Raw genomic sequence first — 126,446 nt, 5'->3', positions numbered from 1 at the left:
TCAGCACAGGACAGGGATCCTAATTCATCCTCCCTGCAAACCCACAGAGTTGATATGAAAACTAGTTAGTTCATCCTCTATAAAGAGCTTTCAACTCACAGGGAGAGAGACTATCCAAGATCAGATGAAGTGTTTAGGCTATGATTAATACGTGCACATTAATCTCTGAAAGTACACCTCATCCTGATTTGAAACAGGACCAGAATGCTGAGTCTCACTTCGCTTCACGGGCCCTGCTGCCACAGGTATTTAATAACTCAGTGTCAGCGGGATCTTGATTTAACACCTGCCCTGAGATAGTTGCTACCAGTGATTAAAAGGAAAAGGTAATAACAAGCTGTGATGTCTGAATTGAGATGCATTAAAGACTGGGATAAATCAATATGTTCTTGAAAAGACCTCATTATTACTTCCTTTCATGACAAAGTTAAAACTATTTCTTCTTTGTTTCTCTGAGCTCTTAAGGTAACTTTTATTTCCATCACTTACCAAATAGCATGATATAAAAGACTAAGAATTGACCTAACATAAAACTCAAAAATATGGTACCAACATTGATATAGTTAACTTCCACTCATATTTTCTGAGTGCCTGCCATGTTCCAGATACTCTTCTGGAGACACACTGTGAACAAAGGAGATAAAACCCCTGTCCTCATGTAACTTACATTCTAGTGTTATGGAGGGAGCTCACACCATTACTTCATGCATCCACGCATTTATTTATCAAGTGGCTCCTATGTACAAGGCACACTGCTCTACGCCGGGGAGACCAAGTCGAATTAGAAAGTGTTCTCTACCTCAAAGCAGAGGGAATCTTAAAGGAACCAACCCTTCCAGAAGAGTAAAATCTCTTCCTAGTTCATGGTTGCACAAAAATAGGTGTTAGATACATTTGGTCTGTGAGCTACTTTTTATCATAGACCCTTAACATAAAGCAGATGAGGGGACAAGGAAAGCTTCTCAGAGAAGGTGACATTTAACCTGGACTTTTAAAGGATAGAGAAATAATCAGGCAAAAACAAAAACAAAAACAAAATCAAAGAGTCTAATGAATGATGGTGGTGGGGAATGGGGAAGGACATTTGAGTTTGAGGAAACAGGGTAGTATAGAAATGGCCAGAAATCACAGGACTTAAGTAATTCTGTAAAAACAACAATTTGGTGAAAAGTTAATATCTCAGTTGTTTTTTCCCCATAGTCTTGATAATTTTGGTGGATTAAGAATAGCACTATTTTTTTCTCACCTTCTGTCATGTGAAGGAACAGGACTATTGTACAGTTTTTATACGTTCTTCTCTTTTTACAAAAATAGTATGTGATCATTAAGAAAAATTAGAACATATATATAAACAAAAGGACATAAAAGATCCCCATAATCCCACCCACACGGAACTACTGATAACCCTTTAGTGTATCTTTTTCAATCCTTCTTAACACATATTTGAATGCACAAATATATTGGAGGTGGAAATCAGATTGTAGAGATAGAGTGGCACAACTCACCGAGATGAAGAGTGTAGTGTGATGCTTCAAAAAATGAGTATTCTGCTCTGGCGGAGGGTCAGAGGAGCCACAGAGTCTCAGAATAAAAAAGGCACATCTTTCAGTGTGTCATTTTTACTTGACATGAGAAAAAAAACATATGTATATAGAAATTCATATCTATATCATCTGTATCTATATAAACATATCTAAGATCCAGATAAAAGTGACTGGAAACCTCATTCCATCTGAGACAGCCCAAAGCCTTGTGCAAGATTTCTGAGAATTCCAGATGGCGGGATGGTCACTGGAGACTTTCCTGCTCATGGTCGACGTTGGCTCAATACTCTAAGTACGCACCCTGTGAACCTGTGATTAACGCTCCCATTCCAAACCACGACCACATCAGCCCTCTTTCTTGATTTCTACAGACTCAAGATTGTGTGAACATTTGAGAAATGAAGGTGGAGTTGACACTTCAGCAACACCACACCAACAACTTCAAATTGAACGTGAGATGATGTAATTAAAAATCCTCTGGCTAACACACCACCGGAGCTTTTTTCCCACTGCCCTTCTTATCCCACATAAAAGTTTCTGTTTTCTTACTAGTTTATTGCTTCCTTCTTTGTCTCTTCTCATGATTCTGCCTCATTACCACCCTCTTAGAATACTCTTGGCAATTCCAAATTCTTTTAACTCTTTTGCACAGCAAATTCGGCTCTCTCTACCCTCCTCCCAAAGGCAGCTCTAGCTCTACCTTTGCTTACCCAAACTGGTCAATGTGGTCAGCAGATCAAAAGGGCCTTTTATTTAGTAGGATCCACCCTAAAGTTATAGCTGTAAATAAAATTTTCTACCCTCTGGAAAATGATACATCTTGTCCTTGACCACAAAAAAACCTTTGTTGAGTCACTCACAATCTGTTATCTAGGCTATTGTATTACTGTTGCTTCCTAACTGGTTTCAATGTCTCCATTCTTATTCACCACAATTTGTCAACATGCCAGAGTGATACTTTTTTCAAAATGCAGTTCTGATCACATCAGATTCCTGCTCAAAATTCTTCAGTGGCAACCCATATTCTACAGAATTAAGTTCAAATCCCATAGCATGGCAAAAATGAGCCTGATTATTTTTCTGCCTCATCTTCCATCGCTTGTCCTCGTGTACCCTGTGCTTAAGCCATACTGAGTAACTTGCAGTTCACTGAACAAGTGATGTCCCCTCTTGACACATAACTTTTCACACCATCATACCTCTTTGGAATTCTCTTCCCACTCTTTACATCTATTTAATGCCTACTCATCCTTCAAGAGACTTTGAAAGATGAGTAGCTGATTGACCCAAGGAGATGGAGAAAAAGGCATTTTTCAGAAGAATCTATGTTCTTCTTCACACTCTACTGAGAGGACCTCATCCAAACTCCTATTTCAAATGTTTTTCATACCACATGACCCCCACATCCTTACTCTAGCACAAATCTCACCCCCTTGGTTCGAGACCCACATGTTCAAATGGACAGACACTTCAGACAATATATTTAAAACTAAACTCATCTTTGTCTTCCAAAACCTCACCTGCTACATTCTTCAGTCTTGCATGTATAAGTCATTACATTACACAGTCTTCCCACTGGACAATTAGATGTCTTTGAATTCTACAGACTCAACATTGATGGAAAGTTCTAACATAGCACTTGCCACATGAGCTCCTTAAAAACATTAGCCATGTCTGATCTTATTAGCATCCCAGGGTCAAATACACTCAAAAAAATATTTGTTGAATGACCCCTACAAAAGATATTTTGCTCACGTGGTAGTCATTATGACAACAGTATTTTGTATTTCTGTTATTTGCTTGATAGAAAATACCTCTCTAGTCCATTCAACACCTTCAGTCAGCACGAGACTCAGGTCTTGCTCCTCAAACAACATCCTGGCTTCCGTACCTCCTTGTTTTTGCTCATGTTATCTCTTAGTTCAGAATGCCCTTTTTCCTTTCACAGAAGGCTTACTTCTGTGAAATTTATGTTTTCTATTCTTCCCTCTGAATCTTCACTGTCCCTTACTCACACTCTTCTTTTGGTACCTACTACAATTTGCCTTGCATTATTCTATTTATATACATGTCTTAATCTTCCTACTATCCTACTGGATTGATAGCCTAGAGATCAGGCACTCTCTTATGTTTGTGCCCTATAAAGAGCAAGGACTCAATACATATATTTAAGTAGATGGAGGTAATTAGCTACTAAACAACAATGAAAAGACATCATGACAGTATCCTCTCACCTGACAGTATGCCAGGGTTGCCAGTGGTGGTATGTGATCCTTTTTCTTTGTGCAATGACTAGAAATTACATGAATGGCATTGCTCAGCTATGAAGAAAGCCCCAATCAGTTACTTATTTTAAAATATCATGATAGAAAGGTTGTTATTTTTGAAAACCATACAACTAGATGACATGTTGACATATGGAAATGCTCCAAGCCAAAGAAGAATAGATATTAAATATTTTGCCCTCAAATAGTTTTAGTGTGTAATATTCTTGGACTCTGTGCTAACATGGTAAGCTCCCCAACAAGGTGAACTACTTAGAATTGCTGTATTCCTTGGCTTCCACCTCCTGATGAAGGATACTGAGATCTGTAGATAAATCCATGGATCAATGGTAGGTAAGCTAGACCAGAAGTGCCCTGGAGTCAGAGAACAAAAAGCCCATTCGGATGGCATGATGTGGTGGGATATCCAGTGAGCAAAGAAAAATTATTATCTAGGCAGGACAGTCATTATCACCTGGTTCTTGTTGCAGTAGTGGTGCTGGAAGTGAGTGAATGTGTTGGACATGTGGAACCATGTGGTCCAACCACAGCAAGAAGCAACCCAGACTTTAGCAATGGGCTTAACGCACTTGACTGCCATCCTTGAAAGGGCAGGAGAAGGGCAAGGCAGGCTATTCTACAGATGTGAACTAGGGGACAGACAAGGATCTAAGGGAGCAGCTCAAATGAGATGGGTGAAGTCTAGGAACAAAACAAGAGTACTAGTTTGGTCCCGTTTGGATAGTTCAAAAGCAAACGACTTAGAGCTCCTTATAGAAAAGTGTTCCCTGCAGTAGAGGTTGGCACTGAAGAATGGTGCAATAGGAAATGGATATACCAAAGTCTCGACATGTTGTGTATAAGCTGAAAACAAATCAATTGTCTTCAATTTTGCTTTTACTCACAAATATTAATGTTGAATTCAAAATTATTATTTTGATCAAAAAAAGACCCGTGGTTGAGAAATGAGATTATAGAGAAAAGATTGGTCTCAGGATCTAGGACACAGCAGGATCTACAAAGGAGGCTAAAAAGCTCTAAGAAACATATCAATAAGGAACTTGGCAGGCATTTCAAGCTATGCTTTTTTTCAAATTTATTTACATTTTTGTGGGGTATAGTGTGTTGTTTCAATACATGCATATATGGCATAATGAATCATTTAGGGTAGATAGCATAGTTTTTGTACCCATTAGTCCACCCTTTCTACTCCTCCCCCTCCACTCCTCCCTTCCCTGTCTCTGGCAACCCATTATTTTACATTTGTTTTTAAGGTTCCATATGAGAGATACCACACAGTATTTGTCTACCTGTGTCTGACTTATTTCTTTTTTTATTTTATTTTATTTTATTTTATTTTATTTATTTATTTTTTTTTTTAAGTTTTATTTTGTCGATATACATTGTGGCTGATTATTGCTCCCCATCACCAAAAGCTCCCTCCCTTCTCCCTCCCCCCCCAACAATGTCCTTTCTGTTTGCTTGTCGTATCAACTTCAAGTAGTTGTGGTTGTTATATCTTCTTCCCCCACCCCCGGTTTGTGTGTGTGTGTGTGTGTGTGTGTGTGTGTGTGTGTGTGTGTGTGTGTGTGTGTGTGTGTGTGAATTTATATATTAATTTTTAGCTCCCACCAATAAGTGAGAACATGTGGTATTTCTCTTTCTGTGCCTGACTTGTTTCACTTAATAGAATTCTCTCAAGGTCCATCCATGTTGTTGCAAATGGTAGTATTTCATTCGTTTTTATAGCTGAGTAGTATTCCATTGTGTAGATGTACCACATTTTCCGTATCCACTCATCTGATGATGAACATTTGGGCTGGTTCCAACTCTTGGCTATTGTAAAGAGTGCTGCGATGAACATTGGGGAACAGGTATACCTTCGACTTGATGATTTCCATTCCTCTGGGTATATTCCCAACAGTGGGATAGCTGGGTCGTATGGTAGATCTATCTGCAATTGTTTGAGGAACCTCCATACCATTTTCCATAGAGGCTGCACCATTTTGCAGTCCCACCAACAATGTATGAGAGTTCCTTTTTCTCCGCAGCCTCGCCAGCATTTATCGTTCAGAGTCTTTTGGATTTTAGCCATCCTAACTGGGGTTAGATGGTATCTCAATGTGGTTTTGATTTGCACTTCCCGGATGGTGAGTGATGTTGAGCATTTTTTCATATGTCTGTTGGCCATTTGTATATCTTCCTTAGAGAAATGCCTACTTAGCTCTTTTGCCCATTTTTTAATTGGGTTGCTTGTTTTCTTCTTGTAAAGTTGTTTGAGTTCCTTATATATTCTGGATATTAATCCTTTGTCAGATGTATATTTTGCAAATATTTTCTCCCACTCTGTTGGTTGTCTTTTAACTCTGTTAATTGTTTCTTTTGCTGTGCAGAAGCTTTTTAGTTTGATATAATCCCATTTGTTTATTTTTCCTTTGGTTGCCCATGCTTTTGGGGTCGTATTCATGAAGTCTGTGCCCAGTCCTATTTCCTGAAGTGTTTCTCCTATGTTTTCTTTAAGAAGTTTTATTGTTTCAGGGTGTATATTTAAATCCTTAATCCATTTTGAGTTGATTTTAGTATATGGTGAGAGGTATGGATCTAGTTTCATTCTCCTGCATATGGATATCCAGTTATCCCAGCACCATTTGCTGAAGAGGCAGTCCCTTCCCCAGTGAATAAGCTTGGTGCCTTTGTCAAAGATCAGATGGCAGTAAGTGTGTGTGTTGATTTCTGGATTCTCTATTCTATTCCATTGGTCAGTGTGTCTGTTTTTATGCCAGTACCATACTGTTTTGGTTATTATAGCTTTGTAGTATAGTTTAAAGTCAGGTAGTGTTATGCCTCCAGCTTTATTTTTTTTGCTCAGCATTGCTTTAGCTATGCGTGGTCTTTTATTGTTCCATATAAATGTCTGGAGAGTTTTTTCCATTTCTGAGAAAAATGTCTTTGGAATTTTGATGGGGATTGCATTGAATTTGTATATCACTTTGGGTAGTATGGACATTTTCACTATGTTGATTCTTCCAATGCAAGAGCATGGGATATCTTTCCATCTTCTTGTATCCTCTCTAATTTCTCTCAGCAGTGGTTTGTAGTTCTCATTATAGAGATTTTTCACCTCCTTGGTTAACTCAATTCCTAAGTATTTTATTCTTTTGGTGGCTATTGTAAATGAGCAGGCTTTCTTGATTTCTCGTTCTGCATGTTCACTATTGGAGAAAAGAAATGCTACTGATTTTTGTGTGTTGATTTTGTATCCTGCTACTGTGCTGAAATCATTTATCAATTCCAACAGTTTTTTTATAGAGGTTTTAGGCTGTTCAATATATAGGATCATGTCATCTGCAAACAGGGACAGTTTGGCTTCATCTTTTCCAATCTGGATGCCCTTTATTTCCTTCTCTTCTCTGATTGCTCTGGCTAGTACTTCCAACACTATGTTGAATAGGAGTGGTGAGAGTGGGCATCCTTGTCTAGTTCCTGTTCTTAAAGGAAAAGCTTTCAGCTTTTCCCCATTCAGGATGGTATTGTCAGTGGGTTTAGCATATATGGCTTTAATTATGTTGAGATACTTTCCCTCTATACCTAACTTATAGAGGGTCTTTGTCATGAATGAGTGCTAAACTTTATCAAATGCTTTTTCAGCATCTATAGAGATGAACATATGGTCCTTGTGTTTGAGTTTATTAATATGGTGTATCACATTTTTTGATTTGCGTATGTTGAACCAACCTTGCATCCCTGGGATGAATCCCACTTGATCGTGATGAATAATTTTTCGTATGTGTTGCTATATTCTGTTTGCTAGTATTTTAGTGAGGATTTTTGCATCTATATTCATCAAGGATATCGGCCTGTAGTTTTCTTTTTTGGTTATATCTTTACCTAGTTTTGGTATCAGGATGATGTTTGCTTCATAGAATGAGTTTGGGAGATTTGCGTCCGTTTCAATCTTTTGGAATAGTTTGTAAAGAATCGGTGTCAATTCCTCTTTGAATGTTTGGTAAATTCCTGCTGTGAATCCATCTGGTCCTGGGCTTTTCTTTGTTGGGAGCCTTCTGATAACAGCTTCAATCTCCTTTATTGTTATTGGTCTGTTCAAATTTTCTACATCTTCATGGTTCAGTTTTGGGAGCTTGTGTGTGTCCAGAAATTTATCCATTTCCTCCAGATTTTCAAATTTGTTGGCATATAGTTGTTTATTGTAGTCTCGAATGATTCCTTGTATTTCAGATGTATCAGTTGTAATATCGCCTTTTTCATTTCTAATTTTGGTTATTTGAGTCTTCTCTCTTCTTTCTTTTTTGTTAGCCATGCTAATGGTTTGTCAATTTTATTTATCTTTTCAAAAAACCAACTTTTTGATTAATTGATATTTTGAATTGTTTTCTGGTTTTCAATTTCATTCAGTTCTGCTCTGATCTTAATGATTTCTTTCCGTCTGCTAACTTTAGGTTTGGATTGTTCTTGTTTTTCTAGTTCTTTAAGGTGAAGTGTTAGGTTGTTCACTTGCCATCTTTCCATTCTTCTGAAGTGAGCGTTTAATGCCATAAATTTTCCCCTCAATACTTCTTTTGCAGTATCCCACAGGTTTTGGTATGATGTATCATTGTTTTCATTAGTTTCAATAAATTTTTTGATTTCCTGCTTGATTTCTTCTTGGACCCATATGTCATTAAGTAGAATGCTGTTTAATTTCCATGTGTTTGTATAGTTTCCAGAGTTTTGTTTGTTATTAATTTCTAGTTTTAATCCATTGTGGTCTGAGAAGATACATGGGATAATTCCAATTTTTTTGAATTTATTGAGACTTGATTTGAGACCTAATATGTGATCTATACTGGAGAATGATCCATGTGCTGATGAGAAGAATGAATATTCTGAGGTTGTTGGGTGGAATGTTCTGTAGATATCTGCCAATTCCAATTGGTCTAGAGTCTTGTTTAGATCTTGTGTTTCTCTACTGATTATTTGCCTAGATGATCTGTCTAATATTGACAGTGGGGTGTTCAGGTCCCCTGCTATTATGGTATTAGTGTCTATTTCCTTTTTTAGGTCTAATAGCGTTTGTTTTATAAATCTGGCTGCTCCAACATTGGGTGCGTACATATTTATGATTGTTATGTCTTCTTGATGGATCAGTCCTTTTATCATTAAGTAGTGTCCCTCATTGTCTCTTTTTATGGTTTTTAGTTTAAAGTGTATTTTGTCAGATATAAGAATAGCTACTCCAGCTCATTTTTCTTTTCTGTTTGCATGGTAAATCTTTTTCCATCCTTTCACTCTTAGTCTGTGTGAATCTTTATGGGTGAGGTGGGTCTCTTGTAGGCAGCATATAGTTGTGTCCTCCTTTTTGATCCAGTCAGCCAGTCTGTGTCTTTTGATTGGGGAATTTAAGCCTTTTACATTAAGAGTTGTTATTGAAAGGTGTTGATTTATTCCTAGCATTTTATTGGTTGTTTGGTTGTCTTAGGTGTCTTTTGTTCCTTGCTTTCTGATTTACTGTTTGGTTTCTGTGTTTGTTGGTTCCTTAGGTTGTAGATAGTGTTTTTGTTTGCTTGTTTTCTCTTCATGGATGCCATTTTTATTATACTAGTGGGTATTGATTTTTCTTGGGTTTTTATGGCAGTGGTAGTTATTTTTCAGGAACCAAACCCAGTACTCCCTTGAGGATTTCTTGTAAGGGTGGTCGTGTGGTAGTGAACTCCTGCAGTTTTTGTTTGTCTGAGAAATATACTATTTGCCCTTCATTTCGGAAGGATAGCCTTGCAGCATAGAGTATTCTTGGCTGGCAATCTTTGTCTTTTAGTATTTTGAAAATATCATCCCATTCCTTTCTAGCTTTTAGGGTTAGTGATGAGAAGTCTGATGTTAGCCTGATTGGGGCTCCCTTATAGGTGATTTCATGCTTCTCTCTTGCAGCTTTTAAGATTCTCTCTTTGTCTCTGAGTTTTGCCAATTTGACTATGACATGTCTTGGAGAAGGCCTTTTTGGGTTGAATACGTTTGGAGATCGTTGAGCTTCCTGGATCTGAAGATCTGTGATTTTTCCTATACCTGGGAAGTTTTCTGCCACTATTTTGTTGAATATGTTTTCAATGGAATCTCCATTTTCCTCCCCTTCTGGAATACCCATGACTCGGATATTTGAGCGCTTGACGTTGTCTGATATCTCTCTCAGATTTTCTTCCATGTCCTTGATTCTTTTTTCTTTCTTTTTGTCTGCTTGTGTTATTTCAAACAGCCCATCTTCAAGTTCAGAGGTTCTCTCTTCAACTTCGACAAGCCTGCTGGTTAAACTCTCCATTGTGTTTTTTATTTCGCTGAATAACTTCTTCAGTTCAGCAAGTTCTGCTACATTTTTTTTCAGGACATTGATTTCCTTGTACATTTCCTCTTTCAGATCCTGTATACTTTTCCTCGTTTCATCATGATGTCTAGCTGAGTTTTCTTGTATCTCATTCAATTTCCTTAGAATTATCACTCAAAATTCCTTGTCAGTTATTTCAGTGGCTTCTTGTTCTATAGGATCTAGAGTTTGAGATTTATTAACTTTTGGTGGTGTACTTTCTTGATTTTTTGTATTTCTGGTATCTTTTTTTTGGTGTTTATTCATTGTGGCAGGGGGTTTCACAGACCACTGGTTTGAGACTAATGACTAACTCGGATGTTGCTGTGGTTGCCAATTTTGTATGGCTCCCTCCGTGACTGCTCAGTTGGCCTCTATTGCCTTGTGTGTGTGGTTGCCTCGGGTCTTGGGCTTCTCTGGGGAGCCACCTTTCTGGTCAGCTTGGACTCTGCTGGGCTGGTGGATCACGTACCACAGGGTGTGTGATCTCTGTTGAGCTTTCACTTCCTGTGCAGGACTTCTCCCTGTTCCGTATGCTCTGGCCCAGGCTGTTGGATCGTGCAGTGGCGACCCCACCCAGTGTGTGGTTTCTGTCGAGTCTCCGCCTCCCAGGTCACACGTCTCCCCACTCTGTGCGCACTGTGCTGGGCTGGGGCGTGTCTTCTGCACCCCTCTTCTATCAGCTGGGCTTTCAAGACCCTGCTCGGCACTGCCTCGCCCAGGAAGTCTACCAGGTTTCTGCTAGGCACAGGCGACCGGTCTCTCTGGGTGCCTTTGTAGCCCTGTGTAGATCTTTCTTGGGTCTTGTTCACCTTTGTATCCCCCCCGGCATAGATCGAATCTAGCGCCCACCTGCAGCCTGCTCTCCGGCAGGTTCAAGTGGACCTGGGAACTCTCCTACCACACTATTCCCAACCAGAAATTGGTTAGGCTTTTTTCTGAACTGGTGGCTGCAGAGATGGTATCTGCCTCCCAGTAACAGGAATTTTACTGGAGGCCGGAGTCCAGAGTGTGGGGGAGTGACAGTCAGCCCGCCCGTACTTCCTTGCCCTCCCGACACTGGCCGGGGATGCCCCCCGCCACCAGCCCCGCCAGAGAACCGCGGAGGGAGTGGGAAGGGAGGCCGGCCCGCAGGCTCCGGAAAGCCCCGCGCCGGGCCAAGCAAGTGGGAGGGCTCAGTGGTGGCTGAGCCGGGCGGAGCTGCTAGCACCTGGGAAAATGGAGGCAGCCCCAACGTGGCTCGGGCGCTCCCAGGAATCTTCTTTAATGCCGGCCTGAAACCTCGAATCCTGAATAGGGCAGCTGGCCGCCTTCACCGCGGCTCCGGCCTCCGGGATCCTGGCTGCATCCACAGCAGCCCTGGCGCCGTGTTCCCTGTTTCGAGACTCGCTTTTGCAGCTAAGAAACAGTTCTTTTCCTGCTCCACACTTCAAAGCTGTTGCCTGTAAATGAGGCAGCCTCTCCTGCCGGGGGCAAAGTGGCGGTCACCCCCACGACCGGCCACCAGCGGCGGTCCTCCCTTAAGAGATGGCAAGAGGAAGGTCCACAAGTTTCCCGGCTGCCTGAGGCCCAGTGGCTGCCTTTTCCACCTCAGCTACTCCGCGCCAACCTCCGCAGCCACCGCCATCTTGAAACCACCCCCTGATTTATTTCACTAAACATGTTGGTTTGCAGTTCCATGTTGCTGCAAATGACAGAATATCATCTTTTTATAGGTGAATAGTATTCCATTGTGTGTGTACACACACACACACACATAAAAATATACACACACATACGTATATATATATATATATATATCACAATTTATTAATTCATCCATTGATGTTCATTTAGGTTAATTCCATCTCTTAGCTATTAAGAAAAGTGTTGCGATGAGTATGGGAATGCAGGTGTCTTTTTGATATATTGATTTTAATTCCTTTGGGTATATACCCAGTAGTGGGATAGCTGGGTCATAGGGTAGATCTACTTTTAGTTCTCTGAGGAACCTCCAAACTGTTTTCCACAATGACTGCACCAATTTATATTCCCACCAGCAATGTAGGAGAGGGTTCCCTTTTCTCTGAATCCTTGCCAGCATTTGTTATTTTCTATCTTGCTGATAACAACCATTCTAACTGGGGTGAGATGATATCTCATTGTGGTTTTAATTTTCATTTCCCTGATGATTAGTGATGTTGAGCATTTTTTCATGTTCTTGTTGGCCATTTGTATGTCTTCTTTTGAGAAATGTCTATTCAGGTCCTTTGCCCATTTTTTAACTGGGTTATCTACTTTTTGTTGTTGTTGAGTTGCTTGAGTTCCTTATATATTCTGGATATTAACCCCTTGTCTAATGTGTAGTTTGCAAACACTTTCTCCCATTCTATAGGTTGTCTCTTCACTTTGTTGATAGTGTCCCTGGAGGTGCAGAAGCTTTTTAGTTTGATGTGGGCCCATTTGTGTACTTTTGCTTTGGTTGCCTGTGCCTTTGTGGTCTTGTTCAGAAAAGTGCTGCCCACTCCCATTTCATGTAGCGTTTCCCCTGTTTTCTTCTAGCATTTTCACAGTTTTGGGTCTTATACTTAGGTCTTTAATCCATTTTGGGTTGATTTTTGTGTATGGTGAAAGATAGGAGTCTAGTTTCAACCTTTTGCATCTGGATGTCCAATTTCTCCAGGACCATTTATTGAAGAGGCTGTCCTTTCCCCACTATATTCTTGGCACCTTTGTCAAAAATCAGTTGGCTGTAAATGCATGGGTTTGTTTCTGGGCTCTCTATTCTGTTCCACTGGCCTATTTGTCTATTTTTATGCCAGTACCATGCTGCCTTGGTTACTATAGCTTTATAGTATATTTAGAAGTTAGGAAGTGTGATGCCTCCAACTTTTTTCTTTTAATAGCTATACACAGAGTCTTTTGTGGTTCCATACAAATTTTAAGATCATTTTTTCTATTTCTGTAAAAAATGTCGTTGTTATTTTGTTAGGGATTGCATTGAATGTGTAGATTGCTTTGGGTAATATGGACATTTTGATGATGTTAATTCTTCCAACCCATGAACATGGGATATCTTTCCATTTATTTGTGTCCTCTTCAATTTTTTTCACCAATGTTTTATAGTTTTCATTGTAGAGGTCTCTCACCTCCTTGGTTAGATTTACTCCTAGGTATCACTCTGCACATTTTTGGGCCAGAGTTCTAAGAATATCCACATCCACTCTCACTGACCCTCTTCCCTCAAAGAGTCCCTTTTACATGTGTGTCTTGGGGGCAGTGGTCAGGCTGTTGTCATGAACGGCTGTGCAGGCTCCAGTCAGGAGAGTGTCTGGGCAAGCCAAGGACTGACAACTGAAAAACAGAAGTCCTGCTCTGTAAATAAACCATTCTGAGGTAAAATTATTATAATCTTTAAGACCCTAACTCTTGAGTTCATTAGACAAATTCACATTCAAAAGCTGAGGTTTTTGCTTTGACATATCAATTTATACACTGGCTATTCTGCACTAATTTTCAGATGATAAATCATTTGTTCCAGATTGAGACATTGTGTAATCAGCTATATAGTTTTTACAAGTTAAACACTTTGTTAGCAACACAACTTTTTTGGAGTCATATATTTAGAATTTTAAAAAATTAGGTATGTAATTGAAAAGGATATAAATCTCCTCTCAACAAAACACTGTAGTTATTAGCTCAAAGTGCTAAATTTCTCTCTCTGCCTGAATGAAATCTCAGTTGATCCATTAATCACTGTAACATAAATACAAAGACAAATTATCTACAGTCATTCTCAGGTTATAATTTGCTAGTTGTTTTCCCTGAATTTATCATGAAAAAATTCTCCTTCAAACTGAAGGTGGGTTGGTTGCAGCACCCCATGTTAAAAACCAGTACATTCACGTGAACAAATGATCCAACAAATAGCAGCTCAGAGGGAAGCTTTATGTCAAAGAAAAATTGGAAAAACCAAGTTTAAAAAAAAATGCAGAGTCAGAGGGAAAATTTATTTATACCTAATGGTGAATCTTTCTAGAAGTTCTACTTCATTCTTCTGCAGCTCTTGCTTTTTCAACATGTTACCCATTGGGAGTTGTGGAGACCAGCTGACAGCTGAAAATAACACATTCAAGAGAGGCAAGGTAATAGTCATCAACATCTTTATTCATTTTTCTCTAAATGCTGCCAAAAATTTTTGGTAACTGTTTGCAGAGACATTCACAGAAAGTTTAATGAGAATCTTGACCTATCAGAACCTGTTGGGATGAATTACAATCAATCCTTTTACCACAGAAGCTGTAACTAATAAAAGCTATTTTTAAAGAAATGCAAACTTTTTAAAAACATAAGCAAAAAGAGGAAAAAAACACACACAAAAATTCAAGTCTTTCTTAACATAAAAGTCACCACGGGGTTGATAAAAAGAATATTAAATAAATAGAAAACGCTTAGGAAAACAGATCAGCAGACATTACTTAAAGTTCACAAAGAGGACTCTGAGGTAATTTCAAATAAACTCTTTTGTAATCATTTACTAAGCATTTGGGATTATTTGAACATACCAGTTACCTAATCTGATATTTCACATGGAAAAAATATTTTAATGGTGATGGAGTAGGAAATGGAGATCAGGGATGAGCAAACTAAAGAGAAATTATAAAAATCATTATATTCACATACTCCAAAAATATAGGGCTGTCTTAATCTCAAAACTTGACTTGGCTTAGTGTGGGGAGCTGCCCACGTTACACCGTAATCGCCATTACAAGATGGCGCCGGCCGACACTGACAATCGGCAAAAACAAGTCTAGAGCGCATGTGCTGGGAATTTCCCCACCTCTAGTCTCTGCCTCTCCCGTGGCGTCATCTGGGCTGATGCACGACCGCCAATCAGATGGGAACACGTCCTAGGCGAGGGACTGTCCTTATATAAGGGGCGCGGGTTCCCTCGCTCGGGGTCTCCATTTTTGGCAAGCTTATGCTCTCCCTCTCAAGATGCATTAAAGCTGATCTGCAGAAGGATCCTTTGTGTGCCGCGTCGTTCTTGCTGGCGAGACGGTAGCGCGGGACAGCTTAGTAATGTATTTTTTCTGTTGCATTTTTGTTATTTTGAAAAAAGAGCATGACAGTGTTTCTCTTTGGGTCTCTGCATGTGCATAATAAGCAGAAAAATCCCAAGCCTTCTACATTTGAAGTAAAGATATTGGAGCGCCATTTTTATTCCTTACCCAGACCATCACTGCTGTCTTAATGCCATCTGGTAGGCAGGATACTATACCGGTTAAGAATTTGTGTTAAGACAGACCTGAGTTTGAGGCACAGCTCTGCCATTTACTACCTATTTTGCTTTGGGAGAACTACTTAAACTTTCATTTGCCTTGGCTGAAAAATTGGGATTCCTTGCTCATATAGAACATTTCATACAGTGTCCAACACTTAATAACTGTTCCAATAAATACTAGTTAGTACTATGATGAATGCTTTTCAACATGATTTTCCTCAAAGGCAAAACATCTCAATGACGGAAAGTCTGGGAGTGGCGTGAGCACAGCTGTGCTATTTTAGGAAGCTCCTTGAAATGGCTTCGTCATTGTCATCAGAAAGCACTCTGGTTTGAAACTATGTAAGAACCCATATTACAGTACCTCTGCAGAAAGGATACAGAGCCAGGGGATGCCACCCTGAGGAAGACAGAGAGCAGTCAGTCTACACTAGGAATTACTAAGTGAGCAGGTGTTGACCTTGCCCTCTGGGGAGTGTTTTTCAGAAAAACACTTTTATGGACTGGTAAATGTATTGCCACTACAAAGCAGGACTACTATTTGAAGGTGTTCTTCCTATTACTTATAAGAAGTCCATGATATTTTCGCTGCGCTCTCCACCCTCCAATACCAATTCACTTACTAGTTATAAAACCCTCAGATGCAAAACCAAATCCTCCTCTGCACTTTATACTCCCTCACCCTCATAATTACCTGACAATTACTGTTAGTTTTAGTAATAAGGGAAGAAAGAAGAAAATGGCAGGGACTATAAAACAAAATTGTATTGGATAATTTCTATAAGTAGTAAATAGAATGTAGGTTTTGGCTACAATATTCAGAGAAAAGGTAAAGCTGGAGAACGATTTAAGGGAGCAATGCTTTCAAGAGAAGTAGTAATTGAAGACTGGGAAGCATCTCACAATTCTCTGAAACCTGTAATTTCTTCTGGTTTTCTGTTCAACATTGTACAGTAGTAGTTTCTATCTTTTGAGAAGATGTTGTGAAAAGAAAAATGCCATTGGAGATTTAGGTATTGAAACCAAACACTTGGGAAAAAGTAGTTTTTTATATTTGAAACTTTACATAGCATTATTTCTGTTCCTCCAGAAGACTTAGCCAGAAAAGCTCTGGTAAATCAATTAACACCATTGTCAAGGTACACATTTATTCAGGCCAATTGTTCCAGAAGAAATAAACAGTAGATTAAAATGCCACCAGAACCTACATTTCTCTGAATTGCACATTGGACACTAAGATTTGTGCATGTCCAAAATTCCATGCAAATGGTCCTTCTTCCCAAGTATAAGAGAATAAATGCTGGACAAATGCAGCCATTGAGAAATGTTGATTTAGCTTTACCAAAACAATTAAAGGATATGCGTATGTTTCTTATATTATATCATGATTTAAACTGTTTCTGTATTTGAGGTAAGTTATATAGCAATTTGATATTTACAATCCTATATAAAACAGAACATAGTCACCAAATCTTCCAAGTAGCCTAAGTTTTCACCGTTGAACCCACTGTCAGTTCTGTACATAATGATTACAAATACATATTTTTTCCTTACCCTTTTCTGTTTTACCAAAATTTTCTCATTAGATTAGATGCAGATTAGATGCTGAATGCAGTTATATGAACTTTCTAAGAATCATGACCTATGGTTAAAAAGCTATTTCTCAACCTAAATGGAGTCAGCCACAGAAAAATTCAAGCACTAATTCCTCCTTCCTGTACCTGGCAAATTGCTTTTAATTTCCACAGGTCAGGGTGGCTCTATAAATACATTTTATATACATTAATATACATAAATGTTCCTGCCCATGCACACTAACACAAACATAATTTCTTAAATAACATTAAGTAGCCCCAAGATTGGCATCTCCAGTGACTGCTAGAGCAGACATCATGTTTTTACATGTGACTGGAAGTGGGTCACATGGCCTCAGCCATTAATACCTACACAAAGATACCTCCAATATTTAGTGTCAAGGCTCTTCCAGCTGTCCTCCACTTCTTCATCAATGCATGCCTTCTTGCCATTCATTCATAATTGCTAATGAGCACACCTTCTATTCCAAACCTGACTGTATCAAGGTAATTTAATAAACTACAAAAGCCTTCTAAGGAGCTAGCAGAAGGAAAAACAAAAGCCTGATTTCTCAATGTGATTTAGCATTATGTGGTCACACAATTTTCCTCTATTACCTTGATCTTAGAGATATTTTAGTACATGGAATGAGAGATATGTTTTATTTGGGGGTGTACTTCTAATTTACAGTAACAATAACCATTTACAATAGCCTGTTTTAGTATAAAACATTAGGATAATAACACTTGTATTCAAGCACATTTATCTATTGGCTTTGAAAATAAACCAGACGTCAGGAAATTTTTGATAACTCAGGACATGGTACAGAACATTTCTTTATGTTTCTGTTCCTTCCTGCTTTATTAACCAGTTCCCATTAATATTTAACAAACTTGTATATTTAAAATTTTTCTGTGGAAAACTATCAAAAAAATTCCTTTACTCTTTTTATAATGCCCATCCTTAACCTCAATTTTATGGAAAATGCTATCAACATGAAGATACAGGAATTGTTTTCACAAGTTGAAAGATACCCCGATGTCTACTATAATGTCAAGCAGTTCAAGTGTGGAATCATTAACTACAATCTAACTTATCATATATCACAAACCAAGACCAAGATATGAAGATAGTGCTACGTCTAAGTGTTAACCAGTGATGTAGTGGGAATAGCAACACATTTTTTTCTTTACAAGTTATCCTATCTTTCCCAACAACCTACCAAATCCTGTTTTAACAGTACATAATGATTACCGAATTAGGCTTCACAAAGTCTTTACAGAATCATAACTGAACTCAAATGCACAATACATTTGTTTCTCTTAAGCTGGTGGAATGATGTTGAATTTAATTAGATTGAGACAGTTGGGAGACAAAAAACATATGAAAAAGAGAGTGATTACTATCAATCCAGTTTTTCTGGTGTTTTTAGTTCTGAAAAACAGTGACAAAAGTGTTAAAGTAAAAACAAAGAAGCTGAAAGGTCTTAGGTGGTGCATAGACTTTCTCAAGAGCACATGTTCTAGCTGGCCTGAACCATGTCAGGCTGACCCAGGCATGTTGGCTGTGAAACTTTTGGGTACGGATGCAGATCTAAAGCAACCATCTAGCTCAGAATCTACTTGAACTTCCTACACACCCCTAGACAGCAAGTCGATTACAAGCACTGTCTATAGCAGCCACGTATTCAACCATGGAGAAAGCAAGACCACGTAAACAGAAACATAGGTGCTCCACTTAGCAGGTGGCCTGGAAATAAAGTGGTTGAAATTCTAGGACTAAGCTCATTAAATCAGACTCTCAAAATTACTTAATTATTGTTAATCACATCACAATGTTTGGCAAATATCCACAGCAAAGTTCAAAAAAGTCTTCAAAAAAAGGAAAACTACATTTGAATCATGTGACATAGACTGAACTTTGGGTGATAACACAACTAAGGAAGAGTTGGCCCTTTTACATTCACATCTTTGCTCAAACAAAAACAAATATACCATTTTATCAGCTTCCTATTTAATTAGTTTTCATCCTTCAAAAGGAAATTCAAATACTTTTCTTATTTTACTCACTGAGCATTCTCCCAACCACCTATCTTTAAAAAAAAATATGCTTACTGTCTTAGTCCATTTTGTGTTGCTCTAACAGAATACCTAAGACTGGAAAATTCGTAAAAAGCAGAAATTTATTTCCTACAGTTCTGGAGGCTGAGAAGTCCAAGGCTGAAGGGCCCATGTCTGGTGAGGTCCTTCTTGCTGCATCATCCCATGGCAGAAGGGCAAGAGAGCAGTTCAGTTCAAGCGCACGTGCAGGGGTGGGTGAACTCATCTTTTTTAATCCAGAACTCACTCCTGTCCTAAATAACCCACTCCCACAATAATGAAATTAATACATTTATGAGGGCAGAGTCTTCATGAGCTAATCACCTCTTAAAGGTCCCACCTCTCAACACTGCTGCATTGGGGATTAAGTTTCCAACACATAAACTTCAGGGGACAAATTTGAACCATAGCACTTACAAACACAAATTCTGCTTTCTGTTCTGTGTTCTTAGTCTCCCACCCTACCTAAAAAAAATAAATAAAAGAAAGAAAAGTTTTTTCTTTTTAGTCCAGGGCTGATTTAAGGGGCTAAATTATACTTACCTTATAGAAAACTATAGAATTAAGACATGAACAGCCTTGTTTCCCTATAATTAATTAGACATAATACTTTTTCCTCTCAATTTGTTTCTTCCACCACCAAAAACACTAGATACACATTTTACCTTCCTGCTTCTTTCCAGTAAGGCTAAGGACATGCAACCAAATCAGAATCTCCCTTCTCTCACCAATAATAAAACCATGAAGTTGAATGTAAAGTGTTCAGTTTGTTCTTGTGCTCCTTGGGAAAACTACTAGTCTTTAAATTGTCAGTGCAGCTGTTGAGTGAAAATTATTCAGAAAGATTAGTATACTCTCAAAACTAATTTTCTGTCAGACAAGTTGACTATGCTTGCAAAATATTTATGTCTAAGTAAAGACAATGCCTATTTACATCCATAAGAGACTAATGAAAATAATTTGGATTTAGAAAAAGATCAACCTCATTTCAACTCAGTAACAAATGACAGAAGTACCCTGTGATGACCAAATGCTTGAGCAATGCAGGGTGACTGCCATCACTGAGCCAAAATGTGATCACGTTTCAGAATAAAAGGTTGACTCCTCAAAGCAAGCCAGCTTTTCTGGGCAGAGACGGGCACAGGATGATGGTGACCTCTATCAACACCTAGATGATATGTGAGAAAGGGTGAAATTTGTAGCCATAAATCTTTCAGAAACAAACTAAATCTGTAGTTTATCCTTAATCTGAGAAAGACAGAGAAAACAAAAATACAACAACATAACGGTGCTTGGAAAAGAGCTAGTGGTAAGATATGGCTTCTATTATTATAAGAACTGAACTAATGGTCAGACCTGACGTTCTTCTGACTGACCTTGGGCAAGCCCCACGACCACTCTGAATATGAGGGTCTTCCAAATGTCTTTCAGTTGTAAAATAAGTATTTTAGATTTAAAGGATGTAAGTGTGGGTGAGGACATATCTTACCCCATTGTTGTATGTTAATATCTACCACATATTTAGTTCTTAATATTTAAATGTGGTGACATTGATATTTAAAAAAACCTTAGAATTAGGCCTTGATGAAAACCCTCACACATCTAACATTAACCAAGATAAAATAAATTTAGGTCATGATACGCCAACCAACTCAAGATAGAGAATAGTGTTATGTTCAAGTTCCATAATGCAACTTGATACAGTAAAAATGAAACTTCCTCTTAAGTAGAAAATTTAAAAAAAAAAAAAAAAACTCTTACTAAGAGATTTTTTGGGGTTGTTAAAGGGGCCACTTCAAATTTACTAGAAATTCCTCAATACACAAATAGCTGACCAAAGTGAAAACGATCTATAAACTATTATTGTTAAATTTTACTCAAAATAATTGTGTGCTTTTTGTATCTTGATCTGTCAAACTTTTTTTTTTTTTTTTGGCAGCTGGCTGGGACAGAGGGTTTGTCAATCTTGATGGTGGTACAGATGCAGATGACCAGCTAGATTTACACTGGGCTGTGTGAAATTAAGTACTGTATCAATAGTTAGTATGATCATCGATGCATATTTTTTAAATAGCTATGACAGATGCATCTGGACACGTTTTATTATAAAGATAAATATTTTCAATAGGCTCCAGTAAAGGCGTTATCTTGCATTAGCTATAAAGTATGTTCCCCATCACATCCATAGCAGCCAATTTACTACATCTTTTTCCAGTGGCTTCCTTAAAAAGCAACGTTTTTAAAAAAAATCCAAAAGATTATAAAAGAACACTGTTTGGAGGTAAGATGTGACAATGTCAATAAAATAAATGTGTAGGGTAAAATTTCCCAACTTTTCCATAAAGTATTTTCTACTGTACTATAAATAGGCCTCTCTCTATACTTGCCCTTCAGGAAGTCCATTCCTAAAGCAGAGTTATTTCAGGGCTCTCTCTGTTGATTAGATAAACATGATGTGACAGGAACAATTCTGAGGCGCATTTCTCTTTTAAAAAGTCCTTTTAAAAGTCTGTTTAATATGTTCTTAAGTGTTCACATTAGTACAACAGAAACAACTTTTTAATAGAACATATTATTCAGGAAACGTTTGTTAAATCTGGCTAAAGCTCTTAAAAGGCATTTTGTAGCATCCTACACTCTGGATTCCATAACTCAGTTTAAACTTCAGACACCCACTTGTGCCAGGGTCAGTGGAACAAAAAATTCTATTTATCAAAAACTGAATTTCCTGTTAAAGTGAGTATCTTCGATACTATTTATTGAAAGCTATTTACGTCCTACATGTATTGCTATGTTTGGCATTTACAGAAACTACCAGCAAACTTCAATATCACTCTGCTTTAGAAAACTTCAACATTTTTGGTATGTGAAAGAGTTCCAAACAATTTGACCTTGCAATGTGAATGCTCTGTCTACCACAGCAGTGGCTTCCAGGGGAGCTACTGAGCAGCTGTCATGTTTCCCAACAGAACAGGGTGTAACATTCTTTTGCTCACCACGTTTATTTAATGGCACAGTCTAACTCTCAGGGAGTGCAGTGTGCTGAAAACTTTAACCATTATCATTCACTATTGTGCACCCTTTGCTATACTCTGTAGTATAAAATATTTTTACCTATTTTAATCTCTTAATGATAAACAAATAAAAACACACTATTTTATACTATTTGGGTCAAATTAATTTTATTATGCTCCATGATGAATTGCCACCAGTGCAACATCCTATTCACTATACATTTCAAAAAAATTCACATACTAAACAAAATTTCAGTTGTTTGAAAATGAAATGATTGAAAGTCTTTATGAATCTCATACATACAATACGTGGCTAGCTGAAATTGTCTATCACGTAGCATTTAGATATTAAAAAGCCTCATGCTAGTTTGTTAAATGCGAAGGCTACCAGACAATCATTTAGCTGGAGTATATATGGGAGGCGTTCAGACAATGCACAGAATAGTGCTGCCCACAGTGCAAGATGGTGGAGGACTGAAACATGCAACCTTACTTGGTAAAGCGGATTTAGTCTTCATGCCTGAATTGAACTCCACAGCTACTGGGTTTTAACCAATAGTAATTTAGACTTTGTGCAAGTCCTTTCTTTCTTTCTTTAAGAAAAAAGAACAAACTCAATTACTTTTGGCAAATTATATACCCATCTTACATGTTTAAATTGTGTTTCTAACTCAAAGATTTAATATCCTCTCCTCATGGCAGCTCCTGATAAATATTTATCATACCAAAGTTAGCTGGCAAACCCTGAATTCCTTGGCCAAAAGTTAAGAGAGATCTTAAATTGGCATTATCTTAAAGACACTTCTAGAAAATTATAAACGTTTTTTATAATGTCAAAAACAAAAAAAAGGAAAATGTTTAACGTTATTTAAAATAATTATAATGTTCTATTTACCATTTGCACAAGTTCCTCATTTTATTGGTCAGTAGTTGTCCAGCCTCATCCACACCAGACTCAGTGAGCTCAAGCCACAATAAAAATGATAGTAAGCAGAAAAAGGTTTCTAGCAGCAGAGGGCACTGTTTTTGCAAGAAACAAAAAGTCTAGAATCTTTCCCATGTGCCTAAATTACTCTTGCAAGGAAGGTAACATTCTTTAAATAACTTAACTATTTTACTGCACCACTTACTGCTTTCAGCAACAAAACCTTTAAGTTATTTTTTATGATAATTAGATGCATGATCACTAGAGATTATGTGATAACTGGTTAAAATTCAAGCCACTTCTTGCAGGTCCAGCCTGTCAAGATCATGCCAATACTAGATTTTGGTCGGTACAATTCTAGATACCATAATTTTTACTTGGATATTGTGACTATAGTAATGAAATACATTTGGAACTACATTCTGCATATGACTCAATGTGAGAAAAATATGTGTCTGTATTTAAATCAGATAATTTTCTACCTAAAATTTAAAGTAGGTAGGTATAATTAGCTCTATAAACATGAAACCACCACCTTGAGGCTGATTAGTGTATTGTAGAGAGGCAAGGAAACCCTAACTTTAACACACCATTTAGTATGCATAACAAATGTGCAGGTTGTAAAGTTTAATTTTTAAAAAATCTATCATTCAGTTATGTGTTGCAAGAAATCTGACACTGGGACCACCAATATTTTAAGAAAAATGGAACTCTTCACCTGATATTTAACAAAAACCTTGAGAAATTATCAAAATAAAAATATATATAGCATGTTAGATTCAGCATGACAGTGTATACCTTTGCCAACTAGATTAGATTTTTATGGTTGGTATTTCTGAATACCTCAGTCCAGACAAACTGCAGAATAAAAGTACTTAATTCCATACCATTTTAATAATGTTCTGATTTGTATAACATTTTAAACCAAATATTAGAGTAATCATAATGTATACCTCCCCCCTTCAGTTTCATATAGAATGAAATTATTCCCTAACCCCCACAACTCCAACTTAAATAACTTTTCTGTTTCAGAAAAATACCAAAAATACTTTTAAAGTTTTTACCAAAAAGAGCCTGCTACATCTGCTATAGCATAAAAATAACCCCACTCAAGTACAGTATATAAGGTTTCCTTATGATTCCAGCCTGCAAATACCACTGCTGTACCAATTATAGGCAATATTGCTGTAAGAAGTGTGTTGCTGATTTTCCCCACCAGTATCTCTGCAGTGATTTTATGTAGAGCATACTGTTAAAATTTGAGAAACTGCATCAGTGTAGAGAACTGTGCAATGTATCAGCTTCAACATTCATTTATAGCATTGTATTCAAAATGAAGGGGCTAAAGAAACTAAAGTTTGCATCACTTAAAAAAGAATGTAGTGCTATACTAGATTTTAATTAAGAAAATTTAGGTACAGAAAAAGTAGGGTATGAAAATAGTGTTTTCCTTCTGGCATTATAACTAAATTACATTAAGATTTTTGTCAGTCTCACATATACTATTTAAACTCCCTTGTTGATGGAATGAAAAATATTCACAAATCAAGTGAGCATCCTGGTGTAAACTTGCACACAATAACAGGGAGTAGCTTTGTAGAGGATTATGACAAACCTTTACAGATTAAATGAGGTATTGCACAGATTAATTAAAAAAAAGCAAAAAAGGCAACAAAAATATACAGCAAATTGGTAGAACATTTACATGATAATTTTACAGAATCCATAGACAGAAAGTAGTGTTTAGTATTACACCTTAAAAATATATATATAATATATAGATCAGTCTTCCCATTCATCATCATCTTCAAAGTCTTCTTCGTCATCTTCATCTTCATCTTCATCTAGAAGAAAATCAACAAGACAACCAATTAAAACATATGCATAAATAAAATGACACTACATAATTTGGGGGTAATTTCTAAAACATTTAACTCCTCAAACACAAACCATTTCATTCCTGGAGAAGTCTGTTTACTAGTATAGTTTAAAATGAACCTAATAAAATACAGCTAAAGAGTGTAAAATGGTGACGTGAAGATTAGAACAGGAATCAGAAGATTTGGGTTCTAGCCCTTTAGTATCTATGTAACAAATTTCAACCTGTTTCTTAATGTATAAAGTTATATTTGGGTTGGCCTTTCCAAACTTCAGATTCGCCTATCTCAAATCCAGCTGCCTTCTTGTACTCTTCAACATAGATTCTCAAACTCAAAACTTCTAAAGTTTTCTCTCTTTCCCCATCCCTCTACCCTAGTCTGCTCTGCTGCAATTAATGGCATCATCCCCCTCTCTTGTGATTAAGCCAAAAACCTAGAAATTATTATTGATTCTTCTTTTTTCACCATCTAATCATGAAGTCTACTCCTTTTCATCACTTCCAGTGCTACTCCCACACTACCATCATATCTTGCTTGGATTACTGCAACTACATATAGTCTATTTGCCTCAGAACACATGGAGTTATATTACTTAAATTCTAAGTTTTAAAAAAGATCATGTTGCTACCTTTTAAAAAAATCTTCCTGTAGCTGACCACTGTTATTTGAATAAAATCTGATGTTACCTCACTCTGTAAGACCCTATATGTATAGCTCAGTTATTGTCTCTTCCCCACCCTGAAGCTTTTCTCATAATGCTCTCTCCTTCAATTCACTGTTTCTAGTAGGATACCCTCCTTTCTATTCCTCAAACATGCTAAGCTTATTCCTGCTTTAGAGCTTTTGCAGTAGCTATTTCTTCTGTTTGGCTGAGTCTTCTCATCCTTTAGGTCCCACTCAAAAACCACCTTCTCAGAGAGGCCTTTCCTGACCATCCTATGTAAAGTATAATCCTCCTCCACAATCAGAAACTGTCTATATTATTACTTTATTTTCCTCATAACCTCACCACCACCTGAAATTATCTTATACTTTGCTTATAAATTTATAGTCATCACACCAGAATATAAGCTCCACGATGGCACAGATTTTGCTTGCCTGGTAAATAACAACTGTAGCAACACCAGATCAGTACTGCATAGAAGCTACTAAGTACTTCTTGAATGAATAAATATTTAGATGTCATCAAATTCTATGCACACATTTCTAAATTTTACCAACTTTCCATATTTACTAACCTTTTAAATATATATACATACACACACACACACACACACACACACACACTCTTCATAAAACCCATGAAGATCAAGTCTGTAAAGTGAGACAGTGGCTGAGCAATTGCACTTGAAAAAAATAAAGAGCCAATAAGAACTGAGTATATAACATATACAAGGGAACTTCAAAAAGCTCGTGGAAAACCAGAATTAAACAACAGTATGACTCTTTCCATGAACTTTCTGAAGAACTCTCATATGTGGGCTAGATGTACAGAACACTCTTTTCCTTCTATATTCCCCCTATAAAATAGATTGTTTGAAGGTTTCTATAAAGAAGTACTTGAGTTCTAGTATTAAAACTTGGATATTAACAGAAGCAAGAAAGGTATGATTAAACTAAGTTGTTCTTTTATACTACTAATTATTTTTTATTTAATTAAGTCTGATGGTCAGCTCTAAATCATTACAGAATTTACTTGCAAAGGAGTTTAACTGACTTTGTGTTAGTTTCTGCATTTACTTTTCTAGTAAATAACAGCTACCCAAAGCTTTTGCTAGACATGCTTCACAAAATTCACCTGGATTAAAGTATCAAGTATACCAAACTATGCTGACATTTACAGAGTAACAAAGGATAGGGATTTATCAGCATCCATGGTAAAGAAGAGGAAGTAGCTAATAATTCCATCATCAGGTCCTGTCACAGAAATGACAGTTAAAAGAAATGGGTCTGAAAATAATTAAAAAGCATTCGATATATTCATTTATATTAGCAAGACTATTATATAATATTAATTATATCTTTCTCTTAAAAAAAAAATAGGGAAGTATTTAGCAGAACCCCAAAACATCAGAACAGAATAAATGCTTTCCCATGACCCCATATTCACTGAAACCTTATATTTCCCTCGTCCGGTGAGAATGAGAACCTTTTATTTATCTCTTTGATATCAGCAGCTATCAAGATTCTTCTTGAGCATTTTCTATATCTAAAATTATCTTTTTTATTTTCTTTTCCTATCCAGCCTAAGCTTCATAGTGGTTAGTTACTTGAGTTTACTCTCAACAGTCTTAATTCTAAGAATTCTTAATTCTTGCCATCTCAAGCCTTTGCCACAAGGCTTGAAAGTTTTCCACAGCTGTGCCAATCCAATTATGTTTGCCTATGGGCCAACTGCTGTATTCACTCACTGATACATTGATGGATGAGCCATTTTTCCTGCCTTCAGGTGTTATGAGTGGTATGAAGACAGATATCTAAATGAATAAGCTGAGACTCACTACTGATATCAAATTATTGCTGAATGTTATCTAACATGTACCCAGGTTATAAAGATAAAGTGAGAAATGGCCTATAAACAATTATCAATTAAAGTAATCATACTTTTTTATAGTATTGTGAATACGATTTTTTTTTTGTGGAAAAATAAAAATAGAAGATAATATAAATCTTTTCATGAACTTCTTGAAGATCCCCTATATCAATTATTATGCCACGAAAAAACAGTTCAGCTAACTTTTCAACTTTTTAGCATGAAACAGGTCAGAAAGTCATGTTTTCCAAAAGAAAAATGTGGCCAACTGCCGATGAGAATAATGTAATCTAGCAGATGAATGTTTTTTCTAAATAAACATTCAGGGAAGTAAAAAACTAGGAAAACCAAGCTTCTTTAATGACCATCTGTAAAGAAAAGGTATCAAAAATGCGATTGACACATTGTTCAGCTATCAACTCCAGCTATCATTACAGTGATAGGCAGGAACTTTATCAACACTAAGTCATAAAGAAAACACAGTAGGTGATCCTCATACCCATGGTTTCTATTTTTATCCTCCTACTCACTGCTGAATCCACTGACACTGCTCCTGTTGCTAAATCTTAAAGCTCAATAATTCCCTGTCCTCATTTTTGATCTACCAGAAGCATTTGACCCATATGATCTCACTGTCCTCCTTCAAACATTTTCTTCATCTGGCTTCTAGATAATGCATTCCCTAGGCTTTGTACCTTACTCTACCTCTTCTCTATCTATATCTGTTTCTTTGCTGATCTCATCCAGTTCCATAACTCTAATACCATGTATCTATGTATATCCTATTGACATGCAAATTTTATTAACAGTTCAGACCTCTCCCGTGAATTCCAGACTCATAACCAAATGCCTACTAAACATCTATGTTTGAATTTTTAACAGGTACCTCAAACTTAATATGTAAAAAACCAAACTCCTAATCTATCCTCTCAAACTTGCTCTTCCTAAATCTGTTAAAAAAATTCCACACTTCCAGTTGCTCAGGTTAAAACCTTGGAGTTATCCTTACCTCCTCTCTTTCTTTCAAACCTCACTTCCAATCCATCAGCAAACCCAGTGATCTCTGCATTCAAAACATAACTAGTAATCTAACCATTTCTCATTGGTACTATAAACCTCCATCACCTCTTGCTTGGATCACTAAGACTCTTCTGCTAAGAACCCTCCAACGGCTTCCTGTCACATTCAGAATAAAAGCCAATGTACTTTCAATGGTTTCTAAAATTTTACTACTTGCCCCAACTACCTCTTGTCCTGTATGCCTTACTACTCTTTCCGTCGCTCTCTTGAGATAGCCAAACTGATCTCCTCATTGTTCTTCAACCTCAAGGACTCTGTCATGGCTCACTCCCTGAAGTACTTCGGGGGGGGGGGGGGGGTGTGTTCGTGTGTGTGTGTGTGTGTGTGTGTGTGTGTGTGTGTGTGTGTGTGTGTGTGTGTGTGTGTGTGTGTGTGTGTGTGTGTGTGTGTGTGTCAGGCTAAAAGTAATAATAATAGTAATAAAACAACATCTACTGAATTCTTACTTGTGTGTGTGTGTGTGTGTGTGTGTGTGTGTGTGTGTGTGTGTGTGTGTGTGTGTCAGGCTAAAAGTAATAATAATAGTAATAAAACAACATCTACTGAATTCTTACTTTGTACCAGGTCTCAATTACCACCTACTTCTAAGGCATTTCTCATTCGATCATCCAAAAAAAAAAAGGGTCACCTTTCAGGAAGCAATTATTCCTATTTTACAAATGAGAAAACTGAGGCGGAGAGAGATTAAATAACTTGCCCACTCTTACACAGCTGACTACTAAGTGGCAGAGCCAGGAACACAAAGATGTATCCAGCCTCAGTGTTTCCCTAACCTTAGCCGTCACTGACCATGTTCATGGATTTTCTTAAATCTGAGCTCCACTATTATTTCCTAAGTTTTCAAATCAATTCCCCTTTTAAAAACTTTAATCAATTTAGCCTCCACCCAAAATAATGCTTGATGTATTAGTTGTAAGGTGCTGTGATACATTAAAATAAATATACATGTATAACGATTATAATAAAGTTTGCCCACACCATACACAAAGTCATACTGTGTACTACCATACAGGGGAAACATTACCCTCTGCTAGGCAGCATCTAACCTTTAACACTGGTCATTCTGTTCCTACAGACCCACCCATTATTTCTGTGTTTTCCCCACCCTCTCACACAGTGATCTAAGAAAGATCTAAGAAAGAAAGTGCTAGAGGAACATGCAAGAAGGGAGGCTCTCCCCTTGCCTGTCTTTTCTCATTATTTCTAGCTGTTAAAAAGCAAACTTCAAGCAAACAACACAACCTAACTCCCCACTCCCTGTGCCTTGAGAGTTTTTCTTCCCTTCCTCAGGGTCAGAGGAGAAAGACTGCTTCAAGGAGGTATGTACATTGCGTGGGTCCTGCTACAGGCTCTCCTGCCCTATGCCAGGGTGATACTGAGAGAATCTCACAGCTGCTGGAATCTAAGAACCCTTATCTCATCCCCTGCCCCACCTGCCTTTCTCCCAGCCATGGAGGGTCTCCCATAGCTCAGACTACCACAGATGTGTTCCTGGGCATCCCAGTTTCTTTTTAATTCAATAAATGTACCAGCAATCATTAAGCACCCACTATACCCTAATTCTCAATGCAATTTTGAATAAGAATAACAGTCAACATTAATACAATGCTTACTGTGCATTGGACTCTGCTCTAAGCACTTTTAGTATTTACACATGAAATTGCCATTTATGGAGATCAGATTTGGCAGAATACCACCAATTTTATAAGGTTCAACTTACTATATTAATCACTTAATAAAATAACTCTAGAGGCAGATCCTTTATTATACTCATTTTATAGTTGAAGAAACTACAGGAGAAAGAAAGATTAAGTACCTTGCTCAAGGTTATTATGCCAGTAGTGGTAGAGCTGAGCTTTAAACTTGGGGACTCTTGCTCAGAACACTTAACGATGATGCTTTCTGTCTGTTACAGTAAAAGTGCCAGAAAAAAGAAAGCCTTTTGTTTAGAGGCTAGACTCTACATTTCAGGTGCATTCTGGGTAAAACATACTTTTGTGCGAAAACCAGAATATGGTGGTTAGAATAGCTTTGAAATCAGGCAGACCTGGTTTTAGATCCAGGTCCTGGCCAAGGTTTAGTAGCTATGAGGCTCTGGGAAAGTTTTCTTCCCTCCCTCCCTCCCTTTCTTTTTTTCCCTCTCAGACCTTCAGTTTCCTCATCTGTAAAACAGGAACCTTAAAACTCCCTACCTTCCAGAGGGTTGCCACATTAAATGAAATAAAGCATGCAAACCACTTAGGTCAGTGCTTGACACAGAATTTTAAGAGTCTAACAAATAGCTGTTATTGTGTGAACTGGCATTGTCTGGGTGGAAAAAAAAATAACTGTTAAATCCCAAATAGCTAGGTTACAAGGAAATAGCCCATGTCTGAATCAAAGACAGCCTGCCTTTTGAATTAAAATCACAGAATCCTATATAGGAAAATACTTAGGGATCATCTCCTCCAGACTCATTTTACAGAAGAAATTACAGAGACCCAGAAGGGTTAAATACCTTGACAGAGAGGCCATTCACTTTAACTGAAAAGCACAAATCCCTGATCTCATTCACTTCCACCTTACTGCTCTGACTCTTGAAACTGTACTTTTGGAGTGATGCGTTATTTATTTATTTATTTTTAACTTCTCAGTATACATCATGGTTGATTTTCGTGACCCTTTATCCATTCCTCTTCCCCGCTCCCTCTATACTTACTGCTCTTTCCATCTGACACACTTTGTCCAGTTTTCTCCATGGTTCACTCCCCAAACTACTTCTGTTCTTTTCTTAAATGTCACCTCAGTTAGGCTTCATCAACCCATTTCAAAAGGCACCTCCCTCCCACAGCCTGTAACTCCCCATCCCTCTTTTCTGCTATATTTTTGTCCTTAGTGCATATCACCATTTAATACATATTTTTCTAATTTATTTTATTTATTGTCTGTCTCTCTCTCACTAGAATGCATGTGCCATGAGGGCAGAAATTTTTGTTGTTTTGTTAAAATTTTATTATTATTTCACAAAAAATATTTATGGAATGTATTAATCTATTCAATCTTTATAATGCAGTATAGGAACAAATATGCCTATTTAAGCAGCAGATGCTGCTCTAGGATCTTAGATATTCACATCCTTACAGAGAAACAAAGAAAATGAGTTGGCCAGCTAGTTCGGTTGGCTAGAGCACGTGCTGATAACACCAAGGTCCGGGGTTTGATCCCTATACCAGCTAGCCGCCCTAAAAACATATACTGAGCACCTACTATATGCTAGGCAATCTTCTAGTTACTTACATACTATTTAATTCAATTCTCACATCAATCATATGATTTATATATTCTCTGCATGGAATAAATAAGAAAATTGAGGTTCACAGAGATTAAATAAATAGATCTAATAAGAACAAAGATCAGACTCTAGCACATACTGAAGAAGTTCTTTAAGTAAACCTCAACAACTCCAATCAGCAAAACACATATTCTGGCTCTTTTTTAAAAACAATATTCATTACATTGTGATGTGTACATATTTAATAATAACCTCAGAATAGGTACTGGCTTATTCAAATAAACCTTTTAGGAAATGACCAAAAAAAATTTTTTTTTAATTAGTCTTCTTTAGCAAACTCCATAAACAGTGGGAATTACCTAATTTCTCAGCCCTACTCCTCACAGATTAGGAAAACCTACTAAATTTCTTATGAAATAGGAATGTCATAGGAATGAGATCCAGAAATCTCAAGCCTTTTTTTAGAGGTTGTTTGCCAATGATTCTATCTGTATTTCTCGTAAGAAACAAAATTGACATTTTTCCAAAGTTGTTTTTCCAATTCATGGTGTGACTGTGGTGTTGTGGCATCCATTAAGTTTCAGACAGACTACTCATTGAGCAACAACTTTTAAAAATATGCCCTAGAACCCACATCAGTAAGTTACTCAATTAGCAGAAAGAAAGCTAGCAAACATAGTTATAAAATAAGAAAAATAATAGAACTTCGAACATTCAGGTTAATTAAACACACACACAAATACCTGAAGAATGAATGGCTTTGCTCCTTTTCTGCATCACTTCCATTAATGCACCTACAATTCCTGAAGTGGGAGCAGGTGTTGGTGGTGTAGATTCTTGGCCATCAGACACCTTGGAAAAGAACATTAGCACTCAATAATAAATCCTCAGCAAGGAACCTCTGTCACCAGAAAATCTTACTTTCTTAGAATCACTTCTTATCTTAAAAGAAAATTTTAAAAAGTAAACTAGCAAACCCAGGAAAGGATTAACTAAATTAAGAAGAAACAAACTGCTACTTTAAAAGAATTGTTCAAGAAATATTTCCTATCCTTCTTAAAGTATCAGCCATCAATACGTATCCAAATCAATGGTCATATTTAAACAAAAATTAAACTCCTTCCTGAATAATACTTGCCCTTGCAGCTGGGTTACTTCTGTTCACTCTAGGACACAAAGCCTCAGATGACAAAACTTTAAAACTATTATTGAGGGACATCATTTTATAAACACAGGGTAATAGTTATATTCCTAGAGACGTTAGTTGGGAAGCACGCTCAAGATATCTAAGAGCAACTGTAGAAACTTAGGTTCTCCTACAAAAATTCAGCTTTACATCTCTATATGTCATACTTATACCTCATGTGATATAATGTTATAATTAATATGTATATATTATAATTCAAAATGAACCTCCTTTCTCATAGCATACAATTTCTCTTTAAGGAGATCAGTTTCGAAGCTCACAGGCTGATCTAAGTGTTACATATACTGAGAAAAGACCTAGATATATTCTAAAGATCAGATGTGTTATATATGTTGAGAAAAGACCTAGATCTATTCTAAAGATGAGATGCCTCTTAAATCCATGCTATGCTAATGATTAAATGTTTTCATTCAATTAGTTATGCCATCATTTTCCTCCTAGCCAAAGCTTCTGAGATCTAGAAAGTTAATTTCCTACATAACAAAATAGTTTTCAACTAAAATGTCTTTCTGTCACCTTCATTCACCTCCTAAAAAATCTACCATCCATTACCTGTCTGAAGTCCTGCAGAATACTTTACACATAAAGGCTCAGAAAGAAGTATGTAAATGTAGACAGGTTGGGCTCTAGGACAGGAGCTGGGGAAACTACAGCCCATGGGCCAGATCTTGCCTGTCCCTTTTTATAACCTGAAATCTAAAATGGTTTTTACATTTTTTAATGGCTGAAAGAAAATGAAAAGAATACTTATGACATGAAATTACAAAAAATTCAAATTTCAGTGTCCAAAAATAAAGTTTTCTAGAGCACAATCAAGCCAATGCATTTATATTGTCTATGGCTGTTTCTGTGGTACAAAAGCAGAGTTGTGTACTGACTAGAGACCACAGGGCCTATAAATCTAAAATATTTACTATCGGGTTCTTCACAGAAAAAAGTTTGCCAGTCTCTACAAGATTAAATAATCTAGAAGATTAAACGATCACCTAACCCAATTCAGAGAATCCCAAATTATCTGCCATCACTGTCAGAAATTCTATTAGAACTCTTCTAGTTTTCTGTGGAGTTTGATTCTCTACTAATCTAAATTTCAGAACACAGAAACTTTAGAATATAATTTAGTTTTCATAAAGTTACTGGTTTGGATTTACCATGGCAATTGCAATTGATTTCGAGTAGGGCTATTTTTAATTTCCCACAGTTTAATAAGAATTTTCCTTTTTTTTTTTTTGTCTTTTTCGTGACCGGCACTCAGCCAGTGAGCGCACCGGCCATTCCTATATAGGATCCGAACCCGCAGCGGGAGCGTCGCTGCGCTCCCAGAGCCGCACTCTCTCAAGTGTGCCACGGGCTCGGCCCAAGAATTTTCCTTTAAATTAAAATACCTTTAAAAGTAAAGTCTACAACAATAAATTGCAAGCATGCTGTAAAATTCCATTTATAACAAGTTCTAGAATAGGCAGTATACGGCAATCAGATCAGTGATTGTTTTTGGAAGAACTGGGAAGAGGCATGAGGGAACTTTCTGAGGTGACAGAAATGTTTTACAGTTTTATGTAGAAGTATGGGTTACGTAGCTACAGGCATTTATCAAAACTGAACTAAAAATCTGTATATGTAAAAATATTAAAAAATCTTAATGTTCAAAAACTAAATAGCAAGAGAAAAAGTAAAAGAAGAAACTTTTCAAATATGTCTCACAAATCACTTTAAAATTCCATTATGATAGATGATCTAAAATGAAAAGAACAGATTACTTACAGATTTCAGTTGAATACCCTGTCGTATCTGGTCTAAAAGTGCATCCCTTCCAGAGCAGGACACTGGACGACTGTTCTGTTCCACTTTTTTTAGCTGAGCGCCCTCTCTAATTTGATCTAAAAGAGCTGCTTTGCTTCCTGCAGGAGTTGGAACTTGATGGTCCCCATCAGATGGGAGGCCAGGGGGAGGTGGTGGCCCTGGTGGAGGTGGAGGTGGAGGCGGTGGGGGTGGCGCCACTGACCCCGCCACAGACAGAGGTGGAGGTGGTGGTGGAGGCCCTGAAGGTGCTGAGGAGGGAAGGGCTGGAGGTGGAGGAGGGTACATCCTATTTGGCGGAGGTGGAGGAACTCCTACTCCTGGCCTGGAAGGAGGCGGTGGTGGAGGTGCAGTTGTAGGAGCTCTTGAAGGCGGTAGAGGAGGAGCACCTCTTCCCCTGGCAGGAGGAGGAGGAGGGCCTGAGCTATGTGGGGGAGGAAGAGGAGGAGGTGGCCCTCCCCTTGATGGTGGTGGAGGTGGTGGTGCTGAAATGAAAATAGAAAAAAAAACAAGCATGCTTCCTCCCCACCAAAGACCATACTGAAAGGCAACTCACTTTAACATGAATAAAAAATAATACCCCCCCCCCAAAAAAGGCCTCGTATTTGTGTTTTATGTTACAAAGGTATCTGAGCATAGATGATATCTTACAATTTTATTTGGAAATCCTTAGCTTAAAGATCACCTTCTCGGTGTTTCTTGAAAAACATTAGCTAAAACAATAGAATTTATTTTTTAGGAATCTCCAGTTCTGAAGGCAAGAGGAATAAACACTTTTCTAGTTTACACAGTAACAAAAATATAACAATGAAATTCAACATTTTGAATAAGCATTACTTTACATTTTAATGAAAACTGATGGATACCTTCCTTCTTTAAAGAATCAAGTACACTTAGTTTTGTTTTGTTTTTAATAAAATAAATTCACATTCAGAATTACAGTTATTGTGCCATAACCTATTAGAATTTACTCACATTAATCCCAAATATAATGTTTTCTTTTAAAATGTAAACCTTTGTCATCTAATCTACATTTGTACTTTTATTTTATAGAATAATAACCCATATTTCTAAAAGATGGTCAACAATTCTAATAATGGCATTAAAAGAAGCTAGTTGCTCAGTTGAGACATTCAATTGCTTATTCAGGAGATATGAACTGATTTTTAGTAAGTTAACAGAATTTCTATAAACTGCAAAATTAAACTAAAGTTATTAACAAAAAACATTGATTATGGTAGCAATGATATTTATATCCTTATTCTACTTAAGTGAAAATGTAAAATATAATGGGAAAACAAGTTCAAGTGCAACATTAAACTACATGGGGGAATATGACTAAAAAAGTTTTATATTTTATCTGTATTACATTTCTAGAGACATAATTTTACCAACAGGGCACACAAATTCACATAATAATGTACTTCATTATTTCTCCATTCATTTAAGAAAAATTAACTATTTTTAGGAGTAGAAAAATCCTAGAATCTCTAATAGCTATTTGTACTTACAGACACAAAGTATAATATGTCATTGATAAATATTCCTACCCAACCTATTCAATTATAAATAGTCTGTGGGTTCCTCATTAATATGGGTCAAATGTGTCCCCCAAAGGTCCATGTATTAGAAACTTAATACCTACTGTGATAGCGTTAAGAGGATAAGAAATCCTACTATGGTAATTGAAAGGTGGGGCCTTGAAGAGGTGATTAGATTCTAAGTACTGTACCCGCACAAATGGATTGATCCATCCATGGAATAAAAGGTGTGGTTCCAACGGCTTTAAAAGGAGAGCAAGTGAGGAGGTTAACACTTTCTCTTGCTCCTGCCATTCTTACCATATGATACCCTACATCACTGTAGAGCCACTACCAAGAAGGCCCCCTGTACTGTGTACTTCCCAGCCTCTGCAACTTTATGAAATAAATTCTATTTCTTTATAAATAATCCAGTTTCAGGTACTTTGTCATAAGCAACAGAAATGAACAAATATACTCATCCATGGATTCAACCAACCACGGATCAAAAATATTCAGAAAAAAAAAAATTGCATCTGTACTGAATATGTACAGATTTTTTTCTTGTCATTATTCCTTAAACAATACAGTATAACAACTATATACATAGCATTTACATCGTATTAGGTTTTATAAGGCTGGCCAGTTAGTTAAGTTGGTTAGAGTGCAGAGCTATAACATCAAGGTCAAGGGGTTTTTATGGCCAGCCACCAAAAAAAAAAAAAAGAAAAGAAAAAGAAAAGTTATCAAAAAGGTATAAATAATCTACAGATGATTTAAGGTATATGAGAGGATATGCATAGGTTATATGCAAATACTGTATCATTTTTCATCAGAGACTTGAGCATCTCAAGATTTTGGTATCCGAGGGACAGTCTAGAACCAGTCCTTCAAGGAAACCAAGGAATGACTGCACCTACCTTAATTTAAATAACAACAGGCTTAGATGCTCAGCATGCAATCATACAAGAGAGGGGATAAACACCTTCATTGAAAGGGTTTTGAAAAGGGAATAAAACAGTATCTTCTGATTTCATTTGAGACAATCACAAGAATCATTTTATAAAAATTGCTATCAAATAATATCATAAACATTGGATGAAACATGCAGAAAGGCCAATACTCACATAGATACTGTCTCCTGACATACAAACTGTTCAAATTGGAAATAATATATAGCTGAAAGCAGTAGAATTATCTGCTTAGATACAGGCCATCACAGTGGGACATTCCTATGATTTACACTCAAAGTATATTGGAGATCTGGGTGTTGCAACTAAGATTCACCTTATACTCTAACTGAACCCAAAGCAAGGAGACTGAAAATATGCTAAAAGCAGAGTCCTTTTCTAACATATTTGCAAAGGGCAAAAAAGGTAGGATGTATGTATTATGTATACTCCTTGAATATGAATATCAAACCCTTCAAGCAGAAACAAAATTTCATTTTAATCAGTTTTAGGTTTATATTTCAAATAGCAATGATATTTGTCTAGATTGGCATTTTTACGATTTGGTCATGTTATTCAAGGGAAAAATAATCCATCCTATTCTATTATACAAGGTATTAAATAGGCAATCATTTCTCATGGTTTAAACAAAAACTTTGGATTCATAATCTTTTGTATGTAGAATTATATCATTTTACATACAAAAGATTAAAGTTCTTTTGAACTTGCTATAAGCACATTTCTTGGAATAATTTGAGGTCCAGCTAATACTCATTCAAAAAGACACTAAATATTTGTTCAGGGAAAGGGAGAACCTTAATTTATAGTGAATAAATTATCAATTGCATCCACTCTGAGTGTAACAAGTTCAGCATTTCTGTTATCTTGAAAAGTGACAGAAAATTTCTCTGAATTAAAGAAAATATTTATTACCAACTTCCAATTTTTATAGTCTACATAGAAAGTATGCAAAAGACATGCTATATCTCAAGGTAAAAACATGAAAGAATTAAAACAGGAGAGGAAAGGCCAGATAATACAATATTAATTTGATGTGCATGCATAAAAATTGTCTGCTAAGCAGACACCACACACTGCTATGAGAAAGTCTGATAGCCTACAATTTTTCAGAACTCTAAGGGTCACCACAAACACCAGAATAAGATAGACAATAGTATTTTTCAGTTTTTTAAAAATGAGATAAAGTGAAAGGCATGAAGCAAAAGTTATAACAAATAAAAACTGCTCTTATTATCAAAGCTTAGTTTAAAAGACTGAAGCCTACAGAAAAAAAACAAAAAACCCCCCAAAAACAAAAAAACCCAAAAAACACTGTCTTGACGGCAAACTAAAAGGTTGTTACACTTAAAAATAGTTACTAGTTCAGATCATATTAAGACTATTAGTAGGTAACTCTCTAGATATTTATATGAATTACAAGCAGAAATTATTAAATAACATAACTTATAAAAGAAATGCAGCATTACAGAATCCGGGAAACATTAAAGAACTGCTCTCTTGCATTCTTACCAAGATAAAAGAGATATTAAATTTTATTTAACATAAATTTTATTTTATGGGAATACTGACAATTCCCTGAGGAGGCATTTGCAGAACTATGTGATTTTTTTCTGTTTAATTTCTCTTCCCTGATCCAAATTAATGTAAACATGTAAATTTATTTTATACAGATCACTGAAAAAATGTTAAGTGTGAAAAGCAATCATTAAAAAAATTATAATTAGTAATAATGAAAACAAAGGGGTGCTCTGGACAAGAGGCTTTTTTAAAAAATCCACAGTTTCAATAAAAGTACCAAAATAATAGAAAAAGTATAAGCTCTGACTCATACAGAAATAAAATTTCTTTTCATTTTAGCATCTTCTACACCCAAAACATTAGTTACATTAGTACAGGGAAGAAAACCTCACTGGAAATTGTATTTGGAAGCAGGATATGTGAACTCTCTAGCTCCTTTGAAAATCAACACATCACAGCATGCATAATATAGAACACTGGGTCAAATGATACCCAACATACATACCACTCCATTGTGGTGGACCTACAGAATAGATTATAAGTTAATGGACTTCAAACTATTGCACAAACACAAAAAAATATGCTGGAAATCACAAGTCTATTACTTTCTATAAACCTGATTACATGATTTTACATACTGTTAAGAGAATTGATTCAGTAGGTTTTACAAAGCATATTTTTAAGACAACTTTGTTAACTTCTTTCTAATATTTTTTTCACATTTTTGAGTATTAATTTATACTATGTGATGTGCCTAGAAAACATTTCCTTAATAAACTGTTAATTTGCCTTTTTATTCTTCCTTTTTAAAAAAATCTGTCTTAAATAAAATCATTCTTTGGTGTCTAAAAGGTTCCACAGTGGGAGTTAGGTTTTTAAATATAACTGTTCCCAAAGCATGTTTTTTAATGCCTGTGTCTTTTTAGTAATTCAGTTAAGGAAAGACCTTGCCAAACTTAATGTTAAAAAGCAGGTAAAATAAAAAGCAGTAATAATAAAGTTTTAAAAAAACAAACCCAATCAAGCTAATATAGTCAATTGTCAGTTACAGGTGCTCAGGTAAGAGGGCAGCAGAATATATGGTCCAATAATGTCAAGAGTAATTTATGAACTTATAAATTCAGAGAGCTGAGAGCCCTTTGAACATCATTTAGTCATGTAAGGTGTAGGTGGGTGTCAATGGTGGAGAAAATGAGTCAAGAAACACGGTAAGGTTCTCAAGATCCTCCAGCATCTGCACATTAACAGTAACTGTGACTGACTGGAAGCATTTAAAAAAAAATAATGGTGCTGTGCCCAAGATGTGTTTTTAAAAAAAAATCCACATAGTTTTGAAATGTAATTTGTTTACAAAGTAAGATAAATTATCATCATGCTTGTTCAGCGGAACTAGCATTGTGCTTCCACAATAACAATTATAACTTTATAACTTGTTGTTTATATATCTGTTTCCATGCTAGATTGTGAATCATTTCTTTACATCAAAATATCCTGAGAACAGTGCTGGATAATAATGTTTACTGAATAGATGAATTAATGCATGAACCAACCAATAAATCAATCAAAGGCTGACTAAACGTCAGCAGCAAAAAAGACACAGGTAAGCCGAATACCTAATGAAAAATGATAGTTGAATTCTTTAGAAGAATGCTTTAACTGGAGCTTTTGCTTTGCTACACTGTCTATTATGAGTACGCAAAAACTAGGAAGAAGAAAAGCAGTCCCAAATGAATAAGGTGCAAAGAGATGACTGTCATATTAGAAAATCTGAGATAATTGTTAAGACACAACTAAAATACAAGGTGTTTTAAATGAAATATCAGATCTCAAAACGTTGCAAACTGTTGTGCTCTTGGTACCAAACAAAAATTTTATATTTTATCCAAGAAAAAGGTGTGTATTTCAAAATTAGTATAAAAATTTACATTATTTTATATTGTAAAACTGCTTACATTACTGATTACAAAGTGGTTACATTTAAATTATAATAAAAACAATTTTATAGGTGGTTTCTAGGATTCATTAAGTAAAATATGTAGGCAACTATAATTTTTTATTCTAAAATAGAATAGCCAGAAGATTTTGTATGAATTTTTATGAATTTAATGTAAGACTTTTTAATAAACAAAACCAGTCAAGTTTTTTAGTTATACCAAAATAATGTTAAGACAGAGTATGCTGGGCCAAATTAGTCGTCCATAAATTCAAATATTCTTCTCAAGGAAGGGTTCACATGAATGTGTACATAGTTGTCTTTCAAAAGAAAAAATAGATCAGAATGCCTAAATAGAAATAAAAGTTACCTTGCCTTCGTAGTTCATTTTTAACAGCTTCAACACCTCCTGTTTTTTCAATAAAGTCATATATAACTTTTGATGTTTCTCTGTCTTTAAGTTGTGCCTCTGAGATTCCACATAAATCAAAAAGATTCTTCAATTCTGGATCCAAATTATTCAGCTACAACAGATAAAATAACTGCTAACTATAAAATCTATCTAATTTTACCTATAAAATTAAAAAAAAAATAAGCCTAATAAAATTTAATTCTCATTTCTGTCCTTACGAAATTACTTTAAGTTTATAAACTTTTAACATGTTTATATTATTTATATGCTAACTAAACTGTCTTCTTAAAAAAAAAAAACAAAAGCCTGAATAGATAAGAACAAAAATATTTTCTATTTCATCCCACCACTTTTTTGTTCCTGCCTTCAAAAAAAGGACATCTCATTTAGATTTTTACTAACCCATTCCTAATTCAGACATCTCTAATGCTCATCCATTCTACCTTGTCCTAAATAAGATTTAAGTACGATCACGAATAAACACAAGAAAAGAAATCAATCTGAAAATTTGAAGGCAAGACCTCCTTGTAGCCCAAGCACCATGTACGGCGTGTAACACAAAGAGGCACTCAATATACGTTTGTGGAGTTAACATTGTAGTTATAACAAAAGTAACCAAAAGGATTTTTGACCCCAATCACAAATAATATTTTACTTCAAAATAACTTATCCACACTAATTAATTTTTGCTAGCAGTTTCACCTACCTTGCTCACAATGCTATAAAATAATGAATGATGAAATTGCCAAAAAGAATAGTAAATGAAAAAATCCAAGTAATTCAACAACTGGATATAAAAATTTAACTATACTTCTTTCCAATAATTTGGTATATATTACCCTGAAATTCTTACTTAGCAGAAATAATTTTCTTCACCTAGTTTTCAAAACACAAGGATTTTACTTAGATGGTATATAATGCTAAGGAGTAAAAAAATTTTGTCTTTAGAGACTTAACCACGAATGATAGAATAATACTATGGTTTCAAACCTCAGTGGTCGACATACATAAACACTAGCACATTCAAATAGACACTAGAATCCACAAAAATCAATAATAAAAATAAAAATGTAGAGACAGGGCATAACATTACCACATAATAAGAGTAATAAGGTGTATGGCTGGAAAAGATACTTACATCAAAGCCTGTATTAGGATCCCAACCAACATGTCCAATGTGCCTAAAGTAGAAGATAGAAAAAAATAGAAAAATAAAATGCACAAAGGGCATTTAAAAAATAATATATATAATCCAATTCACCCTTTGATTTTTTGGTCTAAACTAACAGTTCTCACAGAAAAACTATATTCTGGAGAAAACTATGTACAAAGAGTCAGAAGACCAAGATTTTAGCCCTGGCCTTGCTACTAATTAAATCTTAGTATTTCTGCACAATCTCTCTGAGCATCTATTTCCTTAACTGTCAAATTGGCATAAAAATACAAGCATTATATATATGAGAGGACAGAAGTTTTACAATGAGCTAATGAAATAATGCATGTGAAAATGCTTGAACTATGTCATATAAATAACAAAGGTACTTATAGAGCAAAGTGAGAAATCATTCTCATGTCTGACAATTAGTTGAACAAACAACTTTTTCTAATTTTCTTTTCTGATGGATGAAAAAGTAGATAAACATAAGATTCACAAAATAACTATTGAGCAATTGCCTTAAAAAAAAAAAACCTAGAGCTAAAATGGTATGCAAGTGATAAATGTAAGCATACTCCCAAAAAGGAAACAAAATTTTCTAACAAGTTCAAAATCAAGAGTGGCAATAAATAAATCAACACTATAGATAAAAACAAAAAAAAAAACTGTCTTACTGGAAATTGCTTGGCGTTCCAATATCTGCCTTGGTTAATCTCTTCTTTTTAGCTTTTCCTTTCTTCTTTTCTTTGGTATGGGAGATGTTGTTGACTTGTGGACCATAAAATCTATTGGTTGTGATTTCTGGATTTTTTATGTCAACTGTAGCCATGGGTAGATTAGGACCTGCAAATAGAGCCCAAATAATATGAAATATAACTTAAGGTAATAATTATATATAATCACAATTTATAATTTAAATATCTTTTTCTGAAGTAGGATCACTTCATTACTATAAATTATTCAAATATAAATTTAACCTGTACACTAGTTTTTTATAAATAATACTGTCTAAATTTCAAAAACCTATAATAAATTCTTAAACACAATAGTATAGATGCACTATTTCAAAGAAAACATGTATTTTTAAAACATTAAATCTCATAAAGAATGTGAACTTTCAACTAGAATTCAAATTTAACTGCTCTAATCTCTTAAATTTTGACTGTAACAGCCTCAGACCCTACACACTGCTCATTGGTAAAGTGGGATATATCATATAACAACAAGGATAAAGAAAGTAAATGAAGCATCTACATTGTTCTAAATTTAAAGAAATCTAGTCTTACCTCTTTGTTTCATCTTTATTAGTCAATGAGGAAAAATGTACTTATAAAATTATTACCATTTTTTTCCTAAACTATCATACTTCAGTAATATTTTCCCCATCAGTATATATATACCTAGACTATCAAAAGTACAGAGTTCAAAAATTTTAACTGGAAATTTAAACTCATCTTCCACACAGATCAGCAGTAAAACATCAGACACCTTCAGATATTATCAATTGCATCTTCAGAGGTAACACTAAATCAAGCACAAAACTTTATAATTCACAAAAACATTCTTATTTCTGTAAAAGCATTAAAGTCTGAATGCAACAGTATTCAACTTCAAAATTTTTTACATATTTAACTAAAAGGCAATACATGTTCCTTAGAAATCCCATTTAATACCGTCATGTGTTGCTTAATGATTAGGGATACACTCTAAGGAATGCATTGTCAGGCAGTTTTGTTGTTCTGCAAACATCATAGAGTTTATTTACACAAAGCCTGCTCTCCTATAATCTTATGGGACCACTGTTGTGTATGTGGTCCGCTGATGACCAAAACATCATTATGCAGTGCATGACTGTGTATGATTCTCTGATAAAACCTCCTATCAGAACAGGTTCCTCTGAGATTAACACATTAATGATGATGACTTTCAAATTGTATTAAATATTATCACCATTGTGTAGAAAGAATTAAATACTATCACCGTTGTGTAGAAAGAATTAACACAGCAGGCTTGAGAACTACTCTTCTTGGAAAGGAAGGGTGCAAAGTTGGCCCTCATGTGGCATCTGGGAAGTCGGATTACAAGAGAGTTCCCCCCATTCCCTGATAAGGTGGGCTCACCTGTGCCTAGACTGTTTGTGCTAACATGTGGTTTGTCCTGAACACCTGCTTTCCTTTTGGGACTACAGAATCTTGGTATGTGCTAGGCAGAGTATTCCTATATGACTACCCCCGGATAAAAACCCTGGGCATTTAGTCTCTAATGAGCTTTTTGTTTAGACAATATTTCACGTGTTGTCCCAATTCATTACTAAAAGAATTAAGCACATCCTCTCACTTGATTGGGAGAACTCTTGAAACCTTATATGTGGTTTCCTATGGACTTCATTCCATGTGTCTTTCCCTTTACTGATTTTGTTTTATGTCTTCTCACTGTAATAAACCTTTGGAGTGAATATAACTATATACTGAGTGTAAGGAAAATTGAAATATAAATGATCAGGATCTCACAGAGGTTCGGAATCTTGCCAAGCATAATCTAGCCTGTTTAATGTAAATATGCACACGAGCACCCAGATATCCCTTGGTTACTGTTTGATGTAATATAAGCACGTGTGCCCAGGTGTTCCTTGGTTATTTTCTGATGTAATTGAGCATGTGCGCCCATGTATTCTTTGGTTACCTGACTTGCAAAGTATAAAGGACACACAGCTCTGATACACAGGGCCCTTGAGATGCCCCAGGAGGCCATCAGGGCAGCTGCAGCTAGCTACCTGAGCTTGCATCTGAATATAGCCTATTAATTTTTATCCACGACTCCCAGAATCTTTTTCCTATTACCTAGCTCGTGGACCTGCATGTGAGGGGGTTGTGACCCAGTCTGCACAACAGGTATGAAGGGTCTGTAGGCCCTAGCCTGACATTGAGTCTTGTGAGAGTACTTCTAGTGAATTACCAACCATGAAGACGGTGTTGGGGACCCCAAAAAGAATCAAAGAATTGGTAAATAGAAATCTCAAGAAATTATAGTCTAATGCATATTAGGTGATCATTAAATGCCAATTTGAGTATAATTAATTATGATGAAAACCTCAAATGTATCCTATTCACTAAGTTATCTGAAAGAAAAAATTTACCTACATGAGTAAATTACATAAAAACTATTTTCTCTCTCAATTCTACTATTAAAGATAAAATAGAGCTAAAACAAAATTATGAAAGTGATCTGCCACCTTATCAGGCAAGTAATTTGGAAAGAAGAGTATTTTTAATATCACCAAAATTCAGCTATTTTCCCTCAATATTCAAAGTCTATTTTCATATAAGTATAATATGTAAATCATCTAAGTTTATGATTTCATAAATTATAAATCCCATAGTAAGTTGTTGATATTGGTAAGAAATAAAGTAGTTCTTCTTGGAAAAAAATGGAAACTAGTGAATAATACAGACAAAATCATTAAAAAGTTTTTCATTGTCAAGGAATAATCTGAAAATAATTGGATGAAGAAGTACAGGTTAGTTAAGCAATACAGAATGACTTGAAAGGCTAATTAAATAGAAGATAAAGACTAGGATTTTCAAAATGTTTTCAGACATAAGATTTCAGCATTTATTGTAGTTTCACAAAATAAGGGACTTACTGAGAATATCGAGAATTCAGGGGTTAGAGGGTTAAATTGGGGTCACACTCATACTTTCACAGACTTATCTAGTGATCTGTTTTTACTTCTCATTCTTCCCTTTCTACCCTCTCTTTTAACTAATCTTTACCAACCAGTATCAACACCACCACCTACAATAACATGCTACAAATTAGTGTTTACTCTTAATAGAATTTAAAAATTAACTAAGACAGATTTAGGAGTATCAAAGTTAAGACACTCTTTTTAATCATACCACCTTTCCTAAAATAGGTGTTCAAAGAGCAACTATAATGGAACAACCATACTCACTTAAAAAATAAAACAACAACAACAACAACAACAAAAAATCTATAATTAGCTTTTTAGGAAAAAACAAAAGGTTTTTTATGCTGCTTTCACTTAAAGCAATCTATTATAGTATGGATGACCTAAATGGAAACAGAGTTGTGTAAAGTTGTTTAATGGTTTAAATTATCCAAGTAGTAAATTACTTTCTGGGCAAATAAGTTAAAGTTCTTGTAAGCCTGACTTCTAACTCACTAGAGGAACTCACTAACAATGTTTAACTCATACTGCAGACTGTTTCTTTTCCTCCCTCTACCCAAATGTCAGGCATGGATATATTGTTATTGTTGTGAAGATATAAGGAAAATGGTCAGGGCCCCTTGGATGTTTGGAGTCTTGCCGAGCATCTGAGGTGGGTTTGCGCGTGCACATGGGTGCTCCTTGTTATTGTATAATGTTATTGCGCATTTGCATCCGGGTTGCTTTTTTTTGGGGGGGGGGGGATTATGGACTTGCGTATAAAGGACTAACGGTGCAGATGCACAAAGCTTCTAGAGGATGCTCTGGGAAGCCATATTAGGTCAACTGCTCCTAGCTCTGAATAAAGCCAATTATTTCTTCACCCACAGCTCCAAGGACCTTTTCCTATTACGTAGCTCGTAGACCTAGGGTTTGTGACCCAGTCTGGACAGCGGGCTCGAGGGATCTCTGAGACCTAGCCCTAGCTCTATAGTTATGCATCTGCCAAGTAATTTATAAAGCCTTGGCATTATCTCTTTAAAATCATTATAGATGAATTTCATTAGTACTAGTTAAAACATCATTTAAATAAGTCTATATTTAAAAAATCCAGATTACAGAGATGTACAGAAAATTAGTATTAGATGAAAAATTAGAGTTTCTTTTCTAAATCTCTCATTTCATACATGAAAGCTAAAAACAAGTCAGGTGACCTGTATAAAGTCACACAATTAGTGATAGAGGCAAAGGTGAACTCTGTAATCTTGGTTTCTAGATCACTATCCTTTCTATTAATTATTCTACCTTTTGCACAAAAGTCAAACTACAAGCTGATGGACAATGCTAACTTTACAAATATCATCATACATTATTTCTTTAGCAATTTATCAGTTCTCTCAGTTTGCAGCCCAACAATTCATCATTCAACAAATATTTACTAACTTTCAAAATTTAGAAGAAAAAATTTTCTACATATTCAAGAGATTAGGTACTTTGTTATTTCTGTTGCTTACAGTTTAAGTTTAAAATGGTGTTTCTAAAGTCTAATTAAATATCTGTTTCAAAAGTGACACACTAAAGAATAATAACCTGTATAAGTACTGAATCATTTTTAAATAAACTTTACAAAAGATTTGATAACAGATTTAATGACTTAAGTCATTTTCTAGTAAATTTTATTCCATTTATGATATTACACTCATCCTAAGAACACCTACTAAGTAAATATATAATGTAGGGGGCTATTTTTTTCTTTTTCTTTTTCAAAAAACAATCAAATCACAAATTACCTCCTTTTGATTAAGGACAGCTGCCACAAGAAATGGTTCTTAAATATTCTTGTGAACAGACATTTCTAGTTAATTATAAATCTAAAAGAACAAACTAAAGTTTCCCTTTAATTACATAAAAAGCAGAGAACTCTCACCAAGGTAAAATAGTTGAGAAACAGGTGGCCCAGAGGCCTCTTTATGTCAAGCAGTCATGAAGCTGAGAACAAATCACTGGGAATTATACAAGCTAAAATGTGAGATTGACCAATAAAAAAATTAGAAGTTAATGAGGAAGATAGTGAATTGCATTTTAGTAATATATAAAGTGTCTTTTTAATGTTACAATTTAAAATGGTCTGGTAAACTGACCATCTAAATGAGGATCTGACAAAAAGCACCTGCTTGGATACTGCACGATATCACTAAGGCACCCCTGCCACCTAGTGGTTGTGCACTAAATACAGTAAAATAATAATGCTGCCTCCAAAACAATGTTCTCACATAGAGGGAGAGCAAGACAACCGACTGCAGAGCAGGAATAAATATTAAAATTCCTATCAATAATTATTTGTTTCACTCTTTATTGTGTAGGTAATATATTAATACCATATTATATTTAATAAATAAGTACACAAATATTGGCAATACACGCTAGATCATTTTGATCTTTAACAACATTTTTTATTTTTAAACTCCCCATTTATTTAATGAAAAATGTGTGGGACCATTGAACAAAAAGTTAAAACTATGAAACTAAAGATTTAAAACAAACAGCAATCTCAGAGAAGAAATTACATTTAATTATGAGTGACCCTCTTAGTAGGGGTAATAAAATTGTGAGACATCACTGTTACAAAGAATTTTCAAATTCTATCTATTCATGGAAATTAGGTGCCTCTTCAGAAATACATTTTACATGTACTGCAAAAATTAAATGTTTTAAAAAATAAACCATTTACAAACTTAACTTTAATTATATGATCTGTACAACATCTATACTTTAAATCTCAGGTTACTTCCCCCAAAGTTTTTAGATGCCACCTAGGAATCCCCACTGGTACTCAATATATGTTCACCAAATGCAAAATAATTTAACAAATCCAAAAAGAGGTTAAAATACTGGGCACACATCAAGGAAAAAAATTCTAACACTGAATTAAAAGCTCATAGATGAATGACTTGTGACTCATCTGCTCTGCTTCCTCTGCCTCTGTCTGACACATACTAACTGCATATCTTGAGACATGTTACTTACCCTTCCTAGGTCTCGATTTCTCCTTCAAAATCACTTTGGCATAGCACAGTGGTTAAGGGGCCAAGCTCTAGAGTCAGATCACTTCAAGCTGAACCCTCTCCACCACTTACTAGTTATGTGATCTTGATCAAGTTTCCTATTTGTGCCCCAGTTTCCTCATATACAAAATGGGGATAATGGAAGCTACTTCAAAAGTTTACTGAGCAGCCTGGCAGGTAGTAAATCGTCACTAAATAGTAGCTGCTATTATTATTATTGTCATAATCTTCATCATAAGTAACATTTAGTCCCCACAGAAGCCCCACAAAACAGTTAAATATTAATATTTCCATTTAAAAGACAAAGTCAACGTATACAATACTTGACACATGGTAAGCACTACTGAAGGTAGTTAGCCATTTTTTTAAAATGAATAACAAGGTAAATAACCCAAAATTCAATACAGTGATATTTGGCTCATGTTTTTATGTCAGGAAAACAAATTTAAGAACAAAATCAGAAGGCAATATATCTGTTTAAAAGAGACAAACCCCAATAATCGTCATATATTAAGAACTTTGTATTATGTAAGTTTTTCCTTGAATAATCATTCTAAGTTCTGATGAGAGGATGTGAGATACTTTTAAAAAGAAGCAGCTATATTTATTCCCCATTATAATGAACGTTGCTGGAGCAATCCTTCTTTACCTACATAGGGTTAGGGACCCCATTTAAATGTGATGAAAGCCACAGATCCTCTCTCTCCAAAGAATAGAACATAAATTATAAAATTCAGCACAAAATCTCAGGAAGGGTTTATGAAGTCCAGAATGAGAATCTCTGACCTGGAGATCTGGAACCTTTATCTTTGTATCTTGGTATTTCGCTTTTAATCTCTGGTGTTCAGTATTCAAAAAATTATGCAAATGAATTTATAATTCTTCAAGTGTCCATTATCAAATTAAAGGAGGTTACATGCAGCTAAAATTAGATCTACACACGCCATCACAGTAAGTATTCATTTTGAAAGGGGCTTCACATAACACATAGACAAGGTAAAATAGCTTTTTAAAATAAGAAAAAAAGATCAGTCTTAAAGAGTGAAATTAACAAATATACTAGACAAAATTTACTGCCTATAGGGAAGATTTTTAAGACAAGACTGCACAGTTCCTAAACAGTCAGCTGTGAATACAGAATTAAGATAAAAATATTGGTAGTCTTACCTCTATGTATTTTTCCTTTATGCTGGAAAAAAGCTAAAGAATAGTATGTTTCCTAAGTCTCACCTGTCACTCATTAATTTAAAATAAGAACATAATGAGCTATAGTGTTTAATGACTGATACTAAATATTAGTTATTAATATGTAGTACATATTTCTAAAAGGATCAAACCTTAATCTAAAATCTTTTTGATAATTACCAAAGAGCTTACCATTTGGGGGATCCCGTCTTTTTTCTGTGAGAAAATAAATCAGAAGAATATTATTAGACATATGTAAGAAAACATCAAAATAAAATAATTCACTTAAACTCTGTCTTATCCCTAAATTGATGTACAGGTGATTAAGGAAGGTTTCTCTGAAAAACTGACATTTAAGCATGCATCTAAATAAAGTGTGGATGGGAATAATACACTCTGAGGCCCTAAGGAGGGTACAGCATGAAGAAACTTCATAAAGACTGTACTGGAGTGAGCAAAAGGAACAGTAGAAGGAGACAAGTCAGAAGGGGAGTCAGGGACTGGATCATGTAAGGTCCTACAGTCCATGGTTAAGAATTATAGATTTTATTCTTTATATGACATTTAGCTCTTACAAGGTTTTGAATAGGGCAAGTGACATGATCTAACGTAGATCATTTAAAAGTTTACTCTGGCTAATGTATGGAAAAGAGATAGAATGGCGAGACAGAGTAGGAGCAGGGAGACTAGTCAAGCAGCTAAGGGCAGTAGTCCAGATGATAGGTGCTGGTGGCTTAGATTAGGATGGTGGCAGCAGAGGTGGTGAGAAATAAATACGGGACATATTTTTGAAGGCAGAGCCAATGGAAATCCCTGATAGAATTTATGAGAGACCATAGTGAGCCTGAGTGACAAAGTGGAGAAAAATGTCTTTTACTAAGACAGGGAAGACTAGCAGAAGAGCAGAAATAGGTCTGAGTGGGACTGGTGTTTGGGGATAGGAGACATGGACCAAATATTCTCAGACATATTAATAAATCTGAAGGCTATTCTGACATTCAACTTGAGTAGACAGTCTGAAGGTCAGGGGAGAGGTCAGTACCAAAGATAAAACTTCGGGAGTCATCAGCATGCAGATATTTCAAAGCTATGGAACTTGATGAGAACACAAATAGAATAAGAATATCCAGAGAACTCTAAGCACTGGGACCAGAAAAATACTGAAAAGCTACAGCCAATTAGGTAGGAGGAAAGCCAGGAGAATTTCTATGAATTCTTTGCATTCATACTCTTACATACAAGGTTTGCTCAGAACAAGACACTATTTTTGACTTGCCGGAAATATCAGCAAAATAGTGTTTAATCCACACAGTACTCTTCAGACTATATTCAGAGTACTATGTTCAAATGTGAACATAATATTTTGATATAGATATAAAAAGCTATATAGTGGATTCAGAGCACAGTACTCAGGATAAGTCTATAAACCATAATAGGAATATTTCAAGAAACTGGGACAGGTTATAAAAAAGAAAAGACAGTGTAAGGACATGATAGATGGCTCCCACTACTAAGTGGCCACTGAGAGGCAAAGAAAATAGACTAATTCTTTGTTGCTCCCAAAGTTGGTCCTCATGCATCTAAGTTAAACAGAGGTAAAGATGGAGTTTGACTCGGCATGAATGGATACCCAACGATGACTCAGCTGCCTCCCTAACGCTATGATCTTGGTGCTTCTAAAACACTTTGCCTAAAAGTTTAGGAACTACAGTTTGAGTATCCCTAATATGAAAATCTGGAATCCAAAATGCTCCAAAATTCAAAACTTTTTGAGTGTAGACATGATTCTCAAGAGAAAACTTATTGGATCATTTCAGAATTTGGATTTTCAGATTAGGGATGCTCCACCAATATGTACTCTGCAAACATTCCAAAATCTGAAACATTTCTGGTCCCAAGCATTGTGGAGAAGAGATACTCAACATGTATATAAAACAGGATTCCTGTGTCAGGTAAAAGATACCTCTAACTTACCTATCAATTTCAAAATCAATTACTTCATATTTTAAGAAGTATTTTTTATTATGTTTCATAATGAAAATGTCTTGTTTTTACTGAAAGGACCCCAGAGAGTCCCTGGCCTACCACCACAGCATACCACTGAAGTAGGCAGTAAACCATAATTAATCCTAAAGTCGAGGTTTCAATACCATAGCATTAAATCCTTTCCTCGCACAAAATCAAGTGGTAAATGTCCTTGGCCCCAAAAAGTAACAAAATATAATTGGCCCCTAATAATCTTCCTATTCACTAATTATAAGCAGAATATAATAAGATGGTAATAGTGAAGCAACAACTTAGATAACTTTATTTTCATTTTTACCTCACCTGCCTCTTGGAAACCCACTAAAATAACAACAAAGATGTATAAAATGGAATACATGCTTTTACATTGCTGTTTTCTGCATCCAGCATCTTCCTTTTCCTGGGCTTATCCCCTCTTACTCATAAAGAACATCCTTGAATACGGTGGTCTTTAAACTGGGGTAACATGTACCCCTGGAAGTAGAGAAAGACTTTTCAAGGAGTATAAGGGCATGGCTAGTTATAAGGAGATCTACCTGCCAATCCAATCCCAACTCCCAAATGTTATCTCTCCTAAAACTGATCTGCTTAAGATGACTGTTCTGGAGAGATTCACCTTTCCGAATCACACTTCTCCACCTTACAAAAGAAAGTCCTAGTACACTGTTGTCAAAACATAGTTTAAAACTCTATACTATCCCGCATCATTCTCAAACTGTTTTATATGTGTTAGAGTCTCATGCATTAAACTAAGTTCCTTAAAGTTTCATAACATACAACATTAGGAACAAAATAGAGACGAGGTAATGTTTACAGATCCTGTCGGCAACTGCTTATTTGCTTCTAAGTTTGCCTAAAGTCTTTGTTTACAAAGTAAAAAAATTCTTTAAAAAATTTAAGTTACAAACAATGACATTAAAAATGCAAATTTATGAGTCAGTATATATGGAACTTTATCAGCCAAAAAAGGTTATTGGAATGTGTCCTTTGGCAAATCTAAAAAAATTAGTTCTCAGTAAAAATATGTTTTTTAAGGTTGGGATTGCCAAACTTTTTTGGTAAAGAGCCAGATAGTAAATATTTTAGGTTTTGAGGGCCATATATTATAGTCTGTGTTGCAACTATTCAACTATGTTGTGGCAAAAAAGCTGACAAAGAGAATATATAAAACAATGAATATGTATAGCTGGGCTTTACTAAAACTTCGTTTACAAAAACAGGCAGTGGACCACAGGGGTGTCCCACGAGCCATAGTTTGCTGGCCCATTTTAAGTAATTAAAAAAAGAAAAAAGACAAAAAAAGTTACCAGATTTCCTTTGTCGCCGGCCCAACAGGTCTGTAACTGCTTTTTGGAATTTTTTTGCTTCTTCTTCATTGGCAAAATTAAGAGCAACTTGACAAGTCTGAAATATTTTCATCAAAAAGAGCAAACAACAAAGTGCATGAATTTAGCTTTATATAACAATGATGATGACCAACAAGTACATTTCTAAAAAAGGAAATGTTGAACTTACCTGCAGAACAAAATTATTTTATGGTCTGAATAACTTAAGGCAAAAAGTACGGAGAAGGTAAAGTAAAAAACTACTGTTAGAGAGAGTAGAACTGTGGTAACTAGAGGCTTGGAAAGGGGAAGGAGGAGGAGAGATAAGAAGAGGTTTGTGGATGAGCACAAAATTACACCTAGATAAAAAATAAGTTCTAGTGGTATACAGTAGTGCAGGGCGTCTATAATTAACAATAATTTACTGTATGTTCTCAAATGGCTAGAAGAGAGGAGATATTCTCATTACAAAGAAATAATAAGGTTTTGTGATGATGAACATCCTAATTATCTGATTTGATCATCACACATTGTACACATGTACTGAAATATAACTATATACCTCATAAGTATGTACTCAAAACGGGTCAATTAAAAAATAAATTCCTTTAAAATAAAGAAAAAACTTGAGAATTGAAAACCCCCCCAAAAACTAGTATTAGAAAAGCTTCCTACCATAGCAGATACTCAAATAATACTGTAAATTGAATATTTTATTTTTAACAAATAAATAAAATAGTAAATTGAATATGCTCCTTCAATAGGGCTTTATAAATAATTTGGATTAGAAACGCAAGCAATGGAAAAGTTAAACATGGCAATAAAAGAAAATATGACTTACATCTCCAGCAAAGGTATGAAAATATCCTCTAGGACTATTATATACAAAGTTATTGTACAGCTCTTGTTCCCACAATAGTTTCCCATCCTAAAAAAAGTTAAAATTAAAATAAGAACTATCAAAAAACAATCCCTAGGAATGAAACAAAGCAGATGACTCATACTAAGGGAATTATTTATATTAACCATAACATTTATATACATATATATCACATATATGTACAGTATATGTGACATCACATAATTTAATCAATGATTTCTTAAAAACAAAAGAGTAAACAATGGATAACGTTTCTTTCATAAAACCTACATATCAAATGAGTTTAATTCAGTATGCTAAGATATAATCTCATTAACCAAACATTTCCAAATACAGATACTTGGTCAAATATTAGATCATCAATGTTATATAGAAGGAATATGATACTTTTGTACATTACTGATTACCAATGCATAGTTCCACCAGCAACAGACTGTGTACTATCAAATATTACAGAAATACTTCATGCACTTTCCCTCTATTTCATAGATGTGGGAATGTCAAATATACCTTCTCTGTACTGCTCATTAACAATCTTCGAATTCCTATCTTTTGCAGGGCGGCCTCCTAATTAAATATTGGTATTAGTAGTATCAATCATGCTGCAGAAAGACTGATGCTTAAAACACATCAAGGTTAAACTATGGATAAGACAGCCATGGATGGTTGCCATATCTATCGTAATAGAAGACATATATTTAACCTTAACACCAAAGATGGCTAAATTGTGAGTGTTCAACAATGGTTATCTACAATGGGAAATAAGTGCTTAGAGAAACATACACAATCATTGCCCTATTCTGAAATGCAAGGTTCCACCTAGGTCATAATTTTAAAATATGTAAAATACACTGTACACAAATAACCAAGTGTAATGTAATTCCTTTCCTCTTAGTGCAGTTGTATGTGTATTACATTTCTAAAGAGTGCTTCTTATTGGTGATGAGAAATATATCAAAGCACTTAGGGGTCTCACTATGCATGTGTTCCCCATCCCCCAGAATCACTGCAATAGTAGGTCACTGTTAGTAACAGGAACATGTCACATCTCTCAGCTGTCTTGGGATATGGAAAAGTAGATGTTAAGAAGCACTAATTTACAAAATACAGTGATTTAAATCTCATTTAATCTCAGAGAATTACTTTGTAACAGATTCAGATGATTATCCCATTTTACAAATAAAGAAGCTGAGGCCCAGATGTAGAAAGTTTAACTATAATCTGTCTGATCATATTGGTGCCTGTGAGTTCAAAGCCAGTTTTAGTTTTTTGTAATTAAAATCCCATTACACTTATTGCCACATATCAATATTAACCATGGAGGCTTACCTAAAGAAAGGTTTTAAAAGAAATAATAGAGACTTCACCGTAATGAAATGATAATTACTTTTATGGCAACTATAAGAGATGAACACCTGACAAAGGGCATCAAATCTATGATCATTTTGATTTACGATTGAGTAAGGGGTATCAAGTTGTAAAAATTGGAATATACCCATGATAAGAAACAAAATAAGGAAAAATGGGTAGCAAATACAGTTTTATAGATACATTATAATACTTTAAACCTGGTCTTAAGTAAATAACAGTACATACCAAGCTAAAATATTCTTTAGTTGTTTCCTAAAAGGACTATGTATGCTAGTCTATAAATTAGGGCAACATGGAATAAAAGGGTACCATTAGAAAAAAAGAGAATATGTGAGAAAGCTCAAGACCCAAAGGCATAATTTAAAAAACAAAACAAAACATGCATAGTGGCAGTGGAAAGATAAAATAGGGAACTATTCATGTTCTGGCTTAGGACATGTTCCCTTTATGTCACAATGTCCATACTTCAATATCTAAAACCAAGCTTCATCCTTTTAATATTAGTTTAAGTACAATTTAAATAATACATATAGGATAAACAAATCTACACTAAATTATAATTGAAGCAGAAAACCTAATCACCTACAGTTTGAAGTAAAAGCAAAACAAAACTCACCTTAATGTCAAATATTCTTAAAAAATAAGATCTCTGTGGATTGTCCTTAACAAGGCAAGCAACACCACTGCACTTCTTTGACCACATACAATTCCGATCTGCTGCATATAACTGTACCACTGCCGAAGACATGGTCTGCAAAATATAAAATTTATAGCTATTATGTTCAAAATAATATTCAGATGACCATAGACCCTGCCGACATCTTGACTTCAACACCAGAAACACCAAACCAGAACTGCCCAGCTAATAAGCTGCTCCTGAATACCTGACCCACAGAAACAAGGAGAATATAAACATTTCCGATTATTTTAAGCCACTACTTTTTGAAGTAATTTCTTCTGTGATAATAAGTAACTAATAAAATAACCATATGACAGTAATTACTGAAAACTACCATTTATTGATGCTTAAAATGTGTCAGGAAGTGTGCTGAATGCTTTTAAATATAACCTCATTTAATTTTTATTACTACTATGACATCACTTTATACTTGAGAAACCCAATGCTAAAAAGGATAAGTAATTTGCCTAATTATCACACAGACAAGTGGCAGAGCTGAAGTTCCAATCCAGGCGATTTGTGTCTTCATATCCTGTATTCTTACTCCCTGTACTATTTCCCAATAAAGAGAACATTTAAGCAGTGATGTACTAGTATCAGTAAAGACTGACTTCTATAAAGCTGTTGAGCACTTTAGTGTAGGCAATAAGCCAAACATGAAAGCAAGATTTGTGGTTACTAATTAAAATGCTAGATACTTTAAACTTTTTATCATCCTGGAAGATAGATTATATCTCCTTTTTTAGATGGCAAAACTGAGGGAAAAAGATTTTAAGTTATTTGCACAAACGGCCACACAGTGTGGAAGCTATACGAAGATATGAAAAACTATTTGAGTGACTATTTTCTCAATTTTCCCAATTATAGTACCCTTTTAGATGCATAGGAGAGAAGCTAATTCACTACATGCAATGGATACGTTAAGACATTAGGGTTTTCCACTACACCAATTTGCCACCTTCTTCATGACTGTATCATGAAACAATGGAAATTTCCATTTTATTCTAAATTTTCCATTTTACTCTAAATTCAGTCTTACTTTCTGTAAAGTGATACACACATAGTGATATAGCACTTACAAATCCTCTTAAAGCAATAATCATGTTTTCTGATCTAGTAATCTTACTCCTAAACTAGAAATTAAGGAAGTAATTTAGAAGATTAAAAATGTTTGTTTTAATATTCACATAAAGGAAATATTTCATATGGATATATATTATGGGTTTTTTAATAGAATTTAAATAACCAAAAATAGGAACTGATTAAGTAATTATGGTACCTCAATTCAATGGAATTTAGGCATTATAATAAAAACAGACTACATTAAATTTGGAGATATGTTATTTTGGGTTTACTTAACTATATGCCAGGGACTGCCCTCCTTTGATAAGAGGATTCTAAAGAATTATTGTATACACAAATCTTTTATAACAATACTAAAGTAAAAAGTGTAAGATCAGTGTATTGTTAGGGATCAAAAGCTCATGAAAGAATTTTTCAGATAACAGTGCTCAATGTTATGTTTTTAACTTAAAAACAAACTCATCTTTGAACTTTACATATGGTCATGAGCAGGACATAAAGCAGCAGGAAAATTTCCACAAGAAGAGCCACTAAAAATTATGAAGAGAACCTAGGAATATGAAAACTGTGTATAATGAGACAATGGGTATTAAAGAAGAGATTGAAGAATGTGGGCACACCTTTGGCCTACTCAAAACATACCAATCTCAGAATGACAGCTACATAGGCTTCCTGCCCCTCAAACCCCCTCACATTGAAAACTTCAGAAAAATAGAATTTGCAAGTATTATCCAAAAATACCAAATACCAGGCTAAAAAATTCCAAAATCAGATGAGAAAATTTGTTTTCTAGTGAAAATTGATATACATTACAGACTTTTAGTATGATACTGTCAGGATGCATTCATTTCTGAAAAGATAAGCAATTAGGAATCTAGATATAACGATAAAAATCTGAAAATATCCCTACTTTTACTTTTTAACCACAAAACAGGAATAGCTTGCAAAAGAAAAAATGTGGCATTTGAGTCTGAAATTCCATTATGAAAATCCCCTGCCAGAGGATCAAACATTAACATTGTAAGACATCATATATGGATATGTATGTGAACTTAAAAATTAAAAGAAAAACAAATTAAAACTCCACATTTAACATTTACTAAATAAACTTAAAACAAATGCTTAAATAAAAACTCATTTAACAATTCTATAATTTTCCACACAGACACAGTTTGGCATTATAGTACTTATTCTAACACTAAAGAAAACCCAATTATTCATAAGCAATTTTCAGCAACTGGATTTTCAAAAATTTTCTACCATCTTATTATCAGTGTAAATGTGTCTGTTTCATTCCTCCTTTTCTTAAACTCGCAAAGTCTGAAAATGACATTTCATACCACCCTGTAAAGCCTTTTCTGATTAATTTAGAATAATTATAGTGAATGCAAAAATAGCTTGCACACATAACATTCAATAGAAAAACACTAGACAACATAAAAATAGTAACTATCCCCTAAACTCTAGATTGACAATGGCTTAATTAAGTTTTTAAAAACATTCCTTCCATTCCTTTAAAGTAATTACACCTAATCAACTCCATTACTTCTTGTCTTTCATAATCAAGAAGATAGTAATGAAAAATAACCTAAGGATAAGTGCTTAGAAAGGGAAATCTATTTCTGATTAGCCCAATAATGTTAAGGTTAAAATCTATTAATTAAAATGGAAAAAAAAGTATTATATCAACTTTTTTAGAAACAGAACATGTTATATCTTATTTATTCCTGATATTTCAGTACTGAGTAATCACAGTAACACACTGATCTCAGAACATTCGATGTCAAAGGCAGAAATAAGATGGAAGATGTATTCTGGAAAGTGAACTCCCTCCCGCTGTCCTTCATCAGGGCACTTCCACCTCTCTTGGGTTGACTTTGCACCAGTCAAGAAGTATTTCCCTGATTTCCCTGGTTAAAATGATTGTCTGTTTCTTCGTGTTTCTAGAGTATTTTTTTGTGTGTATCTAGTGCTACTCTTTTATGCCACACATCTCATTCTGAAACAGAATAACTTCCTGTATTTATTTCTTACCCATCAAACAGACTGTAATTCATTTAAGCACCTAAGCACTTTTGCAAGCCTATACTTTCACTCCACCTCTATGATGTCCCCAAGTCAACAAATATTTGTTAAATTAAAAATAGCATGTTCTGATTTTGATAATGATACTATAATAATGAATAAGAGAACGACTTTGATTTTAGGATATATACCCTAAAGAATTATAAAAGGGCATTATGTCTGCAACTCACTCTCTAGTAATTCAGGAAAAAATAACATGCATGTATATACACATACACACACAGAAGGAACTATGGTTAAAACATAAGTATTTGGCAAATCTGTATAAAGGATATACAGGAATTCTTTGTACTATATTTGCAACTCTAAGTATGAAATTACTTCAAAACGAAAACTTTTAAAAAGGACAGATGATTCATAAAAATGTAGGACTCTTAGCCCCCTTTCACAGCCACGGAAGTCCTGAGAAGGTGGCTCTCTTTTCAGAGCCATTACTACCTCTATAGACATTAGCCACTGCCACTTCCTCCTTCACGCCAACTTTGTTGAAAGGAGCTCCATCCTGAGTAAGACTTTACCTACACACATCTAGCACTTGTATAGTTTTAATTAATTCCTTTCACATTTTAAGAACAACCACTTTATATAACAAGTCAGAATAAGAATCTTAGATCAGGAATATAGGTGTTTCTTTGCTTACAAAATCACCTAATGAAAGGAAAAGACTGGAAAATACAAGGATTCATAGATTCTTGCTTTTAACAACCAACTGCCTACAACAAATACTAAGATAACTTAATAATAAAGAACTGTCTACAATAATTATTATTTTAACAATCTAATAAAATAAAATGTTATTAAAGGAAACATTTAAAGATATATCTTCAGTGAATATCCCAAATAAACTGAGTGTGGGAAAAAAACCACCATATAACTGAATAAAATCAAGTCTTTTTTTTCTATGATCATGGACTAGATTAACAACTACTTCAACTTTGATAAGCACATATGCATGTGACAGTGTGTGTATTTGGCCCCAAATGTCTAAATACTAATCTGGGAAGATCCATCCCAAGTTTTCTCTTTATATAAAAGCTAAGCTTCAAACATGTTTCTAGGTGCTCTGATGATATATTCACATGAAATGACTCATTATCCTGAATATGAAATTTTAATCTATACATTATAAAAGTATAAAAGGAAAGAAATAAAAAGAACTTAGTTGATTCCTGTAATTAGTTTATTTGGCAGTGATCTCCAGGAACGATTTTCTAAATCCTTAAAATATGACAACACTTTAGTTATCTGAAAAACCCAATACCGAAACCAGCAACTTAAAAAATAAAAACAATACCCTTGGGTAGTGAACAAGCAACTCCTGAATGGTGAGTATCAGTAAAAACCTATCCTGTAAAAGAAAACACAAAAATTTGTTTTGGAAAGGAGGGATCTTATCACCTGGTAATTTCTAAAATGAGAAAATAACAGAGAAAGAAAACCAAAGAAAACAGTAGAGATTTAAAAAGAATACCTCAAAGACAGAAGACTCCATAATAAATAATTTTTTAAAAAGCAATGGAGAAGGAGGAAGAAGACAAAAGCAAAAAATAACAGAATTCCAACAGCAAAAAGTAACAAACAGAATCCCAACAGTGAAGAAAAATGGAGCCAGATAAAAACAGTTGCTGTCTTAGGAACCAAACACAAAGAATCTTTTAGCTCTTAGTAGCTATTTAAGAAAACTACTGTGTCAGCCATATCTGTTCACCAAATGTTTTGAGCACCTACTGTATAAAAGCAACTGTTACAATTAGGGGAAAGGGCAGGATTGAAAGTGAGTTCAAATACAAAAATGAATTAGACAGGCATTAATAACTATTTCAAATGCTATAAAGAAAAAATCCAATATGCAAGAAAAATGTAAAACATAACTAGAATAGGAAGACTCCCCTAAAGTGACATTTTACCTGAAGGATGAAAAAGGATGAGTCAGGGCTGGCCCGTGGCTCACTTGGGAGAGTGTGGTGCTGATAACACCAAGGCCACGGGTTCGGATCCCATATAGGGATGGCCGGTTAGCTCACTTGGGAGAGCGTGGTGCGGACAATACCAAGTCAAGGGTTAAGATCCCCTTACCAGTCATCTTTAAAAAAAAAAGAAAAAGAAAAAGGATCAGTCAGGTGAACAAAGGGTTGAGAGGAAAGCAGGAAAGAAACAGCATTCTAAGTAGATACATCAACAAAGACCCTACCATGAGAAAGTGCTAGAGGAGTTTTGGAAACTGTGGAGGGTGGAGGGATAAAAGAAAGAAGAGTGGCACAGAATGAAGTTACAGACAATATTAATGTCAAACATAGCTCAGCTCTGGGGTTGAGAGAGATAAACAGCCATATACAGTTTGGAAGCCTTGACTGAACATGTGGAGGTATGTCATTCCTGTAATGGCCCTTGATAACTCTCAATATCCAAGTTCTGGTATATTCTCGTCCTCCACTGCCTCTGGATTTGTCCATGTGACTTGCTTAGATCAAAAGGATATCAGTAAATGTAAGCAGAAGTTTGAAAAGTAGTTGCACATTGTGGCTTGACTTCTTGGAGCTGCTGCTCTAAAACTTGAAACCATGGAGAAAAAGGCCCCAGCTCATTCCACCTATCCTTTCTGAGCCCAGCCCCCACTGGACCTGCCAGCTGAAAGCAATGTGTGAGAAAGCCTCGTGGCAGTACCAGCAAACCAGCCAATCCACAGAATGGCAAGAAATAAATTGTATTATTTAAAAGTCACGTGGTCATCACATGGTTTGTTTGCAGCAATAGATAAGACGTAGAGAATTGTTTTAATATAAGAGGGTACTTCAAAAAGGAAAACTTGTATTATCTTGTAATTCTATTTTTCCACGAACTTTTTGAAGTACCTTTACATTAAAAAACACATGACCTGTGACAGATGGTTCTAGCTGCTTCTTCCATTCCTCACTTTCATTACTAACACACATTCTTTTTTTGAAACCATTTAAAAATTCACTTTATATAGAAAAACCATACAGAAAGGTGTGTGCTGGGCAGCAGACTAGGTTCACTCACTAAGTCACTCACAACTACATACAGATCTCCTATGGTGATTTAAATTCATTCACCTAGAAAACTGTAAATTACTATGTGGCACAGTCCTTTATTATTACCTGAAAACAATCAAAATTACAGATGTTAAAACTACAAATGGCAAAGCTTAACCGTATTCTCCTTAATATTCTACTTGACACATAGTCAAATACAGATAAAGGTGAGAGGGAATGATCTCATTACAGACTGGATCATATCTGCAAAAGCAAGAGGACAGTGTTAAAAGCGCAGCTCATAGGTGTGCCTTGCTCTCTTTCTGCCTCTCTTCCCGGTAGCTTAAGTGGATCTGCTTAAAATGAGTTTTTCTTTGCTTTTCTGTCTCCTGGCTTCCCTCTGTTTCTCTTGCAAAGTCAGTTGAAATATGGTAAAACCTAAAATGTGGGTTTGCATTTTTGGGGAATCAAGGTGGAAAGGAGGTCCCCTAGGACTCCCACTTTCACTCATCAAAGTGCAACATTACCAGTTGAGACTCAAGTCCTGATAAAAAGGGAACTATGACTTTCCTGTGCATTTCCCCCAGGAAACAGTTTGAGATGAGAGGGTAGAAAAGTAGGTAATGTGGTAGCTGGTAGAATTTGGATATTCCTGAATTCTAGAGCCTAATACAATTTGATACAATTTCACCATAAATTTTACCTAGCATATAATCCAATCCCCTCATTTTACAGATGAGGTCAATTTATTCGCAAAAAGTCAAATACTACACAGCTTTAAATGAATTTCCCAATCAGCTGCTAATTTTATAATCAACATACACTAATAAATAATTTATCCCAGTTCCTAATTTGTCATATTTTTGCCATATGCCATCTAAATGATTCTCCAAGAATTATACTTGATAAAGTTAGTGAAAAAAGGGAATTAAAAGATAATATGACTCTTTCCATGAACTTTTTGAAGTACCTTCATATGTCTTTAATATAATTTTATTTCTCTACTGTCCCCTATTTGGTTATTTACCTTATATTGGGGAAGGTAGTTATCCCAGGGCAAGAAGCACCCTATAAGCAAAGTGAAAAAAAATATAGATGTGTCATTACCAGTAACTGGTTTCAAAAAATATCTTTCAGATTCACAACTATCAAGAATAAAGAAATAAATTTTGAGCAAATATGTTAGAGCAAGAGACTTTTTCTATAAAGGGCCAGATAGTTAATGTTTTAGGTTTTGTTGGCCATACAATCTCTTTCAACTGGGCCATTGAATCGCACAAAAGCAGCCATAGATAATATGGAAATGTATATGCTGCGATATATCTCTATTTACAAAAACAAGCAGGCTGAATTTGGTCCATGGGTAGTAGTTTGCCAAGCTGTGTACAAGAGGAAAGATTCTTTCTACAGAAAATATGTAATTGTTGTCATGTAAAGAAACCATCAATGAATTTGTGGCTAAAATTTGTAGAAAAAAAGTACCAAGTAAGTATATTAGGCAATTAATTGGTTATAACAGTATTTAGTTATAACAATAAACTATTTTTCTGAATTTAGTATTTTTTATTTGTTGTAATCTTTTCTCATACATTAATATTCACTTTTACACTTAATTTGAATTCTTTTTCTTAAGGAGAGCCCCTCCAAGATGTATAAGCTTCAGACCAGAAAACCCAGATCAGTCTTGCTTGGGGTGAAAAAATGATGCATCAGTCAGAACAAAAGAATTTTGTATCTGAAGAATAAGAACAACTATCCAATACATTCATCAAACCACACTTACAGTCATATACAGAAAAAGATGAAGGGGATACTGATCTTACAGACTGGTTCACATATACAAAAGGGTGAGGACACTGTGTTAAAAGGGCAGCTCATAAGTGTGGCTTGCTCTCTTCTGCTTCTCCCTTCCCTGTAGCTGAGGGGGACCTGCTTAAAAGGAGTTTTTTTTCCTTTGCTCTTCTGTCTCCTCTTCCCTGTCTCTCTTGCAAGGTCAGCTGGATTATGGTAAAACCTGAAATCTGGGTTTGGATTAATGAAATAATCCTTTAACATACAGTTATCTTATCCACTTAAGAAAAATGAAGTCAAGAAACTCCTAAAAAACCACTGAAGAAGTCAGGAGGGAAATACCAATGAGTGTGTGTGGAGGGAGGGGATTCTTCTATATTCAACGTAAGAATCCTTCCTGTAACATTCTTAATAGATGATTACATAGCATTCACTTATGCCTGCTATGTAATAGGAAGCTCATAACTTGAAGAACTATCTTATTGTTTTAGCAATAAGAATAGCTTAATATTATAGCTATTTAGCACCTCAGAAAAACTTTAATACTGAACCTAAACCTGTTTTCTGGGCAATTCCCGCCCATAGGTATTTTATTTTTTATTCTTTCATTTAAATATCTGTTGAGCATTTGCTATGTGACAGGCACAGTACTAGGAACTGTAGCTACAACAAATACAAAACTAGAGGTGTATACTACCTCCTCTAATTACAGCACACTTCTTATTTCTGTGTAGTGGCAATACCATTTTCACTTTCACAGAGATGTGTCCCTAGCAACCCTACTTCTCAGATCATCTTTGTTTCAGCTATAATTTATTTTGATCATTCCTCATCTGACCTGGTTTATGGATCTCTTACGAGTCTGATCATCCTTGTCAAAATGAAGTAGATATTTTACATGCGGTCTGATCATTACAGAATATTAGCAAAATAATAAGGGAAATAATCTGTTTCCAATCATAAAAAGAAATGCATGTGCACTTCATTCTCATCTATCACATTATATGCTGAAGACACATGAGACTTTCTTAGATATCATTACCCTTTCTCATATCCTGATCCTCCATTTCAAAATCTGTGCTCCCAAAAGTGAAACACCCTCTCTCACCCTCCTTTTACCTGGTTAACTCTGCTCATCTTTGAACCTTCAGCTCAGATGGCACCTGTAGAACCCCTTCCTTGACTCATACCCCACTTCCCACTTTCCCTCAGTGTGGGACAGAGGCCTATCCATAGAGTTTTCATAGTGCCTAGGTACACTCATTATAGCAGTTATAACATTATATTCTGTTTACTTAGGTCTCCTTAAAGGCAGGGTTCTATCTTATTTCTGTATTCACCTAGTGCAATGCCAGGCACATGGCATGCAATTATATATCTGTTCAATTAAAACAAAACAAAAAAAGTATTAACACTTAACCTATTATTTTATCCTACTACTTATGAGGACAAGCAAATAACCTTGCCTAACGAGACACTTTGGTCACCTTCAGTCATCAGAAATCAGGAAAAGAAAGCATTTCCTCTTATCGCTGAACCTTGCCAAGAAAAAGATTCTCTTTTAAAAAGCCAGTGGACTGGTTAGGGAAATAATTCCTTTCAAACTACACAAATGGTTGAGTGTTAAACATTTTCTAGTGGATAGGAAATGCTAAAGAATAAAATGAAATATAGAATTAAAAAAGCCAATAAGAAGTAAAAATGTTGAGAAACAAATAATTTCATTTGGGGAAAAAAAAATCTTCGAACAAGAAAAATTATGACCTCTGATATAGCTAGTACAGAAGTTTTCACATTGGGAGGCATAGATACTACTAACAATTTTCCTGTAAAGAAGCCCAATGAAGTGTTTCCTCAACAGCAGACCTGCTGCCGTAAATCCTCCCCAGTGTACTCCACATTCTCAGAAAATATAGGCAAGTATTAGTCAAATAATATTACTTAAGTGGGATAGAAACAAATCTACAATACACTAAAGTAAAAGTTCCTGACAATTAGCAGGGATAAGAAATATTACAGAATCAAAGATAATGTACAGTGTGAAAAAAGAACTATAACTGGCCATCAATAACTCTAATAGTCAAATCTTACATGGTCAAAAGTAAATAAATTCAGAAGACACAGCAGGATAAGACCAATTGCATACAGTAACAAAAGACTCTGTAACAAGAAAATATAGCATAGCAAAACATATGGTACCCAAAATGTTCCCAGAGATCATGCAGTTTTTCACATCAGAGTTAAAATAAGTTCAGAAATGTGTTTGGTCTATTTACTAAACCAGGGTAAAGGGGTACTAGACTCCTATCGAAATTATTAAGTATTTGAAATCTTACACTAATTAATTCAAATCTTCAGAACCTTAAAATTATCCATAATTATTCAGGCTATTGGAATTTTTTTAGGTTATCAAGAAAAACATCCACTCAAGTTGTAAATAAACCACAGTTCAGCTATACAGTAGGATACCATATAGCTGCTTAAAAAAATTTTTAAAAAAGGCTCTTTAAGTAATAATAAAGAAAGATCAACAAAAAACATTGTTATGTGAAAAAAGCAACATATAAGAGGAAGAGTAGAGTATGCACAATTTCAGGAAAAAAAATAAATAACTCTCACTTGCCTAAATATGCACAGAACTATCTAAAAAGAGACAAAACCAGTAACAGTTGCCACCTGTTTCCAGGTTTTGTGTGTGTCCATGTGTTTTGTCAGGGAAGAAATGACTGGGCAAATGTAGCATCAGATAAAAGAGAAACTTTTTCTTTTCATATTTTTAATTTTTACACCATGTGAATATTTTAGCTTTTCAAAAATTAAATACTGATTTGAAAAACACACACACAAAATTAAGAAAAAGACATATTCAAGTCACATTATGGTGTTAATTTTGGGGGAGAAAAAGATCATCTTTCTGACTTAGAAACTATAAGAATTCTGAGTAGCTTTTAAGCTTTCCATTTAAAATTAGAAGTGAATGTTGCTGAATAATATAACATACTAAGGTGCCTATAGAGGCTTAAAGTAATAAAAAGCAAACTTTGACTATTATAGGAAGGTACCCTATGTCTATAATGAAGGCCAAAGTCTATGATTTCTTTCACAAACTTTTTCTTTGAGCCCTCTGAACACATAAACATGATTAATCAAGATACACAAATTTAAAATTCAATTGGCTTTGTCTTCTATATTTGTTATTCTATATTCAGCAACTCTTAATTACTCATGCATTTAAAGATAGTCATAGGAATGTATGAACATATTATATTAAGTACATCTAATTTGCCTGACTTCATATGTACTATCAAGGTGGAAGGACATGCAAAAGGAAGTTTAATCTGAGAGCAAATGAATAAAATATGATAATCTGAAAGCATGGGGTTTTAAAGGTAAGGGCTTTTTTACAAGTAACAGTTTAAATTCAACAGACAACCTAACTAAGGACTTTAAGTACAACATTTGAGACTCTCCCATACATTATGCATAAGAATTAGATAGGAGAAAAAACAAAGGCAAGAACCCTGTACCAAAGTTTTGTTTTTAAGATTTACATTTTATTGACAATTTAAGATAATTAAAATTCAAGTGTAAAACATTAAGAATGAGCTAGTCAGTGATTTGAATAATAAATTGTTTACTCAACAAATGGTTTTATACTTCCTCTGAAAGCTTAATGATACTAGTTTCAAAAGGCAACTGTTATTCAAAATGCATGAATCAATAAGTACTTCTAACTCCAGATACTATTACTGAAATTCAATGAACACACAAAACTAGATGTTCAATCGCAAGTCCCACAAAGGAATAGGAAGGTGACTGTATTAAAATAAAAAGTAGATCATGCTATTTTTTCTTTTATGACACCTTTACCATTAATAAATCAATAACTCGGGGAAGGACGGTATGTGAGGATTTTATATAATCTACTACTCCTCTATAAAATTAAATTTTATGCACTGTAAAGGCAAAAAAAGTTAATGATTTTCTCTTTAAATGAAAGGGTGACTCTTAGATCCCATGTACACATTTAATAACTTAAATGTTCTATATTTTTTTAAATGTATAAATTATTTGAGAACTATTTCTCTTTGAGTCAAACAGACTTTTTACAACGTTACTGTCCTTTCCAGGTAAGCCCCTGATCTGAGTGGGGGGAGAGGGGAGGGAAGGGACATGGGGACAGGTGGGAAGGTACTATTAGATTCTGGACTCCTCCTCTTTCTTCTCTTTGGAGCTGCACTGACAAATAAGGTAGCCACTAGCCACATGTGGCTATTAAATTTTAAATAAAGTTAAAAATTCAGTTCCTCAGTCATATTAGCCACATTTCAAGTGCTCAGTAACCACAGGTGACTACCATATTGTACGGCATCATGAAAAGTTCTATTGGGCAGTAACGCTTTGGCAAGTCCCAGTGAAGAGATATTATGCTAATACATTCTTAAAACAAGATATGGAGTTTATGAGGTCAAGAGACAGTCAGAGTTGGGATCATTATACAAAGAAATATCCATGATAAAAAGAATTAACATTATCATATTTATTCACAAAATGTCTGGCTAACAGATGCTAAATTTGAACAGGCCGTTAATTCAATTTAACAAATACAGAAAATAGATTATGAGCAGAAAATAGATAATTAAGAGATGATCCCTGTCTTTAGGCAGTTAGTTAATAATTCTAGTTAAAGGAGATATGTTAAAAAAAAAAAAAAATGCTAAATTCAAGTCATGATACAAGTACCAAAATGAAAGAGGAATAAAAAAGTGTTCTGGGAGGTCTGAGAAAGGAACCCTGAATTCTGACTGAGGACAAGGTGAGGGCAGAGATCAGGGATGTCCTAGGCAAGAATAATGTGATGACTAAAACCACAGACTGGGATAGATTCTACCACTTATCAGCTGTACTAAACTACCCTATCCTTCTTTTACCATCTGTAAAACGGGCATATCATTACTGACTTCACTGAGTTAATACATGTAAAATGCTCCGAGCAGTATCAAAAGGCACAGGGTTATTAGGATTAAATAAAATAATGAGAGTACTTCAAAAGTTCCTAGAAAAATAGAATTAAAAGATAATATGAATCTTCCCATTAACCTTTTGAAGACCCCTCACACATATGAAGTGCTTAGAACACTAGTTGGGATTGTATGCATTTATTAAATGTTAATTATTATGAAATTTATATCATCAGATGTGGAGTATACTAACATTTATAAAGCAAATGTGTTTCACAGGGCCTAGTTTCCAAAGCCCTGTAGTTTCAGGTTCAGCATAACTTCTTAAAATTACATATAGAAATGTTAACCTTGCAAAAGACAGGAAACTTCCCAGGCTAAAGTCTCTGTTGTGGATATAGAATTGTAACACAGCAAAGTTGCTGGCTCTAAAGGACAGATGTCCTTGTGAGCAGGTTAACCTACGGATTGTTATGTAAAAAAACTGAGGAAACTGCTGCAGGAAAACACAGTATTTGCTAAGAACAAACTTTTGTTGGTACCTTTTGCAAACTGCATTATGGAATGTCATCTTGCTTATTTCAATATTACTAGTTTTCCATTTGTTAGCCATAATTCTGCCCATATCCTTGTGTTTTTGTAATGGTTAGATCAACTGAATTTTCTTGTAAAACTTCCTTGTCTTTACAATAAAAGGGAGAGGCTAACTTTGGAGGGGACTGACACATTCAGTTTTGCTCCTCCTAATGGGGAAATTACTGAAGTGCAGTCTGCCTTGGCCTCAATGCATACATACATAGTGCTTGAGTAATCATGTAATTCTTTTTTTTTTTTTTTTTGTCTCTGTTACACAGGGAAAAGAGGTGTAACAATCAGATTTATCAACTGTGATGTTAAACCTCTATTACAAGCTTATAAGAAACTAGTAACTAGAGGATTAGTATTTCTTTTGTTTTCAGCAAGTTGGTCAATTAAAATAAAGAGAACCAGAAAAAAAAGCCAAAACTCCTAAAAGCAAGAAAGACACCCCACACCTTTACTGTCTGCAAATCTGGGATCCCAGAGTGTAACTAAAAAAGCATTTCAGAATAGTAAATATTTTGAACAGTGACATCTAAAGCAGGTTTAGGTCAGTGAGACATCAAATAAATAATCATGTACTGTATTTTAACTGGATTTTCACTAGCTTGTACACATATGACAAACCTACCTTGCAAGCACTGCCTGCTCCCAATCCCAATATTTCGAATGTTAGAGACTCACTGTCTGTCTTCAGAAACAAGCACCTATGCTAAGCTCAATCAAATTAAGATCCTCTCGCAGGAATTTAGAATTCCAAACTGATACACAGGACTGATGGTGTTGGGGGAGGAGATGCCCGGAGCTGAGAGAAGTAACACTGACTCCTGCTGTTTTTATCAGAGTTTCCCAGCCTCCTGCTGTTCCTGAAGCTTCACTGTTCAATTCTGTTTTGGATTCCATGAGATCCTGTGGTAGCCAATAAATTCCTCTTTGCTTAAGCCAGCCAGAACTACTTTCTATTATTTGTACAAAAGAAACCTTAACTAACAAAGAGCATCTTAATGTATATATAGTGTCTCTTACCTCTGAAATCTTGATGGAAGTCAATGAGAAATTACTCACTTTTTATTATATGTGTATGCTGTTACGTATGTATATGCTATTACAACCATTATATGTATATGTGTATAATGAGATTTGAAATTTACGCCTTGCTTTGGACTGAAGTATTATACAGCCCTGTAAGAGGACACTGTGCCTCTATTTTATTCTCCTTCATAAATTCTTCTTGCCAGTTATCTTTTAATATACTGATCCCTAATAAAAAATGTAACAGTTACCTACTTGATAAAAATAAGGTCCAAATTCTTCTTCAAGGCTTCAAGCTCTTTCTTAGTCTGAGGTAATCAACACTTTCATGCTCATCTCTTGCTATCAACTGAATAAATATCAGAGATCGCATACAAATAATCTGCAGACCACCATGCATACCACACTTCTCATCTTAGCTTCTGGTGTTCACTCTGCCAGAATACCTTGTTGGAAACTTTTCAAACTACATATATGTAATTCAAATACCACAGTCTTGATCAGGTTTTTCCCAATTTCCTCAAGCAAATACTTTTCCCTCTCTACACTCCCATAATATTTCATTTATGCATCCAATGACACACTTATTATTGAATGACTTGTTATAGGTTATGTAGGGTCTGCTTCACCAATACACTGTTTGCTCTCTAAAGACAGGGCGGTGTACTCTTCAACTATGTATATCCCCTAGCACAATATTTTAAATACATTCTGCACTCATTCATTTGCTGAATTAAATTAAAAGGGATGTCTTTCTTAAAATCATATTGATTATTGCTACATTATCAAAATTATCTTAAATAATTTTTTACAAGGGTAGAAATTACTAATTCGTGATATTAAAATTATTTTTAGAAGAATGACAACAATTTTCTTCTTGGCATTTCCATTAATCACAAATGTCTTTAAGACATAGTGAAAAACCCGTTAATGCATCCCCATTCCTAATATTTTAAATGCCACAAACCACAGGAATTTGCTTTCACCACAGCTTCCCCCACAGATGGGGGGAGTAAGAGTTTAAGGACAAAAACAGCATACCAAAGTCAACATAAATTTTTAAAGAGAAGAATGTACTTTCTCCACCAATTTTCAAAGCATGTCAAAGCAATAAGTCAGATGAGCACAGATGCAAGAAATAATTTCCAGTACATTCAGTTAACTGAACAATTTTGTGGTTTTCAAGTCAATCTTAAAAATAGATGGTGTTCCATCTTTTACACACTGTTGTAGTACACGTACTGTGTACAAATGTAATGTTCCAGTTAATTGTTCAATAAATATTAAGCATGCCCATCACTACTGCGGCCCAGAATAAATGAAGCACGAACTTTTAAATTCAAGATGCTAATCTTTAAAGAAAGGAAGGGAATAATTAGAAAACTGTAAAGCTATGAAAAGATAACAATTAAAACAAATGTAATTTTACACAGAATTTACACCTCTGAAACATATTTCTATTTTAATTTACATTGGGGTATATTTCTACAAAACAAAACTAAACCACTTTCTTGAAATACCTTTGCCTTTTTCTTCCCCAAAATCTCAAATAAAAATACTAATATCAAGTATCTAAAACAGAATACTTGTATCAGGCACAAGTATTTTAAGAACTTTACTTTTATCAGGCACAAGCATTTTAAGAACTTTACAAGTAGGGCCGATCCCGTGGCGCACTCGGTAGAGTGCTGCGCTGGGAGCGCGGCGACACTCCCGCCGCGGGTTCGGATCCTATATAGGAATGACCGGTGCACTCACTGGCTGAGTGCAGGTCACGAAAAAAAAAAAAACGACAAAAAAAAAAAAAAAAAGAACTTTACAAGTATCTAAGAACTTTACTTATATTTTCTTATTTAATATCAACCCTAGAAGGACCCAACTTCATACATGAGGAAATTAAAACTGAGCCAGATTCAGTATTTACCCATTATCATAGATGTAGAAACTGATGGAACAGGATTATAAGCTCAAATTTGCCTTAGTACAGATACAGAGCCTGTCCTGTTAACCACTGCACTGTGTCTCAGTGCAGAAAATATTTAATAAATGTCCCATTGGCTTCTAAATAGGGGAAGCAGGATTTCAATTCTTTCCCTTACCGAAAAATTTCAACTGAACAGTAAGTCTGTAAGAATCCTTACTAGTTAATTTTGGTCACAAGAAAGGAAGATAAACAGATGAGTGTTCTAAAGCAAACATATAATTTCACAGTTGCACATAAGTTAGAGATCTGAATTATTTTTTAAAGATTCTATAAAGTCAGCATTAACTCTGTTAGCAAAACACTGTTAAAACAAAGATATTACAAGAAAAGAAAATTCCAGACCAATATCCCTCATAAACGTATACGTAAAAATCCAAAATATTAGCAAGTCAAATAGAGAAATTCACAAAAAAGAATCATCAAGACTGAGTGGGGTTTAACTCAGGAATGTAAGGTTGGCTTAACATTTTAAAATCAAAGCACTTCACCAAATTAACAGAATTTTAAAAAATCTATATGATCATGCCAATACATGGAGAAAAATCACGTGACAAAATGTAACACCCATTCATGATAAAAGCTCTCAGCAAACTAGACACAGAAGGGAACTTCCTCAATTGATAAAGGTCATCATGAAAAATCCTTTCTCTACCAATATCAAGAACAAGGCTAGGATGTCCATTCTTACCCTTCTATTCAACATTGTATTAGAAGTCCAAGTCAGGGAAATAAAGCAAGAACAATAAAAAAAGGCATAAATCTGGGTGAAGAAGAAATAAAACTGCCATTATTCACAGGAGACATGGTTATGCACATAAAAACTACTACAGAATCTACAAAAAAGCTATTAGAACTAATTATTGAATTAGCAAAGTTGAAAGATACAGGGTCAATACACAGTGTAGTTCTATATGCTAGCCATTAATAATTAGAAATAACATTTTAAAGTACCGCTTATAATAGCATAAAAAATATATGCCTAAAAACAAATAAATATTGAGATATGTTGTGTTCATGAACTGGAAAACTCAGTACTGCTACAAAACCCATTCTCCCCAAACTGATCAAGAGATTAACACAATACCAATGAAAATTCCAGCAGACTTTCTGGAAGAAGTCTGAAAAACTCATTTTAAAATTTAACTGGGGGAGTTCCAGTCAAGACAGCTGAATAGGTTTCAAGATGGCGGCGGCTGCGGCGGCTGGCGCGGAGTAGCTGAGGTGGAAAAGGTGGCCACTGGGCCTCAGGCAGCCGGGAAACTTGTGGACCTTCCTCTGGCCATCTCTTAAGGGAGGACTGCTGCTGCTGGCCGGTCGTGGGGGCTCAACGCCACTTTGCCCCCGGCAGGAGAGGCTGCCTCATTTACAGGCAACAGCTTTGAAGTGTGGAGCAGGAAAAGAACTGATTCTTAGCTGCAAAAGTGAGTCTTGAAACAGGGAACACGGCGCCAGGGCTGCTGTGGATGCAGCCAGGATCCCGGAGGCTGGGGCCGCACTGAAGGCGGCCAGCTGCCCTATTCAAGATTCGAGGTTTCAGGCCGGCATTAAAGAAGACTCCTGGGAGCGCCCGAGCGGCGCCGCGACTGAACAGCCCGAGGCGGCAGCGCCGAGAACACGGAAGGCAACAAACCAGAGACAGAGCGAGCGCCCGACCTGGCACAGCACTGTGAGTGATCCCTGGCACAGCTCTGTTCGGGGGGTGGTTGCCCACGCGGCTCCCCGACTGCACCACCAGGCCACTCACTGCCCCGGTGCTGCCTCCATTTTCCCAGGTGCGGGCAGCTCCGCCCTGCTCGGCCATCACTGAGCCCATTTGCTTGGCCTGGCGCAGGGCTTTCCGGACCCTGCGGGCCGGCTTCCTCTCCCACTCCCTCCACGGTTCTCTGGCAGGGCTGGGGGTGTGGGGCGTCCCGACCAGTTTTGGGAGGGCTAGGAAGTACGGGCGGGCCGACTGTCACTCCACCACACCCTGGACTCCGGCCCCGGTAAACTTCCTGTTACTGGGAGGCAGATACCATCTCTGCGACCACCAGTTTGGAAAAAAGCCTAACGAATTTCTGGTTGGGAATAGTGTGGTAGGAGAGTTCCCAGGTCCGCTTGAACCTGCCGGAGAGCAGGCTGCAGGCGGGCACTAGACTCGGTTTATACCGGGGGGATACAAAGGTGAACAAGACCCGAGAAAGATCTACACAGTGTTACAAAGGCACCCAGAGAGACCGGTCGTCTGTGCCTAGCAGAAACCTGGTAGACTTCCTGGGCGAGGCGGTGCTGAGCAGGGTCTTGAAGGCCCAGCTGATAGACGAGGGGTGCAGAAGACACGCCCCAACCCAGCACAGTGTGCACAGAGGGGGGAGACGTGCGGCCAGGGAGGCGGAGACTCGACAGAAACCACACACCCGGTGGGGTCGCCACTGCACGATCTAACAGCCTGGGCCAGAGCACACGGAACGGGGAGAAGTCCTGTACAGAAAGTGAAAGCTCAACAGAGATCACACACCCTGTGGTACGTGATCCACCAGCCCAGCAGAGTACAAGCTGACCAGAAAGGTGGATCCCCGGAGAAGCCCAAGACCCGAGGCAACCACACACACAAGACACTAGAGGCCAACTGAGCAGTCACGGCGGGAGCCATACCAAATTGGCAACAACAGCAACATCCTAGTTAGTCATTAGTCTTAAACCGGTGGACTGTGAAACCCCTGCCACAATGAATAAACACCAAAAAAAAGACACCAGAAATACAAAAAATCAAGAAAGTACACCACCAAAAGTTAATAAATCTCATACTCTAGATCCTATAGAACAAGAAGCCCTTGAAATAACTGACAAGGAATTTCGAGTGATAATTCTAAAGAAACTGAATGAGATACAAGAAAACTCAGCTAGACATCATGATGAAATGAGGAAAAGTATACAGGATCTGAAAGAGGAAATATACAAGGAAATCAATGTCCTGAAAAAAAATGTAGCAGAACTTGCTGAACTGAAGAAGTTATTCAGCGAAATAAAAAACACAACGGAGAGTTTAACCAGCAGGCTTGTCGAAGTTGAAGAGAGAACCTCTGAACTTGAAGATGGGCTGTTTGAAATAACACAAGCAGACAAAAAGAAAGAAAAAAGAATCAAGAACATGGAAGAAAATCTGAGAGAGATATCAGACAACCTCAAGCGCTCAAATATCCGAGTCATGGGTATTCCAGAAGGGGAGGAAAATGGAGATTCCATTGAAAACATATTCAACAAAATAGTGGCAGAAAACTTCCCAGGTATAGGAAAAATCACAGATCTTCAGATCCAGGAAGCTCAACGATCTCCAAACGTATTCAACCCAAAAAGGCCTTCTCCAAGACATGTCATAGTCAAATTGGCAAAACTCAGAGACAAAGAGAGAATCTTAAAAGCTGCAAGAGAGAAGCGTCAAATCACCTATAAGGGAGCCCCAATCAGGTTAACATCAGACTTTTCATCACAAACCCTAAAAGCTAGAAAGGAATGGGATGATATTTTCAAAATACTAAAAGACAAAGATTGCCAACCAAGAATACTCTACCCTGCAAGGCTATCCTTCCGAAATGAGGGGCAAATAGTATATTTCTCAGACAAACAAAAACTGCGGGAGTTCACTACCACAAGACCACCCTTACAAGAAATCCTCAAGGGAGTACTGGGTTTGGTTCCTGAAAAATAACTACCACTGCCATAAAAACCTAAGAAAAATCTAAACCCGCTAGTACAATAAAAATGGCATTCATGAAGAGAAAACAAGCTAACAAAAACACTATCTACAACCTAAGAAACCAACAAACAAAGAAACCAAACAGTAAATCAGAAAGCAAGGAACAAAAGACACCTAAGACAACCAAACAACCAATAAAATGCTAAGAATAAATCAACACCTTTCAATAACAACTCTTAATGTTAAAGGCTTAAATTCCCCAATTAAAAGACACAGAGTGGCTGACTGGATCAAAAAGCAGGACCCAACTATATGCTGCCTACAAGAGACCCACCTCACCCATAAAGATTCACACAGACTAAGAGTGAAAGGATGGAAAAAGATTTACCATGCAAACAGAAAAGAAAAACGAGCTGGAGTGGCTATTCTTATATCTGACAAAATAGACTTTAAACTAAAAACCATAAAAAGAGACAATGAGGGACACTACTTAATGATAAAAGGACTGATCCATCAAGAAGACATAACAATCATAAATATGTACGCACCCAATGTTGGAGCAGCCAGATTTATAAAACAAACTCTATTAGACCTAAAGAAGGAAATAGACACTAATACCATAATAGCAGGGGACCTGAACACTCCACTGTCAATATTAGACAGATCATCTAGGCAAAGAATCAGTAGAGAAACACAAGATCTAAACAAGACTCTAGACCAATTGGAATTGGCAGATATCTACAGAACATTCCACCCAACAACCTCAGAATATTCATTCTTCTCATCAGCACATGGATCATTCTCCAAGATAGATCACATATTAGGTCACAAATCAAGTCTCAATAAATTCAAAAAAATTGGAATTATCCCATGTATCTTCTCAGACCACAATGGATTAAAACTAGAAATTAATAACAAGCGAAACTCAGGAAACTATACAAACACATGGAAATTAAACAGCATTCTACTTAATGACATATGGGTCCAAGAAGAAATCAAGCAGGAAATCAAAAAGTTTATTGAAACTAATGAAAACAATGATACATCATACCAAAACCTGTGGGATACTGCAAAAGCAGTATTGAGGGGAAAATTTATTGCATTAAATGCTCACTTCAGAAGAATGGAAAGATGGCAAGTGAACAACCTAACACTTCACCTTAAAGAACTAGAAAAACAAGAACAATCCAATCCTAAAGTTAGCAGACGGAGAGAAATCATTAAGATCAGAGCAGAACTAAATGAAATTGAAAACCAAAAAACAATTCAAAAGATCAATGAATCAAAAAGTTGGTTTTTTGAAAAGATAAATAAAATTGACAAACCATTAGCATGGCTAACAAAAAAAAGAAGAGAGAAGACTCAAATAACAAAAATTAGAAATGAAAAAGGCGATATTACAACTGATTCATCTGAAATACAAGGAATCATTCGAGACTACTATAAACAACTATACGCCAACAAATTTGAAAATCTGGAGGAAATGGATAAATTTCTGGACACACACAAGCTCCCAAAACTGAACCGTGAAGACGTAGAAAATTTGAACAGACCAATAACAATAAAGGAGATTGAAGCTGTTATCAGAAGGCTCCCAACAAAGAAAAGCCCAGGACCAGATGGATTCACAGCAGAATTTTACCAAACATTCAAAGAGGAATTGACACCGATTCTTTACAAACTATTCCAAAAGATTGAAACGGACGCAAATCTCCCAAACTCATTCTATGAAGCAAACATCATCCTGATACCAAAACCAGGTAAAGATATAACCAAAAAAGAAAACTACAGGCCGATATCCTTGATGAATATAGATGCAAAAATCCTCACTAAAATACTAGCAAACAGAATACAGCAACACATACGAAAAATTATTCATCACGATCAAGTGGGATTCATCCCAGGGATGCAAGGTTGGTTCAACATACGCAAATCAATAAATGTGATACACCATATTAATAAACTCAAACACAAGGACCATATGATCATCTCTATAGATGCTGAAAAAGCATTTGATAAAGTTCAGCACTCATTCATGACAAAGACCCTCTATAAGTTAGGTATAGAGGGAAAGTATCTCAACATAATTAAAGCCATATATGCCAAACCCACTGCCAATATCATCCTGAATGGGGAAAAGCTGAAAGCTTTTCCTTTAAGAACAGGAACTAGACAAGGATGCCCACTCTCACCACTCCTATTCAACATAGTGTTGGAAGTACTAGCCAGAGCAATCAGAGAAGAGAAGGAAATAAAGGGCATCCAGATTGGAAAAGATGAAGTCAAACTGTCCCTGTTTGCAGATGACATGATCCTATATATCGAACAGCCTAAAACCTCTACAAAAAAACTCTTGGAATTGATAAATGATTTCAGCACAGTAGCAGGATACAAAATCAACACACAAAAATCAGTAGCATTTCTTTTCTCCAATAGTGAACATGCAGAAGGAGAAATCAAGAAAGCCTGCCCATTTACAATAGCCACCAAAAAAATAAAATACTTAGGAATTGAGTTAACCAAGGAGGTGAAAAATCTCTATAATGAGAACTACAAACCACTGCTGAGAGAAATTAGAGAGGATACAAGAAGATGGAAAGATATTCCATGCTCTTGGATTGGAAGAATCAACATAGTGAAAATGTCCATACTACCCAAAGTGATATACAAATTCAATGCAATCCCCATCAAAATTCCAAAGACATTTTTCTCAGAAATGGAAAAAACTATTCAGACATTTATATGGAACAATAAAAGACCACGAATAGCCAAAGCAATGCTGAGCAAAAAAAATAAAGCTGGAGGCATAACACTACCTGACTTTAAGCTATACTACAAAGCTATAATAACCAAAACAGTATGGTACTGGCATAAAAACAGACACACTGACCAATGGAATAGAATAGAGAATCCAGAAATCAACCCACACACTTACTGCCATCTGATCTTTGACAAAGGCACCAAGCCTATTCACTGGGGAAGGGACTGCCTCTTCAGCAAGTGGTGCTGGGATAACTGGATATCGATATGCAGGAGAATGAAACTAGATCCATACCTCTCACCGTATACTAAAATCAACTCAAAATGGATTAAGGATTTAAATATACACCCTGAGACAATAAAACTTCTTAAAGAAAACATAGGGGAAACACTTCAGGAAATAGGACTGGGCACAGACTTCATGAATACGACCCCAAAAGCACGGGCAACCAAAGGAAAAATAAACAAATGGGATTATATCAAACTAAAAAGCTTCTGCACAGCAAAAGAAACAATTAAAAGAGTTAAAAGACAACCAACAGAGTGGGAGAAAATATTTGCAAAATATACATCTGACAAAGGATTAATATCCAGAATATATAAGGAACTCAAACAACTTTACAAGAAGAAAACAAGCAACCCAATTAAAAAATGGGCAAAAGAGCTAAGTAGGCATTTTTCTAAGGAAGATATCCAAATGGCCAGCAGACATATGAAAAAATGCTCAACATCACTCAGCATCCGGGAAATGCAAATCAAAACCACATTGAGATACCATCTAACCCCAGTTAGGATGGCTAAAATCCAAAAGACTATGAACGATAAATGCTGGCGAGGCTGCGGAGAAAAAGGAACTCTCATACATTGTTGGTGGGACTGCAAAATGGTGCAGCCTCTATGGAAAATGGTATGGAGGTTCCTTAAACAATTGCAGATAGATCTACCATACGACCCAGCCATCCCACTGTTGGGAATATACCCAGAGGAATGGAAATCATCAAGTCGAAGGTATACCTGTTCCCCAATGTTTATCGCAGCACTCTTTACAATAGCCAAGAGTTGGAACCAGCCCAAATGCCCATCATCAGATGAGTGGATATGGAAAATGTGGTACATCTACACAATGGAATACTACTCAGCTATAAAAACGAATGAAATACTGCCATTTGCAACAACATGGATGGACCTCGAGAGAATTATATTAAGTGAAACAAGTCAGGCACAGAAAGAGAAATACCACATGTTCTCACTTATTGGTGGGAGCTAAAAATTAATATATAAATTCACACACACACATACACACATACACACACAAACCGGGGGGGGGGGGGGAAGAAGATATAACAACCACAATTATTTGAAGTTGATACAACAAGCAAACAGAAAGGACATTGTTGGGGGGGAGGGGGGGAGGGAGAAGGGAGGGAGGTTTTGGTGATGGGGAGCATTAATCAGCTACAATGTATATCGACAAAATAAAATTAAAAAAAAATAAATAAATAAATCAAATATTTCTCCTTTGTAAAAAAAAAAAAAAAAGACAGCTGAATAGACGGTTCCCAGCGTCACACTCTCCCACAAATCAACCAATTCACAACTATAAAAATGTAACATCAGCCAAGCTGGGGCCGCTGGATCTCAGGGGAAGAGGAGAGACCTATGGAGTTCATGAAGGTGGGAGAAACGAGGATGAGAGAAAGAAAAAACAGCTTGGAGCGTTTTGGCCACAGCAACTTAAATGCTGGAGCTGCTGAGTGTATGGAGCAGGAGCTGGCAGAAGCCGCAGCTGTGTCCTTCAGATGGAGTTAGTTGGAGGCGACAGGGGAGAAGAGGACCTTGGTGGCCCCCAGGAGAGCAAGACCACTAATAGGGTTCCTGTGGACCCACGCAGGAGTGAGGAGCCAGAGCAGCTGTAAAAGGGGAGCAATTCAGAGGCCAGTGAGTCATTGCAAGGGACCTGCACAGGGCCCATCCCATGGAAAGTGTTTGGAGCACGTGCAGTGGGGGAGACGGGCCCAGCAGGAAAACACTGGGACACAGCAAGGACAGCTGATCCGCCCCTCAATCAGCACAGGACCACTCAGAGGAGACTGGTTGGGAATGCAGAATTGCATGGGGTGCAGTTTGATGAAAAAATTCAGGGTTTCCACACAACCAGGTACACCAGGTCCTGGAGAGCAGGAAGTGCCTATAAGGTCAACCATTAAACCCTGAGCTGCACAAAAAGCCTTCCATAGGAAAACAGCAGCAAAGCAGCAATTTAGCTCAATAACACAGCTCAAATACTGCTTCCCATAGGAAGTTTCCCCGTGCTAGAAGCAAAGAACAAAATATTAGTTCCAGACCAGGCACACCACCAGTGCCTTGGGGCCCACCAGGGGACGAGGCATGGAGCCGAGGATAGGACCCCCACCCATACCACTCACACCTCCAGTGCCTCAGGGCCCACCCAGGAACCTGAGGCTTGGCGCCAGGGACTGGATCCCATTCCCACATTCAGGCATACTGTGACAGCGCCTCAGGGCCTGCCCGGGGACGTGAGGTATGGAGCCAGGGACAAGACCCCCCCTCCCCCCACAACCAGGCACATCGCGCCAGCACCTCGGGCCCACCCAGGGACCCACGGCATAGAGAACAGGACTGGGCCCCACTCCCACAACCAGATACACCACGCCAGTGCCTCAGGGCCCGCCTGGGGACCCTGGGGCATCGAGAAGGGGACCGGACCCCATCCCACAGACAGGCACACTGCACCAGCGAAGCGGGGACTGCCTGGGGACCTGAGGCATGGAGAAGGGGACCAGACCCCTCCCCCACAGCCAAACACACCGTGCCAGTGCCTGGGGGCCCACCCAGGGAACTGAGGCATGAAGCCGGGGACCAGACCCCTATCCCACAACCAGGCACACCACATCAGCGCATCGGGGTCAGCCTGGGGACCTGAGGCATGGAGAAGGGCACCGGACCCCCCCCACACACACAACCAGGCACACCATGCCAGTGCCTCAGGGCCCACCCGGGGCCCTGAGGCATATAGAATGGGACTGGACCCCACTCCCACAACCAGGCACTCTGCACCAGCATCACAGGGCCCATCCAGAGGCCCAGGGCATGGAGCCAGGGACTGGATAGCCCTCTCACAACCAGGCACATTGCACCAGCGTCACAGGGCCCACCTGGGGACCCAACGCTTGGAGCGGGGACCAGACACTCCCCACAACCAGGCAACCGCCAGCACCAAGGAGCATGACAAAAACATCACCTGCATGTGGGTGGCCCACCACAGCCACCACAATAACCATGGCTACCATGAAAGCAGCTGGACACCACAACCACCACGCAGATGGTCTGCCAGTCACTGGAGTGCCTTGACACAAGGAGAGTCACCAGCAGGGATAAAGAAAAGAAGATGATGTCTCTCTCCACAAAACCCATTTCAGAGTGACTGTAGAAGCATCTGCTCTATGATAATATTGGGGGACCCGATCACACCTCTCAACATTGGACAGATCATCTAGGCAACAAATCAACAGAGTAACCATTATTCTTTCAGAAGGAGAGAAGAAATCTAAGGTAATTAGAGGGGTCAGGAAGAGGGGGATGAGGAAAGATTAGACAAGAGGCATAAAGAATAATTATAATCTGTAACAATATATATGCTAGTAATAATGATTTGATCAACATATTTCAATGTTGAACCCCAAAAATATGTATAATAAATTCTGAGTCAATAAAAATTAAAAATAAGTAAATAAAATAAAATAAAATTTAACTGGAAATTTTAAAAACCTAGAATAGCCAATACAATCTTAAAAACAAATTTGGCTCACCATACCTGATTTAAGATTTATGATAAATCTACAATAATCAAATCAACATTAATTTGTTTTTCTATCTTTATGCCAATATAATGGGACAGGTTAGAGTCCAGAAATAGATCCAAACATATGAAACCAACTAATTCATAAAAAAGGCTCCAAATCAATTCAATGATGAACGATAAGGCTGTTGAAAAAATGGTGCTGCATCAAATGGAAACCGTATGGAAAGAAATGAACCTGTAAAGAAAAAAAACCATAAGATCATCTAATATGACCCTTTCTGCATTCCATATACAAAAAAAATTAATTAAAGATAGGTCATAAGCCTAAATACAAAAAGTTAGAAACTTCTAGACATAGAAGACTATCATTGCGACCTTGGCATAGGCCAAGATTTCTTAGACTACAAAAAGCATTTTTTTATTTTAAAAGATGACTGGTAAGGGGAACTTAACCCTTGACTTGGTGTTGTCAGCACCACGCTCTCCCAAGTGAGCCACGTGCCGGCCCTCAAAAAGCATTTTCTAGAAAAGAAAATAATGATAAATTAGTCCTCATCAAAACTAAAAAATCCAGCCCATTAAAAGACATCATTAAAAAAATAATTAGACAAGCCACAGACTGGGAAAAAAATATTTGAAGTACATATTTCTAACAATAGCCTTGTGTCCAGAATATATAAAGCATGCTTACAAATCGTTAACAGCAAATAACCCACTGAAATTATGAGCAAAAGACCTGAAAAGCTATATAAAAAACAAAATACCTAAATGGTTAATAATCACATGAAAGGGTTTTCAACATCATTACTCATCAAGGAAATAAAAACCACACTAGGACACCATTTCACATCCAGTAGAATAACCAAAATCAAAAAGACTGAACACACCAAATGTTGGTGAAGGAGCAACTGTATCTCTCACACATTGTTGGTGGAAGCACAATAATGGTATAGCCACTTGTAAAACTATCTGAAAGTTTCTTACAAAAATATCAATCTTCCCTATGACACTGTAATTCCTCTTCTAAATATTTACCCAAAAGAATCAAAAAGAGAATCTCTCTCTCTCTCACACATACAAGAACATTCATAGGAGCCTTACTCATAACAGCAAAAACCCGAACACTCAAATATCCATCACTAGAAGAATGAATAAACAAAGTGTAGTATATTTATCAATGGAATACTACTGACCAATAAAAAAGAATGAAACATGTATGCAATAACATAGATGAATCTCAAAAACATGCTAAGCAAAAGAGATCAAAACAGGTAAAACTAAGCCACAGTGATAGAAATTAGCAAGTGATTGCTAAAGGTGGGGTAGAAGATGGGGGAGAGGGAAGAATTAGTAACTGGCTGGATAGGGACACAAGGGAACTTACTGAAGTGTTAGCAATATTCTTGACCTCATCTTGGGGGTGCTGGTTACACAGTGAATACCTTGTCAAAATTCAAACAATATTTATTGTACATAAATTATACCTTAATTTTTTCCAAAGTGAAAAAAAAGTATCTTAATGTGAGAAAGAAGTGTTAAAGCAAACCACCAAACGCTAAGGACTTACGCTTATATGATCTTGTTTCAAGGTAGCTAGATAAATTAGGAAGAAAATCCCATTAATAATAAATATTAATGCAACCCTCACTTTCTAGGGGGGATATAAGCTTGATCATAAAGTACATTGTTATGTTCATCTTTTCATTTATTCATTTTACTTTTAAAATTGAGATGTCTTTAAGACTAGTTAGAAAAATCACGCCTGGCATTCAGAAAAAATCACATTTTAAAGTTGAGAACATTTTATGTAATTAAATACAAAAAAGTAGTACCACTTATATTTGTCTAATGTTACTTGAGAATGGAGCACTTTAAAGAACTACAATGAATACACTAGATTACCATTATGAAAGGCACAAATATTGGAAAATGCAATTTGGCAAGCCAAAATCAAATTTAAAAGTGCTTACCCTTTAAATGAGCAATCCTATTTCCTGGAAATTATCATTGTAAAATAAATCAAGTATGTGAAGACAAACAGAATTTGTCTATGTACACCCTGTGATATTACATTGGGGGGAAAAAGAAAGAAAAAGAAAACAGAAAACCTGTCCACTCCTCAGGTATTGATAAATCTGTATAATATATCCACTGATAAGGGTATACTTACTGACATGAAACAATATCCATAAAAAATTAATGTCTGTGCCTGTAGGGTATGTTTGCTGATGAGAGTAAATGCATATGTATGTAGTCATCATTCAATAATTCATGCAAAATGAAACCTGGAAGGATTTGGAAAAAAAACGTTAAGTATTATTTCTGGGCGGCGGAGTTTATAGACAATTCTCACTTCTACTATTATTTACTATGTAAACTGCCTAAGTCTGCACTATCCAATAGAAATATAAGGAACCAAATAACTTCAAATTTTTTAGTAGCCAATATGTAAGTAAAAAGTGAAATTAATTTTAACAAATTTTATTCAACCAAATATAAAAAATACTATCATTTCAACATTTAATCAATATTAAAACATTAAACAGAATATTTTACATTTTTTTGTACTAAGTCTTAGAAATCCAGTGTGTATTTCATACTCACTGAACATCAAAATTTTAATTAATCACACTTCAACTGCGTAATAGTCACACAAGCTAGTGGCTACCCAGTACCATATTGGACAGTCCAGGACTAAAATAAGCAATATGTTTTTAATGAGAAAGAAAAGTTATTTCTTATATAAGTCACTTGACTGCTATCAGACCTATTTTCCCAAAGCCTTACAGCTGTGTATTACACAATTTTTTGGATTACTTTGAACTATTTCCTAGCATTCTGTGGAAGATTCTTGATTTTACAAATGAACATGTTGGTCTGGGCTTATGAAATAAAGAGATACAACCAGACAAATATCAATTTAAAATGTAGCACAAAAACTTGAGTCTTCTGCTATGTACATAGGTGTGCACATGAAACCAATTCCCTGACATACACATTTTCTAATAGTGAATTTCTGACAGTTAAATTCAACAAGTAGTTACTGATTAGGTACATAATATAAGCATTATTTGGGGCCCGACACTATGATATTATGATCACTCAGAATATGTTTGATTAAATAAAATGTTAAAAAGCTTCCCAAACTTTCCTCGGTCTTTCTCAAAAATATTAGATGCATCAAGTAAAGGCTTAAAAAAAAAAAGAATTAATTCAGTAGGACTTCAAATGAAACTAAAAATTCCTATCGGAGGAACTTTCTTCTCCTATGGAAGAAAAAGGGTAAGAATTATGTCAAACTTCTCTTGAGAAACCATGCAAGCAAGAATGGAGTGAAATATTTAAAGTGTTAAAAGAAAAAAATCCACCAACCTAAATATATATATACAGCAAAATTATCCTTCAAAAGTGAAGGAGAAATAGTTTCTCAAACAAAATAGGGAGTAGCTGTATTAATTTCAGGCAAAACATGCTTCAGAGCAAGGAAAATTATCAGGGATAAAGAGGGGTGTTACATGATGATAAAGGGATTAATTCTCCAAAAAGACATAAAAATCCTTAATATGTATGTGGTTAACAGCAGAGAGTCAAAACAAAAGAAGCTAAAGCCCACAAAACTTCAAAGACAAATACAGATGAATCCACTATTTTAGTAAGAGACTTCAACACTCCTCTATCAGTAATTGACAGGTCTGGCAGGCAGAAAATCAGTAAGGATATAAGCATCATCAATCAACTGGATCTAGGTGACATTTATAGAATCCTTTGTTCAACAACAGAAGAACACATATTCTTCTCAAGCTTACATGGAACAATCACCAAGATGACCACATTCCAGAACATAAAACACACCTTAACAAATTTAAAAGAAAAGAAATCATAAAAGGATGGTCCCAGACCATCATGGAATTAAACTAGAAGTCAATAACAGAAAGACAGCTAGAAAATTCCAAAATATTTGGAGAACAAACATAATTCTAAATAAGACATGTGTCAATGAAGTCTCAAGAGAAATTTTAAAATGTTTTGAACTAAATAAAAATAAAAATATAACTCAACATAATTTGTGGGATACAACAAAAGCAGTAGTTAGGAAAAAATTTATAGCATTGAATGCACTAGAAAAGAAAAAGATGTAAAATCAATAACCTAAGCATTTACCTTTGGACCATAAAAAGTGAAGCCAATTAAATTCAAAGTAAGCAGATGAAAAAAGATAAATAAAATAAAAATTATTGCATAAATCAATGCAATGAAAAACAGGAAATCAATTCAAAAATGAAAAATATAAATCAATAAAATTGATAAACTTCTGGCCACACAACCACAAACAAGGGAAGGAAGACACAAATTACTAAACTTAAGAAATGAAAGAGGGCTATCACTGTGGATCTCATGGACATTAAAAGGATAGCAAAGGAATATTATGATCAAATCCATACCCACAAATGAAATTTAGATGAAACGGACCAATTCTTTGTAATGCACAATCTATCAAAATCCAGAGAATTATACAATGTGAATAGGCCTATAATGATTAAAGAAATTGAATCAATAATTAGTAACTTTATAAAACAAAAAACACCAGGCCCAGATGATTTTACTGGTATATTCTACTAAACATGTAAGAAATAAATGATACAAATTCTCTATAATCTCTTTCAGAAACAAGCAGAGGAAACACTTCATGACTATTCCATGAGGCCAGCACTAATACCAAAACCAAAGAGCTAACAGGAATGGAAAATTACAACCCAATATCTCTCACAAACATACATGAAAAAATCCTCTACAAAATATTAGCAAATTGAGTCCAACAATAAATAAAAAGAATTATACATGAAAACCAAGTGGAATTTATTCCAGGTATGTAAGACAGGTTCAACACTCAAAATCAACTAATGTAACCCCTTATATCAACAAGCTAAAGAAAAACATACAATTATATGAATATGTGCAGAAAAATCCGACAAAATCCAACACCCATTCATGATAAAAACTCTCAAAATAGAGGGGAACTTCCTCAAGTTGATAAAGAATATAAATAACTTACATCTTGCATCATATTTAATGGTGACAATTTACATGTTTTCTCCCTAATATTGGGAACAAAGCAAGAATGTCCCCTCTCGCCACTCCTATTTGACAACATTCTGGAAATCCTAGCTAATGTAGTAATAAAATAGAATAGAATAATATGAAATAGAATAGAAAAAACAAATAAAATAAAATGAAATGTACACAGATGGGGAAAGAAAAAATAAAACTCACTGTTTGAAGATGACATCATTGCATATGTAGAAAATCCCAAGAAAAAATTTTTCTAGGAACTAATAAGCCATTATAGCAAGGTTATAGAATACAAGGTTTATATACAAAATCAATTGCTTTCCTATGTACCAGCAATGAACAATTGGAATTTGAAATTAAAACACAACACCATTTACATTAGTACCAAAAAAAAAAGAAATACCTAGGTATACATCTAACAAATATGTACCAAATCTATATGGCTACAGAATTCTGATTTAAAAAAATCAACTTACATCTTCTTGACGTAAATAAATAGATATTTCATGTTCATAGATAGGAAAACTCACTAAGTTAAGATGTCAGTTTTTTCCTAATGGATCTATAGATTCAACAGAACCCCAATCAAAATCCTAGTAAGTTATTTTGTGGTTATCAACCAACTGGCTCTAAAGCTTATATGGGGGAAAAAAAAAAAGACCCAGAACAGTCAATAAAATGCTGAAAAATCAGAACAACCTCAGAGGACTGATACTACCTGACTTCAAGACTTACTACAGGCTGAATATCCCTTACCCAAAATGCTTGGGACCAGCAATATTTTGGATTTTTTTCAGATTTTGGAATATTTGCAGAATTCATACTGGTTGAGAATCCCTAATCTGAAAAACCCAAAGCCAAAATGCTCCAATGACCATTTCCTTTAAGAGTCATGCCAGCACTCACAAAGTTTCAGATTCTGAAGCATTTTGGATTTTGAATTAGAGATGTTCAACCTGTATAAGTTACAGTAAACAGGCAATATAGTATTGTCAAGAGAACAGACAAAACATCAGTAGAACAGGCTCAAAAGCCCAGAAGTAGACCTACACAAATATAGTCAACTACACACAATCCAGTGGAGAAAGGATGATAATCTTTTCAACAAATGGTGAAAACCTAGACATCCACATCCAAAAAACAAAAATCAAATATAGACACTGACCTTATACCTTACACAGAAATTAACTCAAAATGGATAACAGATCTAAATGTCAAATGCAAAGCTATAAAACTTCTAGAAGATAACATAAGAGGAAACCTAGATGATCTTGGGATGGCGATGACTGTTTAGGTACAACACCAAAAACACAATTCAAGAAAAAAAATTGATTAATTGGACTTCAATAAAACTAAAAACTTCCGTTTTGTGAAGGACACTGATAAAAAGAATGAAAAGATAAGCTACAGAATGACATAAAAACACATATTTGATAAAGGACTTGATTCTAAAATACACAACTCTTAAAACTCAAGAATAAGAAATATATGACCCTATTAAAAAATGAGCAAAGGATCTGGACATCTCACCATAGAAGATATACAGATGGCAAATGAAAAAGATGCTCATATGAAAAGATGCTCAATATCATATGACATTAGGGAATTGCAAATTAAAACAATAAGATACAACAATAAACCTATGAGAATGGCTAAAATCCAAAACAATAGTAACACCAAATGCTTGCAAAAATGTAGAGCCACAGAAAAAAGAAGCCAGTCTGTAAAGGCTACATCCCATACTATTCCAACTATATGACATTGTGGAAAAGACAAATCTATAGAAAACATAAAAAAAAAAAAAATCAATGGACGTCACGATTTTGGCAGGACAAGAGACGGATGAATAAGTGGAGCATGGGATATTTTTAGGGCAGTTAAACTATTCTATATGACACTATAATGATAGATACATGACATTATGCATTTGTGAAAACCAAAACCCACAGATCTGTACAATACAGTTAGACCTAATGTAAACTATGGACTTTAGTTAATAATAAGGTATCAATATTTGTTCAATTGTAACAAATTTACCATACTAATGCAAAATGTTAATAGGAGAAACAACTGGGTGAGGGCAGAGGTTTACGAAGTGTATGATAACCCTTGTTCTTTGTGGAATGTTCCTGTAAACCAATTATGCTCTAAAAAATAAAGTCTATTAATAAAAAGAAATCCAAGCCAGCTACCTATATTGAACATGCAGTCCCTCAAACATAAGTATGGACCAACAAAAAAGGATAATCAGAGAACTGAGGAAAACCAGCAGCAAAGAGCAGAGGAATTACATGAATATACAGTGCAAGTGATTCTGCCAGAAAAAAAACTTTTTTCAATGAGACTTAAAAAAAAAAAATCAATTAGTAGCTTCAGAAATATTTAATTAGGTATTATTGTAAAAAAAAAAAAAAAAAAAAGAAAAGGAGACCAGGCTGCTATTAAAATAGAGCAATTAGCAATTATAGAAAAGACCTCATGGAAAATGAAAAATAACCCCTTACCACCAAAAATTCAAGACTGACTAAAAGAGTCAAGGTAAATTTACCAATATTAGGTATTCAATAATAAATTACCAAGCATGCAAAAAAGCAGGAAAATGATCCCTAGAGAAAAAAATGAAGAAAAACTGACACAGATGATAGTAGACAATTGCTAGACAAGTACATTAAAACAGCTATTATATCTGTATTCTATATACTGAACAAGCTAGAACAAAGACTGAATATGTTAGAGAGACATTTGGTATTTTAAAACACCAAAATCAAACTTCTAGAGATGAAAACTACAATGTCTGAAATGAAAAATAGAGTGGATGATATTAATGGTAGATTCATGAACTTAAAGACATAGCAACAGCTACTCTCCAAAAGAATCAAAAAGAGAAAGAGACAGAAGGAAAAAATGAGCTGTGCACCAGCGAAGTGTGGGACAACTTCAAGCACTCTAACATATGTGTGTGGGGGAAGGGGTAGGTATTTGAGAAAATAATGTCTAGAAACTTCCAAACTTACTGTAAATTTATTATAAACTGATGGTCCAAGAAGCTCAAAAAACTCCAGCACAAGAAACAATAAAAAACTACACAAAGGCACATCATAATCAGATCCCTTAAGTAATAAAGAGAAAAATCTGAAAAACAGAGAAAAAAGATAAATTATATGTAGAAGATTAAAGAAAAGGACAACAGCAGATTTCCTCTCAGAAATAATGTAAACCAAAAGAAAATGTAGCAACATCTTTAAAGTACAGAAAGAAAAAACTATCAACCTAAAATTCCATATCCAGTGAAAATATCTTCCAAGAATCAAGGCAAAACATAGACTTTTTCAGATATACAAAGCTGAAAGAATTTATCAGCAGGAGACCTGCACTAGAAGAGACGTTGTAAAAAGAAAGAAAAAAACAAAAACACTTCTGCCTGAAAGAAAATAATTTCAGAGAGAAACTTATTACTAGACACAGGAACTAACGGCACCAGAAATGATAATCATGTTGATAAACATAAGGGTTTTTTTTAACTTACTATTTAAATCTATTTAAAAGATAATTGAGTCTTTAAAGCAAAACTAACACACACACACACACACACACACACACACACACAGACACACACACACACACACACACACACACACACACACACACACACAGACACACACACACACACACACACACACACACACACACACACACACACACACACACACACACACACACACACACACACACACACAATTTGCTTACAATGGATGTGCTGCTGAACCACACCCAACCAGACCTTGCTTACAATGGATGTGCTGCTGAACCAGACCCAAGGTGAGGGCCCTGACCAAAATATTCTATTTTCCCAACACCCACTCATAATTACAGTCAAACAATTCAACACCCCTCTCTAAGTAACTGATAGAGCAAGTAGACATAAAACCAATAAGGATAAAGAAGACTTGAATGACACCACTAATCAATTTTACATAACTAATCTTTGCAGAACACTCTGACCAACAATGATATAAAAATTATTTTCAAGTGCACATAGAACACCAATTTAGACCATATTCTGAGCTACAAAAAGGACTCATGTTCTCCAACAATAATGGAATTGTTAGAAATCAGTAATAGAAAGATATCTAGAAAATCCCTAAATATTTAGAGAGTAAACTACATACTTCGAAAAAACCCATGGGTCAAAGAAATGAAAAATAAAATTAGGAAGTAATTTAAATTAAATGAAAATGAAAATACAACATAATGAGAATGTGGGATGCCACTAAAGCAGAACTTAGGAGGAAATGTATAGCACTAAATACCTGTATTAGAAAAAGAAAAAAGGTATCAAATCAATTACCTCAGAAGTTACCACTTTAAGAAAAACTAAAAAGAAAAACAAATTAAAACCAAAGTACAGTTATCCATTGGTATCTATGAGGGAAATGGTTCAAGGACCCCACCCCCCAGGATACCAAATCCATGAACGCTCAATTTCGTTACATAAAATGGCATTGTATTTGCATATAACCTAGCACATCCTCCCCATACTTTAAATCATCTCTAGATTACTTATAATACCTAATACAATGTAAATGCTATGTGAACAGTTCTCATACTGTACTGCTTTTGTTCTTGTTGTTTTTTATTGCTATACTATTTTTTATTGTGTTTTTTTACCCAAATATTTTCAATACATGGTTGGTTGTATTGAACCCACAGAAGCAGAACCCATGGATACGGAGGGCCAACTATAAGCAAAAGACAATAATAAATAGCAGGGCAGAAATCAATAAAATAGAAAACAGAAAAAAAGAGTAGAAATCAATGAAACTAAAAGCTGGTTCTTTAAGAAAATCAATAAAATTGATAAACCTCTAGCCAAACTGGGGGCAAGGTGGGAAGTGGTGGGGTGGGGTAGTGGGATATGATACTTGGAATTTACTTTAAAATAATAGAGGAAAGGGAAAAGTGGGTATACAGCAGACAAGACTGGCGATGAGTTGACACCCACTGAAGCTGGGTGATAGATAAAGTAGGTTCGTTATGCTATTCTACTTTGTGTATGTTTAAAAGTTTCCATAATAAAAAAAGATGTTTTAAAAAAAGTATGTGGTAGTAGACCTATTGACCAACTTTACATAATATATAAACTGCCCAGAGTATGATCCCTTTCAAATAAAATACACCATATATATATATACATATGTACATATACATGCATATATAAAAAGGATGGGAAAGAGTCAAACCATTGAGAAGAATCTTCTCTGGAGCCTAACTGTATTGGGGGATGAAAGGGGTAAGAATTATTTTAACTCTGTATAGTGCATTGTATGTGTTTCATAATTGGCTATTACTCCTGTACTTTTAAAAATGTTAAAGAAATGGCTAGTACATACAAGAAAATTAGAAAACTACAGAAGGAAATAAGACAAAATAATAAATAAAAAATACTTGTTCCCCAATGTGAAGTCTCAATCTGTTAATTTTTACTCAATTAATCTATAAATGCAATGCTACACCAAATCAAAGAAAATAACTTTTGGTAGAGAGTAGGGGTGATGAGTTAAGCCTTAAAAAAATACTAAGTTTAAACATATAAAAATAGCCAGAAAATACTGAAAAGAAGAGTAATGAGAGACATGCTCTAATAAGATTGTAATGGCATTATAAAATTACACTATTTAAATTCTGTGGACTGGCCAAGTAACAGACAAATGAAAGAAATAGAAGAGAATGCAAAAAACAGATCTAAGTACACCTGGTAAAGTATAAAAGTAGCATTTCTAACAGGTGGGAAAAAAATTGCTTAATAATACACACTGTTATTTGTAATAATATAAAGCTGGTTTTCTGCCACACTCATTTTCCAAACTCACTTCCAGAAAGAGTAAAGATTACATTCAAAATAAAACCATAAGGCTGGCCAGTTAGCTCAGTTGGTTAGAGCATGGTGTTATAACACCAATGTTAAGGGTTCAGATCCCTGAAATGGACGGCCACAAAAAAATAAAAGTAAAAATAAAAAATAAAACTATAAAAGTACTAAGAAAACGTGAGTAAATATTTTTGAAATTCTGAGCTATGTAAAGTATTAAATAAAAACTTAACATGGTAATAGAAAGATCATTACATTTAACTACACAAAACTTTAAAACCTGTATGCTGACCCAAACGACCAAAAATATTTTTGTCAAAAGAGAAATGGCAGACTGCCAAAAAAAACTATAATATATAATTATTATCTCTAACACATACAGAGTTTCTCCAAGTTGCTAAGAAAAAGGTAGCCCAGCAGAAAAATGGTCTAAGAACAAGAATAGGCAATTAACAGAAGAAACAGAAACATCCAACAGACATGAAAAGATGTTCAACCTCACTAAAAACTACAAACCAAATGATGAGATTTCTTCACCAGTGAGATTGTCAAAGGCAAAAAAAAAGTTTTTTTCAACACCTAGTGTTGATTAGAATGTACAGTTTGACAATAAATATTTTGGAAGACAATTAAGCAGTATATATCAATTAATATTTTTAATACTTGCACCTTCTGATTTTATTTCTTAGAACTTATTCTGTAGAAATACTTAGAAAGGACACATAGGAATACATATACTTGAATATTCATTATGACACTGTTTTTATAAGCGAAAACTTAGAAAGTCAAAATACCCATTGTTATGGGTTGGCACTGTGACCGCACAAAAGATGTTAAAGTCCTAACCCCTATACCTGTAAATGTGACATTACCTGGAAAGAGGGTCTTTGCAGATGTAACCAAGTAAAAATGAGGTTATTAGAGCTGACCCTAATCCAATATGACTGGTGTCCTTATAGGAAGAAGAGAAGACTCAGAGACAGACAAGGAGAGAATACCATGTGATGAAATAGAGACTGGAGTGATGAATCTACAAGCCAAGGTATGCCAAGGATTGCCAGCAATTGCCAGAAACTAGGAGAGAGATATAGGGCAGATTCTCTCTCAGTGCCTCCAAAAGGAACCCTGCCAACACCGTGATTTCAGACTTCTAGCCTCCAGAACTGTGAGAGAATAAATTTCTGGTTTTAAACCACCCCGTTACAGCAACCCTAGGAAATCATTAGGCCCATCAATAGACAATAATAAATGACATATATAAATGTATAGAGTAGTAATATAACATATTATGTAGCAATAAAAAAGGATGTGAATGTGACAGATATAAATGGACATGGAAATATAGTCATGTCTCACTTAAAGAAGGGGATACATTTTGAGAAACGCATCATTAGATGATGTCTTTGTGTGCAAACATCATAGACTGTACTTACACAAACTTAGACGGTATAACCCACTATACACCTAGGCTATATGGCATAGCCATTATAATCTTATGGGATAACAGTCATACATGGGGCCCATTGTTGACCAAAATGTTATGGGGTGCACGGCTGTATATGAAAGATATATTAATATAAGTTAAAAAGTTAAGTTGCAGAACAATATATATAATACCATTTTTGTGGTAAATTAAAGAAAACATCTCTCTACCTCTCTAATTCCTTATCAAAATCCATCCTCCTCCAATGCTAGCCAAGTCAAACACGGGCTAGACTGCCCCCCTCTGTAATCTTGACCTTTGCACCTTCACAGATCTAATTCCACTTCCAAGGCCTCAATAGTAAAAGATTCCAAAAGCTCTAGTCCTACAATTCCCACTATCTAGGAAGTTCTACTGTCACCTGGAACTCACACAGCCAACTAAATATTGCCTTTTTCTTCTCACTGTGTCTAGCACCTAGCCTTGGAATGGCAACTAGATTTTATCTATCGTGAACTTGGACTATTGGTAGTGGCTGCCTGTATAGATATGCTGGGTATCCAGTAACCACATCTGGATTCAGTTGGAAAAATGGCTGTGTGATTGCTGGTGTCTGCCATGGACATGCAGACCAAGGACTGAGTTTTATTTTTTTTGCTCCAGATACAACTACAATCCAGGTTCCTTAGCCAGACCAAGTATGCTGAGATAATGGACGAGAAAGTGTTTAGTAAACTTTAAAGCATTAGTCAATTATTCCTATTATGAATAATAATTTCCAATTTCCCCCATCTCTAGATCCTTCCTATCTTGACATTTCTTGAATCAAAAATCTTAGTGGATCCTTACTACCTAGGGAATAAAGCTCAATTTTTAAGACTAAAGTTCAAGGTCTTCCAAAATCTGGCCTCATTTTACCCTTCAAACTTATCATCCACTATCTCCCCAAGCAAATACCATTCTCAGTTCTAGCCATGCCAGTCTATTCAGTATCTCCAAACACTCCATGTACATTATCTACTCCAAACTTTTGCTTACACATTTCCTTTTATGTCCCTGAACTGAATAGCCTCCTTGCTCCTAACATAAATTCTATAGGCTATTTAAGGTCCTCATATTCAAGTCCCACAATGATGTATCTACTTCTCTTCCCTTACATTCAAATATTTAATATACACTGGCTTGCAGTATTTATCTTTTTGTGTTACACAGTAAACAACTGAGAGGTAAAGCCCAGATATTCCTTACTGTTTCCTTGTACTCCCAAGATATTGGGAGAGTGTTATGCACTCAGTAAGTCCTCAATTTGATGATATTTCATCAATAAAAAAAGAGGAAACCATCTAGGTTTCTGACTAGCTTTATGCATGGTATAAAATCAATACGCTTCTTTACTAAGATGGAAATTACATGTCTAAATACACAGGTATCTTCTGATACTTTTCTGGCAACAACAAAAAAAAATGCATCATACTTGAAAGCATTTCACTTAAAATTTTTTATTTCAGAATCACAGGTATGACAAATGAACAACTGCATCTCTAAACAGTTTTAGCTTCTTCAAATCTAAGATAAAGTTTAATTTTCTAATGCACTTGAAAAACATTTCACTTTCCTGAAATTACTGTGTATATTTGCTTTCTGAAATTTCAATCTCTTCATATCATTTTTAACAGCATCTTATATTCCTATGTCTTTCATATTTTTCTTTTACTTCAATCTAGCTGGTCTTTATTAAGTACTCCTCTTACAGAGACAGATTTCTATAGTAAATCTTCAGGTCAAGTAAAAAAATGTTTAAAAAATCACTATGGCAGAGGAACCAAGGAGCCAAGGACAGCAAAAAGTGTTAGTACATTGTGTGCTGTAGAACAGAATACCTGAGACTGGGTCATTTATAAAGAACAGGGATTTATCTTCTAGTCTCAGAGGCAGGAAGTCCAAGGCTATGAGGGGCCTGCATCTGGTGAGGGCCCTTCTTGCTGCACCATCCCACTGCAGAAAGCAGAAGGGCAAGACAGTAGTTGGGAGAGAAAGAGGAAGGGGGCCAAATGCAACCTTTTATCAGGAACCCACTCCCGCTATACTCCTGCCATAAGGACATTAATCCATTTGTGAGGGCATAGCCCTCATGACCTAATCAACTCTTAAAGGTCCCACCTCTCAACCCTATCATATCGGGAATTAATTCATACATGAACTTTGGGGAACACATTCAACCATAGCAAAGAGCAATAGTAAACTAACAGATAATCATAGTAACTGAAATACAAAGTTACTACATATCATTTATTTGACCCTATTTTCTAAAGGGGGCTTTTCTAGATTTACCTCTTCAACATTACTGTAGTCTACAATCAATTATTTGATCTCTTTAAAAAAGGGTCACAATTCCTCTACAACACATTAACTCCAAAGTGAAATAGATGTTTTCTGATTAATTTCACTCTCCTATATTGCTATCATAGTGGTATAATCTTTTACTATTTCTGGGAATATTGAAATAAATACAAGAAATAAAAATGGGATATATTTTTTAATACTATATTGATGAATAACATTAAATATGCCAAACATCTAGTTACTAAACAATATTTAATACTTTAAAATACTAGATTGTCCATACACCAATAAAAATTGTATTTACAGTTAATAAAGTATATTCTATTACTGTGAACAAGAATGTATGAACGTCTTTGCTTCCAGAACCTTTAGAGTAAACATGAACTCTATTAATAATGTTGGGTTCTTATCTATGAGATCAAAGCTATGACTCCTAGACAGAATAATTTATAACCAAGTTCAATTCTATCTGTTTTTTAAAACTTATTTTTTCTACTCAAAACTAAAAGAAGCTGCCATCATATTTCCTTTACAATTATTCATTTTAAAAATCTATGGAATATAGACAGAAGGGAAACAAATGAGACTATGTGTTTCATTTGGAAAAATCATACTCTCATAAGTTTTAATACATATTAAATACATAATTTAATAATACATAATAATACATAATTTTTAGTGTCTAAAATAATCAAGTCAGTTCACCATAACTACTATATCTAACATGTAAACTAAAAATTTAATTTTTTTTTTCACCTTGGAAAATAAGCAATAAAATGCAACACCTATCATTCATATCACTAATACAATTTCAGGTAAGAAATAAGGTTCTAGATGGAATTACCTAACAAAAGAGACATCCTTAAAAATGACTCCATCTTAATTAAAAAGCACCTTGTTTCTAGTAAGCCAAAACAGCCTGTAATTATAGGAAATAATAATAATAATTCTAAATTAGGTAAGAGTTGATCATTCTATTACTAATGCCTTTTAATTCTGTTTACTCTGGTCTTTTTAAAGTGAAATGCCTATTAAATTATGATGCTTAGGAAAAGGTGAATTAGAAATAGGAATTTCCAATGAAATAATTCAGGATTATCTACTTTTCACTTAGATATATGCTAGCTTTGTCTCCACTGTGCAAAACTCATGTATGCCAGGGTTAACAGTAGGGCTGTTCTTTCTCTGGTACTGAGTCCCTGGCATCTAGAACAGTTAGAGTGATAGAACATTAAATATGGAAAGACTATGGAGTTATCTTGACCAACCACTCATTTTCAAATTAGGAAAATAAGGTTCAGGAAGGCAGAGATTCTTGTTCACATTCACAATTAATGGCAGCGGAGCACGGACTAAAATCCAGAAACTCCTAATTCTATCAGTACCTTTTCATCCTCTTCAGTTCAGTAGACCAGGAGGCTCAGGCTACCCAGAAACTCCCCAAAGAGACTTATCAAGCTGCTCCTTAACTCTTAATTTACATACTCTATAATTAACAGACTTTAAATAAAATTGTTAGAATTAGCTTACCTAAATCAAAACAAATACAATACAGAGTTCGAAATTTTACTTTAAAACCTCCCTGCCAGTAACAGGAAATCTAAACTGAGTACCGAATAGTATTAATAACACCTTTCTTTTATATGCTTCTCCAAACTCCTAGAATACTTTTTAAGTGTTAGGTACTCTAAGTGCTTTACATAATTATTGCATCCTTGAAATCCTGGACTAAGCCCATTTTACAAATCTAAACACTAAGGCACAGACTGATTTAGGAATCTGCCTATATTACAGAGCTAAGAATAACCAGAAATAGAATTTATAACCCAGCTCTCTTGGATTCTTCTGAATCTCTTCCTATATTCATAGGCCACTCTATTACACATATTTTTGTGCTCACCTTTTCCCTCTATACTAGCCAAGGGAACCTTTTCATCTCTGTATATTCCAAATGCAGTGAATTTTAATTTTTTTCTCCTTCCTCATTACCCAATGTGAAATACATTTCCAGTACTAACTTCCCACCAGCAGTACATTAATTCAGGACATCAAGACAATGAACCTTCAAAGCACATCTTTCCCTGCATACCTATTAAGAACAGCTATCTAAAAAATCTGATTTAGAACAAAAACAAAAAAACAGTTAGACAGCTACTGCTACCACCTATATTAGTTCAGTGACAGAATTAAACTACTTTGTTCTCCTAAGTCTAGATACTATCTGCATTGTGACGGTCTTAACAACCTGATTAAGCAATGAGAAATGCTGAATGAGGTCCTAAGAAATAAACAAGTGAGCAATTACAATTACTCAATCAATAAATATTCACTGATCCATGTGCTAGATGTTATAAAAATCATAGAAGACTATCCAGACACAAGGTACATCTCCCAGAATTATATCTAGGGTGAGGAAACAAACAAAAAAAAAACGTAACTGAAGAATATAAGGAAGTTAAAACAAGTGCTGAGGAATTAAAGGATATGAAAACTAAAGTTGATTAATAAAAATCGCTTAAGTATCACTAAATCTTGAAAAAACAAACCAGGTGAGCACGGCAGGAAATGGTAATCATCAACAATATCATCGACTACGTTCCATTTAGAACAGAAATGTCTGTTACAGGCCTAGTTTAAGGTTTTATTTTTCCCACTCCTTAATTTCTTTATTCCCCTGCCCCCATCAGACTTCCACTCCTTAATTTCTTACTTATTCAGGATTATATAAATTAAACTCCACTTGGCAAGATTGCATATACTCTTTACACAAAATTAAATAAATTACACTACATGAAAGGCAACGGAACTTACTATAAAACAAAACTTAATGATCTTGTTTATAACATTTTTAATTGTTCTCCTATTATGAGGGAATATTACCAGCTAACGAAAGGCATCTGAACTTTATGTAAAAGTACACAACATATATTTATATATTTCATATAACTTTAAATGGAACCTCAATTTCCACAAAATCTATTTTTAAAAACTATAGCAAAACAACAGATTTACCGAAGATTCACCTTCCTCCATGAAACCAATCCCCAATCCAGAGTCTCATTAACATTTAGGCATAAATTACAGCTAACAAGATAGGCTTCTACATACTTTTTCTGCTGGTGGTTTTAATGCCTACCTTCATTGCAATTCCCTCCCTCACTATATCTATGTGGAACTAAATTCTGCTGGAGTTTTCTAATTGTCCTTGAATTCCCACCAGTACTGCCTTAATTCAGGCCCTCATATTTCATGTGGACTACTGTAAACACCTATCTGATCTTTGTCTCCACTTTCACTATGCTCAATCCACCTTCTGTACTGCCTCCACCTTTCCCCCAAAAACTTCCTAAATGTCAAATCTCGTCTTGTGGTTCCCCACTAACTAGTGCAATACTTCCTCAACTGTGTCTTCCTTTTACAACTATGAAATGTACATTGATATCTTCTGGGGTCAGAGAAACACTGTTCTAAAATAACTTAATTTAATCTTAACTCACAAAATACAAAACAAAAGTTGTAGGAAAACATATTAACATTTCCAGTATACTCCAAGATTACTCCATCAGAAAACAATGAACATCAGCAGTGGTTTTCAAACTGTAATATGCATATTTCATCAAGCTTGCTAAAAAATACAAATGCTCAAGCTACACCTCAGACCCAGTAAATCTGAATATTATCTAGGACCTGGGCCTAGCCATAATATTTCTAATAATCTCTAAAATGATTCCAATTCATACCTAAATCTGAGAACCCGAGCAGAAACTCGCCTTGTTCCATAACAATTTATTAGTAGGTCTCCTAATTTTCCAACTGTTTCATACGACTCATCAACGTGGGGAGTACCATTCTAAAAATATTTTACTCATCCTCTTTCCCACCATCCTCTTGAGACACTAATCCTTTATGAAAAGTTCCCACATATTTACATATAGTCCTAATCACCCACACAACCACACAGTGAGAAAATATCCCTATTTCACAGATGAGAAAAACAAATCTAGGACAGGGAGGTTAAGAAACTTGCCCAAAGTAGCTCCAAGTTCGAACCCACATTTGCTAGTCGACTATAAAACCAAGGTGTTTTCCACTGTGACATGCAGCCTCTTACATATAACTCTGAAGTACTGACTTACTCATCAGTTTACATGTTTGTTTCCCTTTTATATATATTAAACTCGACTTGGCAAGATTGCATATACTCTTTACACAAAATTAAATAAATTACACTACATGAAAGGCAGCGGAACTTACTACAAAATAAGACCTAATAATCTTTTTTTATAATTTAGTAAGCTCCCTGAGGGCAAGCATCAACCCTGATTCTAACCTGAACATTTAGCTATTCATGTTTGCTGAATAAAAGAAGGATCAAAGCTCTTCAAGGGACCATAACTACTTCTGTTTCATTTCTTTAATTCTTAGAGCTCTGAATATACTTCTTGCCTAACTAATTTGGTCCTACCCATAAATCTTATTGCTAGATTTATTATGAGACAACGTATTCCAGTATTGTTTTAAACTACAAAAAAAAAAAAAGCCTGCATGGTAAGAAAAGGGGGGAGAAAAAAGAGTAGTCAAAAAAAATTAAAATATCATTCTTACTTTACTATCTGTTAACTGGGGACTTCAAATTTTAAAGGTGATCTTCAAAACTATTTCATCCCACAAAAGCAGCAGCTATAACAGTGTGGTTTCAAATGACAGAAATTCAAAAGGTAAAACTTATTAAAAATAGATGACGTAAAGAAACTGAGCACTGAATACTGACAGCTTATTCTGCAATCCACTTAGACTAACCAGTCAGGAATGCTGTCTTTCTCACAGTATTCTTCCACATCTGTGATTTTTGGAAACCAGTAAACACAATAGGTAAGCACACAGTAATCAGTCAGTATACTTGTGTATAAATGTAACGTCCTTCCTGAGTAAAGTTAATGTCTGGTATGTAAAACATACTACAACTACTTCCGTTTTGATACAGATTACCTAGCAAATGTAATAAACAGCAAAACTGAACTTTTTTTTCACATTTGCAGGTAACAATCATTCAAAGTGCTGAAGATTTTCCTAAAGTGAAAATATGCAAAAGTCAGTGCTGCTTTAAGAATCTTACATTTTAATTATATTAGTTTTCAGAGAAAAAAAAAAAATGAAGTGGGTATTCCTTTAACAACACTTTTAGAAATAAATCAATAACGAAAAAAATCCTTCTAAAACAACATGATTTAGTGGAAAGTACAATAGGACTAAGGCATCAAGAGCCCTGGTTTTCTAGTTCTGGCTACATTACTAAGTTGCTGTGTGACTTGGAGCTCCCCGGCTCAGTTTTCTCATTTGTTTAAAAAAAGTATGCGTGAGAAGAAAGGGACCTGATTATCTTAGATGTTGTTTCCCAATATTCTGATTTTGAACCACCCCTCTCGTTTTATTCTTCTCTTTGGTAAACTCAATGTTCATTAAAGTCTAAATTCTGAAATACGAAACACATCTGAAATTGAATGGAACAATTCAGTCTCCAAATGGATAGCACAAAATACAAAGGGTAGACTCCTATAAAGTTATTCCGCTAATTTTCCTGAAATAATCTAATCCTAACGTCTTAAACAAGCAAGAGTAGTCCGGTTTGACATACTTAACATTACTAAGAAAAGTTATGAAGTGGTACTGCTTTGTTGAAACTTCCCTAGGTGTTTTCCTGGGTTCCAGTGGCACGTACTCTGCAGGTGCTAGCAAGCAGAGAAAGGGACATAGCCGGCATTTCAACAAACCACAGTTCAACCCAGTCACCGCAGCAAGATCCCAACAAGGCCTACAACTCCGAGAAGAACCTTCCCACCCACAAAAGTGCCAGCAGCCAAAGTAATGAATGCTTCCGTCAACAACACACATTATTCCTCTTCCCACAGCAGAACTGCTTGCTCCCAACCGGCCATCTGGGGTTGGAATCAGCAGCACAGCACCAATCTAAAAATCATTCTCGGCCCCAAAGACCAAGAACTACTAGAATACGTACTTGAATGCGGCTTCCCTGGGCATAGCTGAGGGAGAGCAGCACCCCCTCCCACCAATAAAGAAGAAAAAAGAGAAGAGAAGAGAAGAAAAAGAAAAGAGAAAGGAAAAAAGAAATAAAAATAAAAAATCAGTGGGAAGGAGAGTAGAAACCAGGCCTAGACGAGGTTGCTGGAAAAATTGATCCTGTTTCTCCCCAACTGGGAGCAGTAGCATTTTCTGCCCTCTCTCAGATTAGAAGACTGCCCAAAACCCTGCGCTCGACTTTATTCCCTCCTGGAATCCTAAAGAGAGATTAAAAACCACCTTATGGTCCCCTTCATTCCCTGATCTGTCCACTCCTTAACCCTCTGGCATTGCTAAAGGTACCTCCTGATCAAGCAATAGGAGGTGAAGCGAGAGCCAAGACAGAGACCCCAGAGGCTCTTGAGATAATGCGGCTTTCGCAAGAAGAAAATCCCCTTGTGGCCTGAGAGTACAGTTTGAACCAGCTGCAAGGGCGCAGACCGGGCGGCCAAGCCGAGTCCAGGCAGGCCTCGAAGGTGACGCTCCCTTGTTCTCCAGCAGCCCGCACCCAGGGAGCAGGGCGACGGCGCCCACGCGGGGCCGGCTGGAGGCCTGGCCGCCGGGGGAACCCTCCCCGCGCCGCTCCCGCCTCTGTCCCCGCTCCCGCTTCCCGGCCCTCAAGCCCGGGCCCGTGAGGGAAGTTCGGGTTGGCGACGCGGGTCTCGGCCACTGACCACACATTTCTTGCCGAGGAAGGTGAACAGGGACTCGTTCTCCTGCGGGGTGAGCAGTAGGGACCCCACGTTGGTGACCCTCCGCGGCGGTGGCTGCTGGCCGGAGCTCATGGTTTCGCCGGTGGGGTTGGGAGTCCAGGGCCGTCTCCCGGCGAGTGGGCGAGCGCTCGTTCCCCTCTCGGTAACAGGGGCGGGAGGAGCAGAGTCACAGGCGCAGCATCTCGCAGCTCCTCCGGCGCGAGGAGGCGGCGGCCTAAGGAAGGAGGAGCTGACGGGAGCTGCCTTCGGGCCGCGATGAGAAAAGGAAGCTCCCGGCTCCCGCTCGCCCAGGCTCGGGCCGGACAGTCGTTGTCCTCGCACTCCGGCGACTGCGCTAAACTCCCAACTCCTCCTCCAACCCTCCCGCAGCGGCTGCGGCCGCACAATCCAACATGGCAGCGGGGCGGGCGAGACCACGCGACGCAGGACGCGGGGGAGCGCGCCGGAAACGCGCGTGCGGCCGGCCCGGGAGGAACCATCGCCGTCTCCGCTCTCCGCAGCGGGCGCGACGCCCCGCCCCTTCCTGCCGAGCCTAGAGCCGCGGGCCGCGCGCGTCAATGGGGCCCTCGGTGCGAGGCATCGGTTTCGTCCTCCGGAGTCTCGGCTGGTCTTTCTGGTCCCCGGGATCAGCGACTGCTGCTTAAAGACAGGATAGAGGTTCCTCCAGTAGGAACCCTGGTCCGTCTCCCCGGAGTAGCTCTTCTTTCTCAGGCGCGGAAGCGAGACGCTCCCGCCGGCTGTGAGAAGGCCCTGGAATCTGGAGACGGAAAAGCCCGGAGGACAGGCGCGCCCTTCTGTGCTGCTCGCCGCTTTGAGTCAGAGCCGCAGGTGCCTGGGGCGTCTCAGACTTTGTCCAGACGTCCCCAGTGGGATGGAGGAACAGCCAGGCCTCTCCCAGGACTGTGGATGGACTTAAAAAACAAGGGCACGTAGAAAAGACTTCTGTCGCCGGCCTGGCGTGTCACCAGGGGTAAATGTGTGTGTAACATTTAAGTCCAATTTTTTTTTTTTTTTAAAGACCCGGAACACAGTTTCTTTCTGTGTCATGAATTGGAAAATACCCCTTTCCCCCTCACTGTAATCTCTCTATATCCCTCAAATCCCAGAGACCTTGTTTTCTTTTTATCCAAAATAAATGTACCCATTCTTGGATGTCATGGAGTAAAAATACCTTATCTGGTTTAATCTTTAGATATAAATCTCAAGAATTTGTACGCTTCAGAATAGTGAAAGTTACCTAACAAAGTTATATGTTAAACTTAATCAACACATCTGTCCTGTGACAATTAAACTTTCGTAAAAGTGTTTGATTTTAACATCTCTGATAGCTCCCAATAGAAATCTCTGATGTACTAAACACGTTGATAAAACGTTATCAATGCATTTTGAAAATATAAAAATTTAAAATTAAAGCTACCCTTAATGAAATTGGCTGAGAAGGAATAAATCTACAAAGGAAAATGAGAGTGGCTAGCTTTGTAGGTTCTCACATGGCATGGGTTTTCCCAAATTAAAGTTGATTAATAATGTTAGGGGGAAAAGTAGATTTTTTTAAAAAGTGATGGGACTATTCATAAAATAGTTAGGTTCAGAAAGGTAGTATTAGAAATGTAAACCTGTAGTTGCCTTTGAACTACAGAGGTAACAAACCGAAAAGCTAAATCAGTTTGTCTTTTATCAAAAATACAGCGACAGGAGAAAACATTACAAATTCTTGAGAAATGAAAAAATCAGAGCTCTTATTTTCAAACCTGTAAACAAGTATAGTACCAAAAGTGTGGACTTTAGATGGGCCTAAGCTGGAGTTCCTTAGGGACTTTGGACAAGTTGCTTCCCTGAATCTCAATTTCCTTATCTGTAAAATGAAAATAATCTAATAAACATGTGAAATAAATAGGGATAATTATACCTCCTTCAATGTGGTAAAATAAGATAGTACATGTAAAGTACCTGGTACATAGTGGTTACTCAAGTGTTTGTTGTCTGTTACTGACCTTGCCAGTCAGTGGTCTGTTCTGCTTTCCCCTAGCTAAGAGATCAAGAGTTGAAATGAAGGATGTATTTTAACTTTTGTTCTATCTAAGCCTGATTCTTCCAAAACTGTGCTTCAAATTTAGGACTCTACAGAATTCTCTAAATATATGGTGGTGAATGTGGGGCATAGTCTCTTAGCAGAATTTCCGGTTAGGCTACATATAATGCTGTATAGATTACATACTCGTATGTTCCAGTATGCCAAAATAATAACACTTTTTAATTTTAGAGATGGAATCCTATTAACTTTTAATTAATAAAAACTTAAAGAGCAGTTTTTATGCTAGAAATGCCAGCTTTCAGGACTTACCAAACTATTTTGAAGATATGAAAGAGATGTGGGAGAGGGCTATGAAAAAAAGAAGCTATGGAGTGACAGGTCAATGGACAGTAGCTCTGCACTTAATCTATCCTATGCTGAGAACTATTGAGTTTCAATCATTTCACAACCTCTTATTAACCTAGACTATTTTGTCTTTCAGATAATTTTAAACATATTATCTAAGTGCAACTTGTTGATGATTTGCCCTTGTTCTGTTTTCTTTAGTTTGAAAATTACTACTTTCATAGACTTTTTTTTCTCAAGTTCAAACTGTTTCTTTAATTTTTCCTCAAAATTTTAAATATAGTACTTTGTCCACAAAATTGAAATTTAGTTCCTTATTTTTTACCGTTCATTGTTACTTTTGCTTTTCCCAGGCCTTTTTCCAACTCCTTGATGTTCTTAAAATGTGGAAAATGTAAGCATGAACATTTCACTGAAAATATGACTTCCTTACTCATTGGAGCATGTGAACAAGTGATGTTTGGGGTTTCCCGCCTCACCATGCATAAAAGATTCTGTTTTTTTCACATTTATCCGGAGACCAAGCAGTACTGTCTGCATTTGTTTCAAAAGTTTTAGCAAGTCCTTTCTTCCTTTCACTTGATAGCATATCTTCTGTTTGGCAGAACACAAGACATCTTTCTCTCTATTTTCTTTGGCAAGTTCTTTTCTTATCTTAAATTCTTTTTTACCCAGTTTGAGAGACTGGATTTGATCCAGGAAATAAGCATTCTATTTCCCTTCTACTGAGTATCTTGAAGATTGTAAACTAGTTAGAAGACGGTAAGGATTTTATCTTCTTAAACATATAAAATACATATTCTGTACTAAAATGTATATGAATATAACTAAGAAAAAAGCAATTTTTATGTTTAATTTCTTCCATTTGACTTTCCTTGCCTCATCTACAATCTATTCTAATACTTTTATTTCCTTTTTTCCTTCTCTGCTGTGATTCTTTAAGGCACAGCCTTCATTTTTAACAGAAAACATTAGGGTAGCTTGTTTATGGTAATAAGGGCATATTTTCAGAGGCATTCCCTGCTGTTATTGTTATACTTTGCAAATTTCTCTTGTCCTGGTCCTTTTTTTCTTCTTTACAAATGTCATTGTTTATATACTGTTACAAGTCCTCTGAAACACTCTATTCCCCTTGCTAATGTTAATAATTTACAATATAGTGATATCCTTTACTGTGGGGAATGTAGAGGTAGCTGCACACAGGTATCTATGGCATTCAGCAACTGCTGACATGCTGCTTGGCTATGGCAGAACTGAATAACAGAGACAGAAAAACGTATTTGGATACTGCATGGGCGATGAATGTCACTTCTCTCATGTGACCTCCAAGTGTCATGGGTTTAAAATGTTCATGTAAAATATCTCTGCACATTTTTATGTAAATGTTGTGTATAGCAGTGCTTAAGAAAATTTGTCTTAGTACATATTCCCCCAAGTTAAATGTTGAACTGTTTATTTTTCATCAACTAAAATCTTGAAAAGTAAGCTAGCAGCCTATTTTTTTCTGCCTTTCCCTTTTAAATTCATTTTAACTACAAGCCTCTTTGGGGCTTCCTTTTTTAGGAAGCTATTCTGACTTCTTATTGATGTTAGTGGAAAATTGAATTCTTATTCATGCTAGTGAATTATCACTGATAGTCATTACCACTAAATGGCCTAGTCTCCAGATACCTAATACATACCTTTATTCAAGAAATGATTAAAAGAGCTAAGAATGTCATAGTTCCTAGGATAACGCTTACTGGTTTTATGGCTGCTGCTCTGTAACTTTAATGAATGTTCAATGGCTCTTAGTTTAATTATTCCAAATGAGAAAGTAAAAACTTTGACTTCTTTATTATAATGTGCTCAGGGTCAATCTACATTATACATAAGTAAACAGCTTGGATACTTGGGATAATTTGAAGATGACACATGCCCCCATTACCTCATTGAAAGTATTGGGATAGAAGATAAGGTCTCCTCTACCATATAGCTTTTTTAAAATCAATTTTGTTTTTTCTGAAGTGATCAATGCACATAATTTTTAAAAATGTAATAGTACTGTAAAACTTAGAACAACATAGCAGAAGCTCCATGCTCCCTTCTCTATCACCATTTGCTTTCCTCAGAGACATCTGCTTTGAACCCTTTGAACTGTTTCCTCTGGTATTTACATATATATTTCTAAATAATTTGCTAAGTTGCTGTTTGTTGATTGATCAATTTACAGCATTATCTGTTAACTTTCTATTATAACTGATGAGGATTTATCTCTCTTAAACTACCGCTTTCCCATTTCTCCTTTGCCAATATAGTTATAGCACAATTTGTGTTTAAATCATTAACACAAAGAATAGTGTGTTATTCTCTAATGAGTCAAATATTGTACTATCATTATATTTACATTTTTCTACTGCTTTAACTTTGTTGGTTTGCCCCCCTCAATAATTTTCTTGAATTTTATTTTTTTTCATTTCTTCGATATTCTTTTACAACTATAAAAATCACTCCCCATCTTACTTTCCTCATAATCAAATGTATCAGGAATCTGTTAGATGCACTTTTTTTTTTTTTTTTTTGTCAGAGACCTCCCTCCCAGAGCCCTCCATAATACGATATTAATATGGACTGTAGCTACATGGCTGTTGTCTGAAATTTTCTTCAGTTATTATATTAGGGTTTTCCTTCACCTCCTTTCTTTGTTGGACCCTGTTTCTTGGATCCTATGTTGCCTATCTTGATTTACTCCCTTGTTTCAGTAGTGAATATCTTTTAGTTGCTTGCTAAGAAAAAGTGTATAGAAAATAAAATTTTTCAGACCTTGCACATCTGGTAATGTCTTATTCTAACAGTGTATAGAATTTTAGGTTGAATATCAGGTTTTTTCAGAATTTGAAGTGTTATTCCATTGATTTGTAATTTTCAACATTGCTGTTGAAATCTAACATATTATGATTCTGATTCTTTGTTGTGACATTATTATCTCTAAAAGTTCTTAGGAATTCTGAAATGTCATGATGTACCATAGAAGATTAAATTCATTGTACTGGGTATTCCAAAGGCCCTTTTTACCTAAAAACTTATGTCCTTTAGTACTGAAAATTTTTCTCATTATTTTCTTATCATTTTCTCCCTTCATGTTTTTTCTCTTTTCATCCTGGGATGCCTGTTGATCAAGTGTCAGACTTCTTGATTCATCCTCTACCCAGCTAGAAACTATACTCAAGTTTCACTATGGAACTACTCAAAGGAACTCTTGACTGCTGTCATCTCTGGGCACAGACACTGTAAATCCACCACTAAAATTAGGAACTGGAAACTAGAATCTCTTCTGAGCTTCTAAAAGCTGGATATTTCTGTGCTCCCTTGTCAGAACAGATTCCCTGTGTCACCTGCATCTTCTTCACTTTATATGCTTTCAAATCACAGTTGCCCATGGTGTGTCTGATTAGGGAAAGGGCACATACCTGTTCTGTATCTGGAAGAAAGCCTGAAATTTCAGGTTCAACTTTAGGGAGCTGCAGATTCGTAAGGTCAGAAATTCCCTGAACATAGGAAGGGTATTCAAAAGGTACTCAGCAGCTAGTTAATTTAATTGGGGATAGTTGGAACTTCAGGACATTGGATGACTGAAAAGGAGGTCTTTTTAAAGACCAAAGCAGTAATATAGAATATTAAGCATAAGTAATACTTGCTTTCCAATTTTATCAAGATGATGGCATTTTGTGTAATACATCACATGCATATTACAAACATAATAAAATTGTAGAACCTTAGGGAGTAAGCAGTCCTTCTTATTTCATTTTTTGTCTCCATGCAAAGTCTTTAATAAGAACTAACAATGATTTTTTTTCCCTTGACCTTAGATTATTTGTCCTTGAAAAGTTAGTAATGGTTGAATGGATTGATACTATTAAATTTATACACTTTGGTATCATTTATTTATGAATAGCTGTTTAGTTGATCCATTAAAAAAAGTGAAGTCATTTTAATATATGTTCTCAAAGCCAGTGATATACAAATTTTTCCAATTGCAAATTATAATTACTTTTTAAATATCTGTCTCCTACTTAGCATGAAGACTTGTTGAGATCGGGTATCATGTCTTGCCTTGTATCTTATTTTTAACATTTGTATTAGTCCATTTCTGTTGCTTATAACAAAATACACAGAACTGGGTGATTTATAAAGGAAACAAAATTTATTGTTTTGTGGCTAGGAAGTCCAAAGCCCAGGGAACACATGTGAGCAGGGTCTTGATGGTGATGATGGTGATGGCAGAGTATCACATTGTGAAAATGGTGGAGAAGAGAGAAGGCAGAGCAGAGAGAAAGCTTTTCATGAACTCTCCTTTTAAAGCCCTCAGCACTATGCCCATGACTACCATTATTAATCCATTCACTATGGCATGGTCCTACAATCTAATAACCTCTTCAAGGCCCCATCTTTCAATTACCATAATAAGATTTCCCACCCTCAACAGTTAGCAGTGGGGATTAAGCCTCAATAAGGTTGGAGAGAGGGGCATCCAGTCTACAGCATTACACCTATAACCCCCCAAACTCATGTCCTTTTCACATACAAATACATCCATTTCATCCCTAAAGTCTTGTTTCAACTCAAAAGTCCGAATTTCGAAGTCCCATCTGTGAAATCAAAAACAGGTTATCTACTTCCAAGATACAATGGTGGGACAAGCATACAGTACATATTCCCATTCAAAAGGGAGAAATAAGCCAGAAGAAAGGTGTAACAGGTCCCAAACAAGTCTGAAACCCAGCAGGGCAGATGTTAAATCTCAAAACTGGCGAATCATGTACCTTGACTCCATGTTCAATATTCTCTGCACGCTGGTGCGGGGGTTGGGTTCCCAAGTCCTCAGGCAGCTGTGTTTCTATGGCTTTCCTGGTCTCAGTTGATGCTTTAGCTCTTGCAGGCTGGCATTCCACTCTGGTAGCTCCACAAGTCCGGGGACTCCATGGTGGTCTCATTCTCATGGCTCAAGTAGGCATGGCACTGTTGGGGTTTTTCTGTTGCAATTCTGACCCTGTAAGGCATTGCTCTAGTGAAGGCTTTATGCAATGAATCTGCCACTGTAACAGATCTCTTCCTGGGTCCCCAGGCTTTTCCATACATCCTTTGATGGCAGGGTGGAGATTCTCAAGCCTCACAGCTTTGGCATTCTGTAAGCCTGCAAACCTAACACCACATGGATGCTGCCAAGGCTTCCGGCTTGCATTTTCCAAAGCTGCAGGTCCAGCCACATTTGAGGCCAATTTAGCCACAGCTGGAGCAGCTAAGGCAGCTGGGGTGCTGGTGCTGGAAGCAGCTTCCTGAGGCAGCCCAGGGCAGCGAGCCCATGGAGGGTTCCTCAGGCCTGTTCCCCAAGACCATTTTGTCTCCCTAGGCCTTTGGGCCTGAAATGGAAGGGTTGGACCCAGAGGATTCTGCAGTGTATTCAGGTCCCTTTCCCCCTTCTCTTGATAATCCCTTTCTTTTGTTCTAATCTCCTTAGGACCATTGCATTTTTCTTCTGAAAATGCTGTCTGCTTCTCTACCACATGGCCTGGCTGCAAGTTTTCCAAATCTTTATGCTCTGCTTCCCTTTTAAATTTTGACTTTATGTCATACCTTTGCTGCCATAACTCAGTGTAGACTGTTACAAGTAGCCATACAGCTTCCTTAATGCTTTGCTGCTTAAAAATTTCTTCTGCCAAACATTGTGGTTCACAACTGTTAAGTTCCAACTTCCACAAATCCTTGGGCATGGACACAATGCAGCCAAGTTCCTTGACAATTTATAGCAAGGCTGATTTTCACCCCAGTTTCCAAAAAACTCCTTATTTCAATCTGAGACCTCCTTAGGAATGGTCTTTACAGTCTGTATTTCCATAAGCATTCTGGTCACCACCATTTAACCTATCTCTTAAACTTCCCCTGGTTTACTTGTCTTCTAAATTTTCACCAGCATCTAGGTTTTTTCAAGCCTATTCCTCCAGCTTCTCCTCAACACCCAGTTCCAAAGCCACTTCCACATTTTCAAATATTTGCTATAAGCAAAATCCCACTTCTCTGGTACCAATTTTCTGTATTAGTCTGTTTCTGTTGCTTGTAACAAAATACATAGAACTGTGTATTTTCTTTTTTTTTTTCTTTTCTTTCTTTTTTTTTTTTTTTGTCTTTTTCGTGACTGGCACTCAGCCAGTGAGTGCACTGGCCATTCCTATATAGGATCCGAACCCGTGGCGAGAGTGTTGCCGCGCTCCCAGCGCCGCACTCTCCCGAGTGCGCCACGGGCTCGGCCCAGAACTGTGTATTTTCTAAAGAAAACAAAATTTATTGCTTACAGTTTCTGAGGCTAGGTAGTCCAAAGTCCAGGGAACACAGCTGGTGAAGGTCTCAGTGGTGGTAACAGTGATGGCAGAGTATCACATTGTGAAAATGGCAGAGCAGAGAGAACGACCTCCTTATTCATTCTCCTTTTAAAGCCCTCAGAACCATACCCATGACCACCATTTTTAATCCATTCACTATGGCATGGTCCTACAATCTAATCACCTCTTCAAGGCTCCACCTTTCAATTACCGTAATAGGATTTCCCACCTTCAACAGTTAACAGTGGGGATGAAGCCTCAATGAGGTTGTGGGGGCATCCAGTCTACAGCAACATTAAATATATACAATATTCAATGTATATTTGTAAATCAAATGACCACCTTCTGATTCAAAGAAAAATGGATGAGTATTTTTTCATCAGGTACAAAGATAGTTATACAGCCTCTAAAGTCAAGTCAAGAGAGCCCACAGTCTTGTCTAGATTCTTCCCACATGACACTAAGCATGTGGTATTCTGGAAAGGAAATATAGTATGCAGAAATCTGCACACAACTTAATGGTAGCAGGGGTAGGGGTTGTGACTAACAGCAATAGAAAAGAGTGACCTCCACCTATGGTGGCCAGAAAACTAATCCAATTCTAGAGAATGAAGTGATTTTTTTTTTCCCCCAAGCATGCTTCGATATCCAGGGCCCAGTCTGAGAGGAGAAATGTGGGGTATATTGTTAGGGGTTTCTGGGAACAATAGTTTTTAGCATGATGTGATTGCCAGATCAGTAAATTGAGGCTTGACTTGGGCTTGGAAAGCAATTCTGGAAGAATCAGGGAGCAAGTTGAGTACTGAGGAATACTGGAAACTGGAGTGAAAACAAGAACCAATATAGGGGCTGAGCCCGTGGCGCACTCGGTAGAGTGCTGCGCTGGGAGAGCGGCGATGCTCCCGCGTCGGGTTCGGATCCTTTATAGGAATGACCGGTGCACTCGCTGGCTGAGTGCCGGTCACGGAAAAAAAAAAAAAAAGAACCAATATAAAAAGTCCATGGATTGGTATCCCCAGGGACTGGGGTAACTAAACCAGTAGTTCTGAAAGTGTGGTTCTCCCATTAGCAGCATTAGCATCACCTGGGAACTTGTTGGAAACACAGAGTCTCAGGCCCCACCCTTGACTACTGAATTCGAAAGTCTGGGGATAGGACTCATCATTCTTTGTTTTAACAAACTCTCCTAGAGATTCTGATGGATTGACCTTCAAGAGGACACCCAGGGGATTAAATTTACCACCAGCAACAACACCTTCATCTTCCCAAGCATGAAAGGCACACAGAATTACACAGACTATATCTGAATCACATTCCTTTTTGTAGGAGGGAACTCATAATTAACCACTGGAATTTATTCTTGTCAGTTTAAGACCTAGATATGATAGAGTCTGTAGGCAGAATATCTTCACTGTTCACATCTGGCAAAGCAGCTGCTAGGGCGAGCACAGATTACCTAGTCTAATCTGAGTTTTGATAGGAACTAGCCATGTAATCTTAGCAAAGTCACTCAACCTTTATGCTTCTATTTACTCATTTGTGAAATAAAAGGAATGAATTAATGATTACTAAGGTCTTTTCAGCTCAAACTTATATAATCAATTTTGTGTTTTTGAATTTAAAAATCATCCAGCATTTAAAAAAGCAATGGGTAGGGGCCGGCCTGTGGCTCACTCGGGAGAGTGCGGTGCTGCATAAAAAAGCAATAGGTAAAAAGCAGTGCATAACAGAATATAAACAATCTTATATTTTTTCACTGTTACAAACACTTTTTCAGTGGTATAAAAGTGAATGTATGAGTACAAGCCTTATTATAAGCCCAATTCTAGTGGAAGAGAGAGTGGTAAGAATTTCAATCCCCTGAACATAAAAATCCTACTTTTAATTACCTCAGAGCAGGAAGGAATGAGAATTGGTGACTGTAGTTTCATGATATTATGTATCATTTATATTCATTTGTATTAATAATGTATTAATGTGTCATTTATATTCAGTCCTAGATACTTGATAATAGTTAAATCAGTAATGACTCAATTCCCCATGGATAGAAGTTAATATTAATTTGTATACGGTTTTTAAAAGGTGAGGAAAAACACTGAACACCTAAATAATTTAGCCAGAGCCGTGGTCATATTAGAATAAATTCCTTGTTCAGGAGTCATTCAGCTCAATATCTTTATTTAGAATCACTGTGTTAGAGCTGGTGGGGACCTTAGCAATTATGTAGTTAAAACTCTTCATTCACCTATGCCTAAAAATAGAAAAGTCAAAAAAGGATAAAGGAATACATGGATATATCTGGTTTGTTACATAGCAACAGCTGTTGATTGAAAGTATCAAGAAAGTTCATTGAGAGACACCATACCATAGTGAAAATAATGCAGACATTATAGTCAGACAGACCTAGGTTGAAGACCAGCTCTACAGTGGTCAAATTACTTTACTTCATTGTACCTCAGTTTTCTCATCTCTAGAATGCAGATAATATCTATCTCATGGGATTGTTGTAGGAGTAAAAGTGAAATAATTTATGTGACAGTTCCTACTACAAAGCCTGGCACTTACTGGTTTCTCAGTAAATGGTAGCTAATACTAATAAATCATAGCTATTACTACTAAACAGGACTAAAGCTCAAGGTCTCCCACATAAGAGATCTTCAAGAATAATAGGTCAAACTACTGAGCCATATTTATATATATTCTATACATATAAACATGTATAACCTGAAAATCCTACAAGAGAGTAGAACACGCATTATTTCCCCAATGTTTCCTAAGTTCTTCAATTTCCAGTATCCCCCCAATTTTTGTCATTTCATCAATAATTACAAATTTTCCTATTCTTCTAAGATTGGATACTTAAATCTTAATACTAGACTACCAAGTGTAACTTCTTATTTAAATAATTACTCTTTTTCTCTAGAATCTGTTGTCCACTAAGGTTTGAAAAACAATCATAATTTGTACGTGTTCTAGATCAGTTTCCCTAGAAGCAGAGCATGAGATAGGGCACACAATTTATTAACAGAATGTTCAGAAAACACTTAGAAGCCGATGAGATAAGCTAGATAGGAAAGGGGAAATAGCCATGCAATGACTTGGTCACAGGTGAAGTCTAGCTTCACCCTGATGTACAGGGCATGAGGCTCTGAAGCATAAATCCCTCCACAGAAACATTGTCACTTTGAGGCAAGAGGATTAGCCTTTTGTATGTCATTGATGTTACACACTCAGCCATTAACTCTGGGGGTTGGGGGAGGACGGTTTGGGATGTGGCTCACATTAGCCAAAGGCAATGACATGTCTCTACAGAAGATAGCAACAGTGAGCCATTGTCAGGAAACACTCCCTGAAGCTGAGCGATGAGAGCATGGACTGGTCAGGAAATCGGGGAGGGACAGCAACAGTGTATTTCTTTAACTGCAAGGTTTCTAAATCTATGACTTTTCCTTTGTATTTACAACATGCCAAAGTATGGTTTCTAGACTTTTCTGAGCTGAAATCTAGATCACACTATGTTAGCCAAATCTTAGGTCCGGGCACCCAAAGAAGAAACCTTTTGCTAATTCCTACGAAAGCATTGAATAGAGTAGTGTTAACCCCGAAGCATAAGCTGCAAGCGAGGCGAGGGGCCTCAACAACTGCTTAGCAGCACCAGGAAAGCAATAGTGACAAATGTTTAAGGAAAATAATACCTGGATATAAGTTGTCCATTCATCAAATTTCAATAATTGTTTTCTCTGCTTGATTATCATTTAATCTCCCTTTCACTTGCTACCAGGGATAAGTTAAAAAAAACCAAACAGGGCCGAGCCCGTGGCGCACTGGGAGAGTGCAGCGCTGGGAGCCCAGTGACGCTCCTGCCGCGGGTTCGGATCCTATGTAGGACTGGCCGGTGCACTCACTGGCTGAGTGCCGGTCACGAAAAAGACAAAAAAAAAAAAAAAAAAAAAAAAAAAATTCAACTTTCAAGTAAATAAATAAATAAAATTCAACTAAAAAAAAAAAAAAAAAAAAAAAACAGTCATTTCTCAGTCTCTGAAGCATTTGGAGGCTTCTGTTCAGTTTATGTTTAGATACTGGCCTTCAGCTGTAACTCTATAGTGCCTGCGACTTGAGAGAATTGTGGGCATCGAAAACCATAAAAGGTCATATTGATCCGGGTCCAACCAGGAAATCCTTAAATGTGTAAAACAAAATTTATTTAATGAAAGATTTTGTTTTCACAGGTAATAGGAAAGCTGAAAAGCCAAACAGGGACAATGAACAAACCCATTAGCAACAGTAGAAAGTCACTATAATTTTGAGGCTGGAGGAACAGGAGGAGAAGGTAGAACCAGAGTCACCCAGCAGAGTCCGGAACCACAGCTGGTCTATTCAGTGGAAACTCGGACCAGGGTGGAGGAAATCCATTCAGGGAAGAGAGAAGAGGAGAAATTTCCTAACTTCTCTTTCACCAATTTTCCAGTGTCCTGCCAGTGACTCTCATTGGCTGAACCCAGCTGCAAGCCAGCTGACATGGAAGCTGGGAAATGAGCCTTGTAGGGGACAATCCCCCTACAATACTAAAATGAGCAAAGGAAGGGCAAGAATTTGGTTTAATAGCAAATAGTCAAAAACAGGTACAATTAAATTTGCTAAAATAACCTCAGAAGTTTGTAGTTGGCCTTTTAAATTCCAAGTACCTGTATCATTCAAAGATAGCAGCTATGTATCATGTTTCCAAAAACTCATGATTACTTTTCCCATTCAGAGTTTTTGCTCATTACCAATTTTCAAATCATTTGCTGATAACCAGTTTCCATATATCATATTTACTGTTCTATATTTTCCTGTAATAGACACCTACTCTTCTTCAAAGATGATGTCCATGTTTCCAAGCAGTGGTAGCCACATTTATTTATGACCTTGCCTCTGGCCATAAAAGATTGAACTGGGGTAAACACCTAATCGCAACTGGGCCAACTGAATTTGTTGTCTAAGATCTGAGAATCATACACTGTAGATATTAGTGCATACTAATTGCCTGAACTAAGGATATATAAACTCAAGGAATGTGAGATGGTCATTTTCTGTATGGGAAAGTCACGTGTTAGACCTCAGTCTTACCCTTTGTCAAATGGGGTGATAATAACTGCCCTGCTCGCTCAGACACCTTGGGCGACATGAAAGGAAAGAAAGAAATTTGCAGAGAGAGAGCAGAATGAAGTAGACTTACAGAAAGGAGCAGAGATGGGAGGTCACGTGTCCCTCAGAGAAGGAGGTACAAGGAAGAGTAGTCCGTGATCCTGATAGCTTTCCAGTCCCTAGTTTCAGTCCTTTGGTAGGCCCAGTTTCTCTTCCTGCTCTTGGATTCTGAAAATTATCCTATATAAGTTCATCTTTTTGGGCTGTATACAGGGGTTATCTATTACCTGCAACTAAAAAGATCCTTGACTAAGATAACATTTTAACTAATTTAAACAAGTAATTTAAAAATTAATTTACATATTTGCTTTTTCACATTTCTATTTTTCGTCTCAAGATAGGAAGGAAGATATAGACAGTGGAATATTGGTACTTTTTTTCACCTTGATACCCTTCATACTGAAGCTCTTCTGTGTTTATGATGTGTTCTGTTAGACTAAGACTTTGAATCGATGTGAGAGGAAAGCTATAAAAGCATCAGAACTGACTTGGTATGTTAACTCAGTTACTACATAATGATAGTATCTACATACATGAGCATTATTATGTTCTGACACATATAAGGAGAATGTATCACCCTGTCCCAATTTTCTATTTTAATACATAGTCCGTACAACACCCCAATTTTCCTCAGCCTCTCCAAGCAACCTTGAATTTACTGTGTCATAAGGGACAATTGACAGATCACTTCACCTCAGCCTGAACTTACTGGAGAGCCTTCCTTTGCTCTCTGCTTGAAACAGCAACATGTCCTTCATTTTGAAGGAGATATTTTTACATGCTTAGTACACTGGACCCCCAAAATTTCCCTCAGGTATCAGGTTCAGCCTGTATTTGATGATAATTATACCCCCCTGGTCTTCATTTATCTGACCAAGAATGTAGTATACTTGCAAATTCCTGCTCCACAGGTCATTTCAGTGTAATGTTACTTTATGCAGTGAACTAGCATGATATCAAGTCAAATAGGAAGATGGTCTAGGAGAGCTGATTTATTTCTGCTTGAGAAATGAGCTGACCTATGAGGCTGACAATATTCTTCCAATAAATTCCCTTTTGCTTCAGTTAGCCTGGGTCAGTTTCTATTGTTTGCAGCTGAAAACCCTCAGTGATTCTGAAATTTGTGCCATGAAGGTGGTTGTAGGTAACAGATCTTCAGGAAAACTAGGTTATTTGGAATTGGTTATCTGGCTGTGATGAAGCAACAGATGGTGAAACTCATTCATATTCCAAGATGGGAAGCTAACATCAGACAACAAAGAATTCCATTATTGCCTCTGGTTATCAGGATCTAGAATCTACTGATATTCTAGAAAACTTTAGGGCAGGGGTCACCAACTATGGCCAGGGCTCCATCTGGCCTAAGCCTGTTTCTGTAAATAAAGTTTTTTTGGAACACAAGCATGCTCATTCTTTTACGTATTTTTTTTTTTTTTTTTTTTTTTTTTTTTTTGGTGGCTGTCTGGTAAGGGGATCCCAACTCTTGACTTTGGTGTTATCAGCCTCATGCTCTAACCAAGTGAGCTAACCTGCCAGGTCTATGACTGTTTTCATGTTACAATGGTAGAGTTGAGCAGCTGCAACAGAAACTTTATGACCTGCAAAGCCTCAGATATTTAGTATCTGGCACTTTACATAAAAAGTTTGTCAACTCTTGCTCTAGGTAACTTCATGGTTTTGCCATCAAGTGCTAAAGGTATGGAAAATTCAGGAACTGTGAGATAGCATTGGATAAACTAACCAGTAAGAATGACAACTTTATAAATTCCTGCCTCAGAGCACAGAATGTTACTCAGGGACATTCTATAATAACTCTGGAATGATTTATCTCAAATAGTTGCAGGACCATGCCAAAAGTGAAACTTATTTGATACTAGGTTGCTAAACTATTGATTTATGAACTATAGTATCTTAAATACTTTTTAATGAGATAGGGTACAATCGTAAAAACATTTTATAACAAAGAAATTCACTGGTTATCTTATTGTAAATTTCTTATAAGAATCATTGAAACTACTTTTTTTCTTTTTAATGAAACAGATATCTGTTTAAGTGTGCTGATCTTCCTGGTGTCAGCAAATAGTCAGTAGATATTTTTGAAGAAGAGAAAAAATAGGTACATTTTAAATATGTTTTTTTCAAAGTTTTTAACCATGAATGCGAAAGTAACTACCTTTTAGAAGAAACTTACATTTTTAAAGCACATTTTGAAAGTGGTCATTTGGAATTTTGTTTATCATTATATGATTTTAAAGTTTAAGATGATAAAGTATGTCACCTGTAAAAACATATTTCTAAACTTAAAAACTGAAACAATCTTCTAACCTGTTTAAAATTTTTCTAAAATTAAGTTTTAATGTGTTTTATGTTTGGGGAAAATGTGGAAATAAAATACTTCCCAGTTAGCTTGCAAGAAATTTACTATCAAAATTTCAACAAATTCATAACAGGTGGATGCAACTGGAAAACATAAGTATTAAGTGTGATTAAGCAAAACTAATGGTGCACTTCTTTTATTAGTATCGCCATATTTTTTCGTAAAGTGTTCTCTTCAGCTATGTCTACTAAAATAAAGTATAAACACAAACTCACCTTATAAATAAACCTTCGGAACACATGTCAAAAAGCATTAAGTCAAGTCATCATGATTTATGAAATTTTAAAATTGTGGAACATAATTATGCTTCAAAAACTATGGAGCATATTCAATCACATTACATACATTAAAAAATATTTTCTTAATATTTTAGGGAAAGCAAAAACTTGTGTTTTTTAAAAAACTAATTAATTGACTTTTTAAAAGAGTTATCTTTTGGTATCATTGATATTCTTTATGGTTTTTTTGTTTTCTATTTCCTTAATTTCTGATCATTAAGTATGGTGCTAGATTTATTAAGTTGAGAAAGCTGTCTTCTATCCCCAGCTTGCTAAGTGTTTTTCCTCAAAAATGGGTGATAAATTTTGTCAAATGCACTTTCTATATCTATTAGATAAACTCATATAGTTTTTCTTTTTCAGCCTGTTGACATGCTAAACTACACTTACTGATTTTTGAATGTTGAGACAGCTTTGCATTCCTGGAATAAACTCCACGTGATCATGATATATTATGCTTTTTTATATGTGACTTCATTCTATTTGTTAATATTCTGTTAAGGATTTTTGTGTCTGTGTCATATTGATTTAAGAAGATAGATCTCTTCTACCATCTCTACCAGCTGAAGGACTTCTCTGATGCTGATTTCCTAGATTTCCAAGTAATTCCAATTCCTCTACCCCGACTCTAACCACTCTGTTATTTCATGTTGAATTCTCTTATATAGTTCTATTATTTTGCCTTTTTTCTTTACCCTTGAATATAGCAGGGCTCTCAACAAGATTTAGCAAGGAGATTAATTCTAATTTGTTAATCTGATTCATCAGAATAATATAAGTTAGCATTACTGAGAACTTATTACATGCCAAATACTTTGTTGAATGCTTTAGATTCATTATCATTTAATATAATTCTCTCATGGCTTATGGGAGGTATATTAACAGCACTTTTCAGGCTTAGATAACTTGCATAAAGTCAGTGAGACAGCCGATTCAAGTCTGGGTCTTTTGACAGCACAGCCTATGCCCTTAACAGTGACAATATTAATGTCCATGGCTTTTACAGCCATCTTTGTGATTCCCAGATATCTCTCCATGTATCTCTCCTGAGGTCTAGAACTATAGCTACAATAGATAAGTTTCTTAAAGTCATGGTCTTTGTTCTAAATCTTAGCTGTTCCAGTGTTCTCTTAGAGAATAACACCACCATGTACTCTTTCCTAATTAGAAATCCTTCACAGGCTCCTCACTGCTTGTAGGATAAGATTTAAGTTTCTTAACATGACATATAAGGCCCTTTATATCTGTCCCTTCCAACCTCTTCTGCTTTACACTCTGGTAACTCCTCCTGCCCCAACCCCTCACACTTTACACTCCGTTCAGACTTGTAGTTGCCTAAACAGGATGCACTATCTCATATCTTACTCCCTCGGCTTGGCATGCCCTCTCTCCTGTTTCCCCAAGTTTGTCTGTCAGGCAAGTTTTCCTTCAATAATTAGGTCAGCTATTTACCACATTTGTGAAGTCTTCTCTGAGTTTCTCAGATGGGTTGACCCCTTTTCCTCTGCCCACATTGCATGCAACTTGCATGTGATTCTGTTACAGCTTAAAATGAATTCAACTGGTTTGTACTTCTTTGTTTCCTCATTTGATTCTAAGAAGATGGATCCTGTATATTTTACAAGTAAATGTCCTCATATATGTGTATTTTTCATGAACATGATCCTGTGCTGCCTAGCACATGTTCTCAATAAGGATTTGTTGACTAACAATTGAAGAAGCATAGAAGAGAAAGGAGGAAAGAAAGGAAGGGAAGCAGAGACAAAGGGAAGACTGTCCAGAGTTCTAAGAAACTACTTCAGATTCCTTGTAGCTCTCTATCCCCTTTTCCGCTAAATAATCTTGGATCTCCCAATGCTAGTATTTAAATTATGGCTGAGACTTCTGTTCTAACTTATTTGGATAATGCCAAAATCATCCTCTGCAGCCAAGTAAGTGCCTTCAAAATTCTCTTGCCTTCATTGGAAAATCTTTTGTCAGACACCACCTTCTTCGCCAATCTTATTTTCTCTTCACTGACACCCCTGATATGTAACAACTCTCTAAGCAAAGAAAACACAATTTTCTTTTGAAAGTGCCAATGACTCTTAATGGTAGAAATACATTTAATAATAGTGCCATATTGCCCAGAAATAATATATTATATTTAAATAGTCTGTCTAAATATATTTCTATTACAAAAAAAAATGCATCATGAAATACTTAGAAGCTACTTATTTTGACCATTTTATTCATTATTCAAATATGTATTAATCAAAAAACTTGCCAATTTCTTAAGGAAAGATAAATATATTTCTGGAAATTTTTGCATTTTAATTTTTTAGAATTAACAAAAGTATAAGTGATAAATAAAGAAAATAAATTGTCATTCTGAAGGTGAAGAAAGCTGATAACTAAGAGATGGTTCATCTATATAGAACATTCTTCTTGTTTTCTAAGCAAGATGGGGCATGGATAGGGGAGAGGGGCCATGTCAGTATAGGTAAAAAGAAAAATAGTATACAATTAACCATATATTAAGGATTTTCGCAAGTCAAGGTCTTAAAATGTAATCATTAATTAGGTGGAGAAGTCACTGTTCTTGACAATATGGGATATCTGTTAGTTCTATAGGAAATGTGGTAGGAAAGGGATTTATGATCTGTTACGCTAATAATTTGCCCTTAATTCCTTTCTTAGTTTTCATAAATTTCTCAGAAATAATATTTGCTAATGAAATAATTTGTCTTCCAAAATCAATCCAGTAGAAGAAGGCAAACGTTTATGCAATAGAAGAAAAAACAGTTTTTAAATATTTAATTGATCAAAAACTAAGTCTTAAGGAACAACTGCTTTTGTAGTCCACCTTTCTGTAGTCAGCATTCCTTCAACTAAGTCACTACCAAAACAGTGCAACTCATTATCTCAGTCTTCATATTTACTTAAACCAAGGCTATGAGTGCAACTACTTCTTACCTAAAAATAGTGAACAATATACTCTTCCTGCTTCCTTAGTAAGGCAAAACATTGTCCCAAGGACATTTATTCTCTAGATATGTTTATTCTCTGCATATGTTCTATCACTCTCTTCTGTTAGATTAGGTTTCATTTATTATTGTTTTACTCTTCCTTAAGCTATTTTAATTTCCTTCCCAAGATATGCTTTACAAAGCCACCTCCTGATCTTTCTCTCATTTACCTCTTGCTGTTGTTCCATTATATAACTTGTTCTTTCTTCAACAATTAGATTCTTGATTTCCCACTCTCCAACTTCTATTCCTATAATCCTAATTGAAAAGACCTACACATTTGGATTTCTAACAATTTATATGCTGTTTTGAGGCACATTATGTTGATATCTTATTTATTATGAAAGGCTACCAATTTTAGTTGCTATTGAACTCTTTGAGTTGCAATAGCCTTTTTCTTTTTGTCATCAATAATACTGTAATTGCCTTTTGTTCTCTTGGTTTTCAGAGCATATAAAAATGTTTTCAATTGGAATATAGAACAGCAGTATTCCCAAACTACCTCAGACTGCATGAATCCTAACCATTTGCTATTAAACTACTTTCAAAACCCAGTAAGAGATGTGGGATTTACAAAAGTTTTTAGTGGAAATGCTGCCTGTTGAGACTCCTAGGAAACCTAAGTTTATTTATTTATTTATTAAATTAGATCCCTGGAAAGCTGCACAGTCATACCATATTAACTTAAGTCTCTCATAGAACCAAATGCTCTAAATTATATTTTAACAACTCTTGACTTTAATAGAAGATTGTTATAAGAAAAAAAAAAGAATTTTCTTTTATATTGATTATTTTATTTGATATAAAATAATGCTGAGGATTTTAAAAAATAATATGTGTTAATAGTTTCTATAAACAGGCTAAATGAGAAATTTCTTTTGGAATTAAGTTGCAGAGAATGAATAGGCTTTCCAGAAGCATTAGCATAGCTTTTCTAATGATAGTTATAAAATAATGTATTTCTCTTCCATTGTCTTTCCTACCCCTGGCTGCTAGGATACTCACAGCAAAATCAGATGCACAATCACATCAATTATGTTGATTCTTTGAAAATTTTGGACAGTTGCATGGAACCTTCATGATGTTTGCCATATCCTCATGCTTCCAGAAGAATAATTTATATTCTAATTTAATTAAATAATTTTGTTAACAAGTAATTTAATTAAAAAAATTTGTTTAACATATATCTTTTAAAAGAACACTTGGATTTGATATACTAAGTACATTTTTAATTCACATTAAAATAATATTAAGCTATTATAATAAAAAATTGTTACTTGTGTACAATTTAACATTATCTCACATACTATCAATAGTACACATATCATAATTGGAAAACATTAACCTATGTTAACCTTTATTGGTTAACATAGGTTAATGTTTAATTGGCTTTTTTCTACTATATTTGGTTTTGATTTTCTATTTAATGACTTTATTGCATATGCTTTTGTTGCCTCAAAGTACCTTTGCTAAAGAAGCTGTTCACTGCAGGTGGCAGAAATCAAAGTGCAACTAGCTTAAGTTGAAAAGTAGTGAATTGGATCTATTGGTTCTCATAACTGAAAAGCCCAAGACAGACCTCTTCAGGCTAAGCTAAATCCAGGGCTCAATGACATGTAGGCCTTTTATTCTTCACGTTTCAGCTTTATTCTATCTAGCCAGGATTCTTGAGTGGGCTTTCTCCCATGCTGGTTCCCTGCAGCTCCGAACTCATCACTGTCCAGCTTAGGAATAATTTCAGGAAAAAGAAACAAAACAAAACTCCTTTTTACAACAAGAGCAAAAGTCTTAGATCTGGCTGTCACTGCATTGGCCAGAGTCATGTGCCCATTACTGAACCAATGACTGTGACATGGCATTTGCAGTGTTCTGATTGATGAACCTTGGATCATGTGCCTGGGGGACATGGGTCAGTTTCACCCACACTGCATAGACTAATGGTGGGAGAGAGAGTTTTCTAAAGGAAAAGAGGGGTATGGTTAGTGACAGATAATCAAAAATATTAGATGTACATCACAAAGTAGGGTGGCCAGACTTAGGGCGTGGAAACAAAACAAAACAAAACAAAACAAAAGAGGATACT

General features: G+C 36.0%; 1 protein-coding gene across 2 annotated transcripts; it reads right to left on the bottom strand.

Moving 5' to 3' along the window:
• Window positions 1-22,271: 22,271 nt before the first annotated feature.
• WASL (WASP like actin nucleation promoting factor) lies at window positions 22,272-105,182 on the bottom strand. Of its 2 annotated transcripts, XM_063099464.1 has the most exons (12): window positions 104,739-105,182; window positions 56,452-56,586; window positions 54,426-54,512; window positions 53,567-53,663; window positions 50,427-50,450; window positions 42,989-43,157; window positions 42,297-42,339; window positions 41,117-41,270; window positions 39,319-39,336; window positions 34,769-35,289; window positions 32,544-32,652; window positions 22,272-24,880 (listed from the first exon to the last, which is right to left on the bottom strand). In XM_063099464.1, exons 1-12 carry the CDS (start codon window positions 104,847-104,849, stop codon window positions 24,819-24,821), a joined length of 1,530 nt encoding a protein of 509 aa, XP_062955534.1. In that variant the 5' UTR covers window positions 104,850-105,182; the 3' UTR covers window positions 22,272-24,818. The 2 variants fall into 2 exon arrangements, with proteins under 2 accessions (XP_062955534.1, XP_062955535.1); XM_063099465.1 differs by lacking the exon at window positions 39,319-39,336.
• Window positions 105,183-126,446: the final 21,264 nt, after the last annotated feature.

The sequence above is a fragment of the Cynocephalus volans genome, chromosome 6 (assembly GCF_027409185.1).
Source record: "Cynocephalus volans isolate mCynVol1 chromosome 6, mCynVol1.pri, whole genome shotgun sequence".
Lineage (NCBI taxonomy): Eukaryota > Metazoa > Chordata > Mammalia > Dermoptera > Cynocephalidae > Cynocephalus > Cynocephalus volans.
This window is presented reverse-complemented; position numbering and strand designations above follow the sequence as displayed.

Excerpts from the sequence above, each read along its gene's own strand:
- WASL (XM_063099464.1), bottom strand. The coding sequence starts at position 104,849 with ATGAGCTCCGGCCAGCAGCCACCGCCGCGGAGGGTCACCAACGTGGGG. Across the intron at positions 56,587-104,738 it reads TCCTCGGCAAGAAATGTGTG|ACCATGTCTTCGGCAGTGGT; the intron begins GTCAGTGGCCGA and ends TATATTTTGCAG. Across the intron at positions 32,653-34,768 it reads AGGGTATTCAACTGAAATCT|GTGTCTGATGGCCAAGAATC; the intron begins GTAAGTAATCTG and ends TTCTTTTCCAAG.